The sequence below is a fragment of the Phyllostomus hastatus genome, unplaced genomic scaffold (genome assembly GCF_019186645.2).
Source record: "Phyllostomus hastatus isolate PE091 unplaced genomic scaffold, TTU_PhHast_1.1 phas_scaffold_21, whole genome shotgun sequence".
Lineage (NCBI taxonomy): Eukaryota > Metazoa > Chordata > Mammalia > Chiroptera > Phyllostomidae > Phyllostomus > Phyllostomus hastatus.
This window is the reverse complement of record NW_025334017.1, coordinates 48247299-48381135: the sequence shown is the minus strand read 5'-3', so window position 1 is coordinate 48381135 and position 133837 is coordinate 48247299. Positions and strand designations below refer to the sequence as shown.

General features: G+C 71.1%; 4 protein-coding genes across 7 annotated transcripts in view; 2 read left to right on the top strand and 2 right to left on the bottom strand.

Annotated features, from left to right (window-relative positions):
• THEM6 (thioesterase superfamily member 6) overlaps positions 1-640 on the bottom strand; it is a 5248-nt gene extending 4608 nt beyond the window's left edge. Inside the window, exon 1 of the transcript XR_006788151.1 lies at positions 423-640. The gene's annotated coding sequence lies outside the window, so the exon portion shown is untranslated. The remainder of the gene's footprint in view (positions 1-422) is intronic.
• A 32-nt stretch (positions 641-672) lies between these two features.
• Positions 673-11451, top strand: JRK (Jrk helix-turn-helix protein). 4 transcript variants are annotated; one of them, XM_045860957.1, is made up of 4 exons: positions 678-805; positions 4349-4498; positions 4627-4951; positions 6843-11451. In XM_045860957.1, the coding sequence occupies exon 4, from the start codon at positions 7176-7178 to the stop codon at positions 8826-8828; it is 1653 nt and encodes a 550-aa protein (XP_045716913.1). In that variant the 5' UTR covers positions 678-805; positions 4349-4498; positions 4627-4951; positions 6843-7175; the 3' UTR covers positions 8829-11451. The 4 variants fall into 4 exon arrangements, with proteins under 4 accessions (XP_045716915.1, XP_045716913.1, XP_045716914.1 ...); XM_045860959.1 differs by lacking the exons at positions 4349-4498; positions 4627-4951 and having other exon boundaries at positions 673-805; XM_045860958.1 differs by lacking the exon at positions 678-805 and having other exon boundaries at positions 3909-4951.
• Positions 11452-23541: 12090 nt separating this feature from the next.
• On the top strand, positions 23542-27063 carry ARC (activity regulated cytoskeleton associated protein). The gene is made up of 3 exons (XM_045861286.1): positions 23542-25777; positions 26040-26169; positions 26381-27063. Exon 1 carries the CDS (start codon positions 23883-23885, stop codon positions 25098-25100), a length of 1218 nt encoding a protein of 405 aa, XP_045717242.1. The 5' UTR covers positions 23542-23882; the 3' UTR covers positions 25101-25777; positions 26040-26169; positions 26381-27063.
• A 43645-nt stretch (positions 27064-70708) lies between these two features.
• On the bottom strand, positions 70709-126932 carry ADGRB1 (adhesion G protein-coupled receptor B1). Its single transcript, XM_045861531.1, is given in 31 exon segments — positions 70709-71476; positions 71917-72021; positions 72248-72283; positions 72861-73044; positions 73046-73544; positions 75547-75586; positions 77238-77333; positions 79108-79279; positions 84025-84110; positions 85773-85839; positions 87143-87212; positions 87588-87738; positions 88437-88539; positions 90613-90716; positions 96087-96228; positions 108019-108062; positions 109109-109211; positions 109349-109424; positions 109880-110023; positions 111716-111824; positions 112517-112585; positions 112785-112979; positions 113144-113250; positions 113863-113964; positions 114189-114353; positions 114772-114936; positions 115284-115448; positions 115645-115809; positions 116209-116319; positions 117217-117378; positions 126170-126932. Coding segments are annotated over 31 exon segments (4698 nt in total). The 3' UTR covers positions 70709-71278.
• Positions 126933-133837: the final 6905 nt, after the last annotated feature.

Here is a 133837-nt window from a genome sequence, read left to right as displayed (position 1 = left end):
AGGTGTCCTGCACTTGGGACTCAGCCCAGTGGACTGTGGCACATGCTCCTCGGCCTGTCCCTCTTCTCTGCAAGGGTGGGAGGGAAAGCCCAGAGCAGCCGGGCCAGCTGGCTGACCCCCAGGGCTCTCAAGCCACAGTGTTTGCCAGCGTCCTGGCAGGGTGCCGGAGTCCTGGGGCGGGGAGGGGCGTTTATGAAGGAGCTCCTGGGCGCCGGCGGCGGCTCTGAGAACACACCCATCGGCAGTGGGGCCCTAGTCCACCCCGCACAGGGCCTGAGCTCGGCTGGCGGGGCCTCAGCCTCCATCTCGAGGGGCAGCTCTCCCGGGCAGCCCCACTCCACAGCCCCACGCTGGCCTCCCTCCGGTGCCTCGCCCCCATTCTCGCTCCTCCAGCCCCGCCCTGTGGCCGGCCGGGGTCTCACCTGCCTGTGGGGCTGGGCCAGTGGGCAGCAGGGCAAGGGAGACAAGCTCCATGGTTGCAGGTGAGCAGCGGTGCAGGAGGCCTCTGGGCAGCTTTCCAAGGCTCTGCCTGGCAAGAGGGAGGCTCCACGGCCAACGTGGTCAGTCCCACGGCCAGCGGGTGCCAGAGGGCCGGGCAGATCCCAACCCCCAGCTGCCCGCCAGGCTGCACCCTCCACTTCCTTTGTCCTTGTTTCTGCTTCCTGGAGGCAGGGCCGGCCCACGCAGGGGCCGCTCCCCCACCCTCAGCCACCTCTCAGCCACGCCAGGACGGGTCCCAGCTCCATCTCCAGCCAGTCAGAGCGGCCAGGGAGGGGAGGTCACTATGTTGAGACCCAGCCACCCCGTGAGTCTTGCAGCTAAGGGGCAGGGGGCCCCCTTGGGCAGGGGCAGCGCTGCCCTCCTGGGGTTCACGGTCCACAGCGGGGTGGCTGGCCTCTCACAGACGAATCGGCATGAACTGAGGTGTGGGCTGCAGGGAGGGCGCCGTGGGCGGGGGCCGAGCCGGTACCGAGGTCACCGCGCACCCCAGCTCACACCGCCAGCCCACACCTCTGTGTCACCTGGGTCCCAGGTTCAAGGTGAGAAGGCGGGGGCTGCCCCGGACCAGGAGGGACCCCCTGCCCCTTGGCCTCCCCACACTGCCCCGGGGCAGCTGGGAGGTGCAGCCCATTTCCCCAGGGCTCCGTCTTGCAGCAACCTCTTCGTGACCCCAACACACTCCAGGCCAGTTTTCAGGGGTGAATCAAGGAGGAGGGGCAAGAAGGTCAGAGGTGCTGCCTCCCCCAGAGCCTTTATCTGCGCAGCCCCTGGCCTGGGACGCCCCCCGCACCGCCGAGGGGCGAGCACCTGTCGGGCTACCTTGCTGTGAAGCGGGACCGCTAAGCAGCGGCTCTCAACTGTGGTGCGCCTGCGCCCCAGAGGCCTCTTGACAGTGCTTGGAGGCATTCCCTGTTGTCCCCACTGGGGACGCTGCTGGCTCCAGGCGGTGCAGCCCGAATGCTGCTTACCACCCTGCAGCGCCCCGGACGCCCCACGACGGGGGATCGCCGACCCCAGGGTCAGGCCGAACTGCAGCGCAAGAGCCGTGCGAGGACACGGCTGCGGCCCGTGGGCGTGGAGGGCAGAGCGTGACGCCCAACAGGACGCCTCTCGAGCCTGAGCGCCTGGTGAACGCTGCCTGCTGGCCTTGGGACCGCTTGGGGCCCGCCACGCCTTCCTTCTTCCGCTGTCTCCCTTGTGGAGTGGGGGCGCCCGTCCCCCCGCTGTGTTTGGAAGCGCGTAGCTCGTCTACTTTCACGGAGTGGACGAACAAGGGGCCCCGGACTGACCCTGACCGGCGCAGGGGAGGCCAGCACGGTGGGCCCTACGCACTCGGAGCCCACGGGTAGCCCCAGGGGACGGTCGGAACAGGGACCTTCCGCTCTCAGAGCGGATCCCGGCGGGCAGTTGGCAAAGGTCCCGGGCCCCAGGGGCAAGGGTCAGGGCACAGCCACTGCCCTGAGCGGGGAGACCGCGGAGCCCCGCAGTTATCTTGTTCCCCGCATACCACCTCTGGGGGCGCTGTCACTGTTGGACGTTGGCTGCCCTGACCCCACCAACGGGGAGGGAGCAGTCGGCTCTCCGCTCGAGTCTCCATCCAATCCCAGGGCTTCCCGCTCTGCTTTCGCCCGCCCCCTCCTCCGCCACCCACGGAGTCCACGTGACCCCCGCTCACGTCTCCTCCTCTGATTCCAGTGTAGAAAATAAGCTGCAAAACTGCCCTTCTCCTGCGCACTTTCTAAATCTATTGAGATTGTGCTTCCCGAGAGTCAGTTTGGCTCCAGTAAACTCCAAGGCTTCCCGGGCACCAGGCTCACGGCCGGCGGGAAGCTGGCCTCGGGCGGGAGTGTGCCCACACCTCACCGAGTCGGTCTGTGGGTTCCGGCGACTCACCCTGAGCCCCTCCTTCCCCCCGCTCTGGGGTCACCTCCCGGGACTCCAGGTTTTTCTGGTCTCTCTCGCCCCCCCGCCGCGCCCGCCCAGTCCCCTGGGGCCCAAACGAGCTGGGGAGCCGGCCAGGGCCAGGCACAGAGCTCTGGCCTCCCGGCTCCTGCCAGCAGAGGGGCCAGGCCCTGGGGGAGCCCCGCCCACCCCGGGAGGTCCTGGGGCTGCCGCACCCGCCCGCACTTGAACCACATCCCGCTCCACCCGCTGGGTGCCGGCTTCCCGAGCTCCCTCGGCCTGAGCCCCTTCTTTGCTGTGAGAAACTCGTCATCGAAAGACCCTCCCCCCAGGGCCTAGCCGGTGAGGTGTCCCCACCCTAGGCCTCCAGAACCTGGGGGAGGTATTGGCTGGGTCTAGCGCCGCCTCCAGGCCAGGGCTGCAAGCGAGGGACAACAGTGGTGGGCCCCAGAGGACACCAGTGGGTGCTCTTCCTGGTCCTCCTCTCTTTCTGACCCCTCCCTCTCTGCCTGAGTGGCCTTTAGGCAAGGCCAGAGGATCCCGGAGGGATGGGGGGATGTAGGGGTGCCCCATGCATCTTGGGGGTCAGTGCATGTGGTCCCATGTTCACGGGGCTCCAGCAGACTGGCTGCCACACCCAGGGACGGAGCCGGCCTTCCTGGGGACACCCTCGATGTCCCGGGAGACCCGCGGGGGAATGGTCCTGGGCTCCAGGCCCCCTCACGTGCCCGTTTCCTGTCTGCCAAGCATGTCTAACCGTAGCACGCCTGAACCCCGACACACGGAACCGTGAGCAGCCAGGCGGGTGCTGTTTCAAGCCACTAAGTTTTGGGGTGTGTTGGCACTCGGGGACCCTGGCTGATAGGGGGGCTCGAGGCAGAAGCGAAGACCAGGGACGAGGCAACTGTGAGACGCAGCGGGGACAGGAGTGGGGACAGGACAGCCATTGCATGGCTGCGGAGAGCAGAGCCCAGCCCAGTTCCCGGTGGGGGGTAAGGGGCACAGAGGACAAGGGTGACTCAGAGGTCTTGCCACCTCCCTGTGTGGAAACCTTCCTGTGAGGGTGTGACACCTCCGAGTGAGTGGAACGCCTGGGTGGCAGGATGAGTGCTCAGGCTTAGGAAAGCCATCCGCGGTGTGTCTTGAGAGCTCCCTGGAGGTGGGCAGGAGACCTAGGGGTCAGAGTTCGCGGCAGGGGTGCTGGCAGAACTGCGGAGAAGCCCTCAGCCTTTGCTGGTGTGTAAAGCCAGGAGGAGAATGGAGGGGCGGCCCAGGGAGTGGGCGTAGGCAGACAGGAAAGAGCCAAGGCTCGAACCTGGCCAGTCAGGAGTCAGCAGGAGAGAGTGAGGAAGGAGGACCAGGGGTGGGGCCGGGGGAGGGAAGGAAGGAGGAGGGACGGGTGGAAGCCATTTTAGTTCCCTGCTGCTGCTCCTGCGCCAAATGACCATGAACTTGGTGGGTTCAAACAACAGACATTTATGAACGTGCAGTTCTGGGGGCTCGCAGTTTGAGATGAGCCAAAACCAAGGTGTCAGCTGGGCTTATTCCTCCTGGAGGCTCAAGGGCAAGTGTGCTCCCCGCATTTTGCATTTTCCAGCCTCGGGAGGCGCCTGCGCGCCTCGGCTCGCGGCCCGGCCCTCCACCACGAAGCACACGCTGCACCGCTCGTCTGCAGTTCCATCCGCTTCCCTCCCTCGGCTCCAGCCGTCCCATTGTCTTCTCCGACGTGCCCTCCGTCCTCCCTCTTACAGGGTCCTGGGATGACCCGGGGCCTTCCCCGATTACCGGGGCACTGTCCCCCAGTCCCGAGCCTTAACTTAATAGTATGTGCGAAGTTCCGGTTGCCCCGCGAGGTGACACATTCACAGCTTCTGGGGATTAGGACGCGGGACCGTGGGGTGGGGGGCATTGTTCAGCCCACCGCAGTCTGCCCTCTGGTTCCCAGGGTCCCATTTGCCCCACGTGCCAAATATTCACCCCAACTCAAGGTCGCCCAAGGTCTCAACTCATTACAGCATCAACTCAAGTTCAAACCTCCTCCCCGTCTCAGCAGCTCAGGCTTATCAAATCTCATCACAGGAATCACCAACATTAGGTACGGGCGAGGCTCCCGCTAGGGAGGGGGCTGGGTGGGACGACAACGGCGTGGGCGCTGGGCGTCCCTACGGGAGGGCGGGCGGGCCGGAGCTCGGAGACCTCTCAGCAAAGGCCGCCTTCCCGCAGAACCCTGCCCCGGACTGCCAGGGTCCCAACTGCTTCGACACAGGGCGCCCCCATCACAAGAGCAGAGACGCCAGCCACCCCGCGCCCATGCTAGAGACAGACAAGCCGAGGCGCCCGGGGCCCCCGGGGCCAAGACCGTCGGGGCCCACCCCTGGCCGCCCCGCTTTCTCCAGCCCGCGCCCCCGGGGCCTCCCGCGATACCACTGAGAAAAGAGTGCTCCGGGTGCCTAGAGCGTCCCGGAAGTGGTGAGGTGTTGGGGGGCGTGGCCCGGCGGAGGGCTGAGCGCGGCAACTTCCGGTGGCGGTGTCCGCTCCGGGCCCGCAGGTGAGTGGGCCGGGCCTGGGGAACGCGCGGGTGTCGTGCGGTCTTCGGTGCCCTCGGGCGGGTAGTGCTGCCGGGGGCCGCACTCCGGGCGCAGGGCCCAGCTCTCCGCCTGCCGCCCCGCGGGGACCCGGGCCGAGCCGCCAGCCCCTAGCCTTCCCTGCAGCCTTTGCTCCGAGCCAGGCGGTGGCGCCCGGTCCCGACCCCGGGGTCTCGCCTGCCGAAGCCACCAGCCACCGAGGCACCTCCCTTCTCGGGGAGAAACCACCACAGACTTGACTTTCTGTCTTTCCTTTTTGGTTTGCCCTTGCCCCAGACCTGGCCCCAGTAGAGACGCTTTCCAAACCAGCCTCCCGCCGCGCGCGCGCGCGCGCCCTGCCCGGACCCTCCGCCCTTGCTCTGCGGAGACGGGCTCCGGGTTTGTACTCACCGGACCCTCGAGGTCGCTTCCCAGCTCCAAGCGCCGTCCCTGTAGGATGCGCACCCGCAGTCTCGGTCCCTTACCGCCCCGCCCCCCATCGTTCTGGTCCCCAAGACCATCTCTTCCTCGATCTCCAGAAAACTTACTTCTTGAGCATTTCTCGCTGACAGCTCCCTCCGCCCCTACAGACCGCCGCTCCTCCCCTAACGCCCGCGGGCTCTTCCAAGGACTGGCGAGGCCCACTTGTGCGTGCCGGGCTCCCTCCCTCTCTCCTGCCCCAGCTCTCTCCCCTTCTGCCCTCCCTCCGTGTTTTGGTCTTCCGTGGACACTGGAGGGTGATAACGTGTTCATGGCTGGCTGTGCTCACCCTCCTGGGCGGCAGGGCCTCCCCCAAGGGGCAACGCTGGGCCCTCCGTGCTGTGTCTGGCTGCGCTGTGGTGCCTTTGGGTGGAAGAAATGGCCTCAGAGGTAACATCCGAACCTCATCTTTGGAGGAGGGTTTTGCCTCATGAGCCGGATCACCGTGTTTTCGGCCGTCCTGTGCCGCCCCGCACACCCCTGCCTCGTGAGGTATTTGTGTCCGTACTGAGCACGTCCCTGGTGCCGAGCCTCCGGGACACCTCTTCCGGCCGCCCCAGCCCTTCCTCCGGGGCCCCGTGTCCTGCTGGTTTCTGAGCTGGTTTCATATTAAACACCTCTCTAAAAGTGGCTTATGCCTTTACTTCCCCGGGTTTCCCCCAGGGCCACCTGGCGCAGCAGCACGCTGCCACCCCCGGTAGATAGAGCGCAAGCAGCGTCCCTCGGTGCGGCACCCTCCCGCACCGCGCAGACCGGAGGTGGTTCAGAGGGGTGCCCGCGCATGCTCAGAGCCAGCTGCTGACGGGCCCGGATTTGTGTCTGGGGCTCCTGCTGCATTTGAAGAAACCCTTCACTTCTTTTGAGCTGTGGCCTCAGAGGGCCGCATCTTCATGCTCCATGTGCGACTTGTCCTCTGGCCGCACCAGCTGCTCGGGGTTGGAAGAAGAAGCCGAAACGAGGGTTTGGAAGGGAGGAGGGGTGGGAGCCCCGCCCGCCTTTGCCTTTCGCTGGGTGGCCGGGCGTGGGGCCCGTAGCGGCGGGTTCCCGCTGCGTGAGGGAGGAGTGCGGGCCTGAGGCCAGGCCATAGAGGTGCAGGGAGGGCTGTGGGAGGTTTGGGGAGTTCTCGTGACAGGGTGGAATTGTCCCGCTGGAAGGGGCCACGACGGCTCAGGTGGCTCGGTGGGAGCTGGAAGGAGCCAGCGAACCTAGCACGCCCGGGGCTGGGCAGAGGGCTAGGCAGCCCGGCTGCGGGTCAGTTGCTGGGCCACTCGTGTGCTGGTCATTTCCTGTCACTCATTTCGGCTGCAGCTCCCCGGCCCGTGCAGTTCCAAGGCTGCTTCCAGCAGCCCAGGCCGTGCTCTGTGACATTGCTCTTTGTCTCCCTCTGCTTTCCAGTTCCCACTCGGGATGCGTGTGAGGCAGCGCCTCAAGCCCCGGAGAGCGGCGCCCTGGCTCCGACAGCGCAGCCGGCTAGCCCGAGCCAGCTCCCGGGGCCCCGCCGCTCTGGTCTGTGCTTGAGGGGAGGAGCCGCCACCGTCCCGCAGAGAAGGCTGCCGGTCTCAACGGTCTCAACGGCGTGGAGAAGCGCAGGGGGCGGTGTGACTCGACAGAGGTCCAGGAGCCAGCGGCGTCGCCAGGAGTGGAAGACAAGGGACAGCTGAGGCGAGAGGTCACTGGACCAGAGAGGCACAGAGGCCTGCCCGCGCGGGCCCAGCCGCCCCCCTCCACATGGCCTCCAAGCCGGCGGCCGGGAGGGGCCCGGGGGCGAAGCGCAAGAGGGTGGTGCTGACGCTGAAGGAGAAGATGGACATCTGCGCGCGCCTGGAGAAGGGCGAGAGCCGGAAGGCGCTGATGCAGGAGTACAACGTGGGCATGTCCACGCTGTACGACATCAAGGCCCACAAGGCGCAGCTGCTGCGCTTCTTCGCCAGCTCCGCCTCCAACAAGGCGCTGGAGCGGCGACGCACCCTGCACACGCCCAAGCTCGAGCACCTGGACCGGGTGCTGTATGAGTGGTTCCTGGGCAGGCGCGCCGAGGGCGTGCCGGTGTCAGGCCCCATGCTCATCGAGAAGGCCAAGGACTTCTACGCACAGATGCAGCTCACCGAGCCCTGCGTGTTCTCCGGCGGCTGGCTGTGGCGCTTTAAGGCCAGACACGGCATTAAGAAGCTGGACGTGTCCGGCGAAAAGCAGGCAGCCGACCACCAGGCGGCCGAGCGGTTCTGTGGGTTCTTCCGCAGCCTGACCGCGGAGCACGGCCTGACGCCGGAGCAGGTGTACAACGCCGACGAGACCGGCCTCTCCTGGCAGTGCCGGCCGGGCCCCGAGGGCGGGCCGGCGCCCGGGGGCAGGCAGGGCAGGGACAGGCTGACCGTCCTCATGTGCGCCAACGCCACGGGCTCCCACAGGATCAAGCCCTTGGTGATCGGGAAGTGTGGCGGCCCCCGGGCTCCCAAGAGCACCCAGCACTTGCCCGTGGCCTACCGGGCTCACGGGCACGCGTGGGCAGACAGGGCGGTCTTCTCGGACTGGTTCCGCCACATCTTCGCCCCCTCGGTGAGGGAGCACTTCCGGGCCCTGGGCCTGCCCGAGGGCAGCAAAGCCGTCCTGCTGCTGGACGGCGCCCGCGCCCGCCCGCCGGAGCCCGAGCTGGTCTGCGGCAACATCCGCACCGTCTTCCTGCCCGCCGGCGCCGCCGCGCTGCTGCAGCCCATGGACCGGGGCATCCGCCGCGGCTTCCTGAGGCGCTTCCTCGGCCCCCCGGCCGCGCCGCAGGGCTCGCCCCCGCGCCACGGCGTGAATGACGCCCTCTGCAGCGTGGCCTGCGCCTGGGACGCCGTGCCCGGTGCCGTCTTCAGCCGGGCCTGGAGGAAGCTGTGGCCCGCGGCCGCGCTGGCCGAGGACTCGTCTTCCGAGGAGGAGCCCGAGCGCCTCGGGGCCAGGCCGCACGACCAGACCTTCGCTCACGTGCTGGAGCTCGGGAGGGAGGCCCGGTCCCGGCTCCACGGGAGCGTGGCCGCCGAGCAGGCGGGGCCGGGGCTGGGGCCGGGGGCCGGAGCGGGGTGCGCGGCCCAGGGCCAGCCGGAGCAGGCCCAGAAGGACGGCCAGGCCGCAGCCCCCAGGGAGGGTGAGGAGGCGGCCTGGGAGCAGGCGGCCGTGGCCTTCGACGCGGTGCTGCGCTTCGCAGAGGGGCAGCCCTGCTTCACGGCGCAGGAGCTGGGGCAGCTGCGTGTGCTGCGAGCCGTGTTCCTGCGGCAGCGGCAGGGGAGGCAGCGGCAGCATCCCGCCCTCGGGGCCGTGGTCAAGCTCGAAGGCCCCCAGGAGCGTGGCGGGGGCTGTGCCACTGTGGGCCCCGCCCCGTGCACCACGGGCGAGGACTGATGGCGCCCAGCGGGGTGGCCGAAGGGTGCCGGCTGGCGGGAGCTGCCCCGGGGACTGGGTGCTGAGACCTCGCGGCCCCCCGCATCCTGGTTAACCTGTCACCTGTCCTGTCGTGTGACTCGAGGAGACTCTTTGGAAGTGCCACCCGACCGAAATCATCCTAGAGCCCCCCGGCCGGAGCCGGGACTGGTGGGCAGAGGGTGGTCTGGCAGCTGCTGGCTGGACCTCGCCCCTGCCACTTGTGCAGATGTTTCTCCGCCCCAGCACTCCGGCCAGCTGATGGCAGCAGCCGCCGCCGCTTGACAGGCTGGCCATCTAAGGCCCCCCTTCCCCCCCCGCCATGGGGTTCCGGCTCCTGGTCTGGTGGCTGCGCCTGTGTTAGGTGGGCCCCAGGGGCCGGTCCCCAGGGGCGGGGACTCAGTGGGTGACCTCAGGCCAGCAGAGTCCCTGCTTGTGTTCGCACGGGCAGCCTGTCGCCAGCCTGGGCACGTGCCCCCCTTCCCGTGTGATCGCACTGGGGGGCATGAGACTCTCCTGAGGGTCCCTCCCTGTCCCGGCAGCCCCTCTGCCCTTGGGCTCGGACCAGGGCGACCAGGGTGTGGGCTGCACGCCGGCCTGCCTGCACTGCTTCACCTAAAGTGAGCGGGAGCGGGGCCTGGACTGCCGGTCGCCCGGCGGAGGACCCCGGGCCCTATGCTGTCCCCAGCATCTCGTGGCAGCTGGAGGGACCCGCCGCCGTCACCGTGTGCTGTCCATCCCTCCGGGAGGCCGTGGTTCTGAGAGAACCCAGGGAACACGAGCGTTTCACAGCTTTCCAGACGCGCGTGGCACGAGGCCGCGTGGCTGTGGCCGAGTGTCTTGCCCGCGTGCGTGTGTGAAGACGGGACAGGAGCTCGTGGTTTGAGTGTCCTCACTGCCCCCCCCCCCCCGCACCACTGTGTCATCTTGTGTCACTTGCAACTCGCGCCCCTGCCCCACCGAATCGCAGCCTGCGGGGTGGCGGGGGGTTAGAAGCGGAGTCTGGCTGGGCGGGTGGAGCTGGGGCAGGGCCGGCAGGCGGGGCCCCCCTCAGCCTGGACCCCAGGCCATGGGCGCGTGTCACGCCCGCACGAGCCGCTGCTGTCCTGGCCTGTGGTGGCCGATCAGTAAGTGCTGTCGGAGGGCCGGCTGAGCGGTGCCTGTCCCTGGGGCTGCTTCCAGGGCCGACCACCGCTGCCGCCACTGCTGCTGCCGCTGGGGTGCTTCAGGGCCAAGGGCTCGCCAGGCGGAGGGAGGTTCTCGGGGTGCAGGCGCCGGCGGGCCCTGCAAGGCGTCCTACAGGGCACTGGCTCTGGGGAGCACGGCTGTCCACTGGCCTCCCTGGGCTTCCTGGGGAGAGTGCCACACCGCTGAGTGTCCACCCCCCCCACCCCGCTGCTCTGCCCACTGCTGCCCCGTGTCTCGGGGGCTTAGGGGTGTTGCAGCCTCAGACTCTTTTCCCAAACAGTCTTCGGTGGGCCCACTGGACCAGACGCGACACCGAGAAGCGTGGGCCTGAGCCTCTTGGTCACCCTGCCAGCCACATGGCGGCTGGAGTCCTGGAGGGGGCGCTGGCCGGGCAGCAGAGGCCGCTTGCGCCCCAAGGAAGAGAGCTCCGTCAGGCACCCTCCCGGGTCTGGGGTGTCTGGGCTGGGACTGGCCAGCACGGGGGTGGGGGTGCCCCCCCCCACAGCCTCACAGCAGCCTGGCATGAGCGTGGACGGAGGTTAGCAGACGGGCCGCAGCATCTGGTGCGGCGAGTGGGCGCCGCCCCGGGGGCTTCTGGAGGAGGGGGCCCTTCCTGACTGTTCCCACCGCCCCTCCCTCCCTCCCTCCCCCCTCTCTGGCTCCCAGTCCCCGAGTCCCAGCCTGAGCCTGTGGGGGGACCACACCGGGCCCCCCGCCAGGCTGCGCCCCATCCTCCCCTCCGAGCCAGTCCCTGCCTGTGGTGGGGCGACGGGTTGCAGCAACAGCCAGCCTGTCGCCCGCACTCTGATGAGGACACCGAGAATCTCCCGCCTGTGGCTCTCGAACAGGCCACTGGCTCTCACTGCACCTCATCGTTTAACCAGACAGCCACTTGCTCGCTCTCTCCCTGGGCGCTGCCCACGGAGGTGGCAGCCACCTCCTACTCGGCCCCACGGCAGCCCCCAGACCCCGCGTGACACCCAAGGTTGCCAAAAAGAGGACCAAGAAGTCCATTCGGCACCAGTCAGGCCGTTACATCAAAGTCAGGCGGAACCGGCGGAGACCCAGCGGCCCTGACAGTAGGGAGCGCAGGAGGTCCACGGGCCAGGTCTCGATGCCCAGCGTCGGTGACGGGGGCAACACGGACACAAAGCACCTGCTGCCCGGTGGCTTCGGGAGTTCCCGGTCCCCAGCGTCAAGGAGCTTGAAGTGCTGCCTGTGTGCGACAACCCTACTGTGCGCAACTGCTCACGACGCCCCGCGAAGAGCCAGCCGCAAAGCCGAGGTGGACGGAGCAGCCCAGCTGCCGTCAGAGTCCCCAGTCCCCATGCCGCCAGGCTGCGCAGTGAGGAAGACGGATAGACAGATCGTGTGCACACTGTCTCTGTGTTAATAAAACCTTAAAGTTCTGAAAAAATAAAAGGGCCACTTAGAACAGCGGGGTGGGGTGGGGGTGGGGCGGGTCGTGGAGGGCGGGGCGGGGCTGGGAGGCCTGGGCCCCCCCCCTGCGGTGGAGACCTGCTGGGCCCCGCCCCCGCTGCCGGCCCTGGGCGGGGCCTCGCTGCTCAGCCCATCCCCCCGGGGACCGGCCTGAGCTCACTTTGCCCCTGAGAAGGAAGAGACCCCTGCACCCCTGCTTCACCCTGGGAGCCCCATAGCATAGCTCCCAGGTGTCCTGTCCGTCTGTGGGGCCCACGCACCCAGGGTCTCGCCACCAGGGGGAGCTGGCCGAGCAGGGGGGCTGTGGACCCCGATCTCCAAGGACAGAAACTCGAAATAGACACCGCGCCCCGTCCCGCAGCTGAACCACCGAGTCGGCCGTCTGGAGGCGGAACCTAGAGAGTTCGCGGACTCGCCTCCAACCTGCGCCTGCCGGGCGTCGTCCCTGCGGCCCGAGTTCGCCGCTCCGGGGCAGCGCGGAGGACAGGGCTGCCTGCAGGCGCTGAGCCGGGGTTCCGCGCCGGGGCTGGGGACAGGTGTGTGGTTGTGGTGGGGGGCCTGTGGCCCTGCCCAAGGCCGATCGGGGCCTCGCTGCAGGGCTGGGGGTGGGGCGCTGGCTCAGAGCCCTGTCTGGAGTGAAGACAAGGTTCTGGAATCCGACGGGGGTGACGATGACACTATGCGTGTCGTCAGTGCCACTGAGCTGTCCACACGAGGTGGGGGACGTAGTGAGTTTTATGTTATGGGTGACTTACTACACACACACAAAAATCATGAGACCCCAGGGCTGGGCAATTGGGACACGGGGACAGGGCTGAGGACAGCAGAGCCTCAGAGGACAGTGGGGCCCCCTGGAGACCAGCTCCAGCAGAAGGGGCAATGTCACCCTGGCCTGTGGGCACCCACCTCCCCACTCCCCTCCCGCGGCCCCCGCAGACCCAGCTGCCTGGGGAATGCCAGGAGGGCCAGGAGGGCGAGGAGGAGGCGAGGGCTCAGCTCCGCCATTGGCCAGGTTTTCCTGGGCGCCTGCTGGGGGCCAGGCATCGCCGGACCCCCTGCCCAGCCCATGGCGCACTCAGGCTGGCCAGACCCCGATGCAGCCGGCCCTGTTCTCTTGCGGGGAGCCTGGCGTGCAGCCCCCAGGCTGCGGGAGAGCCCCCGGGCTGGGTCCCCCTCAGACCCCACCACCCTCCCTGTCCCTTTCACCACATGCATTGAGGTCCCCTCCTCAGGCGCCCCCCCCCAGCCACCCCACCGTGGAGGCCCCGGGCCGTCTGCACCCCAGGCCAGCGGCTTGTTGACTCCGGTGTGCCCACGGCCACCTGCTGGTGACGGGTGTCCTGTGTCACTGAGTGCTGCAGGCACCGAGGGCCTCCTGGGCCCCCCTCGCGGCCCCAGGCCCACCTGCCGGCATCAGCCCAGGCGGTGGAGGGTCTTGTTCACCCTCGATTTGAAAAATCAAGTGGTTAACACATACAGGTTAAAACACACACACACACACACACACACACACACACAAGGGTAAAAGGACGGTTTTTAGTCACTTGGGAAAACGGGACCCGGGTGGGCCTTCGTGAGGATGATGCTGGAGTGAGGAGGGTGGGTGGTCCCGTCTCCCAAGGCCTCTGTCTCACAGACGGGCTGCCCAGGCTGTCCGGGCGCAGGTGCCTGTGCGGGGCTGGCGCTGCCGGGAACAGCGGGGGGGGGGGCCCTCCTTCCGTCCCCTCCCCTCGCGTGTCCCGAGTTCCCACCGAGAGGCACTTGTCCCGGAGCCTGGAGGAGGGCCCGCCCCCGCCCGCCCGCCCACCTGCCCCGGCTGCCGCTGGGCAGGTGCGTCAGGGCCGGGTGCCAGCCGTGACGTGCTCCTCGCGGAGACACAAAGGCCTCTTTCCGCTGCAGAGGAGGCTCCGCAGGTAGCAGGGAGGTGAGTCAGAGGCCCCCAGCGAGTGGTGAGCCGTGAGTGGCAGTAATGAGTAGTGTGGCTGCGGCCGCCTGGCAGTCACTTCTGTCACTCTGGGCAGCCCGAGCTGAGGGAGGGAGGGAGGGCAGGGGGCGGAGGACGGGGGGGAGGGAGGGGAGAGCTGGACCCGCCCCCACCCCGGCACAGGTCCCTGAGCCTCCCTGAGCCACGCTGCTGCTGCGGGGTCTGTGCCCCGCAGGCCCTGGGGCCCGTGACTGTGTGAATGGCATGGGGGGCAGGGCCCTCAGACCAGAGCCGGATCCTCTCTGATTAGCAGGAGCCCCGGGGCCTGGGGAAGCTCACAGGCGGAGGGTGCCAGCCCAGGGGCCGCCGTCCACCTCCCTGGAGGGGGTCCAGCCGGGGGTGGGTGCAGTGACTTCAGTGCCTCGGCTCAGGCCGGCCGTCCTGGGTCCCCCAGACAGACGCCGCTGGCACAAGGCGGTCAGAGCAGCTGGGGTGGGGGGCCGGCGGCTGCTACACCTGGACAGAGGCGGGGACCCACGACCCCACACCGCCTGGGGGAGGGGGCCGTGGTGGCCACTTCCAGGTTCTCTGGGAGGCTCCGCCGAGGGCCTCCGCCCCCGGGCAGCCAGGCGGGGACCGCTTGGAGGACGGAGGAGAGGACCTGGCAGGATGGGCGGCCAGCGAGCCCAGGGGAAGGGGCATCTCCTGGAGCTGGAGGGTGTCCGGGCTCTGGGGACCTGGAGCCGCCCTGGGCGGGCAGGAGGTGGTGGGAGTGGCTCGGGGGTGGGGGCGGTCCACAGTGCCCCCAACTGTCCCCCAGTGGCCCCTGCCCTTGGGCCAGCCCGCCCGTTCCCCACAGGGGCCCCAGCCCGGGCCGGTGCACCCACACCTGGTGATATAGTCTCTGTCACGGCAGCCGCTTTTCAAGCACCCGCACGCCGGGCCCGTGGCGTCAGCCCCCGCCACCACCTCTCGGGCCGGCGCCATTGTCGTCGCGGCCACTCCACGGCCGCGGGGGCACCACGTTGAGAGGGTAGAGGGCGGGACGCTGGGGCACAAAACAGACCCTTCAGCAAGTGCCTCCGGTTTCATCGGACCCCCGCCCCTGCCTTCCCAGGGACAGAAGCTTCCCTTCCAGCGACAAAAGGCTCCTACCCGGTGACATGCCCCACCCCCGCCGTCCCCCACCGCCCAGCCCTGGGGTCTGGGAGCGGCTTGCCGGCTGCCATGGTGTCTGAGGGTTCCAGTGACGTGGAATCTTCTAGAGACTTGAGGACAGGGGGTTGTCCCGCCCACTGGGTCAGCCGGGCTCTCACCCACGGGGTCCGCACCCGTCGGAGCTCCCCTGAGGGGCTGACCGAGGGGACAGGGGCCACCTGGGTGGACTCTGCCCCCCGAGGGCCAGGTGGCCGGTGGGACGCCTTCAGAGCTGCCAGGTCTTCTGGGGTCAGGCGGGCGGGGCCGCAGTCACAGCTGGCTCGGGGGGGCACTTGGGATTCAGGCCTCATGTCAGTGCCTCCTGCTGGGGGGCACCCCTGTCCAGGGCCCGCCTCCTGCGCCCCCAGCTCCCGGCCGCTCCCCAGCGGAGACACCGGGCTCCGGACACGGCCTTTCCTTTGCGTTTAGAATGGGGCTGCGTCTGCGGGGCCCGGGGGTGTGGCCTCCGCCAGTGGCGGGCGGGCCGTGGACCGAGGCCCGTCCGCACTCGGCTCCCTGGCCGGCGCTGAGGCGTCGTCCAGGGGGTGGACCGCTCTCCAAGCAGCTGCCGCCGCCACTGCACATCATTCGGGGGATGCACGTGCTCTGGCGACGCGTCCACCTCGGCCACCTGGGGGTGCCCCCACAGGTCCTGGGCGGGCGGGCGGCAGCCCAACTGTCCCCAGCCCGCCGCCTCCCAGGGCAGGTCTTGGTCTCCTGGCCTCGCCCCTGAGGCCCCCGGACCCATGGGCCCCGCCCCGACCCTGTCAAGGGGCATCTCCTGTCTGAGGGGGCCAAGACCCCGAGACCCACACGGGGGGCCCTGGGCACAGCCCGAGGGTTCCGAGGTGGCTGAGGGGCGCACGGTCAGTGCGGGTCCTGGGTGGGGGCACCCCGGTGCCCTCCCCCCCCCCCCAGGGGCACAGGGACCGGGTGTGAGGGCCGCAGGGCTTCAGTCCAGGAGGCTGTGGGGAGGAAGGGGGAGGGGCGTCCAAGCAGGGGGCCAGCCCTTACTGGAGTGGGTCCGGGGGTCCCGTTCCTCAGCTCAGACGGGGTGTGTGTGTGTGGGAGTGGGCGGCCCACAGGGCCCCGCACCCTCGCCCTGACCCTACCCCTGCCACACCCCAGCACGGCCCGGCCTCCCTGGCCTCCCGGGGGCGGTGGGGACGGCAGCACCAGCGAGCACCGTCTGGGGCTGGGTGGGCAGAGGGGCCAGCCCTGAGGGCATCAGGCCACGAAGCAGAGATTGGGCAGGGCAGAGACGAGGCCAGGGGTCGCTGCCATCCCCAGCTCCTCTGGAGGGGCGCCTGCCCCAGACGAGGGTCTCGGGCTGAGAACGACGCAGCAGGGACGCGGTCTGGGGACGACCGTGCCGCTGACGTGTCCTGCACAGCCTGCCCTGGGGTGGCCAGCGACCCCGGGCCCCCGGCTGCTGACGCAGCCGAGACTCCGGGTCTGGAGCAGCCGGGACCGATGTCAGCAGCGGCTGCGGGCAGTGGGGCCAGGACTGGCCCTGGGGCCAGGGGTCGGGATGCAAACCGAGGGATGCAGCTGCCCCCTCACTGGCCAGTGCCCCGAGACGTGCCGCTGGCCTGGGGACAGAGGCTCCGCTGTCCGGCTGCGGACACCTGCGCTGAGACCCAGGCGACCAGGGGGCTGTGGCGGGGCGGCGGGGCCCCGAGGGCCAAGGGTCATGGGGTCTTACTCCCGGGGCCGGAGAGGCCACAGCAGACAGGCAGGTGTCCTTGGCCCTGAACCAGGGGCTGGGCGGGACGTCACCGGCCTGGGGGGCTGCTGGACAGGGTGTCCTGGCCAGCGGTCATGGGACACGCAGGCCAGGAGCCCAGGAGAGAGCCTGCAGCTGGATGGGGTGGCCCGTGGCAGCTGGGTGGGGCAGCGGCGGGGGAAGGGCTGGTCACCCAGGCCCAGCCCCAAGGGCAGGGAGGCAGTGGCCGGCAGTCAGAGTGGTGGCCGGGCTGAAGGCCTGGAGGGGCTGGGGATGGAGGACACCCTTCTGAGCCCACCCCCCGGAGCCCCTGGGGCTGTGCTCCCTCGCTCAGACCACCCCCCCCACTCCCGGCACCCAGTAGGTGCTCGGAGAGCCCCCACGGCCCCTACTTTGCTGGCTCTGCATTGTGCCCACGCTCCCGCAGCGCTGGGGACTTGGGGGAGGCCGGGGGCCGCTGGGCAGGGCTGCTGGTCTCTGGGAGGACTGTCCCCAGGCGGCACGGCGGACCCTTTGGGCGCAGCGCTCGGGGAGCAGGTGGCGGGAGGGGGGCACTGTGCCAAGGTCGGGCCGCGGGCCGGCAGCCGGGGCGGGGGTCCCGGGCCTCTGGCCGAGCCGCTCGCCAGCACTTCCGGCAGCAGGGGTGCCGCGGGGTCCCTCTGGGCGGGTCCTGTCTCGGGCGGGGCGCTGCCTACGTAGGGAAGCTCCTGGCGCGTCACAGCGAGCTATTCTCAGCCTCTCTCCATTTATGGCTCCGGAAGCGGCTGCCGCGCTGCAGAGAGATTTCACCGGAGGTGCAGGGACGGCAGGAAGACGCCACCTCCTCCCTGGCGCTGTGTCCCACATCTCCGGTTCCGGGGTGTCTGGCCAGGGCCAGCTGGCAGCGAGCCCCCACCCCGGCTGAGGGCCCGGCCACCTGGCCTGGGTGGGACCCAGTGGGGCAGAGAGGAGGGGGCAGCTGAGGCTCCAAGCCCCCAGGGGGCTCCCGGTGGCTGCTGGGCGGCCCTCGCCTCCTCCCAGGCCTGACTGCTGGGGCCTCTGCGTGACGCCCTCAACCCTGGGCCCTGATCAGCCCTCCGCCGGTCCCTTCCCCCGTCCGCCGCACCAGGCCCTGGGGGTGGGGTGGGGTGGGGTGGGGGGGGCACTGACCTGAGCATCGCCCCACCTGCCTGCCCCTGCAGCCCGCTGTCCGCCCTCCAGGCCACAGACCCACCACTGTGGGGGGGCCTCTGGACCCCTTCCCACTGCCCCCACCCCCCAGGCTCCACCACTGGAGACAGACAGAACCCAGCCGCCTCCATCCCCGCCCCGCCGCACCCCTGCCCCCAGCTCACCCCTGCTGGCCCCCCAGCTGTCCCCGGCCCACCAGGGCCCCCCGGGCTGCTGGCCCCAGCACTGTGGGGGGAGTGGGGCACTTCTGAACGGAAGGAGTTTCCTCGGGGCAGGACCCAGGCGGGCCCTGGCACTCCTCAGCTGGACGGAGCTCAGGAAGACACCGTGCACACTCACACACGTGCACACTCACGCACACGTGTGCCCAGGGGCGGGCAGGTTCCGGGGAGGCCGGGGCTCCCAGAGGACGGCTCGCCCGGCCTCGGGGCGCTGGGGGGGCTTCCCGGAGGCGACGACGCAGGACTCGGCTTTGGACGGCACTCGAAGCCACACGCGGTGTCATGCTTGGGCTTTCACACGGGGCGGGGGCGGGGGCGTGTCTGCCGGAGGACCCCCCGGAGGCGTCCATAGACACACCCCGCTCCTCACCGCGCACCGAGGCCGTCGGCCCCCGAGCCGCCTGGGCCGAGAAGGGCCCCGGCCGCCGTCATGACGTGCAGCCCGCCCCGTGCACGTGGGCGATGGAGGGCAGGAGGGCACACGGCACCTCGGGGAGAAGCAGGAGGGAAGGCGGGCGCCCGGCCCTGTCCGGTGGTCTGCAACCCTCGGACTCGGCCCGAGGCAGCTGCGGACCCGAGGGCGCAGTGGAGACCCAGACCCAGCTTGGACTCGGGCCAGCGGGAACCAGCCCGATCCCCGGAAGTTGCAGGCAGCGCTGTGCCGGGCGCCCTCCACGGGGTGGCCATGGGGGTCCCCTCCCTGGGGTGGTGACGGTGCCCATTTTATGGGGCGATCCGCACTTCCCTGCACCCCGCCTGGCGCAGTGCCCACCAAGCCAGGCCCAGGAGCTGTTTGTCGATTGAATAACTGACCCACCACAGGGCTGAGCAGGGCACAGATGGTCGTGTGCCTGGGCCTGAGAGGGAGCTGAGCATGAGCAGGGCAAGGCCGCTCGCTGGGGGCGGCCGGCGGGCCTCTCCCCACGCCCCTCACCCCTCACCCTCCCACCCACCCCTGGCCCTGGCTTCCTTGGGGCGAGGCCCGGACGAGTCCCTGGCCCTCTCTCAGCCTCAGTTTCCTCTGCCATAAGGGCTGGGAGGTGGTGAGGCCGGGGGACCCCCCCACCAGGCGTTCAGCTCCTGGACTCGGCCTCCTGGTCCTGGGTTCGGGGGACGCCTGCTGGGCACACGGAGAATCTGGCTCAGGCACCGCCGTGCCAGGATCATCGGAAAAATACCAAACTTTCCTCGGATGCTGAGCCGGAAGACGCTGAGGCAGGAAGGGGGGTGGGGGGGATCTGCCGTGCCGGGCCGGGAAGGAACAGGCCGCCTGTTCCAGGCACAAGACGCAGCGCGCGCCCTACCAAACCGGAGAAGGGGGGATCGGAAAGAAAGCGTCCCCCGGCTCCGTGAGGCCTCCCCGAGCCGCAGGCCGGGCCCAGCCCCTGCCCCCCCATCCCCTCCTGCCTCGGGCCCCCCGACCGGCCGTCGGCGTGTGCCCTGCACCGAGGGGCCTCCCAGACACCTGCCCCATCCTGCCCCCAGCTGCCCTGCTGCAGCGGGGACACACACCAGGCCGGTGTGGCCCAGGGTCCCTGCCGCTGCCACTCCCTGGACGTCTGTGACGATGGGGGTGGGGGGCCGGGGGGCCGGGGGAGGAAGTGTCTGTGACAGATGACAGGACAGCATGCCACCGCATCTTCGTCTCCCTTTGCTGGCATCCTGGCGCCTCCGTCTTCCCCTCCTCAGCCCGGCTTTCCTCCTCGGTCTTTACCCCCCCCCCCCCCGTTTCAGCTCTGAGCCAAGGTGTCCCGTGCCCTCGCCCCTGCGGCACCCTGGCAGGGGGAGGGGCATGCCGGCTGGGGCTGGGGCAGGGCCCGCAGGTGCCTCCTGGCGGCCCGGCTCAGCCGGCAGGCCGTCTGCCAGCTGCTCACCCACGCGGCCGCCCCAGCACTGCCTTGGAGGCGGACGAGCAGGGGGCAGCGGCGGAGAGCCCACAGCGGGGGCCGCGCGTCCCCCGGGTCCCAGGAGTGACACTGTGTCAGGGGGCTCGGGCCGGGAACGGCAGGGCAAGAGAAGGGGCCCTAGGCCTCGGGGACCCCAGCCTGTTCACCCCGTTTCCCGGGGGGAAACTGAGGCTGGGGTGGGCCCAACATCTCCGACCAGAAACGGGTGGACAATGGCTGGGCCTCTCTCTGTCGGCGACCCCGCCGAGGGCCCGCCCTGGGCAAGGCCCGCGTGGGCTGCAGCCCTTGGCCGAGAGCCCACAGATGCCCTGCCCTGTGCACGGCAGGGAGCGGCCGGGGTGGGGGCCCAGCCCGGAGTGGGGAGGCCGGTGTCACAGGCTCTGTTGCTCCGGGGACCCCTGGGCTGGAGTGGAGACAGGCTGTCCGCCAGGAAGGGCAGGTCCAGGAGCCAGGCCTGGTGTGGGCTCCCTGTGGCGGGCACAGGGCCAGCCTGGCCCGTGGTGGCAATGGGACGAGGCCATGTGGCTCGGATGGCCCCCCGGGGTGGCAGCCTGAGCAGCGGGCCCTTGAAGGGTGGGCACCCGAACCACAAGCCAAGGCCACGCAGCAGGAGGCCGGGGGGAGTGGCAGGCAGACACCCCTGCCCCGCGCCCAGCTGCCCCGTGTTTCCTCCGCGAGGACGGGGCTGGGAGGCAGCTGTTGGCCTCAGTTGGAGCGTGCACATGTGTGTACACGTGTGTGCATGTGCACACACAATGGTCTGTCTGCACAGGCATGTGCATGTGTGGTCACATGTGTGCATATATGCGTGCACATCACACACACCTGTGCATCTCTGCGTGTGTGCGCGCCTGTGTGTGCATGTGTGTCCGTGCACATGCAGGTGCGAGGGCATGCACACGCGTGTGTGTGTGTGTGTCAGGTGCGGGGGTGGGGCGCGAGGTGGACTTGAGCTGGCCCCCACCCCCACCAGTGCCGCTCACACCCAGGTGCTGGCCGCCCACACAGCATCGGGGGGCCCGGGAGCTGGCACCGAGGGGTCCCCCGTGGGCGGGTGTGGGGCTGTGGGGAGGCACTCGGTAGGTGGGCGCTGTCGGAGGCTGGAAGGGGGTCTGAGAGGCACAGGGTTCCGTGTCAGGGGGTGGGGCTCCCCGGGGCTTTGGATTTGAGGGAGATCCATTTTGAGATCAGCACCTGGAGGCCCCGGGGCAGAAGTCAGAGACCTGGAGGGGCTTGAAGGGGGGCTGCTTGGGTTCTAGCGGGGGCAGACACCCCTGTGGTGGCCAGGCCCGCCTCCCCCCTCCTTCCAGGGTAGGCAGGCAAGGCTCCGAAGGCGCCAGGCCCAGGGGCAGCACACCGGCTGAGCTCTGAGAGTGGGGGTTCCCCAGGCACACCCCCCCACCCTGGGCGTCCTGCCCAGGCGAGGCTGGGAGTGGGGGTCTGTGCTCTGTGGGAGAAGGTGGCCCGGAGGGCAGGGCGGCCCTTTTCCCAGAGGCGCCAGGATGGAGCTGGGCTCCAGTGCGGAGGTTTGCGGAGATTTGCGGAGGGCTCCTGGGGCGGTAATTGGGCAGCGATTATGTGTTCCCGAGCCAGCAGAGCCGCAGCCTGTTGCGACCTGTCACCGCGCCCCGAGAGCTGGCCCCTGCGCCGTCCTGCCGGGCCCGCCTTCCCTGGACTCCGGCCGTCCTGGCCGTGGGCGGGGGAAGCCCAGGGCCTGGGTCAAGCCCAGCCCGACCTTGACACCCTGTCTCGGCCGCCGCCCCCCAAAGGGGAAGCATCCCCCCTGCCTTCCGATCTCTTGCCTTTGCTCACCCCTCCCCCAGCATCTCCCTGCCTGGTCCAGCCCTCCCCAGCTCCCCCCACACCAAGCCCTGCCGGACCACTGCAGCCTCAGGTGGGGAGGGTGGAGGCTGGGGACCTCTGGGGCCCCAAGGACAGCAGAGAGCTGAGCCCTGGCTCGGCGCCCAGCCAGTCAGGGGACCTGGGCCTGAGTGCCACCCTCAGGGGCCTCGGGGGCTTTGCAAACTGTGGGGGTCCGCGGGGCTGCTCCTGTTCACTCGGGTGCCGGCTCTGGCACTTCCACGGCACACGGGCGTGCGCGTGCACGCGGGCGGCGAGTGAGGTTCCCAGCCGGCTGGCTCGGGGGCGCCCCCCACCCCGACCAGGGCCCTGGGACACGGGCTGGGCTCACCTCAGACGCGGGCCCGGGCTCCCGGGCTCCCGGGCCCCCGGTCACGCACGGCCTGTGGGCGCCTCCCTCGCAGGCCTGCGGCCTCCCCGCTCGGGGACGCCCGGCCGGCCGGAGACTCCGGGATTCCTGCTCTGGAAGCTTCCCTGCCGCCTCCCCCTCCCTGCGCCGCGCGCCCCCACCCCTGCTGCCCACCCACTCGCCTTTAATTAGAAATGCCAGGAGAGCGATTTTTGGAGAGTTTGTGCCAGAAAGACTTTCCCGTCCACAGCAGGGGCGGAAGCTCGGGGAAAAGGAGGAGACAGATTGGCTCTGGGCGGGGAGGGGGCCCCGGGAGCGGGGGAAGGGCCGGGAGCAGGGGACCCCGGAGTGTGGGCACCCGAGCAGTGTGTCATGGAGTGAGCCAGAGCCGCTGGGGCGTGCGAGGGGCGCGGGGTGAGCATGTGTGTGGGGGACGCGTGTGTCGGGGGATGAGTGTGCCTGCGGGGGGGTGCGAGTGCGGGGAGCTGTGACTGGGACATGAGTGTGCAGTGTGTGTGTGTGTGCACCTGTGTGCGAGGAGGGAGAGGGGAAGGGGTGGCCGGGCTCCCGCGTCCGGACCGGCACTGGCCATGACTGGTGTCCCTGGCTGGGGGCAGCGGTGTTTGTTCCCTGCGCCCGGGGGGCATCGGGCCCGGCCCCCCGGGGTAACCCTGAAAGGACGTCCTTCCCGCCACGGTTGCCAGGGAGGCGGAGGGGAATCTCAGCTTCCGGAGCCCTACGCCTTATATGGTGGTGTCTTCTCGCCTCAGCCTCTCCGCCACTGCAGAGGCTCCCGCGCCGCCCGCCCGCCCTCCCCCTCCCCCTCCCTCCCCCCTCTGCCCACCTCTGCAAGTCTGCAGCTTCTGACCAGGTGCCCCCAGGGGCCAGGGGGGCTCAGGGCCCAGCCCCCTACAGGGGGCCCCTGCAGGGCCCCTCCACCTCCTCCCCGCCCCACCCCAGGGAGAAGCTTCCAGATTCCCCAGGGGCACTAAGTGGGGGTGCCTTGGGCCTCACTGAAGCCCTGGGAGTGGCGCGGTCCTGGCGGCCACGGCGGAGGCCGGCACCTCCACACCCGTGCCCGGGGCCGGCGGAGCCAGGACCTGGGCCGGGCCCTCGCGCACGCACAGGCGGAAGGGCTGGCCCCCAGGGCAGAGCCGGGCAGAGCTGGGGCCGCACTTGGGACTCAGAGCTGACACTTGGGAGCGAGCCTGTGCCTCGCGCCATTAGGCGTCCTGGAACCTTCGGCTCAAGGGGCTGGAGGGTCTGAGTGCCCTGGCGGCCGTCAGGGTTAACCTGTGGCTGGCCGGCGGCTGCTGCTGGACTGGGCGGGCTCCGCATCAAGGCCGGGAGCAATGAGGACACAGAGGAGCACAGCGCGGCCCCCCCTCCCCGCCCCCCAGCCCCCACCCCCCACCCCCCAGTAAAGCGAGAAAGATGAGAAGGCCCACCCTGAGGCCTTGGGGGAGGGGTTTCCTGCTTACCCTCGGGTGGGGGGCGGCCTCTCCAGGCACACAGCCGCACCCCCCCTCCCGTCCCGCCCCGCCCACCACGGGCCGGGGGTGGTCGCTGGTCCCCAGAGCGACCCGCAGACTTTGCAGGCTGAGTGACCCTGGGGAGGGGGCGGCGCAGCCAGCGGATTAGTCACCCGGGGCCAGCGTGTGTGCAGGGGGTGGGTCCTACCTCCGTGCCGAGCTTGAGTGGGCGCGGAGGCGGGCTCACGGGGCGGGCGCGCGGGCCAATGGGAGCCGGGACTCAGCGCAGGGGCCGCCCACGGCCGCGCTGGCAGCATAAAGAGCCGGCGCGCGGCGGCAGGCTGCAGAGCTGGGCGCCGCTGCTCCCGCACCGCCTTCCTGCGCCTCTCCCGCCGCCTTCCCGAGCTGCTGCCGCCGCCGCCGCCGCGGCACCAGACCCAGAGCGACTCAGCCTCCGCCGCCCCGCCAGACTTGCCGCTGCCGGCGCGCCCGCACCTGCGCACGGCCGGACCCCGAAGCCCCACCGGCCCAGGAGGACTTTGCAGCCCGCCGCCTCCCGCTCGTCCCAGCACCTGCGCGCAAATGGAGCTGGACCACAGGACCAGCGGCGGCCTTCACGCCTACCCCGCGCCTCGAGGCGGGCAGGTGGCCAAGCCCAACGTGATCCTGCAGATCGGGAAGTGCCGGACCGAGATGCTGGAGCACGTGCGGAGGACCCACCGGCACCTGCTGGCGGAGGTGTCCAAGCAGGTGGAGCGCGAGCTGAAGGGGCTGCACAGGTCGGTGGGCAAGCTGGAGAGCAACCTGGACGGCTACGTGCCCACCAGCGACTCCCAGCGCTGGAAGAAGTCCATCAAGGCCTGCCTGTGCCGCTGCCAGGAGACCATCGCCCACCTGGAGCGCTGGGTCAAGCGCGAGATGCACGTGTGGCGGGAGATCTTCTACCGGCTGGAGCGGTGGGCCGACCGCCTGGAGGCCATGGGCAGCAAGTACCAGGTGGGCGGCGACGCGGCCCGCCACACCGTCTCCGTGGGCGTCGGGGGCCCGGAGGGCTGCTCCCAGGAGGCCGACGGCTACGACTTCCCGGTCAGCCCCTACGCCATCACTCCGCCGCCGGCCGCCGGCGAGCTGCCGGGGCAGGAGCTGGAGGAGGCCCAGCAGTACCCGCCCTGGGGGCCCGGCGAGGACGGGCAGCCCAGCCCCGGCGTGGACACGCAGATCTTCGAGGACCCGCACGAGTTCCTCACCCACCTGGAGGAGTACCTGCGACAGGTGGGCGGCTCCGAGGAGTACTGGCTGTCGCAGATCCAGAACCACATGAACGGGCCGGCCAAGAAGTGGTGGGAGTTCAAGCAGGGCTCAGTGCGGAACTGGGTGCAGTTCAAGAAGGAGTTCCTGCAGTACAGCGAGGGCACGCTGTCCCGCGAGGCCCTGCAGCGCGAGCTGGACCTGCCGCAGAAGCAGGGCGAGCCGCTGGACCAGTTCCTGTGGCGCAAGCGGGACCTGTACCAGACGCTCTACGTGGACGCCGACGAGGAGGAGATCATCCAGTACGTGGTGGGCACCCTGCAGCCCAAGCTCAAGCGCTTCCTGCGGCACCCGCTGCCCAAGACCCTGGAGCAGCTCATCCAGCGGGGCCTGGAGGTGGAGGGCGGCCTGGAGCCGGGGTCGGAGACCGCCAGCCCCCAGCCCCCCGCCGGGGACGAGGCCGAGGCCGAGCCGGAGAATGAGAGCAACGAGGCGCTCACGCCGGCCCTCACCAACGAGTCTGCGGCCAGCGACCGGACCCAGCCCGAGTAGAGGGCCTGGCGGCCCCGGCCTGCCCGCCACACCCCGCCTGTGGCCTTTGCCAACCAAGACTTTTGAGCCGGGCTGACCCCCGCAGGGGGAGCCCCGGTCCCCCACCCGGTGGGCGCGCTGCCACCAGCCTCCCAGCCCGATTCTCACAGCACACGCCGCCCAGTTCTGGACAGCGTCCCCCACACAGTGGAGGAGCCCCCGTCCCCTGCAGGGCCCTGCCCGGCCCCTCCCTTCCTCCCTCCGTCGGTCGTCCAGGGCCTGGGCCTGCCCGGGCCACCCCCCGCCCCTCCGCCCCACCCAATAGACCCACTCTCTCAGGCCACCACAGCGGTCTCCGCCTCCTCAGCCTGCTCCGCGCCTGGGCCCTCTGGGCCCGCAGAAGCCACGAGGCCCTGTGGCCCGGGCCAGCAGGCACCACGCTCACTCGGGGGACTCCCTGGAGCAGAAGCAAAAGCCCGGTGCCCCGTGCCCGGTGCCCGGTGCCGTGAGACCTCACCTCCGGGCCAGCGCCCCCTCCTGGCGGTCGCCTCACAGGCCGGCCAGCCCGCCCGCCTCGGACAGCACAGTGTGGCTCCGTGTCCTAGGGGACACCCGAAGCTCAGGCACAGCCTCAGCAGCCGCAGCAGCAGCAGCAGCAGCAGCAGCAGACCTGGCCTCCTGGTCTCCTGGCCGCTCAGGTGAGCCCCTGCATCAGGGCACGGCCGCTAGGGGTCGCCACAGAACCAGGAGGGCCCAGGGCCAAGTCCCTGTTCCCGGCCAGCCCACAGAGCCTCAGAGGCACCCCAGCAAGCCCGCCGCCGCGGGGCTGGGGTGGGGGCGGCAGCGTGGAGAGGCGGGAGGGCGCAGAGACCGCGGGGCCAGGGAGAGGGGCCGGGTGGGAGGCGGGCCGGGGGAGGCTGCTGAGCCAGCTCTCACAGTGCCGGTGCTCCTCTCCCGCAGGGGTGTCCGTGACTCACGCCAGCTCAGCGGGTGACTCAGCCCCCGGCAGGCGGGGGGTCCCCAGAGGCCTGAGTCCCCGAACCGGCTGAGGCAGCCGCCGGTGTCTCCGGAGCCAGGAGAGCTACAACAGGTAATGGAGCCCCAACCCCCGCACTGAGACTCGGACCCTCCGCTGCACTCCCCCGGGGGCCTTGGGGTCCCTCCCCAGCCCCTGCCCCTGCCCCTGCCCCAGGCCTCCGGGCCGGCTTGGGGGCAGCCCTCCAGGGTCCCCGGGTCCCGGGCCCAGGGAGCAGCCCTGCTCTGCCCTTCCTGCCCCTGACCATGCTGTGTCTTCCTTCCAGGTCCCCAGGCTCGCCCAGAGCCCTGCTGCTGTGCCCGGCACTGCCCGCTGCCCGCTCCTCCCACCAGCTGCCCGCGCGGGAGGAGCCGTCTGAGGCCCCAGAGGGGCTGCTGCAGAGAGGAGGGGCCCCGGGAGAGCGCGCCGAAGACTCCCGGCCTGGAGGCCAGGGCCCGCCGCCCTGCCTGCCCCGCCTGCCGGCCCCCAGGACCTCTGTGGCTGGAGCCCTGGCCCCACACCCCGGGCCCCGCCTTGCTCCGGCCCAGCAGCCCTGCTCGCTGTGCGGCCTCTGCCCCCGCCAGAGCTTCCCGAGAGCCCCGGCCCGAGGCCAGGAGGCCAGCCCCAGGACACCCCAAAGCCTCGCTCCTGGGGCTCCAGCTGCTCTGCCAGCCGCCGCTGCCCAGGCCCTGACCGCCCCCCACCCCAGCACCAGAACCCCGGTGCCGCAGAGCCCGGCCTGTTTGGGGGGCCCGCTCTGCCTGTCCCCTGGGGGCTCCCAGATTCACTGATGACAACGTCTGCAGGTGACCGTCGGCTCCTTCACTCTGTGCTCCTGCCAGCCCCCCAGATTTTATTTTTACACATGAGCCATAGCCCGTCCTCTCAGGCTGCGGGGGGCCCCGGGTCCCCCCGCCCCCACAGACCCAGCCTGGAGGGCCCTGCCAGGCTGGGGCCCCCTCCCTGAGGACAGACCCTTTTGTAAGACTTTGTTAATAAAATGCTGAGAACTGGAGGGCGGTGTGCCTCGTCTGTGCCCGCGGGCGTGCTGGGTGGGGCCGCGGGGGGACACTGCTGGGCTCGGGGGGGGGGGCCCCTGAGCTCGGACTGAGGGGCCCCAGGGGCCCCGGGGAGTACAGCCCATTGCCCCCCAGGGCAGCTGGGCCAGGTCCTGGCTGCTCAGGCTGTGGAGGCCTTCGGGGGTCTCCTAGACAAGTGGTCCGGGCAGCACCCGTCCCCACCCCATCCCAGTCAGGCTGCCCGCAGGCCAGTGGGGCTGCATGGAGGCTGAGGCCACCCCCTGCGCTTGCTGGGGGCCTGCCCGGTAGGGGCCCTGGGAACTCTTCTCCCGGGCCCAGCTCCCACAGAAGCCTGTGGCCCAGGGAGGCTCCCCAGGCCCCGGAGCCCTGGGCACAGGCAAAGCAAGTCCCTGCCGGGAGGGGACCCTGGCGGGTCCTGGCTGCAGAATCGTGCATTTGATCTCTAGGCCTCAGCTTCCTCATCCTCAGAATGGGGACCCTTGCCGACACAGCCGTGCGTGGGCGCGAGGACTCAGGAGTGAGGGCTCTGGTGCCCTGGCGTCACCTGCCCCTGGGAGGCACGCCGGGTCTCCAGGGGGAGGGAGAGGTAACCTGGAGAGGGTGCGTTCCCACCCACCAGGGTTTCTGGACAAGCAGGATGGGGGGGACAGATGGGGAGGGGTCTGTGATGAGTAGCCGGGGCTGTACCCTCCTGTCCCAGGCCGGGGCCGCTCTGCCGGGAAAGCCTTCCAGCGGAGGGAGGGAGGGACGGAGGGACGGAGGGACGGAGGGACGGAGGGACGGAGCCCGGCCCAGCACGGCCACCTCGGCGGTGGCCCCCGTCCACACAGGGCCTCCCCACAGCCAGATGGGGGTGTGAGGCCACGCCCAGGGACGGCGCCCTAGCCAAGTGCCCTCACAGCCCGGCTCAGGGCCTGCCCCTGAGGAGGCGCCGCTGTGCTGGGGGCCGCGAGGGGGCGGCGGGGATGCCGCCCAGGCTGGGCAGGGCTGCCCCTCCCAGAGCCTGGACGCGGGGCCAGAGGCCGGAGTCCGCTGGGGCCCGAGAGGGGGGCACCTGCAGCCGGGACTCTCTGTCGCCCCCTGTCCGAGGGGATGGGCCACCGCCCCCCCACTCTTCCTGTTCTTTGTTGTGCCTGACGGCAGCTCTGAGAAAGAGGGACAGGAAGTCGCGGGAACCGGAGGGTTTTCCTTCCAGCATTGTGCTCTGCACTCCGGGCTGCGGCGGCAGGCGCCCGCCCCCCGCCCCCCCCCCCCGCAGAAGTGCCGCCGTCCCGTCACCGCGGCGGAGCAGGCTGTTCCGACACTGCCCGTGCTTCCGCCGGCAGCCGCAGTCTGTGTGCGTCTGTTCTCTGTGTGTGTGTCTGCGAGTCTGTGTGTCTGTCCTCTCTCTGTCTGCGTGTCTGCGTGTCTCTCCTCCTCTGCCCGCGCCCTCGGCAGGGCGGGGAAGCAGCTGGGGTCCGAGTGGGGGCATGCCTGCGGGCCCTGGGGACGAGGGGGTGGAGGGGCAGGGAGGGCACTCTGTGGAGGACGGGGCGGGGGGACAGAGGGGAGCAGCCTGTCCTCGGGCGGGAGTCCGGAGGACCCCCGGGTGGGGCTGGGGGGCACTCGGCTGGCCGCCCCAGCCCTTCCCCACGCAGCCGCCCCTCAGACAAGGCTGGACCAGCCGTCTCCCCACCAGGCGCCTCCCCCTCTTCCTGCCCCCCCCCAGGCCGCTGGATGTGGGGCCACAGCCGCAGGGGGCCTCTGGCCACTGCTGTCTGAGAGGGGGCCTCAGAGCAGAGTGGGGAAACTGAGGCCTGAGCGGGCAGGGAGCCGCCAGGGGAAGTGGACAGTCTCCTTCACGTCCCTTTCGGCCTCAGGCTGAGCCTGCGGGCAGGGGTCAGGCGGCCAGCGGCCAGCGTCCCTTCCTCGGCTCGGCCCGGGGGTCCCGCCGGTCATCTCCCACCTGTCCTGCCTTAGGTGGACCTGAATGGGCATTGGTCACTCTGCCTGGCCAGCCCGCCCCCCTCTGTTAGCCTCTCCGAGCCCCACCCAGAGCCAGAAACTCAGCCACCCCCGGAGACCTCGTGGCCGGAGGGTTGGCAGGACCTGGAGCCCCGACCGCGGGCCAGTCCTGCTCTGCTCCGCACCCGCACGCCCACCGGGCGCTGCCTCCAGTTCCAGCAGGGAGGGGCCTAGGAGAGGCCTGGCTGCCCCTCCCCCCCCAGCCCTCCTCCCCCCGGGCAGGCCAGCTAGAGGCTGCCTGTGTCTGTGGGACGGCACGGGGCACCCCTAAACGCTGCCGTCTGTCCCTTCCCCGGCCTCGCTCGGTGTCAGGGCGGCCCCGGCCGGGGAGCCTGCCTTCCTCCCGCCTGTGCGGCCAGGCCAGGCCAGGGCACCTTCTCCGGCAGCTCACCACTCGGCGGCCAGTTGTCCCGGCCCCGAACACCCCCCAGGGCCGCGGCCAGCGCCTCGGCCTCCTTTCCTACACGTTCGTCTTCCCCCGGGATTTCGGATTCCCATGGTCCGGGTACCGCCCCCCACACCCCATCCTCCCCGCTTCCCCGCCACCCCGCCGCCCCGCCCCCGACCGGGTGCCATTCTATGGCCTCCGGGTCTGCTTCCCCGTCTGGCGCCGCTTCTTGGAATGAAAACATCTTTTAAAAAAATCGGACAGCTCCTGGGCCCGCCTGGGTGTGTCCTGCCTCAGGCCGAGGCCGCAGGCCCACGCCAGCCCGCCGGGGCCCTGCCCGGCCCCCCGCCCCCCCCCCCCCCCGCAGTGGTGGGCAGCCACCCCAGCCCTCGGTCTCTGGCCCCCTCGGCCCCTCCTCCACCACCACCCACCCTTCTGTCTCCATTTTTTAAAAAAATTTAAGAATGTATTTATTTTCAGAGAGAGGGGAAGGGAGGGAGAGAAACGTCCATCACTTGCCTCTTGTATGCGCCCCCGGCTGGTAATGGAGCCCCAAACCTACGTCTGTGCCCCGGCTGGGAACCGAACTGGCGACCTTTCAGTTTGCAGGGCAGTGCGCAGCCCGCGGAGCCACACCGGCCAGGGCTCTGTCTGCACTGCTGTCTCTTTCCCGCTCAGCCTCGTCCCGCCAGGCACTGCCCCCCCCAGAACCCCACCTCTGTCCACCGCCTTCCTCCCTCTGACCTGCCCTCTGACCTGCCCTCTGACCTGCTCTCCTTGCCGGAGCCCAGGACCTCAGGCCTCAGGCACAGGCCCCACTTCCGCGACCTCAGTGACCCCAACACAGCTGGAAGGACCTGGGGCGGCCCCATGTCCCTCCCCGGGTCCCTTCCCGTGTCCTTGACCGGGCCCCAAGCTGGGCGCCGGCCCGAGGAGGGGCCGCAGAGGCCGCCGGTGGCTCGGCTGGAGAGGGCGGGGCCGAGCTTTGGCCGCTGACCTGTCCCTGAGTCGCAGCCCTGCATGGGGCGCACCTTGGGTGCCCAAGGGAGGCCGGCCTTGCTTCCAGGCCATTACCCAGAGACGGCAGCTACCTGGAGAGGGAGTGAGCCCCTCACCCCGAGGGCAACCAAAGGCTCTGGAGAGACAGTCAGACCGGGGACCTCCGAGGCCCACCCGACTCCACCCTCAGCTGCCTCTGGGAGTCCCGCTGGGAGCCATGGAGCTGCCTAGCACCCGTCCACCCCCACCCCGTCCACGGAGGACCGCGCGGCAGCCGGACTTCCCACACAGCCTCCGCAGCCCCGCTCCCGCCCTCCCCTCCCCCCGTGTTTCCCACACGCCACCCTCGGGGTCCTCCACGAACCCTCCTCTCCCCTCCCTGTCCTGGCACCCGCCTGCTGCTCCCGAGGACACGGCCCCCCGTGCCCGCCCAGCAACCCCTCCCCCACCCCTGGGCTCCCCCTTGGGGGGCCCTGGGCTCCCCGCCCCGGCTGCCGGCTTGTCTGGCGTCTTCCATGCCAGCAGCGGAGTGTGAAGGGGCTATTTTTAGCCTCCGTCATCCCCGGGATTGTCTCGTCTCTGTTTGGCCCTGGTGCTGGATTCCGCCGGAGAATGCCGGCCCGTCTCCTCGCGCTCGGGGGAAGCCGGGAGAGGGGGACCCCTCGGAACCTCCTCCCTGCCCACGCCGCTGGAGGGCTCTGCCCGTCCGCTGCGCAAAGGCCCACAGAACCTTGCAGAAGCCCCGCCCCCCCACCCCCCAGCCAGAGAGGCCTGGGCACAGGAGGGAGGCCGGGGGCTCGGGCCGGGGGCTCGGGCTGGGCCCCTTGCCATCCTGCACAGCCCTGGAGTGGGGCCCGGCTGGGGGCCCCTGGAGCCGGCCGTGCAATGACCCCCCCCCACATCCGAGACGGCCCAGACTTGGCCGGGGAGTGGACACTGCTTTTCTCTGGCCCCTGGGGCAGCGGGAGCCTGTGGTCCCACTTGGGCCCCCGCCTCTGCCGGGGCCCGGGCCTCCCTCAGGAGGCACCGCCGGTGTGGGAGCCGCGAGGGCACTCCAGCTGTGGGCTGCTGTGGTCAGCACAGCGCAGGGCCCACTTCCTGTGGGGTTTCCCCACCGGGGGGAAGGGGGTGAGGGGCGTGGGGGCCTGCACGGTGGGCTGGGCTTCTCAAACCGTCCTCTGTTGGAGGCCGGCGAGGGGTGGGGGCAGGAATGAGGCTTCTCAGTCAGGGCGGACAGGTGACACGCCTGAGGGTCTGGGGCCAGGACCGGCCCAGGACCCACCCAGGACCCACCCAGGACTCCAGTTCCCAGGCCCCAGACCACCGCGCCTCCCCTCCAATCTGCCTCCTGAGGTTGTCTGGCCCCCTGCTCCCCAGCCCCCTTTGGCTCCCCTCAGCCCGGCCTTCCAGTGGGTTGGTGGGCTGCCTCCTCCAGGAAGTCCCCCGTGATTTTGCTGTCATCCAAGTGAGCCCTGGCGAGTAAGTCAGCCTGGACACATTGCCTGTGTCACAGCCCTGCTTCCATCCCCGTAAGTCTCCCCGCCCCGGGAACAGGAGAAGGCCCCCCCAGCTGGCGTTCGGCTCCTTGGGGCCCTCCTCCTGCATGCTGGCCCGACCACCCCAGTCGTGGTCTCAGGTACCCTGCGGGGCCTGTCTCGGCCGGCAGTGCCCTTCCGCCGTGGGCACCGGCCGGGGGGTGGCCCCTTCGGCCCCGGGCCGTGCCTTCCTTCCATCTCTATTTCTCCTCGGATGCTTGTTTTTGAACTTGTTGGTCTCCTTCGTGCCTCCTGCATTTTCAGTCTTCCCCCTCCCCCCACCATCTAGGCGTTGCCATGGGAACCAGGCTGAGGCACCCACAGCACCCCAGATGGGCACGTCGCAGGGGCACCCGTGTGTCTGTGTGTCTGTGCAGGACACGTGTCTGGGTGGCGGGGCCGGCAGGGGCTCTGGGGCATCGAGATGGCGACCAGGTGTCCACAGCGGGAAGGGGCGGCAGAAAGTTTGTTCCGGCACCCCCACCAGGGGCAGAGCCCCGCCACCTCCCCTCTCTTCACGGTCACTCCCTCCTGGGCTGTGGACACCATCCTACCCCTGTGGACGTCAGCCTGGTCACCGCTGTCCAGGAGCCGTGCGGGGAGGAGGGCACGGCGCCGGCGGACGGCAGCCCGCGTGTCTTCTGAGCCCGCCCAGCCCGGGGCTCCGAGCCTGCAGTCCCAGCGAGGGGTGCAGGCGGGAGGAAAGGGGACGTCTGGGAGGGGAGGCCGGAGACCCCCTTGCACCTCCCAGCCCGGAGGTAGGCCTGCGGGCTGGGGGGCTCTGAGGAGCCAGAGGGAGCCCCAGGCTCCCCCGGGCCAGGCTTGCTGGGCATCCCTCCCTCCCTGCCGGCAGCCCCATCTCCTCCCCCGCCCTGCTCCGCACACCCGACAGGAGACCGTCCCGACCCCTGGCCGCCCCCCGCCCCAGGGCTGGCATTCTCCCTGCACTGGGTCCGATTTTGCATGCATCAGGCTAAGTACAACATGGGATCAAAATCAACTCCATCTCTTCTCTTTGCTGCGGTCACCAGCCACACTCAGGTCACTCCCGGCGTCGGGTGCCCCCTGCCTTGCCCACGGGAGGGAGGGAGGCAGGACGGGCTGCCTGCGGGATGGGCCTCCTCTTCTGGGCGTGCATAGCGGGGGGCAGGGGTGGCTCGCTGGCCGTGGCTGCCCTCGGGGGCGCCACAGCCCTGGGGCCCCACTGGCTGGGACAGGCCCACCAGCACCTGAGGCGGCTCCTGTCCCCTCGGAGGGGCAGGCTCAGGGCCCCGGGTCCGCGGGCAGCGACTGCCACAGGGCAACTGAGGACGCCAGCGGGGGCGGCCGGCCTCCCCCTCCACCCGCTCCTGACAGCGGTGGCTTCCATCCAACGCCCGAGGCCAGTTCCATGCTTGTCCCCAGAGGTGTCCCTCCCAAGGGATGACTGGGCCTGCGTCCTGGTCGGCCTCCTGGGGACACAGCCTGGAGGCTGGGACTTCCTCTTTTTTTTTTTTTTAAGATTTTTTATTTATTCACTTTTAGAGAGGGAAGGGAGGGAGAGAGAGAGAGAAACATCCATGTGCGGTTGCTGGGGGTCACGGCCTGCAACCCAGGCATGTGCCCTGACTGGGAATCGAACCTGCGACACTTTGGTTCACAGCCTGCACTCAATCCACTGAGCTATGCCAGCTGGGGCCCGGGACTTCCTCTTGAAGAGGCAGCGGGACGAGAGGGTTGTCCCCAGGGAGAGCAGCGACCCCCCCCCCCCACAGGCAGGGCGAGCCCTGGAGGCCGTGTCCTCGCTGCACTCGCAGCCCCTGCCCGGCCCACGCAGTCAGAGGAGCGTGGGCTCCCACGGAGCAGATGCACGAGGGACGCAGGCCTGGCCGCTGGCTTGCCCACCGGCCAGGCCTGCGTCCTGGGGGGTGGTCTGCCAGGCCCCTCGGCTGTGGCCCGGGGCAGCTGCCTGGAAGGGCGGCTCCTGACCTGCCCCCGCCCCCCCAGACAAGAGCCCCCTCTCTCCATCATTGCAGGGAGGGGGGCCCGGCATCTCCCCGGGTGGCGGCGTGACCAGCTGGCCTGGCTTCCTCAGCGGGCTCCCCACCAGGCCTGGGTCCCCAGGGGGGCCGAGAGGGGCCTGCCCTGCAAGTCCGGCCCCTGGAGCCACACTTGCCTCAGCCCCGAGCCTCCTCGCGGGCGGGCGGCCTGGCCCGCACCCTCACCGGCTCATTCGGAAAACTCTCGTGGAGCCTCTCAGCGGCGCACGGGAGGGCGAAGCCCGGGGTGAAGCCGCCGACGGTCGGGGCGGGGCGGCACGGAAGACGCGCCAGGGCCACGCGGGCAGAGGAGGAGGCTGGGAGCCCGGCGCGGCTGCACCGGGGAAGCTTTCGGAGAGGCGGTGCTGTGTCCCCGCGGGGCCCAGGGGCTGGCGCGGGGCACCGGCGGGGCTGCGGCGGGCGGGGCGGGGCGGGGCGGGGCAGGGCGGGGGCCCTGGTGGGCAGTGCTCTTTCTCCTACTGCCACCCACCCCCACCCCCGACCTCTTTTTCTGCGGGGGCTCCAGTCTCATGGTGGGGCCCCGCAGGAGGAGGGGGTCCGTCCTCGGGTGGGCCTCCTAGACCAGCCGGTGGCGACAACAGCTAGGACCCAGCCACTGTCACCACGCGGTGACTGGACACTTGAGTCAGAGGGGACAGCCCAGCGTGGGGGGCCCTGGGCTGCAGCAGGACCTCCCTTTGGGGCGCTGCAAGAGCCGAGGTGGACCCCCGTCCGGGGACCGTCTGGCCCCCGGGGCAGGGAGCCCCCAACTGCCGGCCCGTCAGTTGGACGGTGGAATTCTGGGGCTGGGGACCGCTGAGGGTGAGGTCTGCTGGGCAGCCCGAGGTTGATGGACTCACCTGCTCAGGCCCCAAGCGCCCAGGGAGCCCGGGGGCCGGACTCACTCGACGAGGGTCTCTCAGGAGGTATGGCCCCTGCCCCCGGCCCAGCACTAGGGGGTGCCCCCCGCCAACCGCCCGCCACCGGGCCTGGGCTGCGGGCTCCGCCCCGAGCCATCAGAGCCATCATGGTGCCCTGCTCTCCGCCCGGCCCTCCCTGGCTTCTGGACCCTCCCCAGGCCCCCCGAGGCCGCGGCTCACTGGGGCTGGCGGGGAGCCAGGCTGGCCTGGGTCATCGGGGCACCGCTCAGCGCCCAGCCCCGGGAACTCGTCCGTGTCCCCCAAGTCCCCTCTGGCGGTGGCTCTTCACGGGCGGGGCTCGGAGAATGAATTCTTTGCTGTCTAGGCCAGTGGGACCCAACCGCCCTGCAGAGCTGCTGAGTGGCCTGGGGCCGGCCCTGCCTCCCTGGCCTCAGAGGTCGAAAGGACACCCTCAGGTTTGCCCACAGGCCAGAGGGCTGGTGTCCCCAGCCCCCCACCCCCCTGCCGAGCCCGAGCCCCTCCCCCCCCCCGTAGGCTCCAGGCCTGGGGCCTGACTCCTTCCTTCTTCTCCCGAGGTCCCCAAGGTCCCCAAGGCCGCCACCGGGCCCTCTGGACTCTGGACTGGGAGCTGGACTGGGAGCCGGGCAGGCCCCTCCCCCACCCCCACCCGGAGCCTAAGGTAATGCTCGCTGACCCGAGTTTCTCTCACCTTCTTTCAGCCTCACAGCGCGTTTGCTTTCACATAAGCCCGCCCCCCACCCCCCCCACCCCCCGCCAGAGGGGCCCGTGCTCACTGCAGGCAGCAGGCTGGGCATCATTCTGGAGCCGGGTGCGGGGAAAGTGTCCCGACGCCTGCAGATGAGTCTTACCTTTAAACCAGAGTCCCAGGACTTTTTCAGGACCTGCCGGATCCTGAGCAGTTTCCGCACCATTAAGTAGTCTTCAAAAAACAGGGTTTCCACCCGCCCTTCCTCTAGTGTTTGAACACGCCTGCCTATTCTAAAGCCGTGAAGAGTCTTCGTGGGTTTTTACTGCGGCCTCATTTGTCCCGCGAATCGGACTTCCGGAAGTGGGACTCTCCGCCAGCTGGTGTGCCCCCTGGGGGTCCTGCCGAGCAGCCCCCGGCTTGGGGGCTGGCATCTTTACGGCCCTCTCGAGGTCTCCCCAGGGACCCCGTGCTCTGGGCAGGACCCCTCTGCGTCGGGGGCGGGGGGCTTTCTGAGCTAACTCAGGGCACACCCGGGTTTCTCCAGGCCCCTGGCCCATCCTTAGGGGCCCCTCCTCCCTGCTGGCGCTCACAGCCCAGGGGAACTGAGCGCAGGCACCCGCTGACACCGGGGCATAGTAAAGGGAGCCCCGGGCAGGGGTGGATGGGGAGGGCCGAGCGAGGGTCAGCAGGTGGGGGTGAGGGAATGCAGGGGTGCGGGGGCAGCCGGGGAGGGGTGCTCCAGGCAACAGGGCAGCTGGTCGAGTGTGGCCGCTGGGCAGTGGGGCGGGGTGGGGTGGGGTGGGATGGGCCGGAGGAACCAGAGAGCCCTGTGGCCCTGGGGGGTGGGGGGCCGAGGATGAGGCTGCTGGGTCCTCTGGGCTGCGGCCGGGGGGGGGTGGGTGCTCACCTGGTGGCGGTGGCAGACGAGGAAGGGGACAGCGGGGGGGGGGGGGGACGGAGCATGTGGCGACAGGGTGCTGTGGGGCCAGAGCCCGAGCCCTCCCCTCCCCCAGCTGCCCCCCCAGCTGCCCCCCACCTCCCCAGATTGTCCCCCATGGGGCCACCCTAATGTCACCTCCCGGGGCTCTCTGTCCCCTCCTCTGACTTTGGATGCCCTGGGGTCCTACCTCACCTCCTCAGGGCCCCCCCCACCTTGGCTTGCTCCCACAGTCTTTTCCACCAGCCGGCCCCACCCTTGGCTTAGAATGGGTGACAATGGCCTTTGCCTTCTCAGTGCAGAGGGTTCTGGGACAAGTTGACAGAAGGGGGTTCCAACCTTCAGAGAAAACTCTTCTCCAAACACCCCCACCCCCCCGCCGATGCCAAAATAGCCAGAGTGCAGGTCTCGAGGGTCTTTGTGGGAGCTAGCGCCCCTGTCGCTGCGGGGGCACTCCCCGGGATGTGCCACCAAGAGTCCCGAGACGGGGGTTGCTGGGTGGGCGACAGGGCCCAGGACGGGGGCGGGGGTGCAGCTGAGGGAGGGAATGGCCAGCTCAGGCCGGCGTGGGGGGGCATGTCGGGGGAGAGAGGAGGGTGGGCAGCGCTGGCACATGGCGTGTGACCCTGAAGGGACCGGGTGCTGGAGGGAACAGAGGGGGCACTGGGACAGGCCCAGAGGGCAGCTGTGGGGAGTTGCTGGGCCTTGGGTTTTGGGGGACAGGGAGCCGGAGGGGTCACAGGGATGCAGGGGCTCTGCAGCGTGGGGACCCCGAGGAGATGCAGGCCCCGCCACTCTGCCCCGTGGGCGGGACGGACAGGCTGGGGGGCCCGGGGGGAGAAGGCCTCACCCACTCCGCAGCTGGTGCTCAGGGTCTCGAGTGGCTGCCACTCGTGTGGCCCGGCCTGAGCTGTGGGGGGACCGGCAGGGAGAGGACAGTGTGGCTGTTGCCACGTGACCCCGGGCACGGAATCGCAGAGCTTCTGGGGTGGGAGCCAGTCGGGGGGGGGGACAGGCTGGGGCCAAGGGGACTGGGAGGATGGGCCGCAGCTGGGAACCTGGACCATCAGCTCCTCTGGAGCCTCCTCCCCTCCCACCCCTCCCTCCCCCAGCCCCACAGGGAGTCCTTGGAGCTGCGACTGACCGACTGACCGACTGACTGTGGGGCCTGGGGAGGTTTGGGGGGGTGACAGAGGCGGGGCCTGCGGTGTCCTGGCCGCGTCTGAGCTCAGGCCAGTGACGCAGCCCCATCCCTGTCCCAGGAGGCCCTGCGCCTGGGATGGCTTCCACTGTCCCTGCTGGAGGTGGCCCCACCTGCCCCGCACAGGAGGACGGGGAGACCCAGGAGGAGCTGGAGGAGGAGCTGGACTCTGGTGAGCGTGCCTGGTGGGCCTCCGCGCGGCCCCCACGCCATCCCCTGGGCCGCCCTGGTCCATCCTGGGCCGCCCTGGGCCCTGGCTCTGAGCAGGCTCCTCTTGGGGGCCTGTTTCCCTGGGTGCGAGGGCGGCGGGTCTTAAGTCTGCCCAGGTGGAGGGCCGGCTGTTCCCAGACCCCCCTCCGGGGTCTTCCCTGGCCCCGTGTGGGGCCGTGGGAGACGGAAGCTTCTGGAAGGGCTGCAGCCAGAGAGAGAGGGAGAGAGCCGCCCGCGGCGGCCTCACCAGGCAGGCCAGGTCGCTGTGGAACCCCCTTTCAGCACGGCGGGCATCACGGCCAGCCCTGCCCCCCATGGAGGACTCTCAGTCCACCGCCACCCGGGGCCACTCCCGCCTCCCCTCAGCCCCCCTCCCCCGCTCTGGGGGCACAGACCCCTCCAGGGCACTGACAGCACAGCCTCTGAGGTCCCAGGGCCTGGCGCGCAGTAGGTTCTCCCCGTTTTTGCTGAGGGAGGGAGGGAACAGCTCCAGCTGGTAACGGACCGGTCAGTGTCCCCAGCGAGGTGGCCCGACAAGGCACCTCACGCCTGGCTGGGCCCTGCCCTCACCGTGACCCCGGCTGCGGGTGTCAGCTGGGGGTGTCCCTGGCCCAGGTGTGGGACGTGCTGGGGCGCACAGGGCAGGCTCCCCTTTAAGACGCGCTCAGGCCCAAGCGGAGGGGCTGGCCAGGGCGGGGCGGCAGCCTGTCCGGAGACAGGGCGACAGGGAGACAGGGAGGGGCCCCGGCGGGACCTGGCCCAGTGGGAGCTGGCCGCACAGCCTCTCTTCCCGATCAGAGAGTTACTGATTATTTCGGTGACAGCGTCAGACACTGGGAAGCCGGTCCTCCCCACTCTCACACAGCTCCCAGGCTGGCTCCACGCCCCGAGCCCGCGCCGAGAACCCACACGCATCTCTGGCGCCACCTCGGTGCCGCGCACGCAGAGCCCTCCCTGCCCGGGGCCGGGGAGCAGGCCCCCCGCCGTCTGGGCGCCCTACAGCGGTGCAGAGGAGGGGGGGTTGGGGCCCGGGAGGGTCTCCTGTCTCTGGGGACCAGCCCCTGCTCCGGCAGCGCCCTCCGGGGCGAGGCTTCGCCCTGCCATTCCCAGCTGGGCTCTGAGCGTGGCCTGGAGACGCCACTCTGGCCAGTCCCCCTGCCATTCCTGGGCTGTGTCCAGGCCCAGCGAGGCCTCTGCCCTCCGCGCCTGCAGGCTCCTGGCGGCTTTCCATGCAAGTGCTTCGTCCTTAAGGAGGGAAGGCGGTTGGGTCGGTGTGAACTAGGGGCCCAGTGGGACCCGGAGCTGGGGGCGCCCCTGGTGTGAGCGGCAGGGCAGGCCCCGCCTCTCTGCTTCTCTGCCCCGCAGACCTCCTGGGCAGCCTGATGCTGGGCCAGCCCCCGAGCGGCGGCCCGCCCTGGGAGTCCGCGCTTGTCGGCAAAATCCGGGCCATGTCGGTGCTTGAGAAGACCCTGGCGCTGGAGACCGTCTGGCGATGCATCCGGGAGCAGAACCAGGTGGGGTCCCTGGAGCCCACCACGGAAGGGCTCAGCCCACCGGCCTCTGCTGCCCCAGGGCTCACTGGGGGCGCCCGGCCGGCTCTGCAGCCCCTGGGCCCCCGACCTCCCAGTGTGCGTGAGCAGGGGCTGGGGGCACGCAGGGCCCGCCACGCCGCACTGAGACCCCACGGTCGGTGCCCGTCGGCCAGGTGCAGGCCTGGGCGCCGCTCGGAGCCAGACTCGCCCCGGCTCGCCCCACCCCGCCCACGAGGCCTGGGGGCTCTGGAGGACTTGGGGGTATCCCGCCCTCCGCTCTGCCCTGGCAGCTCCAGCCTTGGAGGGGCCCCCGGGGATGGCTCTCCAGCCAGTGTGGGGCCTGGCCCAGCTCCTCCCCGGCGCCTCCCCGAGAGTCACCCCCGTCATCTGCACTGTGCGACAGGGGTTGAGTTCCTGGGTGGGGCGGGGGCTGTCCTGGCCTCTCCCCCACGCCCCTGCTTCAGGTTCTCTGGGCGTCCCGGCTGACGGGCAGGCCGAGGGGAGACACCCCAGCAGAACACGCAGGCTCACAGGCGGGGCCGGAAACCCAGTCCACCGACGGGGCTCGGGGAGCGGGGTCTGTCCCGCCGGTGGGGACAGTCTGGTGCCAAGGCCCCGAGGCGGCAGGAAAGGGTGGAAGCGCTCTCAGGAAATGCCCCAGGGCCAGGGGCTCCCCCACCAGGTTGAGGGGTCCGGCCTCTGTCCTGCAGGCAGGGGGCTGCCCCGGGTTCAAGCAGAGGTGGGCGTGGCCAGAACCACAAGGGGCGTGAGCCCTGCGGGTCCCGCACGTCCTGTGCACGGGGGCTCTGCCCCGGCGGCCTGGGGGCCCTGGGCTTGAACTCATGCTCCGCCTGCCCACAGCGCGTCACAAAGGAGGAGGTGCCGGACGCCAGCATCCAGGGGCTCCTGGAGTCCTTGAACCTGGACCTCGAGCAGCCTTTGGAGAAGGTCAGTACCTGGGGTCGGGGCAGGGGGCTGCCTGGGCTGCCGGCTGGAGGGCCGAGGAGGCTGCAGCCACTCAGGCCCCACCCGCCCCAGTGATTGACTCGGCACGAAGCTCAGAAGGTTCCAGAAAGGCCACGAGGAGGCTCTGCTCCCACCATGGCTGCTCCAGCACTCAGACCCGGTCAGACGGGCCAGGCCCAGTGGGGACGGCGTAGGGACAGTGGCCTCGGGGGCGCGAGCTCCCCCGTCCACACACCCAGCCCAGGTGTCCTGAGCACTGGCCACCGGCCGGTGGGCCCGTGTCTGTGACAGTGGCCAGAACAGCTGTGCCTGGCCTCTCCGGCTCCACCCCCTAGCACGGGAGACCCCGAGACGCGGCCTGGGCGGTGTGGCGGGGGGACGTGCTCCACTCCCGCCGCGGTGCCCGGTGTGGGAGCTGTGCCCTCCCACGGGGAGGAAAGGAAGAGGCATTGCGGAGGACCCTGAGTTGGCCTCCTGTTCCCACGCGGAATGTGAGGGGTGCGGAGGGTCATGGCGCTGCCTGGGGGGGTCTGCAGGGGCCGGGCGAGCCGTCTGGTGTGGCCAGAGGGCTCGGGCAGGCCAGGCCGCGGGCAGCACTCGGGTGGCTCTCCATGTGAGCAAGATGGGCTCAGCCCTGGGGGCTGGAGGACTCGGGGGGGCCTGGGGGCCTGAGGCCCTGGGCTGGGGTCTGGGCACCACCTTGCAGGGGCCACCGGTCTTGGAGCCCCGGGACCGGCGGGGAGGCCACGCAGGGTCAGCGTCCCCCCCCCCCCACACGCCTCGGCCTCACACAGACAGTGGACCTGGGTGGGCCCCCTCCCCGCGCCCCGCGGGCCGACAGCTGCTCCGCCCCGCCCCCAGACCTTCTCCTTCCGCTGCTGCGGGCTGATCCTCAGAGAGTTCTCCAGCGCGGACCTGGTGAGGACGCACGTGGCCGGCCTCCTCGAGCTGTCCCACCGGTCCTCCAGCCAGCGGGCGGTGCGTCGTGGGCTGCGCCCCTGCCCCCAGCCCCCCTCCCCCCGGGCTCCCACAGCCTCGCAGGAGCAGCGGGCCTCTCTGCCTCTTGGCCATAGCACCCCGCACCCCCCACCCCACGCCGTGACTCTGTGGGACCCTCTCGTCAGCACCCTACACTTTGTCAATAAACAGCCCCCACACCTTCAGGTGCTGACTCACAGAGACCTAGGGACCTGCCTGCACTACGGCCGTCCTGGCTGTGCAGGGTTGGGGGGTGTCGGGGGGTGCTGGGGGGTGGCCCCGTCAGGCGCTGCGGCCCCGGACAGCTCACGGGACTCCGGCCCGCAGGGCATCGCGCTGGCCGTCGGCATCGTGGCCGCCGCGCACATGGAGGCCGTGTGGGCCGTGCTGGAGCACCTGGGCCACGACAGGTTCCTGGGGTCCCAAGACAGCCAGGTAGGAGGGGTGAGTGGGGACCCAGAGGGGCTGGCGGCCTGGAGAGCGTTGCTTGCCCGCTCTGAGCCTCAGTGTGCTCCCTGGAAGCGAGGGGTCACCCTCGCCGGCCCCTCGCTGAGGGGTTGGCCTGCGGGACTCACCCCTTCCCGGTTCTGGCCGTGGCCACGCGGACATGGGCCTCGCTCCCCAGGGCCCCTGGGGCCCCCAGCCCGGGCGCACGGTTGCCGCTGGGCCCGCCCGGACACTGGCCTGTGCGTGTGGCCCGGGCCGCAGTTTCCCCAGCTGTGCGCCCACCCCGGGTGAGAGCTTGCACTTCTCTGTCTCGGCAGCCAGCCCCTGCCCCCGAGGCCCCACTGGCAGGATCACGGGAGCCGCAGAGCCGCCCGGAGCAGGCCCCGCTGGAGGGCTGGGGGGCACAGAGCGCCTTGTGCACAAGGGGCCGGCGCCGGGCCTGGGGCCGCCACCGGGCGTGTGGCTGACTCCCTCCCGGGGGCCCGGCAGCCCCCGCAGGCCGCTCCCCACTGCCCTCCCGCCCACACAGCAGCAGCGGCGGCCGTCGGACTGCAGCAGGCACTGGAGGCGGGTCAGCAGCACCTTCCTGCTGTGCTACGGGCAGATGGCCGCGCGGGCCGGGGCGTGCGTCCTGCCCTGGGTGGACAACATCGCCTCCAGGATGGTGCACCGCTTCTCGTGCGGCAGCTGCGTGAGCCCCGCCCCGGCGCCCGCACGCCTGTGCCAGCCAGGGTGGGCGCCCGCTGTGCGGCGGCTCCTCCTGACTGTGCCCGTTTGTCCATCTGTGCACGGACAGGACAGCGCCCTCAAGACCAGCTTCCTCTCGGCGGCCATCATGCTCACCAACGCCCTCCAGTGGGAGACGGGTGCCCAGAGCTACAAGTTCACGCAGATTCCAGAGCTGATCCACTGTCTCCTGGTGAGTGACCCCAGAGCCTGGCCTGCCCGGTCAGTGTCTGCGGGACTCCCAGGGCACCGGCGGGGCTGAGGGGCCGGGCCAGGCCACGCCCCCACGCCGGCCCCCCCTCTGCCCGCCCAGTGCATCCTCCAGAAGGAGCCCAACTTCCTGGCCACCCTCTGCCGGCAGAAGATCATACTGGTCATCACGGGGCTCAGGTAACTCCCCTCCGGGCCCAGGGGAAGAGACAGGTGGGTCCTGCAGGGGTGGGGGGGTCAGTGAGGGAGCAGACAAGAGGGTGGGAGTCCAGACCCGAGGGGGTGGGCCGGGGCCAGGGTTGCGTCCGCCCGGGGAAGACTTCACTTCTTGTCCAAGATAGATCGTTAACGGGCACAGGCGGGGCGCCGACCCTGGTCACACTCTGAGCCCCGACCCTGGTCACAGGCTGGGCCCCGACCCCCATCACAGGCTGAACTCTGACCCTCCAGAGCGCTGACACGGCCCCCAGCATAGCCCCCAGCTCCCCCCCAAAGAAACGTCAGTGCCCCCAAGAGGAGCGAGTACAGGAGTGGGGGCGGCCCCTGGCAGCCCAGAGGGGCTCTGCACCCCCACCCCCACCCAGCCGGAGTCCAAGACCCTCTGGGAGCCCCTCCCTGCCGGGAGCCTGCTTCACCCGGCGGGCGGCGGGGGGGCCGAACAGAAGCCCCGAGCCGTCTCCGCGTCTCCTGCAGCAGCCTGAGGCCCAGCCTCAAGCCCGTGCTCAAGTCCAGGATCCTGCAGGCCTGCCTCCAGAGCCTGTACCAGCTGCCGCCCACGGAGGCGCTGAGCCGCTGCCTACCGCCCCCCAAGTCCGCCGCAGACGTCACGGTGACTGCCCTCTCCCCGGCGCCGCCCCGTCCTCCCGGGTGCCGGGTGCCGGGTGCCGGGTGCCGGGCCAGTCGGTCAAGCCCTGGGCCCACGTGCGAGCGAGGGGAGCGAAGGGTAACCCAGGTCGCGAAGACCGCCCCCCGCCCCCCACGTTTTCCAGAGGCGCCATAGTGCCGGGTTTCCCAGGAGACGCGGCCCCTGCGCGGAGCCAGCCCTCCGCCCCGCGCCGCCTCCGCCTCCGCAGGGCCCCCTCTGCCTCCGTCCTTCCGTCCGGGGCCCTGCAGGCGCTCCCGCTCGGGCCGCAGGGTCAGCGGGCCAGTGGGCCAGCCTCCACTCTCCGGATCCCTGGGGTTCCAGCTCGGCCTGGGCGTCGCTGACATCTCGATGCTGAGCTGTGATCTCTGGACTCAGCACCCCTCCCCCCCCGGCCCCCGCACCCATTAAATGGGCTTCTCGGACCCCCTCGGCAGCGCCCCGCACTTGTCTGGGTGCGCGTGCTGCTCGCCTTCCGTCGGGGGGTCTTCCCCGCGTATCTCACGCGTTTCCCCGACGTCGCGGCGACAGTCGCCGCTGTCGTCCCCGTCGCTCGCCGCTGCTGTGCAGGAGGCAGCCGGCGTGCGTGTGTCGCGCGTGCGCCTTCCTGCCACCTGGGCAAACGCGCTTCGCTTTGTGGAGCGTTTTGTGGGTTCTGTGGGTCTGACCGCGACTCCTGCGAGTGAAGGCGGCTCCCCCCTTCCCGTCCGGTCTGGAAGCTTTTCCCTCCCGCTCCTGCCTCCCCGCGTTTGTGCTCGCGCTCGCGGCCAACGAGGCGCGTGCTCGCCGTGCAGACGAGGGGGCCGCGTGCGCAGCTGCAGCCGCAGCCTCACCCTCACGTGGGCTGCTGGCCGGTCCGGCGCACGCCTGCAGGCGCCCTCCCCCAGGCCGAGAAAGCCCCCTTGCGTCTCCGGTTGGCTGAGACTGTCTGTCAGGACAGAGGCCGGACTGTGCCAAGGCCTGCTGCCGTGTCTCCGGGGACGACCGGTGCGGCCACCCCGAGTTTTCCTTCCTGCTCGGCCCGGTGCTCTCCTTGGTCGCGGGTGACTGGGAGTCGCGTTCGTTTCTCGTCTCGCTCCACCCTCGTCAGAGGGAGCGGGCCTGGGCCGCCCACGGGCAGGGGCCAGCCCCACGCGCTGAGCGCTCACCGCGGGCACGCCGGAAGCCTGCAGCCCCAGATGGGTCACGCACACCTGCGTGTGGTGGCGCCCCGAGCTGCGGGGGTCTGCCGTCCGCCACCGCAGCAAGGGCGGGGCGGCAGGTGTGTGCTGGCTTTGGGCCGGAGTCCCGAATGTCTGGGACACCTGCAAAACATGTCCCCAGGAGGAGCGGAGAGGGCGGCGAGGAAAGAAGGGAACCACGTCTGGAGGGGTGGAGGCGCTCCGGGAAAACCAGGGACATGGGCGGTGGCGGGGTGGGGGGGCCACCAGGGACGCCGAGGTGGTGGGATGGACACACACTTCTGAGAAGCCTGCCCTGCCCCACGCGGTCTGGGCCTGGCGAGGACATTATCACCAGCCCCCCCCCCCCTCCGCGGGCCCTGCAGGAAGGAGCGGCCACGCCCTCCCCCGGGACAGGCCCCTGGGGACCCAGGAAGGGATGCGTGGGGGTGCTGGCCGCGGAGGGCGGGCCCAGGGCCGCAGGCCGAGCCCCGGAGCTGTCGCCCGCAGGCGCTGTACCAGAAGTCCATGCAGGCGCTGGGCCTGCTCCTGCAGAGCTTCGTCTCTGAGAACAAGAGCCTGGACGAGGTCTGCTTCCTCCTGCAGGTGAGGCCGGGGCCGCCCCGGTGGTGCCGGCCAGCTGTGGGCCCCGCCTCAGCAGGCTGGCCCTGGCCCCTGGCCCCCGGCCCCTGGCCCAAGTGCCCCGGGGACCATCACCTCCGCGAAGGGCTCTGCTGGGGGTTGCGGGAGAGCCGGGGACCCTGCGAGGAGCGGGCACTCACTGACCTTGCCTTCCAGGGTCCTGAGCGGCAGGAGGGGTCCCAGGGACGGTCTGCGGGCTCCCGCACAGCCTGGAGATGCTCTCTCCCTCAGGAGCCCCCCTTCCCTCTGCTCCGCCAACCCCCCCCCCCACGGCTGTCACACCCAGCGTTCCGCTAGACCACACTTGTCCCCAGAGCTCCCCCGCCCAGGGCATTCTGAGCATCCTGCGGGCTGCCACAGGCCCCGGGCTCAGCCTCACCCGAGGGCGCTGAGCTGACGGGTGGGGCCGGGAGGGTGACATGTCAGTGGGTCAGGACCAGCTGCAGCCCCGCGTGCCCAGGCGGCCGTGCCCCCCGGGGCCAAGCCTGAGCGGGGCGTGCGGGTGGGCCCTCGGGCCGACGGCCCCCGCGGGCTCCCCTCTCTCCGCCCCAGCACATGGAACCCTGGCTGAGGTCCCGCCAGAGCCACGAGCGCAGGCGGGCAGTGCAGTCCGTCGCCCTGCTCCTGAAGTGCGTGGTGGACTACATGCAGTTCACGGTGAGCCTCCTGCAGCCGGAGAAGCCCGCCCCCGGCAGCGGGAGGGCGGCCAGGCAGGTGCCCGGGGCGGGGAGCCCCGGGACGCTGTGCCTCTGCGCGGGCTCGCCTCCCAGCTGCAGGCAGGTCTTCCTGGGCACGCAGACCACCGCCGGGCCGAGCTGCAGACAGGGCCCGGGCCTGGGGGTGGGGCACGACTCACACGGCGGGGGGGTGGGGGGGGGAGGCCTTGGGGCAAGGCTGCCTGCGGACAGGACCCGAAGGGAGGGAGGGAGGGAGGGAGGGGAGCCGGGAGAAAAGCAGGGGACCCAGGGCGGCCAGCACCTCCGTGGGGAAGGAGTGGGGGAAGGGCTGCCGTGGCCGGCTGGGCGGGAGCGGACTGCGTGGCGTCGGGGCGGAGACGGGCTGACGGACCGGCAGGGAAGGAGGGGGAAGGAGGGGCCAGAAACCAGGCTCCCCCTGGCACGGCACCCCATTCTCAGGGAGGGCAGCAGCGCCTTTTCTCTCTCAAAGGCTGTATTTATTTTTAGAGAGGGGGCAGGGGAGGAGAAACAGAGGGTCAGAAGCACCAATGTGTGGTTGCCTCTCGCACGCCCCCTCCTGGGGATCTGGCTCACAACCCAGGCATGTGCCCTGACCGGGAATCGAACCAGTGGCCCTGTGGTCCCCAGGCCTGTGCGCAATCACTGGGCCACACCAGCCAGGGTGCAGCAGTGCTCTTGAGTGGGGAAAGGAAAACACTTTCCGCCAAGGGGCCGGAACACGCCGAGGCCCGAAGTCGGGGGAGGGGGCCTCGACCCCCATCTCACACCACAGACAGAAACCATTCAGGATGGGCCTCAGGACTAGGGGTGAAAGTCAAGACCATAACGTTCCCAGAAGAAAACAGAATTTGCCCACAAACCTGGCGTAGGCGAAGATTTCCCAGACAGAATGTAGAAGGCGACACACAGGAACAGAACAGAGGCAGCGCGGACTTCGTCAAGACGGGGGTGCCCGCACACCAGGGCGCACTGCCAGGGGACCCGAGCGTCAGTGCAGACGGGGACCGTGTCTGCCCATGTCCAGCGGAGAGCGTGTCCAGAAGGACAAACAGTGCGACCAAAAGATTAAAAAAAACCCCAAACAAACCCACTTTTTTTTTTCAAGATTTTATTCATTTATTTTCAGAGAGGGGAGGGAGGGAGACAGAGAGAGAGAGAAACATCCATGTGCGGTTGCTGGGGGTCATGGCCTGCAACCCAGGCATGTGCCCTGACTGGGAATCGAACCTGAGACACTTTGGTTCTCAGCCCGCGCTCAATCCCCTGAGCCACGCCAGCCGGGGCTCACAAACCCACTTGTAAAACAGGCGAAAGCGAAACAGGCCTTTTGCACAGCCCAGGGAAACGAGCGTGTCCGCCAGAACGTGTCATAGGAAGTTCCAGCCGACAGGGCAGTGGTGGTGAGCCAGTGCTCAGCGCTGGGGGGCTCGGACAGAAGGGACCGGCCGAGCCCAGGGCGGACAGGGGCGCGGGGCCGCCAGCAGCGTCCCACGAGCGGCTTCGAGCACAGAACGGGGGAGGTGGCTCAGGGCAGCTTTCAGCGGTCCCCCCACCCCAGTAACCCCGGCCCACCCTGGGGCCATGCAGCGCCGCTCCCAGTGTTTGCTCAGAAGCAGTGAAAACACGTGCCCGTGGAAACACTCTCGATGCGCCCCCACAGAGCGCGGAAGCCCAAACCCCCAAGGAAGTAGCAAACTGCCCGCCGGAACGAAATTCTACAGGACACTCGGAGTGTCCAGCACGCGGCCAACAACACCTGACGTGGCGCGGGGGCGGGGGCGGGGGCGGGGGGTGGGGGGCGGGCACCACGGGGTGGGAGGGAGGAAGGGCAGTCGGCAGAAGGAGACCCAGGAACGAGCGAGACGGCGGAACGAGGAGGCACGACGTGTGGACGGCTGTGGCCACTTCGTCCGAGGACTGACCGGCGAGCGCGGACACAGCAGAAGAGGAGGACGGGAAGTAGCAATAGGCAGAAAGTAATGATCTAGAAAAGGAGCCAAGCGGCAGTTCTCACGATTGTAAAATGCACGCTCTGAGACGAGAAGTGTCCTGCGCCAGTCTCCCTGAAGACCCGGTGCTGCAGAGAAGAGTGTCAGTGAACCTGAAGGCGGGGTGGCAGGTGCTCGGGGACCGCGGCCTGGAGACGGCGGAGAGGCTGGAGGAAGAACGAAGCCCCCCCCCCCACCCCGGTCACGGGCGGGCGGAACACTAAGGAGGGTCGCCCGAGTCCCAGAAGGAGCCGCGGGAGGGTTAGGGGAGGAGGAAGCCGTTGGCACTACGACGGCTGAGAATGCTCAAATGTGGTGAGAAACGCAGACTCACACTCCCAAGAAGATCACGAGCCCGGAGAGGGGCAGGGCTCCCCGGAGCGGGGACAGAGGCCGGGCCTCGCCCCCAAGACACCGCCGCCGCTCGGGAACCGAGGGGGAGAGTTGAGAAGTTGGGAGGGACGGCGGCCGCGCCACCCAGAGGCCAGCCTGGCTGTGCCCCTCCCCGCCTCCCCGCCTCCCCAGGAGAAGGCCATGCCCTCCATGCTGGGCCGCCAGATAGGCCTGCTGATGCTGCTGTGGCGTGACTCGGACGAGGCCACCCAGGGCCATGCCTGCCAGTGCGTCTGCCTCCTGCTCCGGCTGCTGCTCCAGCAGGAGGGTGAGCTGGGCCGGGGCGGGCGCCCCCGCTCCTTCCCGGGCAGCCGGCCGGGCTCCCCGGCCCCGCCCCGGGCCTCCCGGGGGTCTGGGGCGGAGGGTGCCGCTCCCCCGGCCTCACGGGCCGCTGACCGAGTGTCCCACCACAGGCAACAGGCCAGAGCTCGTGTATTTGAATAAAATGAGGAGTTTTGAAGGGAGAACCTACAAGGAAACGGAGACCAAGTTCTACCACATGGTGAAGGTGGGCCTGTGAGAGCCGGCTGCCCGCGCACACCCCCACGCCCGCCCAGGAGCTCGGGCTCTGTCTGGCCCACTGCGCAGCCGGGCCCACGGGTGCCCACGCGGCCCACGCAAGGGAGCAGGCGGCGGGGGGGGGAGCCGGGACCTGACGCCCTTTCCAGGGAAAGTCTCCGTCCCCTGGCAGTCCTGCCCCGCCCCCACCACCCCAGCTCTGAGCCGTGTCGGGGCTCGCTGGGAACCGCAGACCCTCCCTCTCCCCTCCCGGCCTCCCCTCCATGGCCCCTCGCTGCCATGTGACGACTCGTCCCGGTTCGCCAGGGCTGTCCTGGCCCTAGCACCCCACCCCCTCGGTCCCGGCCGGCAGAAGGTCTGCCCGCCTGGTCTGTGTTCTTCTCCAGCTTGGCCCTCCCCCCCTCACGCTGGACAGGGGGTTGAGGGCTTGAGTCTGAGTCCACGCTCTTCACCTGACGGGCTGGGTGGCTTTGGGTGGCGCTCTGTGCCTCAGTTCCCCCACCTGCTAAGCGAGGGCCTCCGAGGCTGACGCCCAGTCAGCTCTCAGGACAGGCTGTGACAGCAACGGTGACCTCTCGGAGCAGGTGCTCGTGCCCCGGAAGTCCTCCCCAGGGGGCTGCTGTCCTGGGCGGGTGCCCGAGAAACAGAGCCTGCGACAGGCATTCCCGCGCAGCCGACTGAGGACCAGTGTGTCCTCTCGGAGGAGGGAGAGGGAAGCAAGCAGCGGGGGCAGGGAGTGAGCAGGGCCCGGTCTCCGCCTGACGGTGGGCGGCGCTGGGCACAGCCAGCGTTTGACTCCAGCTGGAGGTCGGCCGGGGCTGGGCCCCTGTGCCCCAAGCCGGCCACTGGCTGCGGGCTGCGGGCTGCGGGCTGGGCGTGGGGAAAGCTTCTCCGGCCGCCATCCCAGAAGCAGTTCCCCAGAGAAGCAGCAGCCGTGAGCCTGCAGCGGCTGCCTCCTTGCGAGGCCGAGCACCTGGCCTCCGCTCTGCCTTTGGGGGGGGGGGGCCGAGCCTCGCGGCCCCGGCTCCGAGCCCAGGTGCAGGAGGACCCGGGCGGCGGCTGACCAGGCAGGCCTTTCGGTGCAGGCCTTGGATGAGTCCCTGACCATGGCCCAGCACACGGAGCTCATCCTCACGCTCCTGCACGGGCTCTGCAGCCACGACCACCTGTCCTGCGACCTGGCCTCCCACCTCCTCCTGATGGTCTTGGAGAACCACAGCGTCCAGCCGGGGCAGGTGGGCACCGGGCGCCCGGGCCCGGCGGGCTCTGGCGGAGGGGAGCGGGGTGGCCACACGCAGGGCTGCCCAGGTGCGCGGGTGAGCACACGCCCCGCCCCCCGGGGGCCCTGGAGCCCTAGGGGGCCAGGGCGGTGGACGGCCCTCCCTGCAGCGGGCCTGGGCCTCGGAGATGCCCCAGGGCCCTGCCTCGTGCACGGCTCCGTCCAGGAGAAAGGAGAGACACCGGCCCCACTGGGACTCCGCGGTCCTCAGCCTTGCCTGGCCAGCCCAGCCCCGGGCCCGCAGGGGCACGAGGTCCCCGGGGGCTGCCAGGTCCAGGCAGCACCCCCGGCCCTGCGGGGCCAGCTCCCACTCTCCACAGCTGCTCCCAACCCTGTCACCCCTGGCCCAGCGGGGCCCTGTGCGTGTCCAGGCGTGTCTCCGTGTGGTGGGGCCCACACGGGGGTCCGGCGACACCAGTGCCCGAGGGGCGGAGGCAGGTCGGAACCCACCAGAGGCTCTGCCCTCAGGCCCTGCCCGCCCCCTCCCTGCGCAGGTAGCCGAGATCCTGCAGGGCCTGTTCCAGGAGCTGCCCAGCATCGTGTTCAAGGACATCCTGCAGACCTCCATGAAGGCCGTGACCATGCTGGGGGACCAGCACCCCCAGGAGATGGTCGAGGTGATGCTGTCCCTGTGCCACCCCTCCGAGCGGTAGGTCACCTGCACGCAGGGCCCAGAGGTAGACACCCGGCCCTTACGGTCCACCCCCGTCCGCGCCCCCTGCCTGGACAGACCGCTGCCGGCAGCACAGAACGCACGTACGGGCTTCAGCCCGGCTGCACAGCACCTCCTAGGCTCCAGAGCCAGGGGTCCCCGACGGTGTCCGGGCCGAGGGGGCCGAGGGGGCCGAGGGGGCGGCTCTGGCAGCACGGCAGTGTCCCTCAGATGCAGACAGCCCCAGGCGCCAGCCTGCGGAGGGGCCTGAGGTCAGCTGAGGGACGGGAAGACACCAAGCGGCCCTCACACAGCTCCCACCAGCAGCCGCCCCAGGGCCCAGGCACGCAGGGGCCCAGGCACCCCTCTGGGCTGCGGGTTTCCAAGCCGAGGTCTCCGGACTGAGGCTGAGAACCAGCCACAGCACGGGGCGTGCGCAGTCTTGGCGGCTGGCCCTGCTGAGCCGGAGCAAATCCTTGCCAGGCTGAGCGGCGTGTGTGGGCCATTAAGTGCGGGAGGTGCAGGGGCCGCAGGAGCATTGCTGGCCCCGGGGCCACAGGGTTCTCGGGTTTGCAGGCCCGGGAGCCCCTCTCTGGCCGCCCAGGGGCGAGCCCGGCTGCAGACGAGCCCACTTTCCTCGGGAGGAGACCGCCTGGGGAGCACAGATTTGCTCGGGGTCACACGGCACTGGGGTGTGAGCGGGAGCAGGGCCCCTGTCCGCGGAAGCCAGCCTGCACTCAGAACTGGGGGCGGCGGCCCAGCCCTGCCAGTCAACAGCCTCCTAGATCCCCGCCACGGGGGCACTCCCCACTCCCGGGGGGCCCGGCCACCTCCCTTTAACATCCTGCTTTCCTGGGGGGCTCTTCCCACAGCCCCTTGGCCCAGTGTGGCAGCCGGCTGGGGGGCATGGACTCTCTGCTTCCGCAGGCAGGTGGCACCCCTGTGGAAGGCGCTGGCCACCAAGAGCCAGCTGGCCCGCAAGGTCATCACCCTGCTCTACACGAAGCTGCAGCTGCGGCCGGCCCAGCTGCCCGTCAAGCAGTCGTCGCAGGCGGAGCTCGTGTCCCTGCTGGTGCGCAGGCCCCACCCGCCCTCGACCGCGCCCCGTCCCGCTGCGGCCGCCTCGCCCTCCGAGGGCCCTGGAGGGTGCCGGGGCCGCCCGGCCGGGGTCTCGCCACGAGGAGCCAAGGGCTCTTGATGCCCAGTCCCAGGGTGGGGCGGGAGCCACGGGGACTCTCCTGGCCCAGCCAGGCGTGGCCGAGGAGCCTGGGGACAGGACGGCCCCGAGGCTGCCGCTCCCTGCTCCTCGGCTCCCCGGTGCCGGGCCCCACGCGGGGACCTCGGGTGACGCCCTGCCGGCCCCCCGCTCTGTCGCCCGCCCAGGCCCTGCGCACTATTTACGAGCTCCTCTACGTCCAAGAGTACAAGGCCACGGTGCGCTGGGCCTTCGCGGGCATCCTGCTGGGCCTGCTCACGCAGCTGCGCTACCTGTTCGAGCTGGGCGTGGTGGACAGCCGGGCCAGCTTCCAGGAGGACAGCCTGGAGGCCAAGCCCCTCGGGCCCTGCCGGTGAGATGCCGAGCCGGCCTTGGCTCCCGGCCCCTCAGGACCCCGGTGGGCACCAGGTCCCGGGCTACGTGCCGGGGGCAGGGACGAGCCTGGCTCCTCCTGGGGGCCTGCCGTCGGGGGTGGGGAGCGGGGGCAGAGCAGCCCGCAGCTGCAGGAGTGAGGGTGCCGAGAGAAGGAAGCTCAGAAGGGGACGGCTCCCCAGGCCCAGGGGGGAGGGGGAGGGGCAGTGGGGAGCGGCAGTGGGGGCCCCCTCCGGCCCCCAGTGAGAGCTGCGCCCCTCACTCTGCCTCACCTCCTCTGCATGCCCCCGTGCCCCCAGGACGTGCCTGGAGGCCCTGAAGGGGCTCTTCTGGACCACCAACTACTGGGAGGTGTTCGCCTACCTCCAGCTGCTGAGGGGCTGGGATCTCTTTGAGCACCTGGAAACCTACACAGAGGGGGTGACCCTCTTGGCCAGGTACACGCCGAGCCTGGGTGGGGCCTGGCCCCAGGCTGCACCCCACATTGGGACCCTGCTCTCCAGACTTAGCTGCCTGGGCTACCTCCCTGAGTGAGCTGGGTCAGTGGGCAGAGGAGGGTCCCCCTGGCCAAGGACGGGGCCCTGAGGGCTCCGGTGTCAGCTCTGCCACCTCACAGGGCCATGTCCCACTATGACTGCGAGGTCAAGGCCGTCTTGGGGCAGGCCATCATCTCCCTGAAGAGCACGAAGGAACGAGACAACGTCGTGGCCATCCTCATCATCGCCGAGGTCAGCCCCCCGCTCCTCCCCCGTGCCCTCCGACCCCCAGGAAGCAGGTCGGGGGATGGGACTCCCACTCCCACCCTCCAACACACGGGCCTCCTGACACGCACCGCCTGTGCCGGCCCCCTCTGCCTGGACGGTCTTCCTGCGTCCCACCCCCTACTTGGCCCCACGCCAGGGCAAGTGCCCTGCAGCGCAGCTGGCTGCTGGGCTGACCGTGCCCACCCCGCTCAGTTTCTCAACAGCCAGGAGCTCACCCAGTACCTGTCTCGGAAAACCATGGACTACCTTCTGAGCCTGGGCCTGAACAACCCCAACCAGCTGGTGCGGGCCATGAGCCTGGTGAGCCTCAGCAGCACCCTGCTGCACCCCAAGAAGGTGAGGGGGACCTGCCCACTCCCGGCCCGGCGGGGTTTCCGGGAGGAGGAGCATTGGAAAAAAGCCTCCGTGACAGGTGGTGGGACCGGAAGGGGTGGAGGGGGGAGCCAGGACCGGGGTCGAAGGTTCGGGGGACCTGCTCCCTGCACGGGGCTGGGGATCCCGGAATGTCAGAGCTGGAGGGAGCTCCGAGGTCCCCAGCGACTCCGGTCTCCTCCCCAGGTAGGAACCCCTCACGCGACAGCCCTCCTGCTGCAGGTCACGTCCCGCCCAGAACAGGAGGACTCAGACCCCGCTGGACGGGACGCCCTTCTTTCCCCCGCCGGGGCCTCCCATGATGACGCGGCGGAAGGCTGGGACGGAGGTGGTCTGCTGGGCAGGAAGGGGAGGCGGCAGGTGGGCACTTCGGAGGAAGCAGGCGCATCTGCCCGCAGGTGGTCCTGCTCCGGAAACGGCTGGCCGGGCTGCTGGACAGCTTCCTGACGCCCCAGTGCCCGGACCTCGTCGGCCTGATGGAGATCGTGGGCGACATCCTGCACCGCCTGGGCTCGCAGGGGGTCGGCACCACCAGCCTGAGGCTCGCGCGGCTCCTGAGGCCGCTCTTCGAGGACGTGAGAGACCCCGCGCGCCTGCGCGGCCCCTCGCCCCAGCTCACCAATCAGAGCAGCCGAAGCTGCTGTCCCGCCCCCTTGTCCCGCCCCCTTGCCCCGCCCCCTTCCCCGCTCCCCGGGTTGCGGGTCCAGCTGCTGGGGGGCAGAGCCCGGGGTGGGGGGCTGGGAACCAGGTGCCCGGTGGGAAGATTCCGCGAGGGCTGTGGGCATGCAGGGAAAGCCACGCACGCCCCACCTGGGCAGGCGGCAGTTTGTCCTCAGCAAGGCTCCCCGGGGAGCCGCGTGGGAAGTGGAGGGCGGCGGCCAGCCGGGGTTTGTGTAAACGATGTCCGGGGCTCAGAGCACGTCAGTCGAGGCGCGGGGGGACAGGCATCAACCGGGGCGGGCAGGCGGGCTGCGGGACGGACGGACCGCAGGGACTGCCGGGCCACTGAGGGCGGCGGGGAGCTGCAGGGTTGATGAGCCCAGGCTGGGGGCGGCGGGAGGGAGAGCGATGCTGGCCCTTGGAGGTGAGGAAGGGGGCGGTGGGGCAGGCGGGGGCAGATGGTGTCGGCCTTCATGAAGGAGTCCTGGAGACCTGGGTGGGGGGGCTGCAGTCCCGGGAGCTGAGGAGGTGGGGCAGGGGGAGCAGGGCAGCCACTCCCAACCTGCCCCGCAGCGCAGGCACATGGGCGGTGCTGTCGGTCCCTTTTTGCAAAAGGCGGAACAGCCGCGCACACCGCAGGAGCCTTGCCCAGGGCCCGGAGCTAGAAAGGGCCGATCTGGCGCCTGGGTCTGAGCCCGCCCGGAAGCGGAGCTGCGGCTGCCACCCGCCCGCGGCGCCCAGAGACGTCGTCATGGAGGAGAGAGGGAGAAGGCTGCAGCATGGGAGGGGGTGGCGAGGGGAGCAGGGCCAAGCAGGAGAGCGGCAGCCCCGGCTGGCCTGGCACAGCCGGCCGTGGGGTCAGTGAGGAAGAGGGGTGAGGTCGGCTGGCCCCCAGACGAGCAGGGTGGACGTGAGGGCCATGATGGAAGGTGGGGGGAGGGGTGGCAGCGGGGTGGCCGGGCCTGTGTGGGCTCCGGCGTTTGGCGAGGCTGAGGCGAGGCCTGTCCACCCCCGGCAGCCGCAGGAGGAGGTGCGCGGGGGAGCCATCTTCCTGTACGCAGACGTCATCTACAGCGGGGGCAAGAAATGTCAGCCGGCGCTCAGGAGCCACGCCTTCCAGTCCCTGGTGCCACTGCTCTTCCACCTGGCCGACTCCTGCCCGGACGTGGTCCTGGTGAGTGGCCCGGCGGGGGGACGGGGGGACGGCATCCTCCAGACGGGCCGGGGGCGGCCTGGGGGACCGGTGAGGGGGGACCCGCCGGCATGTGGGTCGCTCAGGCAGCTCAGGGGGACTCAGCCTGCATAAGTGGGGGCCAGGGGGCAGCTGCCACCCCCGGGGGGGGAGGGCCGAGTGACCAGGCAGGGGACAGGGAGGGCCGGGCCCGGCCTCGCCAGCAAACAGCTGGAGAACGGGAGCCGATCCGTCCAGGGTCTCGGTGTTCTGGGCTCCACCTGCCTCCAGGTCCTCCCCCACCACCCAGGACCCTGCGAGCCTCCCCCCACCCACATAAAATCAGCCTCGGGAGCCTGGCGTCCGGGGCGGGGGTGCACCCCGTGCCTGGTCCAGGGCGCCTGCCCCAGAGAGAGGCCCCCAGTTTAGCCCCCCCAGAGGTTGATGGGAGGCACTGTTGCTGCAGCCGCTGCCCAGGCCCCGGCCCCCTAGACCCTGCGTGCGTGAATCGAGGCCATGGCCTCTGATCTGCCGCAACGCCCCGTGCAGGAGCCTTCCTGGGAGGGCAGTGGCGACAGGGAGGGGGCCGGGGCGGTGACCTGTCTCTCTCGGCGCCCACAGAAGGCCAAGTACACCTTCCTGCGCTGCTCCATCTTGCTGAACTGGGAGTTTCGGAAGCAGCTGTTCGGCAAGTTGGCGTGGGGCCACGGCCTGGGAGCTGAAAGCGACATTTTTATGTGCATGGTAAGAGGTCAGCGCCCTCCCAGAGGGCGGGCGCAGCCAGGGTCCTCTGGGAATCGGGTCACCCCGGTGCCCACGGGGGGAACCCGGATGGGGGCAGTGAGCCTGGGCCCTGCGGGTGTTGACTGAGAGGCGCTCTGCACCTCTGGGGGCAGCATGGTCCCTCAGCGGTGGGCTCAGGACCTCCCAGGTAGGCCGTGTGGGGGACCACCCCGCCACACACCTGGGCCGGGGAGCCCTGCTTGGCAGCTGGGCTTGCCTTGGGAGGCCGGGTGCCCACTGGTGCCCTGGTGCAGACATGGGGAGGGCCCTTCAGCTCCCGGAACCCAGGTGGCCGAACCTGGCCCCCGCAGCTGTTGCTGGGCCCGCCCCCCTGCTGAGGGGAGGCGTGGAAAGGCGGGGTGAACGGGGTGGGGAGAGCGGGACACGCGGCAGCCCTGCCCCCTGGTGGCCGTGGATTTCGGCCCTCAGAGGGAAAGCAGACCGACCCGCTGTCCCACGGGCGGGGCTCCTGCTGGGCAGTTGGCCCGTGCACCTGGCCCGTATGGAGCTCAGCGGGGGGCGCCTGAGGTCTTGGGGACCCCCGCAGAGTCTGGAGGCCTGCAGATGTTCCTTGAGAGGTGGGGAGGGCATTCTCAAAAGCGCAGGGGGCCCAGGGGCCCAGGTGGAGAGAGTCTGGCTTTTCAGGCACCAGAGGACTGATCTCCACGCGGGGCCTGCCTTCCTGGGGGTCAGGGTGTCTGCTCAGACCCTCCCCGGGCGCCTGTGGGTCCCTTGCTGGCAGCACAGGACCGTGTGTGTGCGTTAAGAGTCGTGGTGCGCTCTGGGTGCGGGTCCCTGGCCCGAGTTTTGTACCGCGGCTATTTTTGCCCCGTTTGTGACTTGCCCTTCTCCTTTGCCAGTGGTGTCTCTGGCTGTGCAGAAGTGTGGGACTGTCACGTGGCCACGTACCTTGCTTTCCCACGGCTCTCGCTTTGGGGTCTTTTGAAGAGATGCCCCTCTAGAAGCTGGGCCCTCGGAGGTGGGGTGCAGGTTGGGGGGTTGGGAGGTTGGGCCTTTGGAGCCCCCTGCCCGTGGAGCTGGAACGCGGTGACGGTGCCCTGGTGGCGTCACTGTGTGGACGATGGAGCTCCAGTGGGCACTGGCTGTGCCCACGCCCATGACCGAGACCTTGTGGACCGGCCTCCAGCAGGAAACAGACCGACCGGCACAGTGCCCTGAGCGGGGAAGGTTTCCGTGAGGGGGTCCCTGCTGCGGAGGTTGCTGGAGGGACCAGGGCAGGCCGACAGGGGGTCCAGAGGACTCTGGAGCTCACGGGGCAGCAGGAGGAAGGACGCACTTGCGTGCGACCACAGCACGTGGACTGTGACACACTGTCCCGTGACGCAGAGGCGCCACCGCCCGAGGGCTGAGAGGGTGGCCAGCGGGAGCAGGGCCGCGCCTCGCTCAGCAGCAGAGAAGTCGGTGCGGAGCAGAGGCTGTGGGAACAGGCCCCTCCCGGGGGCTGACCTAAGGGGAAACCGAGACTCAGAGCCGGCTGTGGACGCCGGCGGCGGCTGCGGGGGCGGGGGGGGGGGACTCCCAGTCTCGCGGGGGAGTGCGGTGGGAAGGGGGCTGGAGCCAGCAGAGGAGCTGCCTCGGTCCCTCCCTGGCCCCTCCCCCACAGCCAGCGCGGCAAGAGGGTTGCCCCGCCCCCTTACAACTTAACAGGGGCAAAGAAATATAGCCCCAAAGAAAGAGCAGAGCAACACCTGAGAAAGAGAGCTCAGCGATGAGGAGAGAGCCAACCTACCTGAGGGAGAGTTGAAAGCCCTGGCCACCAGGATGCTCACAGGACTGACTGAGCTTGGTCAACAAATGAAAGAACAAATGAAAGATGCCCGAAATGAAATAAAGCAAAATATTCAGGGAACCAACAGTGACAGAAAAGAAACCAGGACTCAAATCAACGATTTGGAACAAAAGAAATAAACGTCCAAGTGGAACAGAACAAAGAAACAAGAATTAAAAAATGAAGAGAGACTTTGGAGCCTCTGGGACAACTGGAAACATTCCAATATCCGAATTATAGGGGTGCCAGGAGGAGGAGAGGAAGAGCAAGAAACTGAAAACTTATTTGAATGGATAATGAAGGAAAAGTTCCCCAATCTGGTGAAGGAAACAGACTTCCGGAAGCCCAGAGAGCCCCAAACTTGTTGGACCCGAAGAGGAACACACCAAGGCACATCATCGTGAAGTTACGCAGGATTAAAGATAAAGGGAGAATTCTAGAAGCAGCAAGAGAAAAGGGGACAGTTACCTACAAAGGAGTGCCCTTTAGACTGTCAGCTGATTTCTCAGAAGAAACCTTGCAGGCAAGAAGGGGCTGGAAGGAACTATTCAAAGTCAGGAGAGGCAAGGACCTACATCCAAGATTGCTCTACCCAGCCAAGCTCTTATTCAGAATGGAAGGGCAGATAAAGTGCTTCCCAGATAAGGCCAAGTTAAAGGAGTTTGTCATCACCAAGCCATTATTACATGAAATGTTAAAGGGACTTATCTAAGAAAAAGATAAAAAATATGAACAGTAAAATGACAACAAACTCACAACTATCAACAAATGAACCTAGAAAAATAAAGGAGAAACAATGAAAACAAAAGCTAAGCAAAGAACCAGAACAGGAACAGAATCAGAGAAGTGGAGATCACATGGAGGGCGTTCAGTGAGGAGGGGGGGAGGGAGGAATAGGGGGGAAGGTACCGGGAAGCAGCAGCATAGTTAGTAGGCGTTAAACAGACGGGGAGAGGTCAAAAATGGTGCAGGAGACAGAGGACTCAAAGGACTTACATGTACAGCCCATGGACATGAACTAAGGGGGGGATGCTGGAGGGTGGGGGGGCAGAGTGGAGGGGGATAAAGGGGGAGAAATTGGGAAAACTGTAATAGCATAATCGATACTTTAAAAAATCATGTGCTTATCAGGGTGATCACTTTGTAAGTTATGTACAAGTCTCATCACTGTTTTACATACTTGAAACTAATGCAACATCATGTCAACTAGAATTAAATTTTTTTTAAAGATTTTGTTTATTTTTAGAGAGAGGGGAAGAGAAGGAGAAAGAGGGAGAGAAACATCCGTGTGCGGTTGCTGGGGACCTGGCCTGCAGCCCAGGCCTGTGCCCTGACTGGGAATTGAAGCAGTGACCCTTTGGTTCACAGGCCCACGCTCAGTCCACTGAGCCACACCAGCCAGGGCTGTAATTAATTTTTTTAATGTTTAAATAAAGAAGTTACAAGGCTCAACAGGCACGGCCGCAGGGAAGCTTGCCCCAGCAGCTGGAACGAGGCGGCAGCAGCCGGCCCCCACGCCCCGCCCCCTCCTTGGTGCAGCTGTGTGCTGGCCCCAGGCTGGCCCTGTGTGGGGCCGGCTGTCCCCTCTCTGACAGCTGCACCCGCCCCCTCAGCCTGCGCGCGGAGTGTGTGTGGGGGAGAAAGAGCGAGGCTGGCAGGCGGTCCTGCAGCAGAGAGCGTGGAGCCCGCCCCCTGCAGCACTGCGGCTGGGACAGAGTAGCCCTGACCCTGGTGCTGATGCCGTGGGTGGGGCCGGAGGGGCCGGCGGGGGGGTCTGGAGGACGTTTGGGGCAGTGTGAGTGCGTGTGTCGGGGCCGACCCGCAGCAAGTCCTGGATCCCGCGACCCCGGCTGCCACCGGAGACCAGACCGGGTGGAGGAGAGGACCCGTCCTGCAGAGCCCTCCCGCCTCACCCCTGCCAGGGCTCCGCTGCCCCCGGCCCCGGGCCCAGACCCGGGTCACAGCTCCCCTCCTCTCAGGCCTGGGTTCTGGGGGGCGGAGTGGGGGCCTCGGACGGAGTCAGGCCCTAGAGGCCAGAGCCGGGGGGGGTGGGGGCTGCGGGCTGCCCACCGACTGCCGTCCCCCCCTCTCCAGGTGGAGAGCAACTTCGGCAAGTGCCACCAGTTCCTCATGCAGGCGTGCGCCTACCTGAGCAGCCCCCACAGGAACCTGAGGCTGACGGCCATGAAGTTCATCGGTAGGTGCAGGCCCGTGGCATTGCCCCCGCCCGGCCCCACCCACGCCCCCGTGGGCCGCCTGCAGGGTGGACTCGCGGTTCCGCCAGCCGGGCAGTGGCCTCCTGCTCACGCCCCCCTCCCCTGGGCAGGGGGCATCCTGCAGGACTACTTCATGAACCTGTGCTGCTGCCTGAAGAGGGGTGACGTCGAGGTCCTCCGGGAACGTGAGCGCGGGGGGGGCCTGCCTCCCCCCGCCCCTCCAGCCAATCCTGCCCCTTCCCCACCGCCCCGCTCCCACGGTGGAGGCTGTGCCGCCGACCCTCGGCCTCTGCTGCAGAGTTCGAGACCCTCAAGGAGCAGGACTCCATCGGCCGCAAGTTCTACCAGGACTTCTTGGAAGACGTCGTCGAACTGTCCCAGCTGGTGGCCCAGTGAGCCGCGGCTCCCAACCCTGCCAGCTGCTTTGTTGTGCCGTGTAACGCTCTATTAAACGTGACGGAGTGCCCGGGCGGGTGGTGCGGCTCCGTGGGCTGAGCGCCGGACTGCGAACCGGAGGTCGCGAGTTTGATTCCCAGTTAGGGCACAGGCCCGAGTTGTGCGAGAGAGGAAACCCACGCATTGATTCTCTCTTTCTCCTTCTCTTCCCCTCTCTGTAAAAATAAATGACCTGGGCTCCCCCTGACCCGAACCCTCCCTCAGGAGCCTGGGAGGCTCCCTGCTCTTGACCTTGACCCTGGCTCTGGCCTTGACGCCCCCTCCCCCAGATCCTGTGATCCCTCCTCCCCAGCCTCAGAATCTCCCCCAGCCGGCCAGGCCTGCGGCAGACTCCCACCCACAGCGCCCATGTGTCGTGGCGGGACCCCAGGACAAACGCACAGGCCACGGCGGTCTCTCAGGGCGCGAGCCCCGCGGCCGCTCTCTCGAGGGGGAGGGCGCGCCGACAACCTGCCGGGACGGGCTTTTATTGCTTTTCTCGCGTCTCACATCAAACGAGGATCTGTTGTTATCCATGGCACAGAATGCTGTTGTCCACATTGTAGGCACAATTAAAGGAATGGAAATAACGTGCGGAAGGGAAGGGCGGCGAGCTGGTCAGCTCCGTCCTCGGGAAAATTCACACGGGTTTTGGAAACGACCTTGAAGACAGACAACACATGTCTACTGTTTCAGACCGGGGCGAGGGCGTCTCAGCAGGAGCAAGCCGTAACAGTCTGGGTGCATTTGCTAGGCCTGGTTCCCACGGGAAACCCCAGTTTGAGGGTCCGGCTCCTGCCCACCGCCTCCCTCCTGCGGGTTTTCCGTACAGGGCTGGGTCACGTGTGCCAGAACAACACAAACCGGTTCCCTACCTGTGCAGGCCCTCGGCCTCCCCTCCTGCGCCCTCCCTCCTTTGTCCCCCCCACCCCGAGTGGAATTTTCTAGATGCACGTCCCCACACCTGTCCCCAGTCTCCTGTCCCAAATCTGGAATGTGGCCCTGAGACCCCCAGGGGTCCGTCCTCGCCCTCCTCCGCCCCACCCCTTGCCCAGCTGGGCGGTGCCCAGGCCTTTCCGGCACAGACCGCACCCTCCCGCCCCGGCCCTGGTGAGGGCCCCCCTGGCCCCCCGAGGCCCCGGCACGTGCTCATCGCCACCTGAATCGGATGGAGGCGTGAAGACGAGGCCCGAGACTCGGCTCTCGCCCTCGCTGGCTGCCACGGGCTCTCGCCGGGGAGAAGCACAGATGCACCTGGAGAGCCACGGGGGGCTCGTGTGGTGGGCTGAGTTGGAGGCCCAGCTGCCACCTCCAGCGGCAGCCTCATGGGGGAGGGCACGTGGGAGCCGGGGCCGGGGCCGGGGGGGCAGAGCCAGGAGCGCAGCTGGGCCGCAGGCGCCCTCAGAATGCAGGCGAGGGCCTGAGGCCGGGGAGCGCGAGGGGGCGGGGGGGGGGCCGGCTGGACGGGCAGGGGCCGGACCTGTGTCTGCCAAGGACACGGGGCCAGTGGGGCTTGCCGGGCAGGAGCGGGGCCTGTCCTTGCCGGTGGCCGGGGACAGGCCCAGAGGTGCAGTGAGGTGCTGGCCACACCGTGCCGCCGGCCAGGGACAGAGGGGGCCAGCGTTGTGCCGTGAGAGAGACCCCTCCGAGGGACTCCCGGGCTAAGCGGCTGGAGGCGGGGGAAACGGGGGCAGAGGGGGAGGGGAGTCACAGAAGCCAAGAACCGCGTGGCCTTCGGACAGAGGGGACGGGCAGACGTGGTGGGGGGTGTCCGTGTCGTCCGTGAGAGAGAGCACCTCGGGGCTGGCGGGGGGGGGGGACGGAAGCCAGCGTGGACGTGTCCCACCCCTGCAGTGCGCAGGCCGGGGGCTCCGAGGGCCCCCACCGACACAGCTGGACCCGAGGGAGGTGACACACGTGTGGTCTCAACGGCTGGCGGGCTCCAGGAACCGCAGGGGAAGTCTCTGCCGGCCTGAAGACAGACAGACAGACAGACAAACCCCCCAAACCGAGGAGCCCGACACTGAGCCGACAGCCAGAATGCCGAGGGGAGAGCAACGGGAACACCCAGGGTCCCCGGGGCTGATGACGGAGCTGCAGCTGCGTCTGGGGTCGGGGTCGGGGTCAGTCGTGGGGCCGGGGCTGGGCAGCGGGCCTGAGCGGGGCACAGGGAGAGTGGACAGGCCCCTCTGCCCGCCGCCCCCCGCTTCTCCAGTGGCCTCTGTCTGCAGCACCCTGTGGCCTGTCCCCGGAGGAGTGGTCTCACCTCTGTCCCCTGGACGGCCCACGGTCCCCGTGGGACCACGCACCCCAAACTGCAATTCTCTGATGGTTCCAGATAAACCCATTTGCTGGAAAAATCTCTAGCTGTCTATTGGTTTAAGGTCACCAGGCAAGAGTGGGCTAAAAATAAGTATTTTAATGTCATTACTGTAAAAGACGGAGAAAGGGTTTTTTAAAGCCGCCGTAGAAACGGCACACACACGCGAGGCTCCCAGGGGGACGACGGAGAGGCGAGGCCACGGCTGTTCCTGAGGACCCCGCGCCACCGGAACCCGGGGCTCTCCGGCTGGAGTCCGGACGCCCCACTCCCCGCCGCTGCCCGAGCCCCGCCTGGAGCCTGGAGACAGACCCATGGAAGGGCTGTGTCGCGGAGGCTGGTCAGGGCTCAGACGGATGTCAAACAAGACAGACCGAGTCGACCTGAAACCTGCTCGCTCTCAGGAGAGAGAGAGGGTCGCCTCACCGGCGAAAGGGCCAGCTCGCTGGGGCGGGGGGGAGGGTTCTAAGCTCGTGCCCCGTGTGAGGAGGGGCAGAAACACGGGGAGCGAAGTGAGATGGAGTCACAGGGAGGAAATGTGCCACCGTCCCGGAGGATCGCATTGTGCCCTTTTCAACGGGGCCACCACGCAACCCAAGACACGGGGGTTCCAGCGACGACGCGGACAGGCCCCGTCTGCCGGCCGCCGGGGGGCCGTGTGCTCAGCGGCTGGCAGACGCACGGAGCGGGTGGCAGATCCGCTCCGTTCGGAGCGGCGGAGGGGTCCCAGCCCAGACTCGCCCCGCCACCGCGCCGTCCTCAGACGGGGGGGCGGGAGGGGGGGGCTCAGAGAAGGTGGGTTCCAGCGTTCCACGTGGGGCGTCCGGAGTTTCGGCATCTCTGGGCCGCCCTGGGAGCAGAAGTGGTCTCGGGCCACGGAGTAAATACACACACACACTGAGGGAAACTGATGAGCAAAAAAAAAAGGTTTTAAGTGGATCTGCGGTTTGTGTGGGGCCGGGATAGCCACCCTGGGCTGCGTGCGGCCCGTGGCAGTGGGTCGGACGCCCCCGGTACTGCGTCTAAAACAAAATGTCATGCAGTCCAAGAAAGCCGTCATAATGGACATGTGAAAACCACGAACACGGAATGACCATGACAGTAACACATATGGACCCCCCCCCCCCCGCTGCCTGGCGCGGCAGCAGCACCCCAGGGAAATGCAGAGGCCGAGAGGAGGCAGGTTCAGCGTGCAGCTTAGGCGCTGATTTTGCCCACACCCCCCCCACCCCCCCAAAGGAAGGAAGGAGAGGAGCAGGAGTGAGTGGGAGAGAAGACAGACGTCCCCTTGGGTCAAAGCCAGAAGAGCGTTCTCCACAGCGGAGGACAAGGTGAACCAGAGGACGAGAGAAGGTGCAATTCGGGCGAGGGAGGAGCAGCGAGAGGGCACCCACTGCAGCGCGGGCAGCGGGGTCCCCGCATGTTGGAGCGACTCAGGAAGACAGATTTCCTGGCCGAGGAAGTCCGGCCTGCCTGTGGGGGAAGGGCCGGGCCCCGGGGCGGGGGCGGGGGGAGCGGGAGAGCCCGCCGGCCCCTCCAGGAGGACCAGAGGCGGAGACCTGTGTCAGGGCCTGGCCTGGCCTGGGCGCAGGCGGGCTGGACAGCGGCTGGCCCTGAGGACAGCCCAGGCCCAGACAGTCCCTACGGGGGGGTGTCTTCTCGTCTCCAGCACTGAAGTGGGAACGGCTGCTTTTCTGACGGCTCCAGCCCTGGCAAACCCTCTGGGCCCCTGCGGTGACTGTCCAGTGTGCGGCGGCCGCGGCCCGCACGCCTGGGTTCAAAGCCCACCCCCGGCTCCTCTCGGAGACTCTGCCAGTCACCGCCTCTCTGTGCCTCAGTTTCCCCCTCCAAGAGGGGGTGGCAGTGCTAGCAGCCGCCCTGTCGGGGCGTGGGGAGCTCACTGTAGATGCCTGCCACCACCACCCCCGCCCCCACCCTTCACCCGCTCTGGGAGCCTCGGCCAGGAGCCCTCCTGCCCGCCGGCACCGTCGCTGCAAGCCTGACGCACGCAGGAGGGCGGCACCCAGGGGCCACGGAGCCCTACGGGGCCGGTGGGACCGGACTGAGGCCTCAGCGTCCAGAGCAGCCCGCTGCCCGTGGCCCGCATGCCCTCATCCCAGCCTGGACGCCAGCCTCGCCTCCACCCTGCCCTCTGTCCCCTCCCCCAGGGCGGACCACGTCCCCCGGCGCACACCTGGAGGCGGGGGCAGGTGGTCTGTGGACCCGTGTGGATGCCTGTCCTGAGGGGGACTGGACCCCCAGCCAGGCCTGGGGCCAGACACGGTGACCCACCGGGAGGGGCAGGGCCGGGAACTGAGGGTCTCTAGGACCCTCAGCCCCGCATCTCCCCCCCCCCGCAGACTCGCTGGTGACCTGGGGTGGGCCAGAGCCCTCTCTGGGCCCCAGAACCGCCTGCGTTTCCTCAGGGGCGGGGCCGAAAGCAGAGTGCCCCCTTCCAGCCAGCAGGGAGGCCCCCACCGGCACCCTGCCTGTGCCCTTGTCCCCTGCTCCAGCTGGGCACGCGCGCCGACAGCTGGCACCCAGGCAGCCCACCTGGGCGCCCACCTCCAGGCTCAGCCCAGCTCCCTCCTCCGGGAAGCCTGGCGGGGTTACTGCAGGGAGCACACCCCCACTCTGGTTTGCTGCCAGCCCTCAGGGCGACACTGCCGGCCAGGGTCTCCCCTCCCGCCAGGGAGGCCGCCCGCAGCTCCCCCACCCTTCCTCTTCCCCGACCTGGCGTCCCGGCCCGCACCCTCACCCACGCCACAGCCTGCCAGCTGCTCCCCTCGGAGGACGGGGTCCGGAGCCAGGAGACGGTCTGGGAGGGCAGAGGCAGGGCTGGGGCTGGTGGAGGAGGCCAGCGAGGGCACAGGTCCCCAGAGGTCACAGGCAGCCCGGCAGTCCCAGAACCCCTGCCTCCAGGCCACCCCCACCCACCATCTGCCTCCCAAGGAAGTGCTGGTGATGGAGAGGAGGGGGGAGCGGCGCTGCCTCCCGCCTCCCGACCCCCCCCAGGCGGCGGCGGGGTGCAGACGGTGTTCCCGGAGCCATATGGAGCCCAGCAACACCTCCTCCGCCTTCCCGGATGGCCTGCCCCGCCCCCAGGGGGGGTCCCTGCTCGCCGGGAGGCCAGGCCTGGGGTGCAGGAGAGGGCACGCAAGAAGCCCACCCTGCCTTCCTGAGCAGGCCCTGCCCCCACGTTCCGGGGGCCTGGGGAAGGGTCTGAACTTGTCCTAAGATGCCTCGTGTTCGCTCATACGAGTTTCTAGGCTAGTGAATCTCAGGTCCCATAATTCTGGGGCCGCAGGGGCGCTTTGTCCGGGCCCCACTGTCCCCCGGGGGGCTCTGGGCACCTAGCCCAAGCCTGACTCACCAGGCTCTGCCCTGCCCCGGGCCCAGGGCCCTGGGCGGGGGGGGGGCGCAGGAGGCCCCGGGAGGGGTGGCTCCTCGGCCACGGCCACGGGGCGGCTGGCAGAGCAGCCGGAGGGGCCGGCTCCTCCTCCCCTCCAGGCTCCCTGGCTTCCGGGCCTGCCCGGACCTTATTTGGAGCCGGTGCCGCTCCGGGGCGGTGACTGGCACGTTCACCCACTGTTCCCAGAGGCCCGCCCTCCCGGTTATTTTTAGGGTCTGAAGACGTGCTGGGGGGGGCCTGCCGCTCCCCACACCTGGAGACGTACGGAGTCGCAGGCTCCTGGCCCCGGAGGGGTCCCCGTGCCCCCGGCCTGCTCCCGCAGGGGGACCCTGAGCCCCCGTTTGGGGGCAGCGCTGGGCAGGGCCTTGGCGCCCTCCGCAGAACCGGGCCTCCCGCCAGGACGCCGGCAGGCAGAGGGCGGCCGGGCCCGGGCTCCGCCCATCAGGGCCTGCTGCCCCCTCCCAGGGCAGGGGGTGGCCGAGGGGAGGGTGGCCGCGACAGGGCCCCAGGCACAGCTCTGGTTTCAGGAGGTCACGGTGAGCTGGGGCTGCGGAGGGTAGGGCTGGGAAGGGCACTGCCAGCAACAGAAGGTTCTGGAACAAGTCATTCTGGAGCACAAAACGCACCGGATCTGCCGCTTTCTGGGGACAAGCCGGTGTGGGAAGCAGGGCCTGGGCAGGCGGTGGGAGCCTGCAGGGTCTGTCCAGGGGGAGCCAGCAGGGCTGGGGTGTCCCCTGGCGGGGGGACCTAGCAGCCAAACGGGCACTGCTAGGGGAGCGGTCCACCCTCCGGCGGAGGGAAGGGCACAGAGGCCTGAGGACAGAGCCTGCTGGCTCCTGTCAGGCGCCTGGCGGGCAGCCCGCGGGGAGGGGGGGGAGGCCGGAGGCGGTGCTCCCGACAGCAGCCGCAGGACGGCCAGCAGGTGCGAAGGCTGCCCCAGAAAGAGCCTCCGCCCACCTGGAGGCGGGGCCGCTCCCGGGGGCGGGCCCCGGGGACTTCCTGGGCCTCCCTACCCGCCCCCACCTGCACCGTTTGCACCAGTGATCAGGGGAGTGAGCGGGTGGCAGCCAGGGGAGGAGGAGCGGCTCCGGGTCTCAGGACCGTGGGTGCTGGCGGAAGGCACGGTCCTGTCCACACCCCCCAGGGACTGGGACACCAGTCATCATCCGCCTGCGTCTTCCCTTCCTTCCACCCGTCCGTCTGTCCATCCATCCATCGTCCATACATCCGTCCATCGAGGCATCCGTCCATCCTCCGGTGCCCCCCACCTGTGGGTGGGAGGGACAGGGCACTGATCTGGGGAGAGCCTCGTTTCCAACCCAGAGCACCTCACCAGCAACGCAGACTGTAGTGGCTGCCATGGTGGGCATCCCGGCACCCAAACCAATCCCCACCACCCCCACCGCCGCCATCTCCAGCTCTGTCACCACCATCACCACCACCACCACCACCACCACCATCACCACCATCACCACCATCACCACCACCACCACCACCACCACCACCACCACCACCATCACCACCACCACCACCACCACCACCACCACCACCACCATCACCACCACCACCACCATCACCACCACCACCACCACCATCACCACCACCACCACCACCACCACCACCATCACCACCACCACCACCACCATCACCATCACCACCAGGATCTCTAGCTTCAGCTCCAGCTCCATCCGCAAAGCTGTCACCACTACCCCTGGCGTCCATCTTCCTGCCCGGCACGGTGACACCACCACCCTCTGCCCCATGCCTCTCCCCAGGGCATGGTGCTGCTGCTGGTGGCACCAGAAGGTGGTCTTAGCTTCAGTGGCTACAGGGTGCCGAGGAGATGGCAGCCTGTGAGTTGTACAAAGATGCCGAGGCGATTAAGGGGACACAGGTCCGGGACGATCTCTCTGGCGGCCTGGCCAGCTCCGGAAAGGAGGGGCTTCGGTGGGGGGTGGGCAGAGGGCCGGCCTGAGCTCTGAGCACCAAATGGCCCCCGGGCCGGCGCCCTGCTGGGAACTGGGTGCCCCAGGCGGCGGTGGAGGGCATACGCAGGCAGGGCTCAGGGCGCTGGTGGGTCCTGTGGGAACCTCCCTGGCAGGCTTCCTGCGCTGGGGGCCAGGGAGGGGACAACCATTTCTGCAACTAGTCACTGCGTGAGGTGGTCACGGAGCTGGGAGCAGAGGGGCGCCTGGGGCCCAGACAGAGTGAGGGGTGTGGACTCTGCCGGAAAGGCACAGCCTTCTTGGAGGGAGAGACGGTGGTGGAGGATCGAGGGAAAACTGAAGTCCGGTCGCAGGCTGCCCCCGGCGCTGGTCACGCCATCAGCTCTGACCCTGGTCACACGCTGGGCCCCGACACCAGTGGCTCCCAGTCCGGGTCACTTCCCTTACATGCAGAGTGTGTGGCTTGGGTCCGGATTGTTCGGGTTGGGTTTTTGTTTTGTTTTTCCAGTTTTTCTGTTGCAGGGGGAACCGGGCGTGAGCAGGACAGGGGAGGTCAGGGATCTGGCTGCCCCCGCGGAAGCTCTGGCTGCGGTAAGGGAGGGGGCCGGGGGGAGGAAGCCCGCACCGCCTGGGTGGAGAGCTGGCACGGCGGGAGTGTGAGTCTGCAGGTCCGGGGCGGGACGGGGGGCGCTCAGTGGCTCAGAGGCACCAGAACCGCTCAGCGCGGCCAGACTTGCGGCCAGTCTCGGCTTTCTGCCGCTTCCAGAATGGTGGCCCAACGCGCGCCCGCGCCCGCGCCCGCGCCCGCGCCTTCGCTCTCGCGGTCTCGGAGCGCCCCCTGCTGCGGCTGCAGGGCTCTGCACCGGCTCCTCCGGGCTGCCGCAGCGCCGCCCCCCCTCCGCCCGTCCCCCCTCCGCCCGTCGCCCCGCCCTCTCTGTCATCCGCGCACACAGGGTGTTGCCCGCAGTCACAGCGGCCAGCCTTCTCAGGAGGCAGCGCCCACCCCGTCCCAGCTGCACCTGCTGGCGAAAACCCCGGGGTGGGGTGTCGCAGGCGAACCCCGGATGGGGAGTGACGAGGGACGGGCAGGTCACCGTGGGCAGCCCAGGCCAGGCGGCCCCCCTTTCGGCTTGTCCTCACTGTTTCCATTTTGAGTGACTGGGTGTCGGCCCGTAATCTCCAGGCACTGCACACCCCCAAACGGCCCACCTGCACCCCCCTCTCGGAGCTGGAGCCTCTGTCCACTGCCTCGGGCTTCCTGAGGCTTGGGCCCCCCACCCCGTGGGGTACAGGGGCCCTCCCGGGGGTGGGGGCCTGGCCAACCATCCCCATCCCGTCCTGCTCCCCAGCTGGGCTCCCAACGGAGGCTTAGGCTGCCCCCTGCTGGGAGCACGGAGAAGCGGCAGGACCAGCGAGCGCTTCTGCTCCCAGGGTGCCCTTCCTCAGAAGGTGGGTGGGGGCCACGCGGTGTGAGCCGACATGGGACCAGGTAAAGGACCGGGCGGGCCAGGAAGGGGCCCGGTGCACACCCTGCCCCGGGTGTGGGGGGAGGCTGTGGGGACAGCTGGGGGGGCCCACCTTCGTCCCTCACACCTGCCTCTTCGACAGTGGTGTCCCGGGACCCCGGAAGGCGGCCCCACGTCCAGTGTGCCCTGGCCCTGCCCCAGGACCGAGGGGCAGGTGGGTGGGGCGGGGGATGCAGAGGAGGGCAGGGGTCCTGGAGGAGATGGCGGGCCCCCTCAGGCCAGCAGGAAAGAGGGGGCAGCCCAGGGCTCCGGCCTCCCTCCCTGAGTCTCCCACTCCGCCGCCCTCCCTGTCCCAGGTTGTCCCCCCCTGCGATGACTCGGGCCCCGGGGAGTCCTGGAGTCTGAGGGGAGGTGGCGGTCCAGGGGCCCCCATTGTCCTGGGCTCCCCACCAGGCCCCCCCCCACCCCGGCCCTCCGGGAGATGGGCAAGCCGCCTGGGGCCATGGCCCTCGAAGCAGGCCTCCGACACCGGAGCAGGGCACAGGGGGTGGCGAGGCCCAGGTGCCAGCCAGGCCTCCCCAGCCTCTCTGCCAGGTGGAGGGGGCGAGGCTGGCGGGCCGAGTCCACCCTCAGCCTCAGCCTCAGCCTCAGCCTCAGCGGCGGGGCCCAGGCCTGCGCGCTGCCCAGAGGGAGCCTCGGAGAACAGGCGTGGGTTTTTAATTCTTTTTATTGAAGAAAAGAAAAGGAGAGAAAAAATAGATTCCCCACCCCTGCTTCGTCCCGGAGTGGGCCTCTGGGCCTGCCACTGGGGGCAGGCGGGAGAGAGGGCTGTGCCCCCTGCCTGGGTGGAGGCGGCCCGGGCCCGGGGGGTGGGGGCTGGCTGCTTTCCGAGGAAGGGGTGTCTAAAAAACGGAGCCGGGCCGGCCGGGCCAAGCAGGCTGGTCCTCTGCTGCAGCGGCTCGGGCGGGCGTCCCGGGGGTGCTGGCTGCACCCAGCCTGGCCACTGTCCGCGGCCGCCCGTCCAACCGCCGGGGCTGGGTCCGAGGAGGGCAGAGTCTGAGGCGCCTTCCGGCCTCTGGAGCCCTGTGCCCCTGGGGCTGCCACCTCCTGTCCCGTCTGGCTCTGGTCCCAGCACTGCGGGCCTCCGCCCGGCCGCCGTCCGAGTGCCCTGAGGCCGGGGCGCGGGCCTGGCCCACCGCCCTCGAGTGCGCCGGCGCCCGTCCTGCGGCAGGAGCGGGCGGAGCGGCATCCCTCCTCCGTGCCCGGTGCGTGGCCGCCGCCCGCCCGCTCAGACCTCGGTCTGGAGGTCAATGATGTCCTGGCCCACCAGCGGGATGGTGGCGCCCGACTTCTCCCACTCCACGCTCCGCAGCTCCAGGGGCGAGGGAGGCAGCGGCTCCAGCTCCTTCTTCACCCACGCGGGCGGCCCGTGGCCTTTCCGGAGGCTCTCCCAGGGCCGCTTGTTGGGCGTCTGCTGCTTTTCTGGCTGCTGGCCAGCGGCGGCCGGAGAGGGGGACGGCCGGGGCCGGAGAAAAGAGTGGAGAGGGGAGTGAGGCCAGAGCGGTGCGGGCGGGCGCGCGGGTGCGGAGCTCTTCCCAGACTGCACCAGGGCGGCGGCGGCGGCCGCGGGGTCAGGCTCTGGGGGGACCTGCAGGGAAGGGCAGCTGGAGGCCCCAGGCCGCCCCCCACCCTTCCAGACGGGCCCCCGCCCCTCCTGGGCCCCTGCAAGGTTGGCTGAATAAAGGGATGAATGGATGCGGTCCGAAGAAGGCGGGAAGAGGCAGTCTGGACTGAGGGTTCCTCCGCGGCTGGCCCGCCCCGCGCCCCCAGCCCCGCCCCGCGCTCGCCCGCAGCCCCGCCCCACCCCGCCTCCACAGCCCCGCCCCCAGCCCCGCCCCGCGCCCCCAGCCCCGCCCCGCCCCAGACCTTGCTCTCTGGACCCGGCACCTCCTTGTCCTTCTCCGCGTGCTGCAGTTTGCGGTTCAGGTCCTGGAACATGTCCTGGTGCCGCTTCCGCGTGTGCATGATTTTCTGCGGGGGAGGAGGGCGGGCGGGGGTCCTGAGCTGCAGGGGGCTGCCCTGGCCTGTGCTCTGCCCGCCTGTGGGCTCTCGCTCCTGCCGACCAGGCCTCCCAGGTCGGGGCAGGGTCCTCCTCCCCAGGCCTCGCCTTGCCTGCCGGGCCCGCCTGAGCTGCCGGGCCAGAGGCTCGGAACACACCTGGGCCCAGGTGTTGGGGGGAAGGGACCCAGGGACCCACCTCGAAGTCCAGTTCTGCATACCGCGATTTCCGCCTCTGTGGGGAGAAGGGTTCGTGTGCACTCGGAACCTGCTCCCTAAGATCTCCCCGACCACAAGTCCTGGCCTCTCCTTGCCTGCAGGCAGGGTAGCGGGGACCCCCCCCCACGCCACGCCTGCACTGGGGGCGCTGGACCTGACTGCCCCCACCCCTCCAGCCTCTGAGCCCATGACCTACAGGCTGAGCAGGGCGTGGGGTCAACTCCAGGTTTCGGTAGGTCTAGAGAGTGACCGCCCAACCACAGAGGGGAGGGGCTTGGCCCCAGCAGGTTCAAGTGCAGCGGGGGTCCTGGAGCCCCTTGCAGTGGGCGAGACCACCCTCGGGGGACCACATCCCGAGGGCCCAGCAGGGCCAGGGCACGTGGGAACAGCAGGTGGCACCCCCTCTGGGCGGAGCGAGGACACCTCCATCCTAGGCCAGGCCAACGGGACTCTCGGCTGGTGAGGTTGGGGGGGGGTGCTGGCCTCCCTGACTTTGGCTGCCCGCCCAAACCTGAGGTGCCTGGGGTGTGCACCCCTCCTTTGCCAGCGGGGGACCCCAGCGCCCCGCTCCCCGCCCCGGGTGGGGCCCTCACCTCCAGGGAGCTCACGGACAAGGTGGAGACATTCTCGTTCTTGGTCCCGGTTCCTGTGCTCGGCCCCGGGTGGGCGGCGGGCTCCCTGGGCTCCCCCAGGCTGGGGGGCGCTGGCTCCAGGGTGGGCGGCGGGGGCAGAGGCTGCTGGGGGGGCGGCGGGGGCGGGGGCGGCGGGGGCTGGGAGGGGCGCCTCCGGGGGCTGGCGGGAGGGCGGGCTGCGGGCGGGCGGCCCGGCCTCGGGCGCCATGTTGAGGTGGATGAGGCGGGTCTGGGGCATCTGGTCGATGTGGATGCTGTACTTGGGCTCCTCCTGGGGCTTGGGCCGCAGCGTGGCCGTGGCCGTGGGCAGGATCACGTAGCTCGTGTCCAAGGCCTTCTCCTGCGCCCGGCTCAGCTCCGAGTCCAGCTTCTTGAAGATGTCCCCGTCGCCCACGAAGGAGGACTTGGGCGCGCGGCTCTTCTTGAGGGTCAGCGAGTGGTTGGGGAAGTCGGGCAGGGGCCCGCCCGGGCAGCGGGGGGAGCCGTGCGCGTGCAGCTTGGACACGCTGGCCGGCAGGCTGTTGAAGTTGGGGGGCGGCACCTTGGCGTGGGCCAGCTTCAGCTTCTCCTCCTCGGCCAGCGACGGCCGCTTGAGCGTGCCCGTGATGGTGGCCGTGCGGCAGGCCGCGATGTCCTTGTTCAGCACTGGGGGGCAGGAGAGGGGTCAGAGCGGCCTGGCCAGGGCCCCCCCTGGATGCAACCCCCCCAACACACACACACGGGGGGCACTGCAGCCGCCGGGGTCCCTTTGTGCTTTCACGCGAGGCTGGGACACAGGGTGCCGCACCGGAGGACAGACGACCGCCGCCCACACACTGCCCTTCCAGAAGCTGGCCGGCCTCCCGTGGCCCCGAGGTGACCCCCAGGTGCTGTCAGGAGTCTCGGGGACACAGCTTCTCGACGTGGGGAGGACGGCCTGCTCCTGGGGGCCCAGCCGAGGTCTCTCCTGTTCAGCTGCAGAGGCACCGGGCTGCAGTGACCTCTGACCTGGGCGCCAGCACCCCACCACTCACCTGGAGTTCGGCTGGGGCAGGACCTCGGAGAGCCTGGAGCCGCCAGGTTTGGCCGCTCACCCAGCGCCACTCAGGGCCCCTCCCCGGGGAGCCTGCTGCCCGGGCGGCCCGGCTCCCACACCGCACCTCTGCGCACCTCTGCCCACCCCCAGGACCAGCGCTCGCCCGCCGCTCCCTGCGTCCAGTCTCACCAGCGCACAGCGGCCCAGCGGCCCAGACCTCCAGTCACTTGCCCGCTACGGGGCGGAGCCTCTCAGGCAGACACCCCCCCCCGCCTCTCCCCCACACTCGGCCCCCAGCACCCCCTGCTCCCTTGCCCACAGCTCTCAGCTCCACTGCACGGGGTCCCACAGGGGACCATCTCTGCCAGACCCCTGTGCCCCCACTGGGCTAAGGGCCCCACACCTGTGGCCTCCCTGCCCACGCAGACTGAGTGTCAAGCCCCACGGACCTGGCCAAGCGCGTCCTGTGCCCTCGGCAGCAGCCCGGGCTGCATGCAGGGCCCGGCCCCTTGCCGGTGCCTGCCCATGCCGCGTCTGCTCCCCGCGCTCAGAGCCTGGCTGTGTTCGTGAAACTTCCTCCTAGCGATCCCCAGACCCACAGCCACCAGCTACCCGTTGTTCCTGAGGCGCGGGCCAGTGCCGCCCACACGAGGTGGGGCCAAGTCCCCCAAAGTCCCCAGGTCTTCAGGCTGCTTCCCGGGGAGACTGGCTAGATAACATGACACTAAGAGGGAGGTGGCTCCAGCTCCTGTTCAGCCCAACCTACGGATCACCTCCTCCAGGAAGCCCTCCCGGATCCACCTGGCAGCAGCTGGTGCTCCCCACCCGGGGCTGTCCCAGCCGGTCCCCTGGGTTGTCTGTAGAGAAGTTTTCCTCAAACACCTGACGGACTAGAGGGAGGGCGGCCCCCCAGAAAGACTGCCTGTCACTTCCCCAGACCCTCGGCTCACAGAACGATGGCCCGGGAGGAGCTTCCTTCATTGGGCAATTAATCCCCTTCCTGCCCTTGCTTCCAGGAAGCTCAGCGGTGAGTCCTTCCACCTGCTCTCCTCCCGCCCCCACTGCTGTGCCCCCCCCCCCGATGAGAATCCGCCTCGCCCTCCTCGACCGTCAGACTGACCACGGGGGGATGGGGGCAACACAGAACACGGGCCCCCGAGGGAGGGCAGACGGGGTGGGTGATGGAGGGGGGGGGGCGGCGGGGTGCGGGGCGGAGCCGGCCCAGCCTCACTGCCCTGCGAGGGGCGGGGGGAGGCTGAAGACCAGCAGCGTCCGTGGGTGTGGAGGGCGGAGGCACAGCGGGGACAGGGGGGGCAGGCAGGGCCCCAGGAGGTCCGGTGCAGGCTGCGGACGCCACCAGCACAGGTGTCCCGGGCACCAGGGACCCTGCCCGCCCGCAGCCCCAGGGGTGTGGCTGGGCTGGGAGACCCCCGCCCCCTCCCCCCTCCCCCCCACCCCCCGCCGTCTCCCTGCTCAGGGCTCACAGGGCAGCGGCCCCTCCGCCAGGGTGGGCTGTGGGAGGCAGGGGTCGGATGAGGACAGACAGATGAGCAGACAGATGTACAAAGAACAGAGAAAAAGCAAGTGCGCCCGGGCGAGGGCCGCCGTCGCTCTCACCTGGCAGGCGCTCACCTGATCTACAGGCCAGGTCCACATCCTTCTCGAAGTCCGTCTGCAAGACAGAGACGGGCGCGGTGAGGCCCTCGGCCGGGGGCGGGCGGGGTGCTGCCCGCACGCCGCGGTGCCTGAGGCCGGTGGGGAGGGCCACGCCGGGGCTGCGGCCACGCCTGGGAGGGGCCAGGGGCCATGCCTGTCTGGTGCGTGTGCACACTCCGCACACTCAGAGGCGCCCGTGTGCTGACGTGTCCGCACGAAGTGAGCTCAAGGGCGGCCATGCCTTCCATGCTCTTGCCCGTGTGTGCACGCACACACGTGTGCACATGAGCATGCACACACATTGCACACATGCATGCACGCACATTGTGCACATGCCTGTCTGTGTGTGTGTGCACCACACGTGTATGCGTGAGTGTGTGCACACATGCAGGAGCCTGTGCACGTTTGCATTTGCATGTGCATGCAAGTGCATGCACACATGTGCAGGCCTTTGCACCACTTGCGTGTGTGCAGATGCATGCGTGTGCGTGCACACGTGAGCACGTTCTCTCTCCAGGGCACTCGTCCGTGGGTCAGCTGGGAAGTGGGAAGCCGGTCCCACCGCAGCTCACTCCTGTCCTTGCTCCCCGGCCTGCCTCCCCTTCCCCCTTTCCCGGGGCCTCCAGTTAAGAGCCCCTCTGTGGGCCCTCCCACCCCCCCACGGGGGCACAGAGGCCCCACACGGGAGCCCCCTGCTGCCCAGGCCACCGCCTGCCGAGCAGCGGGGCGTGGAGACCTGCTCCACATCACCCCTTCAGCCCTCGAGACGGCCCGGGGGGTGAGGGCGGGGAGGCCGGCCAGCCAGGGAGGCAGAGCAGGGTGGCAACACGGACGTCCAGGGCCCAGGCGGAACCACAAGCAGTGGCCGTGGTCTCTGCCGCATGCAGCACCGGCTCCAGCCTGGGGACCCGGCTGGGCTACGCCGAGTCTGTGTGCGGCCTCCTCCGGGGCGGCTGGCCCCAGGGAACAGCCGGGCCCTGCATCTCAAACCTGGAGGTGCCTTTAGCAGGAGGACCACAGAGCCTGAGGTCGGAGGTCAGGCCAGGAGCAGCGTCAGGGGGCCGGGACCTGGCCTCCTCCACCTCGGGCCCCCCTGGCCCCAAAGAACGGCAGCAGCCTGTCCCAGGCTGTCGCCGGCATCTGCCCAGCCCCTGCCTGGGACCCCACGGACCACTGTGGCGTGGCGAGGCACCCCAAAGACCCACTGGGTGCCTGCCACCTGCTGGCTCACTGCTCGCAGGGGCACCCGGCGGGCAGCGGCCTCAGAACATCAGTGCGGAGGAGGGGTCCCTGCGGCACTGCCGGCGCTGGAGCAGGCGCTGTGATGGGGACTCGGGGGGTGCTCCCCGGGGAAGGTGGCCTCTCGGCACAGACCTGCGGGCGGGGCACCTGGGGCTGTGGGGGCCCGAGGGGCAGCCAGAGAGGACAGGAGGTGAAGCAAGGGCGGGGACACCGTGGCTGTGTCCGACCTAGGACGCTGCTGCTGCTGCCAGCCCCACCCAGGCTCTCGTCCACTCTGCCTGCCCATCCCCCAAACCCCGGACCAGGGGAGTGGCCCCGGGAGCCTCAGTCTCCCTCCAGCCTCAGACCGGGCTCCGAGCGCCTTGAGACGGGGCCCCGGGGCCTGGCGGGCGCGGAGGCAGCCTGCGCCCCGCCCCAAGCCCTACCATGAGCTGGGCGTGGCCGTTCTGGAAGGAGCCCCCCGAGTCCCCGTTGCCCTCCTCCTGGCGGTCCACTACTCGGCACTTCACGGCGTCCTGGACCTGGGGGACAGAGCACAGGCGGTTGGTGACACCCCTGCCCCTGCCCGTCGGGGCGGCCCTGGCTGCGGAGCAGGTGCGGGGCTGGGGGGCAGGCTGGTCCACCGAGGCCCAGCAGCTCCTCGGAGAGTCTCCGCCCCTCACGGCGAGGACCCCGCAACGCTGGTCCCCGGGTGGGAGCCACAGGCCCTCCTCGGGCCGAGGAGGGTCACCTGGTGCCCCGCCTGCCCTCTGCCACCACAACCTCCGCTCCCCAGACTGTCCGGACCCTCACTGGCTCGGGCAACGCCCACCCGGGTGGCCCCAAGTGTCCTGGGTGGGGCCACCCACGGGTCGGTGTGAGGACCAGCCGCACGCGCCGTCCACGGGGAGGTCACCCACTAGGGCCAGGGGCTCTTCAGAAGGCGGCAGCCAGGTGGCCCTTCCAGATTCACCTTCTACCCGTTTTCCTGCGTCCTCCCCTCCTCGGCAGGCCACGGCCTCGGTCCGCGCGCGCCCGTCCGCAATCCCCGTGAGCGCTTTCTGCCCCCAGAGGCCCCTTTCTGTGGCCCGCGGTTGCTGTTTCACGGCAGCCGGGCCGTCGAGGGCCACAGCACGGCCTCAGCGCCTGGCCAGCACACGGCCGCCTGGGCCAGACCCCAGAGGCGGCTGCCGTCTCCAGAAGGGGGTCACGAGGCCACAGGTGTGAGCCAATCGGGGGCCGGAACGTGGCCCCCACGGGCGCTTCCCAGGACATCATGACACGTCTTTCCCCTGGGTCGTCTCCGGGGCCCACGGCAGGGCCTGTGGCCTTTCGGTGGCAGGCTGTCCTCGGGTCCTTCGCGGTGGGGGCCCCTCTGGTGGCGGAAACTTTGGGTCTGCACCCTCCTGCCTTTCCCCGTGGCCAGAGCCCCTCCCCAGGAGGTGTGAGCCTGGTACAGCGGGGCGGGGGGTGGTCCTCGGCCGGCGGGGTGACCACGGTCAGTATGCGTCTTTCTCCTGATACGTTCTCAGGACGGCATCCGTACCCGCAGTGGCGCAGGCACCCCCAGGCCTGCGTGTGCACCCTGGACGGGGCAGCTCCTGGCAGGGGCCCGGTGGGGGCACTGCTGCCCACTCAGGGGGAGCTGAAGCTGCTCCCTAAATGGACGGAGAGTCAGCAGCCCCACTCCGGCCTTCCCCTGGGGCCCAGGGGGCCCCACGCCAGAGCTCGCTGGGCCCCCGGGGTGTGAGCCTGCCGCCCTGGCCTCCGGCTGCGGCTGCACGCTGCCCCCCGGCCTCCTCTCCTGTCCTCCGCGTCCTTCTGGATCGGTGGGCTTTGACGCACCCCTCATCCCTCTGCCACGTTCCGGAAGGTTCCAGGGGACGTGGAATCTACCCGCCCACTCCCGCCCCCGCGGCCCGTGGACGTCCTGGCGCTGGGACTTCGTGCCCTGCCCGTCGGCGGCCCCCGCGTGACCCTGCACTCGGCCCCGCTGCTCTCCGAGTGACCCCGGGGCAGCACCAAGTCCGTGGACGTCAAGAGGCACGTTTTTTCACGTCTGGGCCCCTCCGGGACTGGGGGCGACACCCTAGTCTCTGCCGCCTGCCAGGTGGCAGCGGAGGTAGCCGGGGGAGAGCCTCGTCCGGCTCCCTCTGGAGAGGTCCGGACACGCCAGAGCAGGGGTCTCGGCCGCCTCTCCGGTGGCTCCCGTGGGCCCCCCACCCCGCACCCCGTCGGGGCCGGCAGGCGGCACAGGGCCGTCTGGGTGGGTGCCCCGCGGCCCGGGGCCCCCGCAGGCGCCCGGGCGGCGCCCACCTCTCTGCGCAGGATGCAGTGCACCATGACTATGACGAAGCCCTCCAGCGAGTCGAAGACGGCGAAGAGGATCTGGAAGAGGGCGGAGCGGCGGTCGGTGACGGCGAGCACGGCCGACATCCAGGTCAGCGCCAGCAGCGGCAGCACCACGCAGGAGCTCCACAGCGAGGCCCTGCGGACGGGGCCGCGTCAGGGCTGCCCGGCCCCCCGCAGCCCCAGCTCCCCCGCCCCCTAGGGGCCTCCCGCGCCCCGGCTGTCTCCCCTCTGCCGGGGTGCTCCGCCCCACCCCGAGCAGCCCGGGTCCCAGCAGCAGCAGCAGCGATGGCCCCTCGGGGAGCTGGGGACTCGGGAGGTCGCACCCCAGCGAGGGAGGGGGCCCTCTGGGGCACCCAAGGTCCTGGCTGTCCGGGAGGCTGCAGGGAGGGGAGGGAGCTCCCGGGGTTCCAGCTCCCAGAGCCCCACACAGCCCCCAGGCCCCCAGTCAGGGGTCCAAGGTCGGAAGAGCAAGATGGCCACAGGGTGGAGGGCATGGCCAGGCCTCCGGGCTCTGGACGGGGGAGGGAGGGAGGGAGACAGAGAGGAGAGGGTGTGGGGGGAGGCGACAGGACAGACACAGCCAGGCAGGCAGGGGACCAGGGCAGAGGCCGAGGGGAACAGAGACTGACAAGCGCTTCCTCCTCTTGGTGGTTCCCCTCTCTGCCCCTCTCAGGGGAGGGGCTGCCTCCTCCAGGCAGTCTTCCAGGAGCGCGCCCGCCCGCCCCAGTCACTGCCCTCGGCGGTCCGGGCCCCTCCCGGCACATCTGGGGGACATCTGGGACCCACGCCCACCGGCGGCCTGTCCCCTGGACTGTGCAGGGGGACACGGGCTGCTTCAGAGGGCTGTCGTGGGCACAGAAAGAGCACCCACGGGGGCTTAGGACCCGCGGCCCATCTTGGTCACTATTGCACCTCTCAGGACCCAGCCAGGGTGGGCTCTGCCCCCAGGGATGGGTGGCGGCCCGCAGGGGCTCCGAGGGGTCCCAGGCCACCGGCCCCTCCTCCCTCACGGCAGAAGCAGAGCTGGTGGGGCAGAGGGTCAGGGCAGAGTGTCAGGGCAGGACAGGGCCGCCGGGAAGCAGCTGGGGACCCAGGGCCGGGGCGACAGAGGCTGGGGTCCAGCCAGGACAAGGACCCCCAAGCCTGTGGAGCCTTGGTGAAGGGCAGAAACTCCCCAGGCTACCCACTCTGCCCTGTGGGCCAGGCCCTATAGGGGACCTGAGTGCCAAGGCTGGGACAGGCCCGCCCCTACGTACTCACCTCTGACCTCTGACCTCCGGAGACAGGGCGCAGCAGCCCCACGCCCTCCTGGGCCCCACCCTCCCCGGCCCCTTCGCCACCTCCACCCCCTCCACCAGTTGCTAAGACCAGGGTCCTCAAGTCCAGGCCCAGGTTTCTCCTCCGGGACAGAGGCCCTGCCCCCATCCCAGGGCCTGCCCCAGCTCGGGGACCGCTCCACGCCCGCCCACGTTGGGGGGGGCTAGGCCAGAGCGAGGGGTCCCCCGGGCCACCCCTTCTCCCCAGGCAGAGCAGGAGCTCCAGAGCCGCACCTCACAGACATCCTCCTCCCGGCCCACCCCAGACAACTTGGGGTCTCCCGCAGGCCCCTCCCCTGGCCCCCCGCAGACAGCAGCGCTGCCCTCGAGCAGGAAGGACCCTGCCCTGTGCAGGGCCCGGGTGGCCGCCAGCACAGAGGGGGTTTGGCCGGGCAGGGAGGGCTCCTGGCGGACCCCCCGATGGACTTCCCTCCTCACCCAGCGGCTGGCCTCACCCCTGCATGGCCTCGCCCCCCCTGCCCCCACGCCGGCCACTGCGCCCCCGCACTTGGCTCGGAGCCCAGAGGAGCCGGCCTCCTGGGAAGATGTGCGTCGCGTCCACCCCGTGACGGCTGTCCCTCGCCCCCGCCAGGTCCCGCCCCAGTCCCCCCCATCACGGCGGGTGGGGCCTGGCGGTCTCTCTCCTCACCTCCACGTGGGCCTTCTCTGGCTGGGCCCGGACCCCAGGTCCAGGGCCGGCGGGGCCCGCGCCACCCCCACCCGAGTCCTCGTCCGCGTCCTCCCTGAGTCATCTGCTCGCCCGGCCCGAGGCCTGGCAGGCCGGGCCCCGCGCGCCTGCGCCGGCAGACGGCTGAGCCTGGGGCCCTGAGACTCCCTCCCGCAGCCGCTGCCGAGGCCGCGAGCAGGAGCCCACGCAGGCCCGCCGTGCCCGGGAGAGGGGAGGAGCCGGTGGGGGCGGCCGTGGGCAGTCCCCTCCTCTGCCCCCTCGGGGAAGTCAGGAGCCCCTCGGCGGGGGCGGGGGCTCTGAGTGGGGCCACTGCCTCCGCCTAGACTAGCGGTGTGACCCCCCAGGGCCTGCCCCCGGGCTCTTGGTCGAGGCCCCGCACCCCAGGGGGAGGTGCTGTTCTCCGTGGGGGCTGGCGTGGGGACCAGGAACGGGACAGCACCTGCACCCAAGGGCAGTGCCCTGCCAAGTGTGACCCGTGTTTGCCGGCTGGTCGCCCGGCAGCCCACCCCTCCCCCACCCCGTGCTGCAGAGGCTCAGCCAGCCCAGCCGGCCCTGACCCGGCCCTGACCCGGCTCACACGCTGCTCACGGGTGGGGGGGCACTGCGCCCCGCACAGGCTCCCGTGGTCCTGGGCCCCCGGGTCCAGCGCAGAGAGCGGACACAGGAGGGTCCCAGGGTCAGGGACGTGGGTGCCACAGACAGGACCACACCCCCTCCAGGTGCCGCCCCCACCCGGGACGCCAGGCCCACGACGCCCTGCCCTGCTCCCAGCCCTGGGTGGCACGGGGACACCGAACGAGAATGCTGGCCCTGCCTGCCTGTCCCACTCTCACACACACACACACACACACAGGCCAACACACAGGCACACACATGCGAACACACGTGTGCCCACACGCTCACGCTCACGCTCACACGCACACGTGGGGCGCTGCTGGCCCAGGCTGCGGCACGCCCCCAGCCACCTGCCCCGTGGGCTCCCTGCCCTCTGGCCCCTCTGGCCCCCGGGGCCCTGGGTGGGGGCGGGGGCGGGGGCCGAGCAGGGGCTGCCTGGGGCCGTGGAGAGATCAGTGGGGATGGCGGGACGACAGCAAAAGCTTCAAACGAGCAAAACTCGTGACTCAGAGGACAGCAGAGACCGGCCAGCGTACAGGTGGGCGGGCGCCGAGAGGCACCCACACGGTGTCACGGGCAGCTTCGGAGGTGGCGGCGGCCGCAGAGAGGGCTCCGCACTCGCCCCGTGTGGGGGCGCGCCCGAGGGGGGCCCAGGGCGGCCAACTGCCAGGGCGACAGAGGCTGGAACAGACTTGGTTCTCAGAGGGAACAAGGGGGCAGGTGGGGGTGGCCAGACCGCAGTCCGGCCCGCGCCTCCTGGGGCGGGGACGGGGTCCCCCAGTGGGGGACGGGCTCGACGTTTGGAGGATGTGGGAAAGGGGTCTTGGGGAGATGAGGCCCGGGAGGGGGGAGGGATGGGACCCTACGCAGACAGAGGGGCAGGGCCCTGTGGCACTGGGGATGAGGTCCTGGCGGCCAGGAAGGACGGGGTGTGGGGGAGAGTGGTCCTCGGGAGGCCTGGGCCGGCTCCCGCCGGGTGCACAGGGCTGCAGTGGCCCACCCACATTGGCACAAAGACGCAAGACCCTCCGGTGGAGGCCACAGCTCGTTCTCCTGGTCCCCCGCACCTGGTCGGACGGCCCACGGCCCCGCCTGAGAGCGACCGGGGCGGTGGCCCAGCCGGCGGCTCTGAGCGCGCACGGTAGTGGCCCCGGGGAGGGGGGGCGGGGGGTGAGCTGTCTCCTGCCTGGGCTCCCGGGCCCCGCAGTACAGTGGGAAGGGGTCTCCGAAACAGGCAGCGGTCGGCCCCAGTCGGCCAGCCTGGTATCTTGGAACCGCCTCGCCGGGCTCCAGCCCTGCGCCACCTGCCTGAGCCTGCCTCAGTCTGCTCAGCTGTGCTGTGGGGCGCGGCAGAGCCTGCCTGGGGGGGGCGGGGACCGCAGGACACGGGCAGACAAAGTCCTGAGCCCGGGGCGGCGGGGGGGGGGGGGGTGCAGGCGGGCCCTGCGCCACTGGCCTTCCTGCCGCCCAAGAGGCGGGGGATGGGCCCACGCACACCGGCCGGTCCCCCGCTCCCGAACGGCCACCCCCGAGGCCGTGCGCCCAGCCACTGCGGGCACTCCAGGGCCCCAGGCGCTCCCCAGCAGGTTTCTGCCCGAGACCAGGGCCCTCAGGGGCCGGTTTCCTGAAACTTTGGCTCACGGTGCGGGGGGAGCAGGGAGTGGGGGAGAGGAGACAGACAGGAAGAGCAAGACTGGCACAAGGTGGGGGGGACCGCGACGCAGACACCGGCCAGGCCGAGGGACAGACAGAGCGGGTACGGGCAAGGTGAGGGGGGCTCAGAAGGCCGGGGCAGGACAGAGGGGGCCGGTCCCATGTGCTGCCGGCCTGGCGGTGACCCGGCACCCCTGTGTCCTGGGGCCCCCGTCCCCCGCAAGGCTGAGGGGCAGTGGGCTCCCACGTGGGGCCCGCCCCCCCACTGCTGGGCACGGCCCAGCCCCTGGGAACCACCGCCGGCCGGGCCGTGCGCTCCTGGCCAGGCTATGGTCTCCAGCGGGAGGCCACCCGGGCCATCCACCGCTCCTTCCTCCTGAGTCGAAGGCTCCCGGGGGTGGGGGGGGCCGACCCCGAGGGGAGGGAGGGGAGCACCGGCAGCAGCGGGGTCCCTGAGGACCCCCCAGGAGGCGTGCCCTGTCACGGGCCAGACAGGGGGACTGTGGCCCTGCTGGAGGCGGAGCTGGTGGGGGCCCCTCGCGCCCCTCTGCCGGTCCCAGCCTCTGCCTGGGCGGGGGGGGGGGGGGGGGGGGTGAGCCCGGGTCCTACCCCGCGCGCTCCTTCAGCTTCTTGTCCGTGATGCCGTCCTTGGACACCAGCTTGTTGAACACCAGGATCCCGATGGCCATGTTCACCTGCGGGCAGAGGTGGGCGTGGGGTGCCGGCGCCCCGCCCCACCACCGTGACCCCGCCTGCAGCCCCCCGGCCCCTGCACTCATGGCCCCCGCTGTCGGGGAGGCCCCCCGTGCCCGGGCGCCGAAGCTCAAGCCTCCCACGTGACCCCCCCACCGGACAGGCTCCGCCAGGACCCGGGAGCCCTGTCGGGCGGGGTGGACAAGAGGAAGGGCCGGGCCGGCCAGCGCGGGCTCACGGGCCGACGGGGGTCTGGTTCAGCGGGCTGTGTCGGGTGGGCGGCCCGGGGGCCTGCCTGCCATCTCCACCGTGGTCAGCCGCAGCGTGCGAAGCGGGGTTCCATTTGTCCAGAGGTCAGGGATCAGAGGTCAGGCTGGGGTCGGGGTGAGCCTGGCCCTCCCCAGAGTGGGGCTGACTCTGCCTGCCCCGCTCAGAGCGTGGGAGCGACCTCCAGTGACCTCCAGGCCGGCCTCGCCCCGCCCAGGCTCTGGAATCCCGCCCACCGTGGGGGGCTCACTCCCAGCCACCCAGGCGCCGCCTCCCTGGCTCTGCACCCAGCGACCCTTCACGGCCAGGCACCCAGGGGCGCCAGGGCAGGCCCTGCCCGGGAAGTGGTTCCTGGTGCCGCAGGGGGTCTCCCCGGCCGCCGCTCCGCTGCCACCTGGGACTCAGAGACGAGTCCCCAGGGCGCCCCTCAGACTCCTCCCTGGCCTTTCCTCCGAGGGCTCAGTCCCTGCGGCTTGGACGCCCGGGTCCCTGGGCCCAGGGGTCCAGGGGGTTGACCCCACACTCAGCGGGTGCCCGGGCCCTGCCTCCCACCATCCTGTCCACGTGGTTGGGGACGCCGTCACCAAAGACTCTGCCGCCCGACGGCACGGAGGTGACTTTCCCGGGCGACCTCCTTTGTCACGCGGCAGGGCCAGGGGAGGGCAGGACCCCGGCTGCCACCAAAGCTCAGCCTCCATTTGCACGTCCCCACGTGCCCAGGGGCCCCGGGGCCGAGGCCCCGCAGCAGTGGGTCAGGACCAGCCCTCCCTCCAGATGCATCCTGGGAATAGACACCGGATGGGACGAGGTTCCTGCCTCTACCCCGCACCGGGGGGAGGGGGTGGGGGGGTGGGGGGGCGCCCACCCTGAAATGGTCCCTGGCCGCTGACCGGCTGTGCCAACCAGCCTGGCATGCAGCCCCACCATGCCCTGCCCACGCCTCCCAGGGACCTAGGGGCTGGAGCCCGGCTCCTGAACTCCCCCGTAACCTGGGGACGATGACCCCGGTGGTGCCACTGGGCACTCCCTCACCCCTCACCGAAAGGACGCGGGGACGGCGGGGAGAACGCTGACGGCTGAGGGAGGGGACCCAGGGAGAAGCACGGCCCCAGCCCCGGCTCTGAGGCTCCCGGCCCGGGCCTCCCCCGGTGCACCCCCCACCCGCCCACCGACTCCTCACTCGGCAAACGTGCACAGGCCTGGTGGGCACAGGGCTGGTCCCCAAGAATCAGGCAAGCTTTGCTCCGAGGAACCCTAGGCAGCTGCCCCAGCCTGGCCTCTGCATCCCTGCACCCCCAAGGCCGGCCAGGGGACTGTGGACACCGCCCGCCCCACCCCGGGGACGGGGATCAGAACTTGTGGCCCCAGGCAGGAGCCCAGGACCACGTGGTCCGTACCAGCACCACGGCGGCGGCCGGTCCCACGAAGGCGTACAGCAGTCCCCCCTCCAGGGACAGCCAGCAGCTGGGGAGGGAGACAGGCTGGTTAGTGGCCGGGTGTGGGCCCCGCCCCGTGACAGGGGGGCAGGCACCACAGGCTGGGGGGCAGGGGAGACGCTGAGGGGGGTGGAAGCTTCCAGCGCGGGAGAAGCGTGCCCCCAGGGCGGGAGCCCCAGCTCATGCTCTTGTTCTCTGGCTTCAGAGCCCCGGGGCGGGGGGCTGGGCGGCACTGTGGCCCCCAGTTTACAGGTGGAGGAGCCGCCCCAGAGCAGGGGCTGGCCAACCCCGGCCCCCTTCCCTTTCCTTGAGACGCCGGGCTGGGCCCGAGCCTGGCCCTCCGCCCGCCCGCCCGCCTGCCGCAGCGGCGTGGCTGCGCACCTGGGCTTCTGCGCCCGAGCCTGGCGCAGCCCCTCCTCCCTTCTCACTCGTCACGAGCAGTGCTACACTGCCCCGAGTTTTCCCTGATGGCGGCCCCCGGGGCCTCGACCCCACAGAGGGTGCTGCCTACCCCCCACCCAGCTTCTTCCTTTCCCTGAGCCTTCCTCCCCCCGTGCCATCTGCAAACAGACCCTTCACCCTCCCAAGCCCACCTCGGCGACCCTGCCTTCCCCTGACCCGCCCGGGCCCACTCTCAGCACTGACCCCGCTGGGGCCCCAGGAACTGGGTCTCCGTTCCTATCCAGTGACTGCCCCCCCTCCCCAGACCGGGCGTTGCTCAGGGGCCCCCCACATCCTGTGCCCTGGGCTGCACTGTGACCCCAAGGGGCACAGCCAGTGTCAGCTGCTCCTCCGGGCTCTCATCGCCCCTCCTCCCCCATCCCTGCAGCGAGAGCCCCGCCGACCTCCGACCTCCGACCTCCGGCCCCTGCCCCCAGCCCCGCGCCTCAGGAAGCCGCACGCCGGGACAAGCCCAAGCTTCCCCGCCTGGCAGTCGAGGCCCCCCAGCCCTCAACCAGCTGATCCCGCGGGGTTGCTGCGACGTCCTCTGAGAAACAGGCCCCCCTGCCCTGCCCCGCCCCGCCCCCCCACCCCGGCCCGCCCAGGCTTCCCTGCAGGCCCACGGCTGCAGTTCTCAGGGCTCAGCGAGGCCGGCTGTCCTGTCCGCATCAGAGGCCGGGGGCTCCGCTCTCTCGGCCCCTCTGCCCGTGGCCGGGCAGAGCTGGCTAGGAGAGGGAGACGGCCACCCGGGAAAAGCCTGGCCTCCAGTTCGGGGCCACCCCATCTGCGAGGTGGGGGCGCAACCAGCTGCCGCCCTCTAGGGCGGGGGCAGGGCCTGGAGGTGCTGGGGGGCCCCGTCCCCGCGCTGTCCCCGCGCCGCCCGGACTCACTAGTTCACGGTGCTGTACCCTCGGGCCTTGGTGAACCCCACGGACACGGCCACAACCAGCGCGGGGAGCCCTAGGGAAGGAGCAGGGAGGTGGGTGGTCCCCCGCCGCCCACGCGTCTGGTGGAGGGCGGGGGGCCGGGAGGGGGCCGGGGCGAGGGCGTGCAGAAACGGGGGCAGGGCGGCCGGATCGGCAGGTGCCACGCTGCACTCCCCGTGACCTCTGACTTCGGGTGCACGAGGGGACACTTTCGGGACACGGGTGTCGGGAATGTTGACCGGAACACGGCAACTATGCTACGATGTTCTTCGTTCCCTGAGGTTCAGTCCCACTTGGCGTGGATAATTCACCTGGCAGCTCTGGGGCGGGCGGCAGGGGTCCCGGGCGGGCAGGGTGCCCGTTGGAGGGGGGGAGGGAGGGGCACGGGGCCCCGGGGGCGGGCGCTCACCCCAGCCCAGGCAGAGGAAGCGCTTGCGGACGAGGCGGTTGCGCAGGCGGCCGGTCACGGCCGTGTAGGACTGCCAGGCCTCGGCGAGCACCCAGCAGAAGGACGACAGGAAGAAGAAGTGCAGGAAGGCGGCCACCAGCGTGCACACCACCTGGGCGGGCGGGCGGGCGCGGGGGTGGGGGGCTGTGCGGGCCTCGACGCCCCCGGAGTGAGCGGCCCAGCGACCGCGGTGGTGACCAGGGCCAGCCCCGGGCAGGAAGCCACTGAGGGGTCGCTGGGTCCACGGCCCCCAGATGGGCTGAGGGCACCTAAGCCCCCCGGCGGGTGCTTGGGTGACCTGGCCCACAGATGGCCAGGGACAGACACCCCTCTCACCCCGTCACCCTGCCCGCCCATTCACAGACACGCCCGACGCCGGCCGGGCGCCCCCTGCGGAGCTCTGCTCTAGCCAGTCTGTCCACTAGGTGCTGACCTCAGGGCCCAGGGAAAGCAGGTCGCCCCCAGGGCCACAGGCCAAGGCAAGGACCAGCTCAGACTGGTGCCCAGCAGTGGGCTTGGGGCGGGGGCTCGAGCTGGCTCATCACAGAACTCCGCTCCAGCTGGACACTCGGGACCCCGAGTCCCAGTGTCCACCCTGGCCAAGCACCAGCCCCCGCCCCGTCCTGGGCCTGAGCCTCATGGCCACCGTGGCCAGAGAAGCAGAAGGACAGCAAGTGGCTCTGGTCCCCTGCTCCCTGAGTTCCCCGGGGACCCCGGGGTCCAGGCCCTGCTGGGGTCATCCCTGCCACCCTCGCCCACCCCACCTGGGCACACTGGGCCGGGCGGGGCGGGCCGGGGCCGGGGCGGTACCTTGTTGCGGGTCTGGGTCTGCCCGACGAGGATGAGCGCGTTGGACGAGATGATGGACAGGCAGAAGTTGATGAGGATGACGGAGCGTTCGGAGCGGATGTACCTGCGGGGGGTGGGGGGGGCGGGGGGTGCGGTCAGCGCCCGGCAGGGCCTCGCTGCACAAGACCAGGGCTTCTGCGGCCGCCCCGAGGGCAGGGGTTGCCGCCTCCCACAGACACTGCCGCCGCCGCCGCCACCACCACCATCATCACCACCACCACCACCACCACCACCATCATCACCATCATAACCACCACCATCACCACAACCACCATCACCACCACCACCACCGCCATCACCATCGCCACCTCCCCCGCCACGCCTGCCGCACCGGGCACCGAGTTCCAGTGCAGCCAGGCGCCAGGGAGAGCCCTGGGGAGGGGAGCCGCTAAGCACAGCCGCCCTCTCCTGCTGGGGTGACTCATCCTTAAAACGGCTTCTCCTCGTCATGCAACCCTCTCCCTGCCGGTTTGGCCCCCACCCCCGGGCAGAGCCACGGAGCACTCTCTCTGGGACTCACTGCCCACTCCTTGTCTTCACCCCCGCAGCGCCCCGCCCCTGGCCCTGTCCCCCCAGCCTGGTCCTGACCTGGAGACAAGAAGGTGGAGGGGCTCGGAATGGGGGCCCCAGAGCCCGGCCCGCGGTGTCTGTGGGACCCTGGGTGCCCGCCCCAGCCCCTCCGTGCCTCGCTCTCTCCCTCTGTGGGATGGGGCGAGGGTGACGGCGGCCATGCCTGGGGCGGGGGCTGACATCACAGAGTGGGGACACACGGGGGGGGCCGTTGTCACTTCTGCTCCCGGTTCCCACTCGGCCCCCCCAGCAGCCTGGGCAGCTGAGACCCAGGCAGGTGGCAAGGTGAGGACACAGCAGAGCGTTGGGGACCGTGATGTGCCCTGAGGTGGCAGGTGGCCTTGGGTGGCCCTGACCCTTCTCACGGTCTCCACTGCCCCCCAGGACGGTCAGGGCGGGGCCCCGGCTGCGGCGCCCAGGAGGAGGCACTTGGAAAATCGCCGGTTCCACCCCCCAGACGGCCCTGCGCTGCCCCACACCCCGTCCCCAGGGTCTGGGAGAGGCCTGTCCGCAGGGGTTCGGGGCACGCGGGCCCAGAGGAGGGACACGGCATGCTGACCACCCAGGCACCGCATCCTCAGGCAAGACAGAGCCCTCGGCTCACCGGCACCCGGCCGCCAGGAAAGGGGGGCCGCCCCCCACTGGCCGCATCGACCTCTCCCTGCTGGCCTCGGGCGCGATGTCAGCTCAATTATCAGCTGGCGCTGCCCTGCCCACAGGGCCGGACACGCTGGGAGTCCGGGCCGGGCCCGGGGGGGCGGCTGCTGGGCAGGCGGGTGACCTTGATTCACCCTCCTTGCCCCAAACCTCTGCTCGACGGGCTTCACAGGGGGCCCTGGGGGCAGGGAGGGGGCACGTGCCCCCCGCGTGGGCCCGCACCCATGCACTCCCCCGCACGGCTGTGGCCGCCTCACACCTGTACCCGCACCGCGCACCCGCCTGTCCCTCGCCCCAGGCGGGGGGCCGGCTCAGACAGCAGCCCCCGGGGCGGGCGCTCCTCCCCGCCCCGCCCCGCCCCGCCCCGCCCCACGGGCCCAAACCCGAGGCGGCCCCGGGGGCGCACTGCGCGAGGGTCTCTCCCTGCGGCCCAGCCCTGGGCTCCGGGAGGCCCGGGTGACAGGACGGACCGGGAGCCGGGGGACCGTGGGGGCCCTGGTGGGCAGGGAGCTCAGCGGGGGAGCGGGCTCAGAGGGCAGGAGCGGGTGCGGGCCGGCCCGAGGCAGGAGCCTGTCGGCAGAGCCGGCTCCACAGCTGGCCTGCCCGGGTCCCCGCCGCCACGTGCCCCCCCCAGCGCCCCGGAGCGGCAGTCAGGAGGGGGCCTGAGCAGCACGGTGGGGGGACGGTGGGGGCGGGGGTGGGAGTGCGAGGGGTGCAGGGGTGGCGGTGGGGAGCCGTCCAGGCCTGACGGATGGCAGGGGGCCGGGCAGGGCACAGAGGGGACAGGTGCTGCTGGCTGGGGAGGGGAGAAGGAGGGGGCTCTGGGCCACCCCCACCCCCGTGGCTGCCCCCTTCCCCGGCCCCCCGGGACCCCCAGTCCCTACACCCGGCCGAGCCGCGGGGACCCCACCTCCACACGGAGACGTAGATGATGATCAGCATGAGCAGCGTCAAGGACGACACGCCGCAGCCCACGATGAGCGTCACCGACGGCACCGCCACCTTCTCCATGTTCTGGGGAGGCGAGGGGAGGCCGGAGTGAGGGCGGGGCGGGGCGGGCGTGCAGCCGCCGGGGCAGGGGTCCTGCCCCCCCCCCCCACCCGAGTCCAGCCCCTGGGGCTCCCCCGCTCCAAGCAGCAGCCAGAGCGTTTCATGAAGAGCCACTAGAGGGCACCCCCATCCCCCGTCCCGGGTCCCCTGCCCCCCGGCCCCAGGTAACTCAGAACACACTCCTGGCTCTGCACAGGCCTGGGGTCCGGCCTGCCCCCTCAGTCCCACCTCGAGGCCTGGCCTGCACACCACGGGCCCGCCCCGTGGACCGCACGACCCACGGTGCATGCCGTGGGCCCTGCCGGCCCGCAGCCCCCAGAGGGCCCGGGGACTGCAGACCGGCTGTGCGGCCCCTCCCAACCTGCCGCCTCTCAGGTCTGGGAAGGAAGGTGGGGACCCCATGGCCTGAGGTGGAAGGGCTTCTTAGGACCCCCCGACCCTGCAGCCGACACCTTCCCACCCCTGGGGACATGGCTGGAGTGGGGGGCAGCTCCAACACAACCGTCTGTTAGCCCCCAGGGAGCTGGCTGGTCCCAGGGAAGGGGGCTCTGCAACTCTGGGCTTAGCTGGCCCTGAACTTTCAGGTGACCTCGGCGCCCCGCCCTCTGGGGCCCCAGTGGCCGTCTCTCCTAGCTGCCACCTGGCCAGGCAGGGAGCAGCAGGAAGTGGAGGGCAGGCGGGGCCCCAGGGTGCTCAAGGTCAGCCCGACCTGCTTTCCGGCACACCCTGGCCCCCGACACCCCTGGGTCCTGGCCCCCAACGAGGCCCGGCCGCCTACTGGCCTCTCAGCTGCTGCCAGCCTGCTGGGGGCCTCGGGCCCCGACCACCCCGGGCAGGGCATGGGTGTGCCCACCGAGCTCCCGCCAGTGTGGATGGGGGGCTAGAGACCCTGCTGGGAACTCCCGCCCCTCCCTCTGCTCTCCAAGGCCAAGGCGAGGTGTGAGGCCGCCCACCTGGGGCTCCGGTGCGGCTGCTGCAGACCCACAGGCCCGGCGCACCTCACAGCAGGCCTGCTGGCCCTGGGCCTTGGGCTCGCCGGCACGTCCGCTCCCCGGGTCGCCTGGGCGCACCACGGCTTCTGTGGGCGGCACCGCCGGCCCGCTGGGCTCGGCCAGGAAGCCTCCTCCAGGCAGGCCCCCGGTGACCCCAGGGGGACAGGGCACCGCTCCCACCTCAGCCCCCGTCCCGCACGCTTTGCCAGGGACGAGGACAGTGCCACCGTCTCCCAGAGACTGGGCTCCAGAGTGGGGGCCCTTGGGAGCCCCATCGCCCCATCACCCCATCACCGCCGGCCCACGGCTGGGAGCAGGCCAGGGGGAAACCGACAGCGGGGGCAGGGCGACCCCGGCAAGTGTTTCTAGGACACGGGGCTGGCCCGCAGCCAGCCACGCGGGTCACGGGTGGCGGAGCGAGCAGCTCCCGCCTGCTCTGCGGCCATCTGCCTCCCTGTCCCCACTGGGCCCCGCGGCCGCACGCCCGCCAGCTCGCCTCGCTCCCTCCCCTCTCCGCCTGGCAGGCCCTGGACGGCGCAGAGGGAACAGGGGACAGAGTGGGTGAGTGAGGGTGTCAGGAGACCCCAGGGCTCACTGCAGGGCCGGGCTGGGGACCTCGGGGTGAGAGGCGGGCACCAGGGGACGCAGAGGGCCGCCACCTGCCCGAGGCCAGCGCCCCGGCCGAGCGTGGGCCTGCGGCCTGGCGCTCTGCCCCTGCCCATCCCACGGCGGTCTCTCAACGCCCAGGTGACACCTCAGCGCCCAGGTGACACCTCAGCGCCCAGCCGGAAACGCGGCCCTGGTCCTCCCCGCCCCATCGCGCACCGAGCCTCTCCAGGGTGCCCCGGCCGCCCGCGTGGTCCGCACGGCTGGGCCACTCCCACCACGTGGACGCACACCTCTGCGCTGCCTCCCCCCCACGCACCGCTCTCCTTCCCGCGGCACCACCCCGGCCCCGCTCCGGCCCTGCCCGCGGCTGCCCGCGGCTGCCCGAGGCCTGAGGAAACAGCCCTGACCCTGGGCACCCGGGGCCGGGCCCAGGTCCGACTCCTCACCCAGGGTCCAGCACAGCACAGGGGCGCCGCCCCCACGCCCTGGTCCGCATGCCGCCTGCCCGGCTATGGCGGGCGCTGCAAGCACTGCACCCCGTCCCGCCCCCACGCAGCCCGAGGCAGGTGGCCCGGCCCCCTCACAGACGTGACTCAGAGCAGGCCGGCAGCCGCACAGCGGGGTCCGACGCTCCGGCTCCTCCGTCCTGTCTCCCTGCGCCCCCGCCCGGCATTCTCATCCCGAGCCGGCTCCGAGGGCCCGCCCACAGCGCCCCCCTCCACGGGCGCCTCTGGGCCCTCGTCCTGGCCGGGGGGGGGCTCGCCCCTCCAGGCCGCCTCCTGCCCTGCACTGCAGCTCTGCCCACTCAGACCGGAACCGGTGCCCAGCGCGTCCAGCCAGCGCCGGTGGCGGAGGCGGGCGGCCCCTCATCCATCGCCCTGCACCCAGCCCAGCCCGCTCTGCCCCCCACCCACGGGCTGCTGGGCAGCCCCGCCTCGGTCCTGCAGGGGCTCTGCCAGCCCCCGCCCCCCGCCCCCCAGCTTCCCACTGCACCACGCTCTTCAGGGCCACAGCCCTGCGCCCCAGCCCTGCCCTCTGAACCCCACCCTGCCTTCCACCTCTTGCCTTTCTCACCCTCCCTGGACAACCCCCCCCCACCCCCGCCCCAAGCTCGCTGGTGAGCTCCTGCTCACCCCTCAGGGCCCTGCCGCAAACCTCCGGCTCACGCCCGGCCCCCAAACGACCCCCAGGACAGAGGGCGCTCTGAGAGCGCGGCAGGCCCTGCCCCCCACAGGGGCTGCCCAGGCCTGTCCACACTGCCCTGCCCCGGGGAGGCTGGGACTGGGGTCTGCCCCAGCCCCAGACACTCAGGGGTCGGGGCAGCGCCCGGGGTGTGTGACCGGTCCCCCCTCTGTTCTCGGTCCCTCCCGGCCTGGCACCTCTAGGGCGACCTCCCCCTGGGCCTGCGCTGGACTGCGGCCAGAGGAAGGCAGTGCCCGGCTGCCGGCAGGCCCGGGGGCTCGGGCAGGCTGGAGCCCAGTCGGTGCCTCCGGCACCCTCGCCTCCCGCTCCCGCCCATGTCCTTCAGGGGTCACAGACCGGGCGGGGCCGACACCACCCTGTGCTACAGATGGGGAAACTGAGGCTCAGAGCAGCCAGGTGGCCCGCCCTCGGCTCCGCGGCTGCGGGGAGCCCTGCACCCCTGGCCTCGGTGCCTCTCCTGTGCCGTGGTGACGGGGTGCCTGCCACACCGCCCCCGTCCCACCTCCACGCACGCCAATACCACGCTCGAGGCTGCCCCCAGGGGCCCCTGAGCTCGGTGCTGACGCGCTGCCAGACGGAGCCTCGCGGCCCCCGGCGGGTCGGCCCCGCCTCCCGCCGGCCCCTCTCCGGGGCGGTGGGGCCCGGCTGCTCCTGCTCGGAGGCACCTGGCACAGGTTGGCTTTTCCTAGAAAGGCCCCCTTGGCACCCAGCCCCTTCACTGCCGCGTTTCACCAGCACAGCCGCCCACTCGCCCGTGCGCCACCCTCCCCGCGCACGCTCCCGGTGCCAGGTCTGCGCGCCTGGCCCCCACCCGAGAAGGGGGGGCGGTGCCTGGAGGCCGCTGGGCCCTGCTCCAGGAGCCCCCACCAGCTGGTCTGCACCTCACTGCCCCCCCACCCCGCCCTGAGCAGCACAGGGTCAGCACCCCCCGCCCCGGGGCAGAAGCCGAAGCTCAGAGGGGTGGGGGCTGCTGGGGGCTCACCGTGTGCCAGGGAGAAGCGTGCATCCAAGACTGGACCAAACACGTCCTCCTCTGGGCTAGGCAGGCCCTGGGCCGGGGGCACCCACCCCCCCACCGGAGCCCTCCTGCCCCGCACCTCCTCACATCGGGGACCCGTGCCTGGGCGCTGCCCTGCCTGCTGCGGCCTCTCGGGGGACCGAGGAAACCCCTGCCCCACCGGCCGTCCCCTGTGTGGCGTAGACTGCTGCTTTTGCCTGGGTTAGCTACGCAGAAAGCTGCCTCCTCCAGGGAGCCCCCGGGGATGGCCCCTGCTGCTGCCCCCAGGGCCCTGACCCGAGAACCAGCAGGGCCAGCCTGCCACAGGGACAGCCCGATGGAGGAGGGCACCCCTGGGTCCAGGGCAGGACCGCAGACCCCTGTCCATCCAGACTCACCTTAAGACCTTGGGTGAGACCCCCCTCCCCAAACCTTGGCTCCCCTGCCCATCAACCGAGGCGTTTAGTAGCAATGACCTCTAAGGTCCCGTCCAGCTCTGACCCTGTGGGGGCCCGTGGCTGACACCCCCGCCCTCCCCACCCATGTCCCCGAGGAGAAGAGAGTGGGTGGCATAGTCTCGGAGACAGCTGGAACTCTTCCACGGTGAGCCCGGGCCTCCGTGAGGGGGGCTCCTCCACCCAGCCCACGAGGCCGCCCCCACACCCGGGAAAGCCACATCCCCCCCCCCCCCGCGTCTGTCCTCCGTGTCTGCTGCCCGCACCAGGCCTGGGCCGAGGGGGCTCGGGGAGCGCACGCTCGGGCCCTGCCACCCTCGGGCGCCCAGTGATCGGGGCCAGGTCTTCCTAGGACCAGTGAGGGCAGCTGGACCCCAAGAGAGGGCCCAGCAGCCCCAGCGGGCCGGACTTGGCACCCAGGGCTCCAGCCAGCCAGCTGGCCCCAGATGCCGTTACCATAGAAACTGGCAGCCCCCACAAAAATCTCCAAACAAAAAGGAGGCTCCTGAGATGATGGGGCCTTTCTGGGGAGGCTGTGGACCCCGGCTGGGCTCAGCACCCATCCACCCTGGGACCCCTACGTGGGACGCAGCCTCCCCCGCAGGCCAGGGGCCACTCGGGGTGGGTGGGGGAGGCTCTGACTAAGGTGGCAGTGCTTCCCCGTCTCCCAGGAGGGGTGGGAACCTGCCACCCAGTAACGCCCCCACCGAGGGAAGGGGTCTGCCCCGCGCCTCCAGGCCCTGCCTTGCTCCCAGCCCAGCCGCCTGGTGGTGCCCAGCCTGGCTCCTCTGAGCACCGGCTCCCTCCAGGGCCCCAGGCCTCTGAGGAGAGTGGGCGAGACTCACCCATCAGACACTCCCGGGACCCCAGCCCTGCTCTGCCCCGCAGTCCCCAACTCCACACTGCCACCCACTCGCCCGCCCCCACCCTGCGGCCCGGGGGCTGCCGGGCGCACCGACCCCTCCCGCCAGCCGCCAGCCCCGCCCTCTGCGCGCGCCGCCCGCCCGGCGGTGACAGTCCGGCCGGAAGCCCCCTCCGCGCCCCCGCCCGCCGCCCTCGCGTCCCGCCGGGGTCTCACCGCGTCGGCGCTGAGCTGGGCTAAGATGGCGAAGGTGGAGAGCCGGTCACAGAGGCAGCGCGTCCGGAGGGCGTCGAGGGGCACCGTGCGGCAGCCGCGCCACGACCAGGGCCCGAGCTGCGGGGGGGCGGGGGAGGCGGGTCTGGGGGGAGACAGGGCAGCGTGAGCGGCGGCCCCCGCCCGCCCCGCCCGCCCCGCCCCGGGTCCCGGCCCCCGGCCCCAGCGCGCACCGGCACCTGCGCCCGCGGCCGCGCGTCCGCCCCGCCGCCGGCCCCCGGAGCCTCGCGCCCCATGGCCGCCGCCGCGGAGCCACGGGAGAGCGACTCACGGGAGCGCGGGCCGAGCCGGGGAGCGCCCCGCCCGCCGCGCCGCCCCAGCGCCGCCCGGAGCCTGAGCCGAGCCGAGGGGGCGGCCAGCCAGGCAGCGGGGACTGCGTGGGGTGCACGTGGGCGGGGTGGGCGGGGTGGGCGGCCCCTGCCCCTCAGCCCCTGCAGCCCCCGGCAGGCACTCTGGTGACCTTGGGACCGCCCCATCCCCCACACCCACCGCCCCCAGGCCCTGGAGCCCCCCCGGGGGGCCTGAAGCTCCTCTTCTGGGACCGGACAAGCTTCCCTTCCCAGAGCATAAACAAAGCCCCCCCGCCCCGGGCTGACCCAGGGCCTGCCGGCCGTCTGCAGGCGGGGCATCTCCGTTTCTGCCGAAACACACGGCCCCTGGGGCCTCGGTGCACCTGCCCCGCACTGCTGCAAACCCTCCCTTGGCGGTCCGGCCCACGTTCAAGGCCAGTGCGCACAGTCAGGAACTTGGGAGAGTCCAACCCGGGCTGAGCCTGCAGGGGCTGGGCCTGCAGGAGGGTCCCCCCCAGGGCCCGGAGCCTGTGGGCTGTGGGGGGCTGTGGGCTGTGGGGGGCTCCGGGCTGCCCGGGGAGACCAGACTGAAACTCCGCTCCTCAGGACCCACACGCGGGAGTGGGCTGGGCTGGGGCACGCTGCTGCCTGCCCGGGCGCGACCCAGAGGAGCCCTGCCCTGCCCACGCAGGCACGGTGACACACCGTGACGCCTCTGCTCATCACCCCTGCGCGCCCCCCCCCGCCCGTCTGGGCCGAGTGGGCAACTTCTCTAGGGTGGGGAGGGGCAGGCCCCCGGAAGCTCCCAGCACAGCGCCGGGTGCGCGCTGGTGTCTCCCGGCAGGTGGGAGCGCGGGCGCCCGCGTGGGCTCCGCTGAATCCGAGGTGTTACACAACCCTGCTCTGCGCGGGCCCCGGGGAGAAGGCCGGCGCCGGGTCGGCCGGACACCCGCAGCTCCACTGTTCTCGCGGGTTCTCCCCCCGCGGGAGGGGACCCGCCCCCCCCCCAGCCCTGCATTTCAGGCGGGAAACCGAGGCCCCGGGGGGCAGCGAGGCACAGCTGCTTCGACGCCCAGGACCCGGCCCGGGCTCTGGGGCCCCGGGTGCCTCCCGTCCGGCCCCCAGCCCGTTGGCTCACGTCTGCAGTGCGCTGAGAGGAGGGAGCGTCCCTCCCCTCGGGGGCACGGTCCCCTGAGTCCGGGGGACCAGAGTTTGGGGGGTCTCACAGCACAGTCGTGTTGGGGGCTTCCATCAACAAGGAGGCAGGAGCAGACTCGGGCCACGGAGGGGCCCTGGAGCTTCTGCCTGTGGCTCCCAGAGACGCCTCTGTCTGAGCCCCCACGGCCTCGGCCCCCTGCCCCCTGCCCCGCTGCTGGCCCGGGAGCAGCCGAGGTGTGAGGGGCCACACAGCTGAGCAGAGCCCCCGCAGGGGCGCAGGGAGGCGGTCCCAGAACTCGGCCGCCTGTGCGGGCCGGCTGCCACTCCGCCACCCTGCAGGCGACAGGCACCCAGTACAGGGTGGGGCAGCGGTTGGAGCCTATCAAGGGCCCAGCAGAGACCCCTCCTCCCCCCCCACCCCTTCTCAGGAGCAGGGGAAACTCCACCAACCACAGAACCAGGACGAGGCCCAGGCAATGGAAGGAACAGGAAAGGGGGGGCGGCCTGAGAGCCCTGGCACACCCTCCCCGCAGCACCCCAGGTCCAGCCTGGTGCCCCCACGCCCAGCCGCCGTCTCCACCCCAGCACCACGCGGGCACGACCCGCTGGGCCCTCGCCGACCCCGGCCTGCACCCCCCCCACCCCCCACCCCGTCTCCGCCCCCCACTGGGTGGGCCGTGTCCTCGGCCCCGGGACCCGGCAGCCCTGCAGGGACCGGCCACTGACCCGACACCAGGAGACGGCCAAACACAGCGCGCTCCAAGAAAGCGTCCTGCTGGCCATTCTGTGCGGCCACCATTACCTCCCTCTCTCGAGCCGCCCAGCCTGTGGATGGCACTGGCCGTGGGGCCAGACAGTCACGGGTTCAAATCCCAGCCCTGCTCATGCCCGATGCAGCTGCTGTCACAGCCCGGGCCCTCCCCCTTGGGCGGGGGGCGGGGGGGGCAACCCAGGTCTCTCTCCTGCCTGGGGGCTGCTGGGAGAGCCGGGAGGGGGTGCGGGCACCCCGAGGCCTGGGGTGAGGGGAGCAGGCTGGCTGGGACCGGCAGCCTGGCAGGGTCCCAGCCGGCACTGGCGGGTCTGCAGGGCGCCAGGCGGACAGCTGCCGGCCACCTCCTGGGAGAGCGCCAGCCCGGCCGGCCGGCGGCGAGGCCTGCAGGAGTCCTGCCATGGGCACTAATTAGCTTATCGGCCTCCGGGAGGAGGGGGGCAGGGGCAGCTGTCCACCAGGCTGCGAGGTCAAGCCAGGGCCTGCCCGCAGCCTCCGGCCCCGGGGGGCATGAGCATGCGCGGCCCCCAGACCCCACAACAAGCTGGCCGGGCCGGCAGCCCAGCAGGTGGGCAGCTGCTGGCCACTCTGGAAGCTGCCCGGGCGTGGGACCAGTAGGACTGACTGACTGACTGACCGGAATACCCCCCGCTGCAGGGAACCTCCGTTCCCACCTCTGTGGCCGGCGGGCCGCTGCCTCCTCTCACGCACGGTGACCACGGGGCACCGGGAAGACCGTTTGCGACCTCCGGCCCGAGCTTCCCAGACCTGGAGCGTCTGGGTCCCGGAGCCAGCCCCCCCGTCCCCAGGCCCGAGGAGTCCGGGTCGGAGACACTGCCCCTCCCTTACTGGTCCGGGGGGAGAGGGCGCCAGGGCCACGGCCCCTTCCAGGAGCAGGGGGGCAGGGGGCCTGGGGGGCAGGGCAGGAGCCTCCCTCTGCCTGTGCGGAGGCTGAGGGGGCCTGGGCCCCTCAGACCAGGGCTCTGAGGGCAGAGTCCTGCCCCATTGGACTGGAGCTCCCAGGGCAGGCCCAGCCCGGCGGGCTCCACCTCACGGCCACAGGCCAGGGCCAGCGCCTGGGCTCCTGCAGCGAGGCCTGTTGCTGACCTGCAGCCTCTGCCTCCGCACAGCCCTCCCGCCTGCTGCCCGGTCCACCCCCCCCCCCCCGCCCCGCCCCACGGTTACGCTCTGTCCCCCGTCTCCAGGTGCTGGGAGGGTGGGACTGGCCGGGCCAGGCCTGCTCACCTCGCTGCCCACAGGCTGTGGGGCGGGCGGGTGCTCAGCCGGGCCTGGGCAGCACCCCCTCTGCCTCCGCCACCCCCTCTGACGCCTGCGGCTGGCCCAGTCGGCCTTGCTTCCGCAGCGCACCGGGAGTCCTGTGCGGCCCTCTGCGCCGGGACACCACCCGGGCCCTCGACCCCCCCCCACCGGGCGTCCCCTGGCCACCGAGGCCGCTGCCAGCGCCAGGCCGACTGCTCACAGCCCTCTGAGCTCCCGCCTCACTCCAACCAGAGGCCACGGGGTCCCCGGGACGAGCCCGGACCCCCCAGCACCCCCTAAAGAGCCCCACTGTGGCCTCCTCCAGGCGGTGAGCCCAGCTCCCTGCAGCTCCGGCACATTCCCAGAGCGCGCCGGGACCCTCACGGCGCTCACGTGTCCTGCCAGCCCACGGGCGGGTGCTGCTGGGATGGGCTGATCCACACCGTGGTGTGCGTGACTCACGGGGCCCGCCCACGGGGCAGAAAGGAGCCGCAGTGGGCACCGCACCCCCCAGTGGGAGAGCAGGAAGTGGGCAGGAGTCTCCGAGGGCAGGGGCTGCCGGGAGCCCCTCAGAACCAGTCTTCGAACCTTCGGTCTTCGGGGCGCAGCCTCCACTGGGGGTCCCTGAAACGGCCGGCCCAAGTGCATGCCCGCGAAGTCACGCCGCGTGCCTCGGGAGAGCCCACCTCCCGCCCCTGCTGCCGCCTGTCGAGCCGCAGACCCAGGCTTGCGCCGGGCCTCCTCCTCCAGGGAGCCGGCCTGGGCTGCCTGTGCGGCCCTGGGCGCTGCACCCGGTCCCTCCAGCAGGTCCTGCCCTGCACTGGGGTCCCCACCCGAGGCCCTACGCCGCCCGGCAGCCGGGGCTCACCACCACGACGCCCAGCACCCTCGGTCCCGGTGGCCCCATCCGCACAGGTAGACGCAGACGGACCCTCGGGTCCCGGAATGCAGGTGCCCTCCGGCCTCCAGGCCCCGGTCTCAGCCGGTCCCTCTGACCCCACGCTCTCCCGTCCACTGGCTGGCTCAGCCTCGTCCACGGGGCTGTCTCGCCGTTGCCCCCTCCAGGAAGCCTCGGGGGCCTCCCCCCGCCCCCCCGCCCAGCCGCTCCCGGCCGCCAGCGTGGGGGACCCGCAGAGCAGGCCCCGTCTGCTTCCCCGGAACCTGGCCCGGGCGGCACCATCTCCTCTCTCTGCAGGGCCTGGGAGCGACACCCGAGACCGGGGGACCCCGCGGGGCGGGCGCCTGCCTGGCCTGGGTCTTGCTGAGTGAGCTGCCAGGTGAGGCGCCCCGCCTCCTGGGCCCACGGCCCCCCTGGAATTGACGGCGTCTGAGCCTCGGTCAGCATGCCTGGGACCTGGGGCTGAGACCCAGACCTCCAGGGCCACTCATGTCCCCACGACCCAAGATGCCAATCTCCCGGCTCCCTGCCCCCGGCGCCGCCACCGCTCCTGAGTCAGGGCTTCCGGCCGCAGGCCCGCGCTGGGCTGGAGACCCGGCTCCACGCCCGTCCCAGCCCCCGAGACCCGTGCAGGCCGGGGCCGCTGCGGGTGGCAACCCTGGAACCCACCAGGAAGGGACCAGCCTGCACGGGCTGAGGTCCAGCCCCCAGCTCAGGGCCCAGACCCAGGCATCCCACCCGCGCCCTTTGCCCTCGCTCGGAATTCACGCGGTGCACCCCAGCCCGGCTCCACCCGGCCTGCCTGTCACTCTGCCGGCTGAGGGAACAGGGCCCCAGGTCCCACACCCTTCCCGCTCCAGCCGCCGGGACAGCGGGGGTCAGGCTGGGGTGCTCACCGGCCCGTTCGGCACGTGACTGCCCGGCCTGCCCGTGCCGGCCCCGGGGCTGGGCACCAGGTGCCCCGAGCCCTGTGCTGGCCGGACTAGGTCCCCCAGCTCAGCGCCCGCTGTGCTCTGCCCCGCCTCGTCCTCCCCAGGGTGGCTGCGGGCTCTCCCCACGGCCTCCCGTCCACCCTGACCACGTCTGCTGCAGGCTGGCTCGGGGGCGGTGCCGCGGGTGCGTCCTGGTCCCCATATGGGGGGACCCGAAATCCCCCTAAGAGCTGGTCCCACCCCCACACCCGCTAACTTGTCACCATGACCTCCCCCCACTGCTACCACTGAAGCCATCACCACCACCAGGGCAACACCGTCAGCGACACCAACAGTACAACCGGTGCCACCGCCACCACCGTCGTCACCACCACGGACACTGTAAATGTCACCATCACCTCCCGACTGCCGACAGCACCGTCAGCAGCAGCACCACCGTCGCGCTACCGAGAGCACCAGAGCGCCACCACCTTCAGCAAGAATGACAGCCACACCACCACCGTCACCGCATCACCGACCATCAGTGCCACCGCCACCACCGTCGGCCACAACCGCCTCGTCAGCAGGAGCCGGGCCATCGCACGAACTCGCCCGCCCACAGCATCAACAGCACAGCCGCCGCCACCACTGCCACTGCCCTCGCCCTGTCCTTGCGACCACCAGGGTCGCCCCCAGGTCAGCGGCACCGCCGTGACGGCCACCGCCTCCGCAGAACCAGCCCTACAGCGGTCGCCAGGCCCACACTGGCTGGCGACCCCTGTCGCCCAGATCCAGCGAGCGCGGACTCGGCGCCTGTGGTGCCCAGGGCACTGTGGAGGCCAAGCCCACCAGGCGGTCTCGCCGCCACCCCGTCCACCACGGCGGCTGAGACTCCACGGGCAGCTGCGTCATCCTTGTCCCTCGCACCCCAGGCCACGGGCCCATCCCCAGGCATTTCCTAGGTCACTTGACTCCCAAAGGCCACGTTGCCCCGGGTGACCTCCAGGCCACTCCTCCGCCCCTGCTCTGGTGCCCCTGCACCGAGGGCGAGAGAGGACACGGGACCTGAGGGTCCTCCGTGATCGCTGCCCGCCCGGAAGTCCTTCCTGTGCCCGCCCCACGGCTGGCCCCCGCATCCCGAGTCAGCTCCCCGCGGAGTTGAGGGCAGTCGGTCACGGCCCGCCCAGCACCGCCAGCAACGGGCCACGGAGACGCAAGGCACTGGGGTCTCAAAGACCCTCCACCACGCCGGACCTGTCACCACAGACCTGGCGGCGGGAAGGCAGTGAGGAGGGCCACCGGGTGCCCTTTAGCGCCCCCCCCCCACCTCCTCACGGTCACGGGGGCCATCTCCATGAGTGAGCCTGGGTGGGGCGGGCCGCCGGACCCGGGCCTGCGGGGACAGGCACCCCTGGGCAGAGGCCAGGAGGTGGCCCCCACCCCGGACCCGCCTCCCGGGAGGACGGACCGGCCGCAGCGCCGGGCACGGCCCAGGGCTCAACATCGTGGAGCTTTGCTACAAACACTCAGAACTTGGGCACCTTGCAAACGGGCGGACGGATGGACAGATGGACGAAACCCCCGCGAGCAGCGCACTCAAGCACCTCTGTGTGATACTGGGCTCAAGCCCTTCCGGAGTGTCCCCTGCTCTGTCCCCACATCCACCCTTCCCGCCCTGAAGGGGCCCTGGCCGAGCCCCCCCTCCCCCTGGGCATGGCCCTGTGAGCCCCGCACAGGCCCCCACCCACAGGGGCACCCAGACGTGGGGGCGGGCACCGGGACGGGAGGGCCGAGGGGCCGGACAGCTGGGAGCAGCCCAGTGGGGGGGGTACCGGGACTCCGCCCCTCTGCAGACAAGGCTCCCCAGTCCTGTCCCCTGCGGGGCCTGGGAGTGGCCGGGTGGGGGCTGGGGCGGGGGCATCTTCCTGCCCCGGGAGGCGGTGGGCACTGGTCTTGCCCCGTCACCGTTGAGGACACGGGGGCCAGGGCTTCCACAGCCCATGTGGGCACAGCCGGGACCCCCCTTAGGTGGGGCACAAGAGCCAGGCCCTGCCCTGGGGGCTCCCGTCCTGCTGGGGGTGGGGGGCAGGCAGGACGCAGACACACACGGACACGAGACTTCCCGCAAGCTGGGGTCCGGCAGAGCCCTGGACGGGGGTGAGGATGCCGGGAAAAGGCAGGCAGGCCCGCCGTGCCGGTGGCCCGTGGGGACGGGGAAGAGGACAGGGCCCAGCAGTCCCGCTGGCCAGGGGGAGGGTCCTGGGGGAAGGGCAGGGCCGGGGGAGCTCCTCGCCCCACTCCAGAGACAGCACAGCGGGGCCTGAGCCCCGTGTCCCCACCAGTCCACCCCCTTCCAGTTCCCAAGCCCCGCAGGGCGACGCCCCCGGCCCGGAAGCCCCGAGGGGAGGGTGGGCCCCCAAGGACAGAGCGGGGGCAGCAGGAAGAGGGCAGAGGCTGGGGTGGGCGGCGGAGCCTGCCCAGAGCAGACCCTCTCCCACTCCCTGAAGAGGCCCCGGGGTCCGCCAGCCCCCTCCGGGCCCCTGCCTCCGCCAGGAGCCAGCTGGCGTGGGAGAAGGCGGGCTGGGAGCCGGCCGTGGGCGGCGGCGCGGGGACCCTGCCAACTCTCCCTTCCGCTCGCCCGGCGCGGCCGGCCCCTCACTGCCCTCTCCAAGGAAACCACGGACGGGGGGCAGGACTCTTAAAGGGACCCGGACAGGCACTCGGCAGGGGCCCAGGGCGGGGGAGGGGGCTGGGTCCCGGGTCCCCCTGCCACGGCTGCCCCTGCCCGTGGGGCTGCTTCGGACCCTCAGGGCGGGGAGAAAGCACAGGCCAGAGTGACCCTTGGGGCGACCTCGGGCTGGCTGGGTCCTCAGCTCCTCGGCTGGGGGTGGGGCGGTGGGTGGCAAGAAGGCTCCCGTGCGCACAGCAGGCGGAGCTGAGGGCGCCAGCGGGGGTCAGACCCCCGGACAGGGTCCACACAGCACGCAGGGACGGGACCCTTCCCACCGGCACCCTCCGCCAGCTTGTCCCGGAGGCAGAGCCCAAGGATGCCGGGAGCCCCCAGGTTGGGGAACCCCGCCGGATGGAACGGGGTGTGGGGGCGGCTGCAGGACCTCTCAGAGCCTTTGCGGCTGAGGTGGGTGCGTGCCCAGGAGCGCAGTGCGGTGGGTGCTGGGCGTGGAGGACACCCACCTCCTCTGGGGGACAGCACCCAGCCCCTCCCCACCCTCTGCACCCTTGGCACAGGCAGAGCAGGAGCATGGGGGGCAGGGGGGTCCGGGTGGGTCTGGCCTGCACTGCTGTCCCCATCCCAGGCCTCAGCAGCCCCCGTTTTCAACTGAGAAGGAGCAGGCGACCTCTGAAGGTCGTGCCTGCGCTGACCTGTGCCCTCTACGGAGCCCTGGAGCGCTTCTTGTTTAAACAGAGAGAGAGGTCAGACAGTTGCCATCTCTGTCCGCCCGAGACCCAGGGAGCTGTCCGTTCAGAACCACAGGCCCGGCCCCCGAGCTCCCTCCCCGTCACTCACGGCCCCTGCGCCCACCCACCCACCCACCCACCCACGCTGCGAGGGCTCTTTCCGCGCGGCCCACCCCCTGCGCCCCCTCCCCCCCACCCCCACCCCGAGGGCGCCGTGGCGGTGGGCACTGTGCAGACCCTGAGCCGCACCGTCAGCTCGGGGGTGGGGGGCACGGTGGGGGGGGTTGGGGTTACAGGACGTGAGCTCCTGGCTCAGGGCCTCCCCCTGGGGACTGTCGGGCGGCATCCACAGAGCCTGGGCTGCCGCCCCCCCGTGAGTGCCCAGCCGGTGTGTGTGTGTGTGCGTGCGTGTGTGTGTGTGTGTGTGTGTGTGCGTGTGCGCCCAGGGGAGGTGGGGGGGCTGCGCTGTGGGCAGATCCTTGGACTCACCCTTCCCCAGGGGAGTGTGTTGCACACTCGACTGTCACATGTGGTTGCAGAGGAAGACAGCCCCACACGCTTACTGTACACGCATGACCACGTGTGGACACACATGCAGAAGTCGCTCCACATGAGACACGGGGTCGGGGCTCAGCCCGTCACTGGGGTCGGGGTTCAGCATGAGACCAGGGTCAGGCTCAGGATATGACCAGGGTCAGAGTTCAGAGTGAGACCAGGGTCAGGGTTCAGCCTGTGGCCGGGGCCGGGCCACTGAGACTGAGGTGCAGGCTCTGTCGGGGCTCCGGGCTCAGTCACGCATCGCGAGGTCACTGTTTCACTGACGGCCACGGAGGGCTCTGGGCCCCACCCCCCGTGACCCTGTAGGGCACCCCAGACCCCAGTGCAGGGCCCCTCCAGCACAGACGTGACTCTGGGCATGCTGGTGGGAGCGGACCTGGGGCTCTGCCCGGGCCCCCTCAGGTCACCCAGGAGGCCTGGCCCCTCTGAGGCCCGTCACGGCGGAGGAGCGGCCCGGAGCAGCCACGGAAGGAGGTCCGTCAGCACTGAGCCGGGGTGAGGGCAGGGGGGCATCCTTCCTGTCGCCTCTGCCCAGCAGCCCCCTCCCTGCGGGCCCTGGGCCGCCCGGCTCCGGGTCGGACGCCCCATCCCCGACCCCAGAGCTCCCAGCCGCACCGCGGGCCTCCAAGAGGCGGCAGGCCCCGTGGGGGCCCGGCGGGGCCCGCCACAAACACAGCCCAGCTGTTGGTGCCACCCCGCTTGTCCTTGGGACCCTGGGCCCCAGGCAGCAGGACCTGGACGATCCCACCCACCCAGAGGGGAGCAGCGGTGGTGAGCCGCCCCGGGCCTGGCCGCCGCCTGCTGGGCCTCGACCCACTTGCAGGCGGACTTCCCGCAGGGCCGGGGAGCTGGGGCCTGGGGGGCGGGATTGGCGCCAGGCCCCGCCCAGGCCAGCCTGGGCCCCAGCAGCACCGTCCTGGACTCGGGCTGCGCGGGCCGGGCCTGTCCCCGGCGGAGGGCGAGGGCCCCTCTCTCTGGAAAGCACTTTCCTGCCAGGAGCCTGAAACTGTCTGGGGACCGGTGCCACGGAGAGAACGGGGAGTGAGGGTGCCGAGGAGGCTGGGAGCAGGGAGGGGACCCAGACAGGGAAGCTCCCCGGGCAGGAGGGCCCTCGGATGGGCCGGCTGCCCCAGGCAGCTGCAGGCAGCCTGTGAACAGCCCCCGGGGAGGGGCCTGGGCTCTCTCCCTCGCCTCTGCTCCTGTCCCGCCTTTACGACGCCCTGTTTGTGCCGAGAGCTTGTGCCTCTGACAAAACCCAGACGACGGCCGTCGACGGCAACCCCGCTGGAGCGCCGCTTCCCAGGGCCCGGGGTCCACCCGGGGGCTCTGCCCCGGCCTCAGACCCAGAGCGGGAAAGGCCGGTGCGGGTGGCCGGCCGGCCGTGCACACGCCCGGCCCAGGTCTTCGCCCTGCCTGTTCCTTCTGCCAAAACTCGGGTCCCCAGGGGCTCCCGTGCGTGCGGCGCGGTGCGACCTCAGCTGGAACACGGGATCCGGGGAGGCGTCCGCGGACCCGCTCGGCACAGCCCTCCTGCCGCCAGGCCTGGCGCCGCTGCGGTGCGTGGCCGGACCCGACACCTCACACGGACCTGTCCCGGGGCTCCTGCTGGACACCCCGCCTACCGGGGGCAGCGGGGCCGAGGGCCAGGCCTCCTGTGGCAGCGACCACTAAAGGGGGGTGGGCGGGGCAGGTGATGGCCCCCCCCCCGAACAACATCTGGAGCTCAGGACTCAGGCCCCACAGAGGGCCCACACCCCTCGCAGCCGCCCGGCCCGCTCTCCGGCTTCTGCTCAGGCCCTGCCTGAGTCCCTTCGTCCCCTCTGTGCCCGGCACACCGGCCCCCTCCATGCCAGCCGCTGCGGGAGCCTCCCCCGACCGCCCAGGACACACGCTGGTCCCCGTGCCGCCCAGACCACGAGCGGGGACTTGGTGTGGGCCCCCCAGGCCCGGGGGCCCCGCTGAGCCCACTCACCCTCCCGGCCGGCCTGGGGGCTAACAGGTCGCAGTGACAGTGATGCCCAGCCTCCCACGGACACTAATGCACACGGAATCCCAATGAGCACCAAACCTCTTGGGGGAAGGCGCAGGCCCCCAGGCCCACCTGGCCCATCGGGTTCCAGCCGCCAAGCCCTCTCCTGTCCTATCTCCCAAAATTCGGACCCTCCTCCCCTCTGGGGACCGCTCCCGCTTAGGGGACTTTGCACAAACTCTGGCCTGTGGCTGCATGAGGCTTCCCACCTCCCCCTGTGCCTGGCCACGTCTCGGGGGACACCGGATCTGGGGCGCCCACGCAGGGCCCCGGGACCGGATGCCACCCTGCAGGGCGCGGCAGCACTGGCAGGAGCCGGACGAGGACCCGGGCCCGGGACCCCGGAGCCTGCCCCGCTGACTCCACCTCGCGCCCCGGGGCCGCGCCCCCCACCCGGCCTGCGCTGGGGTCGGCCTGCGGCGAGCGTGTGGGCGGGCCTGTCTCCTGGGCCCCAGACGGGTGGGAGGCGGGTCGGGTGGGCGCCGTGCTGCCCCACAGCCAGAATGAGAAGCTCCTCCCCCGCCGGGCCCACTCCCCCGAAAGCACCCACGGGGGCCCCGAGGCCGCGAACCCAGGGGCACTCACCCGTCGGTCTCGTCCCACAGGATGCAGGTCTGGTTGGTGGTGCCCTGCGGAGAGAGTGGGGAGGAGTCAGGGCCGCCTGCCCGCCCGCCCCCTTGAGCCGCCCGAGGGCCACCGCCCTGGCCTGCCCCCAGTGAGCCGGGGCTCTGCAGACTACGCCGTTCCTCCTCGAAAACGGCGTTTGAGGAGGAAACTGAGGCCCAGAGCAGGGGAGAGACTGGCACGGACCCCCCACTCCAACCCCACGGTGGGGCCCTGGGCAGCTCCTGTCCCCGCTCCAAGCGGGCCTGGGCAGCAGTGGCCAAACCCATCTCCAGGTGCCCACGTGACCGGTCAGCTTAATGAAACACGGAGAAGCCAGGGGAGACGGTGGGGCGAGCAAGTGAGGGTCAGGCGGGCACGGCGGGGGGGGCCTTGAGAGCATCGCCCTGTGGGTCACTGAGCGCCGACCCAGAGAGGACTGGGGTGCTAGGGGCGGGGGCCCCGGCGTGTGCGGGGCAGCCACTCTGAACACCTAGAGGTGGGAGCGACTTCTCCTCGCCCGCCCTGTCGCTCACCCTCGGGCAGGGTGGGGGCCGTGGCCCGGGGGGGGGGGGGCTGAGCGAGGCGCCCCAGTCCGCACGGCGGGAGAGGACGGGGCCCGGTCTTCCCGACCCCGGCCTGGGGCGCGGGGCCCGGCGCTGCCCTGTCCTGGCTGGTGGCCCTGCGGCTCCCGGCTCTCAGCTGGTCCACGGGACACCTCGGCCTGGCCCCACAGAGAGCCTCAAAAGGCAGGGCCCAGGGGGGCCCAGGCAGACGCGTTCCGCAGATGGACGGCTCTCTGTGCCCTGGGTGGGGGGGCCCCCAGGCCGGCGGGACCGGGGCTGCGGCGGCTAGGGCCTGGGCAGCGGCGGCAGAGCCGGGTTCGCTCCCGCTCCCCTGTCACCTGCTGTGCGACCCTGAGCGAGACGCCCCAGGCCCCCGTCCCCCCACCACGGCCGTTCAGGGCGAGAGCAGCTCCCTCACCAGGCGGCAGGGAGACCTCCGGCCCGAGGGCCAGCCAGGAGTCGCACGCACACACGCGGGCAGACACACGCTCGCGGAGGGCACTCACATTGTACACGTGAGCGAACTCGATCTCCAGGGGCGTGAGCAGGGAGCGGGGCGGCGGCTTCACCGTCACCGAGATGACCTTGGAGTTCAGCACGGTCGTGTTCCTGGGGGGGGGGGGCGGCAGGACCTGTCAGGGTCCCGGAGCCCCCCCTGCGGGCCCGGCCCACACCGCCCCACCTGCTGCCCCAGCCCCCAGGCTGGCCGCCCCCACCCCCGCCGCCCAGGCGCCCCCTGCTCCCACCTCTGGAGGGCCAGGAAGCTGCCCAGGTTCCGGTAGAGCACGGTGCCCACCACGAACACGGAGGAGTCGTCAGCCTCTGGAAGACAGCGAGCCGGTCACCTCCCTCCTCCCCCCGCCCCCGCACCGTCCCCAGCCCGGACCGGGCTCCCTCGTGCACCCCCGGACCACGGACGGACGGACGGACAGACGCAGCACCGCAGCGCAAGGGCCGGAGTGACCGCCTGGGGCCCCCCGGGTGACCCCCGAGAGCTGAGGGCAGGCGGGGCCCACCCGCTGCGTGACTTCAGGGGAAACGCCGCCCGTGCCCGGGACGAGGAGGACCCTCCGTCCACCCCGAGGAGACTGCGGGCGGCTGCCCGGCACGGGAGGGCGGGGAGAGCTTCCTGTGGGGAGGCGGGCCCGGGGACCCTGAGCGGAATGACGGACGCCACCTCGGACCTGGGGCACACGGGCCTGGCTCCGGGGGGCCTCCCCGGGGCTGGGCGTGCCGGCCCCGAGGCCCCGGTCTCTGAGGACGCCACGGGCCCTCACCTGCCAGCCCCGTGGAGAAGACGCTCTTGGACACAGTGACCCTGTCCTCCGGCACCTTGGCCCAGTCGCCCGTGGCCCGCCAGCCCTTCATGGGGAAGCTGATGTCCGTGGCTCCGCTGGCCGGGAGCTTGTGAATGCTCAGGACTGCGGCGAGGGGGACGCGGGCAGAGACGGGGGACAGAGAGGGCACATCGGTGACGAGGAGCCTCGGCCAGGAAGAGCCGGGGAGCGGGCCTGGGGTCAGGACCACCGCCCGGGCGCTCACAGCTGGGGGGTGGGGGGCGGGGAGCAGGGGGCCGCCAGCCCGGCTGCTGCTCGGGCCCCCTCCCCCCAGGCCCTGGGCGCCTTCCTTCCCGGCCCCTCGCCCGGGCCCTGGCCCCGAGCGGCACTGCCCCACTGGCTCCGCCCCCTCACGGGCTCCCGGGGGTGGCCGTGTCCCAAAGGCCAGCGGGGTCCACTCTGGCGCCCCCCGATGTGGCAGCCCAGTTCCCCCTCCACTGCAGCTCTGAAGAATGGACGGGGCAGACCCTTCCCCCACCCCCCAGGACAGGTACGCAGACAGCAGATGGGTGGCGTGGAAGGCAGGCACCGGGTGGGGAAGGGTCCTCCGTCCGGGAGAAGGGAGGCCGGCTGATGGGGACACAGTGTGTGGGAGCGGCCAGGGTGGCGACAGGGTGGCCCTGGGGCGTGGCGGACCTCCGAGGGCCCTCGCCCACCCGGTCCCAGCCACGCTCACACCTGCAGACCCCAGCCCCTCCAGGCTCTGTCTGGCCTCCGGACCGAGGCGTCCCCTGAGCAGGCGGCAGACACCGGCCTGGGGGGACAGGGCTCCAGGACCCCCTTTCCCGGCCCTCCCTCCTGGGCAGCAGCTGTGCTCCTGCCCCCAGCCCCCCGGGGGCTGCCCCTGGCCTTCGCCCACCTCTGGGTCCCCTCCCCTGCGAAGCCACCACCCAGCCGAGGCCACCCCCACGCCTTTGCTCAGACAGTGCCCCGGCCCCCGGCCAGGCCCTCCCTGAGCCCGTGGCCTGCTCTGGGGACACGGCATCCCCCTACGGGGGACCCTGGGGACGGGGCGGCCCCTGTTGCATCGGCTACCAAGGAGAGACAGACAAGTGACCAGGCATTCTCGGGGACACTGAGCCCTCACGCCGAGGCTGTGGCAGGAGCCAGCGAGGCCCTGCTGACCTTGAAGTTGTCGGGGGACAGACAGGAGGTGACCGTCACAGGCAGGGGGTGCGGCAGGTTGGGGGGGCATGCTTCCAAATGGGGCGTGACTGTGTGTGAAGACCCGGAGGAGGCGGGCTGTGGGGGTTTGTGGGGTGCGGGGGGTGCAGAGAGAGCCAGGAGGCGCCCCAAGACTTGACAAATGTGGCCCCTGAGAGTCCCCGCAGGGCACCCTGGCAGTGTGATCATCGGGGTGCGGGCCTCCCAGGCCCTGGGCCCATTGAGTGCTCTGCCACCCACCACCTGTGAGCCCTGCCGCCGTCCCGTGGCCCAGATCCGGGCGGTGCCGGAGACCAGGCACTCCAATGAGACGCTCTGGGGTGCAGGTCGGCAAGGGGGAGTCCTGCCTTCAGACCCCGGGGCCGTCCCAGCACAGAGAGGGCCCGGCCGGGGGGCTGAGGGCGGGGCTCCCGGTGCACCCCCAAACCCGACACCCCTAGGGCCTCGTCTGGGTCTGAGAGGTCCTGTGCTGACCCCTCCGAGGGTCACAAGTCCTCAAACCTGCGCCTGAGTGCGCAGGTGTGGAAACTGAGGCAGGAGGGCGGGGCCCGGGGCTGCACGGCGCGGGCGGGGTGACGGGGCCGGGGTCCAAGGAGCTCGCAGGGGGCTTACCCAGGTTGTCTGTCACCTGGTACGCGTCCCGCAGGTCCTTCATGCGGAAGCCGATGACGCCCACAAAGTCCTCCACCAGCCGGAACAGCTCCCTGGCGTTGGGGCCCATCTGGCGGTGGGGTGGGCAGCCTCAGCGAGGGTGGCCAGCGGCCCCCGCGAGCACGCCCACCCCACCAGCAGGGCTGACCAGGGGCGGCGTCTCTGGCCCACACCCCCACCGGGGATGCCCCTCCCCATCCCTCCACCGCCTCCCACCCCCTTCCACCTTCTGGGTCTGGGTCCCGCGGTCCCGCCCCAGAGCTGCAGGCCCTGCGCTTGCTTTGGGCAGCAGGGTCCGGACCTCTGAGTGGCCGTCACCCTGGCAGACGGGAAGACGGGGCCCAGAGGGGCCACGGCGCTGCGGCCCCAAGGCCCGGGCCAGCCGTGGGGTCCCTGGGCTCCCACGGGCCCACACCAGGCACTGCCCTGGGGACCGGTCAGTCTGGGAGGACGGGGGGTCAGGGCTGACCACCCTTTCCAGACAGAGAAGAGCCACCACGTCCTGGTCACCCCAATCAGCACCCCACAGCCCCCACGTCCCCCACCCCCACACTGAGCCCCCCGAGGTGAGCGGCTGTCCCCCGGCCACGGGGAAACCAAGGGTCGGAGGGCTCAGCGACTTCCTCCCGGTCCCACAACGGGTCACGGGGCCCCGGGTGGAGGCCGGGCTGGGACCTGAACCCACGGCCCCAGGCCGGGCTGGCCTTGGACCCGGGGACATGACGGACTCCCAGAGACGACAGGCCCGGCCCGCGCCCTCACCAGCCGGGCCTCCTCCCACTTGTCCCGGTTGTCCTCCGCGAGCAGGTTGCTGATGATCTGGACAAAGTTCTGGAAGGGGGGGCGGGGGGCAGGCTAGTGAGCAGCGGACGACACGGCTCAGGGTGGGGGCTCCGCGTGAGGCCGGGGGCGAGGCCCTGACTGGGGCCGGGGTCAGGCCCAGTGCGCAGCTGGGACCCAGGGCGCCCCCACCCACTTTCCCAGGCACCGGCCCCCCCCGGCCCCCCTCCCCCGGCCCCCCTGTGCTCGCCTGCACGTCCCCGGGGGTGGGGCTGTAGTACGCCCGCCGGAAGATCTCGGTCATGTTCCGCAGGACGTCGATGGTGGAGAGCAGGTCCCCGCTGTAGCTGGTGCCGTCCTGGGAGACCTCCACCAGCGTCTGGATGACCTCCGACACCCCCTCTCCCGGCAGCCCCCGCTGAGCCTTCGCCAGGTGCTCCCGGGTCTGGGCGGAGGGAGAGGGTCGGGCGCCGTGACGCTGCAGGACACGGCGAGGCCGGTCCCGGGGACCCCCCAGGCGTCGAGGACCCTCTGGGATCCCCGGGGGACCCGGGGTCGCGTCTGAAGGCGGGTGGGCGGGGCGGGTCGGGGGGCGCGGCCGGCCCTCACCATCATCTGGATGTTCCGGTAGTCGATGGAGACGCAGCGGATGTAGGTCGGGGGCTCCCAGTAGGCGATGCCCTCCTCGTCCAGCTCGCAGCGCCGCATGATGACGCCTGGGGGGGCGGCGGGTCAGCGCGGCCTCGCCCTTCTCGGCTGGACGCCCGCGCGTGCAGCCTCCCGCCCACGGCTCCCAGGCCCCGGCCCCTCTGGCGCGGACCCTCGGGGGGTCCCCCGAAGCAGAGACTCCGAGCCGGCACAGGGGCCAGGCCGCCTCTCTCTCTCTCTCTCTCTCTCAGTGTCCCTGAGCGGCCGCTGCAGGGCCAGCCGGCGCCACACCCTGGGCACCCCCTCTGCACGAGGCGGGGCCCCCCACCCCCGAAGCGGGCAGCTCCAAGTCTATCCGAGTCCAGAGCCCGGGGAGGGCCCACAGCCCGGCCCCTCACACGGGGAGGACGCGGGGCACCCGGGGTCAGGGGGCAGCAGCCTTGAACGCGGGTGCACGGTCGGGGAACTGGACACAGCTGCCCGCCCGCACACGGCGGCCAGGACCCCCCAGAGAACTGCCAGGACCCTGCCACCCGCCAGGAGCCACGGGGGGCAGGGAGGGGCAGGTGCGCTGCCCGGGGGCCCCCCTCTCGGCCAGGCCCGGGGGCCCAGCTCAGCGGCTCGCCCCGGCCCTGCGAGGGTAGGACGGGAGCCCCTCGCAGCCACCTGCCGGCCCTCACCCGTCGCGTTCCGGGGGCACCGCACTGAGGCCACCTCTCCAGCCGGAGTCTCCTTCCAGACCACAGCGCCGAAGCTGTCCTTGTCACAGATCTCGTGGGGCTCTGCCGGGGGGCCAGAGACGGTGAGTGGGGGCCGGGGGCAGGAAGGGGGGCCGAGTGCGGGCGGCAGGGGCAGGGGGCCAGACCCTGCCGGGACACCCCCCGTCACCAGCGGGAGCCCTTCCCCAGACAGCACAGGCCGAAGCCTCCCGGTCCCTCAGGGTGCCTCTCCCCCGCTCCCCCTCCCCCCCGGAGCCCAGCACGGGGGGTGGCTTGGGGACGCTCACCGGGACACCGCTGGGCGCCGCACTGCCGGTACTCCTCCTGGGGGCCCTGGCAGGCCGCTCCCCCGAAGAAGGGCCCGGAGCAGGCGCGCTCCCGCCGCTGCGTGCCGCCCCCGCAGGTGACGCTGCAGCCCCCCCACTGCGCCCAGGCCTGCCACTTCCCATCCACTGCGGGGCGCGCCCGGTGCGGGGGCACAGGCCCGGGGGTGCGGGGGTGCAGGTCCGGGAGTCCCGGCGGTTGGAGATGCGGCCGTGGGGACAGGGAGAACGGGGAAGGCCGAAAACACGGGGGCAGGGGCACACGGAGGAGCAGACACGCAGAGCCGTGGACAGCGGGGTGGGGGGTGTCAGAGGAGGAGGCCACGAGGAGAAAAGACATTGAGGCCGGGGGAGGAGAGACCAGGGCTCGTCTTGATACGGAGAAACAGGGGACGCCCCCTGTGCGCTGTCCCTCTCGGCCACCCTCGCTTCCCACCGTCCCCCGCGTCCCCCCAGAGCCCACAGAGAGCCCCCGCGGGCCTCGCCCCCTCACGCCCGCCCTGCCCTGCCCTGCCCCCCCAACCCCGGGGCCCCGGGCGCAGCTGACCTGGGCACTGCTGCAGGAAGCAGTCTCTGGTCTCCACCCAGGGGCCCTGGCACTCGGCACCCCCGTACGAGGGCCCATTGCACTCCCGGGTGCGCTGCTGCCGGCCCTGGGAGCAGCTGGCGGAGCAGGAGCTCCAGCTCGACCATTCGTTCCAGTTTCCGTCCACTGCCCGGCCCGGGGGAGGAAGGGGCGGGAGCCGCGTGAACACCCAGGACCCCGCGCCCCGCCCGAGCGCTCCCCGGGCCCAGGACCCCAGCGCCGAGCCTGGGCACCAAGTGTCAGCGCCTGAGGGCCCGCACCCCGCCCGCCGCGGCCTGGGGTGCGGGCGTGGACGCCCCAACACCGAAGGTACTCGGATGAGAACACCCCGGGGTCTCCAACCCGCCTCCATCACAGCCTGAGGTTCCGACCCCTGAGCAGGTTAGGGTCTGGGGCTCGCGGCGCTGCCTGCGACCCGCTGGGCCCTCCCCCCTCCTTGCCTGCCCCCACCCAGCGCCCTCCCTCTCACCTACCAGGGCACAGGGCGATGTTGCAAAACTTGGTTTGCTTCTCGGGACCCTCGCAGGGGTTGCCCCCGAACTGAGGAGGCCTGCAGGTGCGCGTGCGGTCCCGGAAGCCACGGCCGCAGGTGCTGGAGCACAGGCTCCAGGGTGACCACTCGTCCCAGGCGCCATGCACTGCAGAGGCGCGGGAGGGCGCCGCTGAGCTCCGCGACCACTGGTGGCTGCTGCCCTTACCCCGGCCCCGCCCCCTGCTCCCTCCGGCCTCAGACGCCCCGCCCTCCGGCTCCCCGACCAGACCCTCCGATCTTGAGGCTCTGCCCCGCCCCGGCCTCGTAGGCCCCGCCCCGGCCCTGACGCCCCGCCCGCCCACCTGGACACACGGCCGAGTTGTTGCACAGCCGCTGCTCGCGCAGGGGCCCGCTGCACTGCGTGCTGTAGGAGGAGGACACGCAGAAGCGCGTGCGGGTCTGCCAGCCCTCGCCGCACGTGCTGGAGCACACGCTCCACGGGGACCACTCCTCGGCCGCGGGGTCACCTGCGGGCCAGACCTACAGCGTCACAGGCCCGCCGCTGCCTCTGCGCGCCGACTGCGGCCGGACCCCCAGGCGCAAGGCTTCTGGCTCCAGGCGTCGGGAGCGGGGCCGGCGGCAGGACGCGCCCCTGCGCTGCAAGTCCCGCGGGGCGAGCGCTGGCTCCGCGGCCCCGGGGTCCGGCCCCGACGGCCCTCCGCATGGCACTAGCGCCCCCAACGCCAGGCGGCCCGGAGAGGGCAGCCGGGCGCCCAAGAGCAGTCTAATTATGGTGAGTCATTAACTTTATTTCTTACGATTAGCAGGCGTTAATCACTTAAAATACTCGTACGAAGACCTAGCCCCGCGAAGCCAGCGCGCCCCACTTCGCAGCGCCGCCTCGGCCCGCCCGCCCCGCGGCTCACCTGTGTGCGCGGACGGGAACCCGAACTGCTGCAGCTCGTCGCCCAGCTCGTCGCGCCGCCGGGCGTCGGTGGACCGCAGCGACTGGCTCCGGGAGTTGGTGCGCCCGGCCGCTGCAGGACGGGCCCGGGTCAGCGGCCGGCGGGGGCGCTCGGGAGCCTTGCTCGGTGCCCGGGTCCCGCAGTCCCCAGCCAGAGCAGGGCCCGTCCCGACAGCCCCAGGGCTGTTAGGCGCCCCCCCCCGCGCCGCCCCCCGGGGACAGCTGGGACAGCTGGGACCGGGCACCTGGCCTGGCGCCAGCCCCGTCGGGCCCCTTCCCGCGGGCCCCACCTCCCCCGCCCTGTGCCGCTCCCTCTCTTCCTCCAGGGCCCTCCCCAGGCTTCTGAGCTGAGCGCCTCTTCCCCGGGAAGTTCACCGAGGAAACCAGCCCAAGGAATGGCAGTCTCCTTATGACCTGATTTAACTTTATGGAAGCCGCTAAAATATGCATGAGTTCATTAGTGAGGCTTATGAGAGATGTTCTGGAGGTGGAATGGGGCTGGGGTGGGCAGGTCCGGCCAGGGCCGGGGGACAGGGGGAGGACGCACCCCCAAATTCTCAATCCGCACGTGAGAAGGCAGGCCCACCCGGCCCCGTCTACTTCCCACTCCTCCGGAGCCCTGACCTCTGCCGCGGCCGCACCCCCCGCCCTGGGCCAAGCTCCGCCCCTGAGGCCCCGCCCCCGCACCAGGCCCTGCCCCGTATGGCCCAGGCCCCGCCCCTTCCCTGCGGAGGCTCGGCCCAGGGCTCTCCTTCCTCTCCGCCTCCGCGTCCAGGGGTCGCCCTTCCTCACCTGACTTGGCCCGTCTAGGACTCCGGCCTCCATCCAGCCCAACCGCAAGCAACCGCTCTGCCCCCCCACATCCACCTGCCTCCCTCTCTCGCCTGGCCGGGCCCCATCCTGGGGCTCGCCAGCACCGGGGCCCACCCCAAACCCCTCCCTCCGCTGCCGCCCCGCGCCGCGCACTCACCGCCGCAGGCTTTGCGGTTGCACAGGCGGCCCTCCTCCAGCACCCCCTCGCAGCCGCCGCCCTCGAGGCCGGGCGAGGGCAGGCAGGTGCGCGTCCGCGTCTGCAGGCCTCCGCCGCAGTCCCGCGTGCACTCGCCCCACAGCGACCACAGCTTCCAGCCGCCTGGTGGGAACCAGAGCGCAGGGGTCACGTCTTTCAGAGAGTGGCTTCCGGGGGTCTCCCTGGCGGGGACGGGACGCAGCAGAGAGACCCGCACGTGGGAGGCTCCAGGGTGGGAGCCAGCAGCGCAGCTCCGCGGAGGGTCACCTAGGAGGCCGGTGCGGGCCTGGACGGCTAAGTCACCGCGGTGGGAGGGGCAGAGTTGCCTGGGAAGGGCAGCCCAGAAGCGCGGTGGGGATGCGGTGTACCCGCCGCCTCCTGAGCGACCCCCCCAACCCGCGGGGGTCACAGTGCTCTTGGCTCTGGCTATGGGCACCGGGGCCAGGGTCTCTACGGGCTCGGAATCTGTCCCCTGCGTGGGGGCCGGACAAGGCTGGAGCCCCAGAGTGGCCTGAGGAACGAATGAATGAATGAATGACACCTCAGCCCATCCTGGCAGCCGCATTATGAGAGCCTGGTGATGGGGTGATGGCAGGCGAGGCCTCATTTTTGGGACAGATCCCCCCACCCTGCTGGAACCCCCTCCCGTGGTCCTCAGTCCAGTTTCTTCTGAGCCTCAGTTTCCCCATTATTCCCCTCTCACAGTTGTGACCTGTGTGCTCCCCCACCCCCCTGCCACTCAGGAACACCAAAGGTGACCAAGGTCCCACACCTGGTGGCCTGGCAGGGCCTCACACCCAGGGGGACAGCCGGGCTGAGCCACCCACCCCCCAAGACCTGGCAAAACGCCAGCTGCTGCTGTGGGTGCTGGGGCAAGGGCCTCCAGGCCCCCCGCTCCCCCTTCTCTAACCACAGCCACCTCTGAGTCTTCCTCCATCCTGGCCCTGTCCCCCCTTGGTGGCCCTGGTTTCAGGAGGCTGAGCAGGACGGCCTCCGTGTGCCAGGGGACCGCTGAGGGGAGAGGAGCGGGGAGGCCTCCGCACCTCGGGCCAGAGCCGGGGGGCTGTCTGCAGGGCCGAGGGAGGGGCTGCCTGCAGGGCCTCCTGTCTTTTCAGAGGCCATGCTTCGGGCTGTCCTGCTTGTCCCCAGGGGGGCCAGGGCCCTGCACGGCCAGCAAAGCGGGCCGGGGCGGCCTCCCTCGGGGGGACAGCCCCCGCAGCACCCACGATGGGCCAGGCACAGGCCTGGCGGGCACCCTGCCACTGCACCCACTGGTGGGGGGGCCGGGAGACAGCCGGGCCAGGCTCCTCGAGGCCTGCTGACCGGGCCGGAGCAGGGGAGCCGCTGGCCATGGGCAGGTCACAAGGGGCCCGGCAGGAGGGTCCCAGGTGCCCCCTGGGGACGGCAGGAGATCCCGGAGGGTGGGCCCTGGAGCAGAGGCTGAGAGACCCCCCACCACCCACGGGCCGTCTGCCCTGGCCTCACACCCCCCCTCCGAGGACGACGGGGCCCTGCTCCCCAGGACCGACACACGCAGACACATGGCAGCGGGGGCTGGGAAGGGAGGTGTGTGGGCGTTGTCGCTGGGGTTGGACTTGACCCCGGAGAGCCCACTCTGATTTGCAGCAAGGTCACGGTCCCAGTGAAGGTGACGCGGCACAGATCTGCTCTGTGGGGGCCAAGTGTCCTTGCCAGAGCCCCTCCCTCACCGCTCCTGCGCTGTCCCAGAAGCCGACCAGCAGGGGGCGCCAGAGTCAAAGGACTGGGAGGCAAGGCTGGGAGGAACCTCCACAGTGTGGGTGGTGGGCCCGTCTCCACGCTGGGTACACAGTGGGGAAGGGGGGCCTTGCACCCCCAGCCTGTTGCGGAACCTTTCTCTTTCCCTGCCCTCAGATCCCCACCCCCACCTCGGGCCCCACTGTCCCCTGGGCCCGGAGAGCCGGAGCTCCCTGTCAGGGCCCACAGCAGCCATGCCTCCTGTCCTCGGGGCCTCGGGGCGGGGGGGGAGGATGCAGCAAGAGGATGGGACAGGTGGGCGGGCTGACTCACCCAGTGACCAGCAGGAAGGGTTCGGACCTTAGTGGCTGCCCCGCGGTGGGGGAGGGCCTGGGCCCTGCTCTGTCCCTGCCCACAGGCAGTACACGCAGCTCCCAGGTGTGCGCTGGGCAGGCGGTGTGGGGGTCGGGGGGCTGGCCGGGGCCATGGAGTGGGGGCAGGGCTCAGCCCTGCCCCAGCCCTCACTGCTCCGGGGGCGGCGGGGCCTGGGTCTGGGTGTCTCACCCGCCAGGCGCTGTGTTGCTGCGGGGCCCTCTCGGCACCGGGTTCGGATGAGCAGGCCGAGGCGGCCCAGGGAGGGGCGCCCGTGCCCCCCAGCCAGGACGGGACCGAGCGGCCTGCACCAGGCCATCGGCCGGGGCCCCTGCGGCCAGCTCCCCTGGGGGAAGAAGGTTCCCGGGCACCCAGAAACCTGAGGTCCCACCCAGGCCAGGGGCAGCACTTTCACCCTTTTTGTGGCAGAGGAAACAAAGAGTCTAGGGGGTGGTCCAGACCCCCAGGGGCCAGGGCAGCTGGAACCACAATCCGGGGCGCACCGCATCAGCGCTGCTTTGTCTGACGCCCCAGTGGTCGGGGAGGCGCCCCAGGGAGGCCAGCGGAGCAGGGCCAGGGCACGGCCTCCACGTGGCCAGGTGCACAGGCAGCGTGGCGTGTCACACGCCCTCACTAGGGTGACTCGGCTCAGATGCACGGTCAGACCCAGAGACCCACGCAGACGGGAGCCCCGGCTACAGGGGTCGGGACCCCACGGTCAGACCCAGGGGCTCCCCAGGGCCCCCAGACTCACTAAGGCCACCTGCGGCAGCATCCACCCGCAGGCCCCAGCCCAGCCGGGGGGCCGCCCCGTCCTGTGACACCACGACAAAGGGACAGAGAGGGCTGGAGGCTGGGGAGGCAGCGCCGGCGGCGGGGCCAGGCTGGGCTCGTCCTGCCAGTGGTGCCCCTCGCTGCCCCAGCCCAGCCCCCGCACGGAAGCCTGAGTGACGTGGAAGCCGGTGGTGGGTGGGAGAGAGAGGGTGTCCAAGCCGGGCTAATCAGAGGATGCCACTCGGTTCCCATGGCAACTGCCGCAGAGCTCAGTCTTTCAGGACAGACTCAGGTTAGGCCTCGGCTGCCAGAACACCCACTCTTCCAGGGCTGGTTACCTTGGTGACCCAGGTGGCAAGGCTGTGGCGGGGGGAGGGGGCGGGGGCAGGGGGCGGCCGGGGCTGGGAGGATGGCACCGTCCCCGGGCCTATCTCTGACCCTGGCCGCAGGCTGCGTCCCGACCCCGACTGCACCCTGAGCCTTGGTCCCCGTCCAGGTCTGTCTGCTGACCCCGGGCGCAGGGGGCCTGGCCCCAGCCCCTGCCCCTGACCTCGGCCACACTCCTGCCATTAACGGACGTCCGGGGAGTGGGAGCTGCTCCTTCCGCTGCTGGTGTTTCTACCGCTCCCGTGTGTCCCCACGCACAGCTGACACCTGATAAAGTGCGTCCGCAACTCGGGGGCTCACCCGCGGCGCGGGGCAGAGGCGCCCCGGCCGGCCTCTGCTGGGTGAGCTCCCGGGGGCCGCGGAGGGTGGGCGAGGCTGGGGGTGGGCTGCCCCCGCAGGCCCGGGAAGAGGCGGCCTTTCTTCCACAGCTCAATGCCCCTCTGTCTGGGAGCCTCATTTCCATCCCGGCCCAGGATGAATGGAGCCGATTAACGGCCTCCGGGCCGCCTGGCCACCCGGGCGAGCGGGCGCAGGCAGAGGGGGCTCCCGGCCTCTTCCCACCCACCCCGGCACCCCAGCCTGGAGGCTGTGATCGCCGCGTCCCTGCACCCCAAGCTGGCTGGGATGGGGTGCTGAGGGAGGCCCTCCCCGGGCCGGGCCTGCCTTCTCAGTGTGCGCGTGGGGGGTCCCCCTTCGGAGGAGGGGAGCTGTGCACTTCCCCTCTCCACCAGCAGAGGTCTCCCTAGTCCAGCAGGTCTCAGCACCTGCCCATTTGCCTCCGCCCGCCAGGTTCCCCAAGCACCCACTGCCTGGCCTAGTCCAGCCCCTTGAGGACCCTGCCCCATCCTCCAGCCAGTTAGGCCCTGTCTGGGGCACCCAGGCTCCTCCTCTGAGCCCCCTGCATGGATGTGCCAATGGGGACACTAGGGGACAGGAGAGCTCCCCCGGAGCTCCAGGGGCCCAGTCCCCCCCACCCCCCACGAACATCCACCTGGCCCGTTCTCCATGGGGCCCGCAGTGGTCAGCAGCTCGCCCAGCCACAGCAGGCGCCAGGGCACCTCAGGGTGGGGCCAGGAGAGCCACGACCACCCCCGGGCCGCCTGCAGGCAGACAGGACAGGGGAGCCCCTGTGAGCACCAGCGTCGGGGAGCCGTGTCCATCGGCCTCACGTGGCCCCCACGTCCTGCCCCCACTCCACAGAAGAGGGACGGCGGCCGTCCGGGCCGACCAGCGCGGCCCTGTCTGCAGGGCCACCCACTCTCTGTGGCTTCTCTTCCTTGTGGGGTGGCCGCCCCGTCCTAAGGAGGGATCCCCTATCAGCTCTGCCCTCGGGCCCTGGTTGCCTGGGCAAGTCCCTCCCCGTCCTGGGCCCGGGCTGTACGGCCGACTCCCCTTCTCCCCTCTTTCTGGGACGTGGAACCGGAGGGGCCGTGGGCAGCGAGCGGCACAGGGTTTCTGACCTCACTCGGGGCCTGGGGGGGGGGCACAGGCGTGTGTGGCGGGCTCTGCCCCTCCCCCACCCGCCATCAGTGGGAGGCTCTGTCTCCAGCGGAGACGAGACCTTGTTTCCGAGTCCCCCCCACCCGATCAGCCCTTGTGGAAGAGCGGCATCCCGGCGGGCCTGCCCCTGTGCCCTCCCGTTCTCCCTGTGCCCCCCGTGGGCTCGGGGACACCGCCCTGCCACGGGAGCCCCCCGCTCTAGGCCCAGCCCCCTCCACCCCTGCAGACAGAGAGGAGGGCTCCGACCACCTTCCAGAGGGGACTCGTGGGGGCTCTGAGTGGGGGGGTGTTGCAGCACGGCCACCCCCTCAGTGGGGACGGGGACAGGCCTGGAGGCAGGGGTGGGGCTCAGCCCCTCCACCGCAGGTGCCGCGCACAGAGGGGGTGCACGTGGACTCGGGGGGACGGAGGGGCGGGCGGGGACTCAGAGACGGGTTCCCAGCCCCGGGACGCTGCTCTCCCATTATCTCACATGTCGCTTCTGCAATAAAATTCTTTAATTAAAACATGAATATTTAAAACGACCCTTGAGAGAAATGGCCCCATCTCGCCAGAGGCAGAAGAAGGCAGAGACCGGGGTGCAGGGGGCGGGGCGCAGACAGAGGGACAGGACGCAAGGCGAGGACCTGGTGGGAGGGCGCCTGACGGGGGCAGGTGGGAGGGAACAGTTGCTGTGGCCTGAGGACCAAGGGCTGCGCCAGACGCGTGACGTGGCCATGTGGCGTTTGGACAGGCGGGCAGGGGGCAGGGCAGAAAATGGGCCACGGCCTGGCCGGGGCCTCCTGCTCGCTCCCCGGCTCGCCGCGCACAGCCTGCTGGGAGAGCAGATGAAGGACGCGCCTGTCCCGCCTCCTCCGGCCGCGCGTGGCGCGGAGCTTCCTGGGCACGGGGCTCAGCTGTGTGTCTCCCCAACAACCGCTGGACCTCTCTGGTCCACGTGCCACCCCATCCCCCCGAGGTCAGCGCAGGAGAAGCCCTAAGTGTCCGGGCCGGCCAAGCGGCGCGGCGCTGGCTCTGCGGTCAGCGGACCCTTCCCAGCCAGGCGGCCTGCCGGCCTGCCGGCCTCCCGGCCTCCCGGCCTCCCGGCCTCCCGGCCTCCCGGCCTCCCTGCACTGCGCATGCGCTCACGAGGGCGGCGCAGTGCCGGGCCGTGTCCTGCACGTGGGGCTGCGTCGGCAGCCAGCAGACACCCAGCCCCACGGGGCTCACACGCTAGCGGGGGCCGAGAGGGAGGCAGGGGGAATCAGTGGGTGGACCAGAGACAGCGTGCGGGGTGGAGGCTGGGGCTGGGGCTGGGCAAGGACCCGGCGGAGGGAGCCCTCTGGGCGCGGGGGGAGGGGAGAGCCTTCCTGGGGCGGGAAGAGCCCAGGCACAGGCCCGCGGCAGGGGGTGCTCGCTGGGGAGCAGTCCCTGGGCTGCCGGGAGGAGGAAGCCAGGGAGTATGTGGGCGCTCCAGGCCCCAAGCAAGCGCTCAAACCTGGCTGCTGTCACGGCCGCTCAGGTGACTTCAGTCCCTCGCTCCGGGACAGCATTCTGGGCGCAGGGACCGGCGTGGGTGACACGCCCCGCCCCCCCCAGGACAGGCCAGCTCCCCTTCTCCGTCTCTGCCCTGTGCTTGTCGGAGTGGCCCGGGCCCAGGCCCCGGCACAGAGCCCAGCCTCAGCGCGCGCACGTCTCAGCAGCTGTGTGAACACACCACGCACACACGCGCACACTCACACACGCACACTACGTGCAGCACACAGGTGTGCACGCATGTACAAGGGTCCATGGGCACACCCTTACAGGGGCGCACACAGGCACACACTCGGCGCCCGGGTGCAGGGACACGCACGCACCTGCCCACCCTCCTCTGAGCGCCGCCGCCCGCCCCGCCCCGGTGAGCCTCCGGCTCCGCCTCCGCCAGCCCCCCAGGCCCCCTGACTGCTAGTAAACGTGGACGTCGATGGCCCGTCACTAGTGTCACTTCTGCTCAGAAACACCGGCACCCTGTGCTCACTCCTCACCTGAAAGAAGGTGTTCCGACTCTTTTCGTTTTTACGGGGAGGGGCCTGAGGGGCTGAGGGGCTGATGGGATTGGAGAGGGGTGGCAGGGCGGCTGGACTTGGACCCGACCTGGTCAGCCCGGGTGCTCCAGCCCCGCCCGGGTGACCCTCGGGCATCTCACACTGAGGCCACACTCCGACCGCTGGGTCCCCCTGCTGACGCCCGGCTGACATCTGGGAGCGGGGCGGCCACCTCCTTCCTCCGCGCCCACGCCCTTCTCCATCAGCTCCACACACTGCGCCCCACGGCCGGGCCCCCTTCCCCGACCCCGGTGCGGCTGGCCCACGCGGGCCAGCGCCGGGTCGCTCCAGGGTGCCTGCGGTGGGCCCCTCCCTGTGCCTGCCCCCCGCCCCCCCGCCGGGGCCTGGACACCTTTGTGCATGCACAGCTGGGGAAGCGTGCAGTGTCCGGGCCGGTCACTCCCCTGCCCAGTGCCCTCCGCTCCCCGAGCCGCTCTCAGGACGAGGGGTCGGCCCAGCCGCTCCCTGCAGTGGGTGCTCGGTGGGAAGTGGGGTTCCCTCCCCCGCCGGCACACACGCTCTGGCCCCCGTCCTCACACCTGGCTCCCCACAGCCCCGAGCTCTTGCCCTGCTCCTCCGGACCTCCCCTCGTGGCTCTGGGCAGCAGCGGGGACCTCCCAGCTCGGCAGTGGCCCCCGAGAGGCTCAGAGACCAGCTCCTTCCAGTGGGCTGGGCGTCTGTGGGCGGGCCCCGGGGCCATCCCCTCCGAGGTGAGGACAGAGCCCTGCAGGAAGCCCGCACCTCGCCGACGAGGACACCGAGGCTCGGGGGCAGGTGGCTGCTGGGGAGTGGCCGAGCAGGACGACCCCCGCGGCCTCTCCCCACACCAGCCGCCTCTGCCAGGCCCTCGCCTCGCCCTGAGCTCAGCCCTTCCAGCCTCCCATCCTGCCCCCAGGGAGGGCCCTGAAGCGAGGGGTCTCAGATCCGGGCGGGGCCTTCTCTGCCGGTTTTCTGCACACCCTGCCCTCCACCCCTCCCCGGGAGCTCTGCCTGCCTCGCCCCGTCTCTCCAGCTGCGTTCACGGCTCACGGGGGTGGCCGACCTGGGACCTGGGGCCTGGGGCCACGAGCAGAGGAGCAGAGCCGGGGGCCGGGACGACCGGGTTCCTCTGGGCCCCACACGCCGATCTCACGCCTTTAGAGACGATACTCGGAACAGCAGCCCTCTGGCCTCACTGGCGCGGGAGGGGCCGAGGGCCGTGAGCAATGTCGCCTGCCCAGGGTGGAATGACCAGCCCGGCCTGACCACTGACTGTCCAGCTCGCAGCTGCCTGCCCGGCGCCTCGGACTCCACAGTCTGGGACCAGGTGGCCCCTGCCACCCTCCCCACCCCAGCCACCACCCCAGCCTCCCCAAAGCTCCCAGGCAAGGGGGTCCATCTCCGGCCCCACTGCCTGTCTGGGCCCACCCCACGTCCCACCCGCCCTCACGCTCTCGTACCCACCAGGACCCCCGAGGCCCCCCTCTGCCAGGCCGACGAGCACACACCCAGCCCTCGCCCTGCTCTTGGCCTGCAGCGCCGTTCCCGGTCTCCCACACCTCTCCCAGACCCTTGAACTCGGCCCCTGGTCCAAGCGACCCCTGACCTCCAGCACCAGAGACCTGTCCCCGGTGCCGTACCCAAGACGCTGTGGCAGCGTAAAGGACTTTTACGGCCACGCCACGCTCACCCCCAAATCTCACCTCCAGACCATGTCTCCCAACAGCCGGCTCTCTGCTCACGCTTTCTCCACGCCGCCCACACCCCAGCGGCCCCCCAGGCCTCGGCCGCCAGCCGCCGTAGCCTGCCGGCCCGTTAGACCTGCCTGCTTCCGAAGAAGGAGGGGCCCTCCCTGCTGGGAACTAAACCCCCCCCACCCCGCAGCAACAGGGCCCCTCATTCCCTCCTTCGCTCACTCACCTGACTGGCGAGCACCCCCCCTCCCCAGGCACCTCCCCGCAGCCGGCCACGCCCCCGGCCACCTGCCGGACTCCAGCACTGGCCCCCCCCCCCCGGCCGTGTGCTCAGGGGCCGGCGGCCAGGAGAGCCCTGCAGAAAAGACCCTTCCGCCGCCCTCTGCCCAGAGCGCCACCCCGGGCCTCCCCTGGCCCATCACTCACCTGGGGCGCCATCCCTGCCGCGGTCCTGGGTCAGGCTGGTGAGGCAGTTCTCAGGGCCGCCTGCCACTCCGTCCCGCAGGCAGACGTCGCCGCGGGGGACCAAGGGGCTGGAGGCGGGGTGGCCGGGGTCCCCGTCCGGGCAGGCACAGGGCGTCTGCATGATGCCGCACGGGTGCGAGCTGCGGCTGCCGGCCAGACAGGCGTCCAGCCAGCGGCACAGCATCTGGCAGGCGGCCCGGCTGGGGCTGCGGTTGCCCACCACCAGGTACTCCACGGAGAAGTCGTCGCCGGGGGGCCCGGGGGCGCCCTCCCGCGGCGGCTGCTGGCGCTGCATCTGCAGGAACTGCTTGCTGGCCTGCAGGAAGGCCAGGGGCGCGGAGGGGTCGCAGAGCCGCAGCACCTCGTCGAAGCTCTCCACGCCCAGGTAGGTGCGCGTGGACTCCAGGAAGGAGTCGAACTGGTAGGTGCGGACGCGGGCGGGGCCGCCGCAGGGCGCGGGCGCCTTGGTCACCTTCATGTACAGCGTGTAGCGCCGCGGGTCCGGGTTGCGCAGGGTCCAGGAGCAGCGCGAGGCGTTCGGGGGGAACACGGCGGCCGCGGAGAAGTAGCCGAAGAACTTGCCCTGCACCAGCGTGGCGCAGGGCTCCGCCCCTGGCCCGGCGTCGGCCCCCGTGGCCGCCGGGGTGCGGCGCCCCAGCAGCAGCAGCAGGAGCAGCGGGCCGAGGATCCAGCGGGGACCCGGGATGGCGGCCTGGCCCCTCATCCTAGCTCGCGGGGCCGCCAGGGTTCCGCGGGCTGGACAGGCGGCAGGCGCGGGCCAGGCCTGGACATGCCAGGGTCTGGCAGCAAGCGGACCAGGCCGGGGGCCAGGGGCCGGGGCAGCGGCTCCCAGGGACGGCAGGAGGCGGGGCCTTCAGAGGACGACAGAGAGGGCTGCAGCGGCTCCTAAGGCGCAGGGCCCCGGTGCCTGCCCGCGGGCAGCAGCAGCTGGAAGAGAAAGGGCAGAGGGGGGTGGTGTGAGCCCAGGGGAGACTGGGGCCGAGGGCACGGCCGGGCCAGTGCCCACCTGGGCTTCGGACAGCTGACGCAGGCCTGGCGCTGCTCCCAGGCACCTGCTCTGTTCACCTGTCCATCTGCCGCCCACCAGTGCATACACCTGCAGGGGCAGGGGCCGGGGCCTGGGTCCAGCCACGGGGAGAGGAGACTGCCTCCTCCGCCTAGGCCCGAGTAGGGCGTGATGGGCAGCGTCTGGCCAGGGCCGAGTGCACAGGGACCCTGGCTGTGCCCGTCTGGCCAGTGGCCCGGCGTGGTTCCTGAGGGCCCCGGGACTGCCGCCTGCCCACTCTCCCCGTCCCAGCCACGGGGGCCACCCGTCAGCCCGGGCCTCGGTGGCTGTCTGGGAACCCCCCGTGGGGACCTGTCTCCCTCTCCTGGCAGCCCCCCACCTCTGTCTCCTGCCTCTACGACCTCCTCCCCCTCGCCCCGCACAGCTGGCAGGAAGGGGCATGGGGAGCGGAGAAGGCAGGCCTTCCCAGGCGTCCCCAGACTCTCACCCAGGGCGAGGGTGCAGTGCCGCCTCCCGCCGCCCCCTCCCCACAGCAGGAGTGGCCAGTTCTTCGAGAGGTGGGGGGGGTCAGACCCCCCTCTGGAGCTGCACCCGACACCCACCCACACCCTCCTATATTCCCTGGCCCACCTGCCACTGCTGCCTCTCGGGCCCCCCTCCCCTCCTCTGTCCTCGGAGCTGCGGCCCCCGTGGCCCCTGGGGCCCTGCAGCTCCAGGTGAGGAGGGCATGGAGTCACCGGGTGCCACCTGCGTCCAGCACCCTGCACGGACCCCTTGCCTCGCCCCTCCTTTTTCAGGCTGGTACTGTGACCGTCCCCCGATTTCACAAGGGGACACCGAGGCTTGGGGGGGTGAGTGACCCACCAAGGGCACAGTGCAGGGGCAGGAGAGCCCACACGGGAACCCAGACCGACCCGACCGTGTGCTGCTGGCATCGCCCCCGCTGCTGCCTGCCGCCCCGTGGACAGGAAGGCCGCCCCGGGCGCACGTGCATTAGGACACGGAGGAGCCGCCCCAGGCGCGGAAGCCAGCCCTGCCCACTCCGACCCGAGTCCAGGAGCGTGTGCCCCTGGCACGTCCCTTATGCCTTCAAGCCTCACTGTCCCCACTGTCCCCAGGACCCCTGGCTGGGCCGTGGGTCCCACGCAGCAGCCGAGTGGGCAGGCGAGGGAGAGAGAGTGGCGGCCAGCCCCACAGGGCCCGCCCGGCCTCCCGGTGCCGGCGCCTCCACTCCGCTGAGCGCGCACATGCCGGCGGCCTGCCCACGGGAGTCGGAGCCGCCGCTTCCTGCCGCCCGGGCCCAGCTGGCCGGCGACACGAGGTCAGCCACTGCTCTGTGGTCCCCTCCTGGCGTCCTTCCCACGTGGGCCGTGGAGGCCAGGAGGGGGGCGGGCACAGGCCTGGGCTCCGGATGCCCCTCAGAGCTGCGTGGGCTCTTGGGCAGGCCCCGCCTCGGTTTCCCCACCTGTCAGATGGGGGAAGCCTGGCTCGCAGCAGGGTGAGCACTGGACCTGGGGCTCGTCGCAGCGGGGCGTGGGGTGGGGGCCAGCTGGGGTGCGGGCCCCCCGGCTGCTCTTCAGCGGCTAGGCCCCGGCGCCCCGGGGACGGACCCTCCCCCTGCAGACCCTCCCCCTCACCGGGCTCCCACCCCTGGGACACCCCTTGTCCTCCCGCCTGCAGGGCACAGCTTTCGGCGTTGCTGTGGCAGAGCGACCCTGCCTGACTGCCCACCCCAGCACTCGGACCGCCAGGCCTGGGCCCGGGTCCCACAGCCCGTCCCAGACCCAGGGGGCCCTTCCGCAGGGGCGGCAGCGAGTTCCGGAACCCGGCCCGAGCCGGCCCGGCGGCAGTGCCCTCCGAGGTCCGGGCTGGGACCTAATGCGCCCCCGGCTGGAGCCTCAGCTCCGGGACAGATGCTCCCTGACGCCCCGACGCCCGGCGACTGCGGGCAGCCCCCCGGCGGACGGGGGCAGAGCCGGCAGAGCCGCCGATCCCAGCGGGGCGCCCTCCCAGGCGCAGGCTCCACTCCTCGGTGCCTGCGGGGGTCCGGGGCCCACCTGCCGTCCTGCGCGGCGGGCGAGAGGGGGCGGCGAGGGCCAGACCCGGGACAGCGCCCCAGTCAGAAGGGCCCCTTGGAAGGCCACTGCGGCAGCTGGGGGGGCAGGTGAGGGAGGCTGGGCAGGGCTGGTGGTGGCAGGGAAGGAGGCGGTGGGGGGGGTGCTCAGGAGACAGAGGAGAGGCCCAGGTGGCCCGCTGGGCTGTGGGCAGACACGGGGGGGGGTGTCCCCGGGCTGGACACTGAAGCGGAGGGAGGGGCCGGCCGGAGGGGGGCAGGTCAGGGCAGAGGCCGGAGCCCTTCCCGGCGGCTGCGCTCCAGGACCTGGGCTCTGGAGTGAACCTCCGACGGACTCCTGGGGGCAGACGGCAGCCTGAAGGAGCCCCTGCCCCTCGTGGGGTTCTCACGCAGGGTTCCTGGGGTCCCACGGGGGGACCCCACGGGCCACCAGGGAGCCGGGGCCGGGGGGGGAGCTGCAGCTCGGAGGCCGGGTGCCGGCTCCCACAGGACACCGCTGCCCTGCAGGGTCTCACGCCGACCCTGCTGCTGCGGGGCTGGCCCAGCCGCGCATCCCGGCACCGTGGCCCGGCCTCTCCTGTTTGTGTGCACATGCGTGTGCATGCGTGTGCATGCATGTTCAGGGCACTCGGCAGGAGGAGCGCCAAGCTCTGTGGTGGGGCCAGGGCTGGAAGGGGGCCCTGTCAGTAGGGGGCCGTTCAGGGGGCCCTGGGGGCCAGCCGGAGAGCGGGGGGGGCCCGAAGCAGGGCCCACGGAGCAGGTCCAGCTGAGTGGCAGGCTGGCTCACAGCCTCCCCTCGGCCGCCCCCAGCACCCAGCACCCACAGGGGTCAGAACGCCCTGAGCCTGCTGGCCAAGGTGGGGGGCTGGTGGGGGCTGACCCCAGTGCTGAGTCCGTGAGGTCGCTGCTCACTCCTGTCTGGACGCCCCCTCACGGTGACGGTGAGGCACCTGCTTCCCACAGCTCGGCCTTGGTCCTCGGAGCCTTCTTCAGCCGCTGTGCGCCTGGGCTCCCCAGCCCAGGGACCCATTAGCCCTCAGCTCCCTGGGGACCCCGCCTCTCCCGTCACCTTCTCAGGCCAATATTGCCCTCCAGCCCGGGAGTTCCTCCTGGCGCCCAGTCCCCACCTCTGGGGCCGGCTTTGCCCAGTCCCTCATGGGCCGCCCGGGCCCTGCAAGGGGGCCTGGTGGAGGGCGGGGAGCCCCCACGCAGGGGCACGGGGGGCGGCCACCAGACACAGACCGGGGATGCCCGTCGGAGCCCGGGTGCCTCGGTTTCCCTGCCGGCGAGGGCAGGAGCTGGGCGCCGGCCTCCCCTCACCCACACCGCCCGGCCCTCCTCCCGGCCCGGCCTCCACATCCCCTCCCCGCCCACCCTGGGCCGCCAATGGCGTCCCCAGACACCGGCCACAAAAGGCGCTCTGTTGTCCGGGCCGGCCCTCCGAACAGTGCCCGCCTGTGTGTCCTGGGAAGGGGCCGCGCTGGGGGAAGGGCGGGGCGGGCGCCGAGTCACTGAGGACAGCTCAGGGTCTGGCGGGAGGCCGGGGGCCAGGAGCACAGCGGGAGGGGCCGCCTGGGGTGCCGACCACCACCCCAGCCCACGGCAGCCTGTCCCCCCCGAGCCCCGGCCCGGATGCCCCGGAGGCCACACAGATGCCCCCCGGGCCAGGGCAGGGCAGGCTGGGCAGAGTGGTCCCTGGGGTGGGGAAGGGCAGGCCCGGGACCACCACCTGAGCAGTTGCAGGGGCTTGGGACCACCACGAGGGGTCAACAGAGCCCAGCAGGCCTCCGTCCAGGGGCATAGCGCCAAGTGGGCCCCGGGAGAGACCACCCTGCTCCCCAGCCCAGGCCACCCAGGCTACAGGACCAGCCGGCTGACCTGTGGGGCGACCTGGGCTGGCCCAGAGCTGGGAGGGGTGCCTGGTGGGGCTGGGTGGCCACAGGGCCCCGCCCCCGAGAGGCGCACCTGGCCGGCTGCACCTGCCGGGTCTGGCCCGTGGGGGGCCTCCTCCTCCTCCTCTGCCCGCCGCCTGGGCACCCCTCCCAGCTCCAGAGCCACTGGGGGACCCGGTGGAACCTCCCGGCGGGGGAGACCCCTGGAGGCCCACGCTGGGGGCTGGGGGCTGGGGAGGCCCACCGCTCTGCGCCGGCTGTGTGGGGGGCTGCCCCATGCACACCCCCTCCCTGCCCACAGAGGGCCAGGGGGATGTCCCCTGCACGCCACAAGGAGATGGACAGTCCCCAGGTAATGCTGGAGTGAGGGACAATCACTCTCGTCCCCCCGGGGTCAACGGTCAGCTCTCTGACGGGCCGTGGAGGAGGCTGCGGCCCCGTCACAGCTCCTCTGGCCCGGGCCCCTCTCGGCCCCACCCGCCTGCAGGCACCCGGGGCCCCGAGGCTTTGCTTCCGGCGCGGCCCGCCCCCGGGCTGCCCCAGCCTGGCCTGGCCCGGCTCCCCTCCTCCGGGCCAGGGGCCAGGCAGCTGCTGCAGCCGAGCCCGCGGAGCACCCCCAGACACGCACACGCACGAGTGTGCACGCACGCTCACAGGTGTGCTCTTCTGGAGAGACCCCCCCCCAGGGAGGACAGTGGTTGCGTCTGCCCCAGGCGCAGGGCCTCCCCGAGGGGCGGGGGACCCCATGGGATTCTGGGGGAGACGCACGCCGCCGTCCTCTGCGCTCGCCACCCCCACTGCGCGCCCAGGAGCAGGGCCCCGTCCACACTCCGCGCCACACGAGGATCTGAGGTCCCCGGCAGGAGGGGCTCCTCCAAGGTCACCTGCCCAAGGTCACAGCCTCAGGCGCACAGCCAGGCCCCGGGGCCGTCCGGCGTCCCGGTGCGCAGGGACGAGTCTGGACAGGTGCTGGCACAGCCTGGCTGTGTGCCCTGCCTCCCGACGTCCCCCCTCCGGCCCCCACGTGGCCGCAGCGGGGCTGACCGGTCCCCAGGGGGAGGCAGGACGGGCTAGTGCTCAGTGGGGCCGCGCTCCCCGCTGGAGGCTGCACCCAGCCGAGCAGGCCCCGCCCTTCTGTTGACCCACCCTCCCCTGACGCCCACGGGCTGCTCCGTGCCCTCTGTCTGGGGCAGCGGAGGCGAGGGGGGGCAACAGAAGGGAGCGTGGGGCTGGGGCTCAGGGTCACAACCCCCCGCGCCCCTCAGCGCCCAGCCGGAGCTGAGGTGGGATGAGGGACCCGTGCCCCAGGGCCGGGCGGTGGGGCCCTGGGCTGGGACGGGCTGGCAGGGAGGACGGCGGGTGTGCACGCGCAGGGCACACCTGAGCGTGTGCTGCGGGCAGAGGGAGGCCGGGCCTCCGGGTGAGGCCGGGACACCCAGGGCGGGGGGCAGCGGTGGTGGCCAGGCGGGGTCTCCCTCACTGCTCCTTTGCATGCAGGCTCCGCCCACTCCTCCGGGGACAGGATGTCCCCCCCAGACCCGGGCCCTCACCAAGACCTGCCCCCATAGCCCCAACCCCTGCCGCCCAGCTCTTCACGGTTCACGGACACGCGGCGCAGGGACTGCCGGTCAAAGTCACCTTGTCAGGGGCAGGGTGGCTCCTGCCTGGCTCCCTGGGGCCCCGGGTCTGGGGGGCCGTGGGGGGTGGGGGGGGGGAGGGTGGGTGAGCTAGGTGCCCCTGGGCGCCTGGAACACGCCCACCTGTGGAAACCACTCGCAGGACAGGCGCACAGGGTGTGGGAGGGGGGGCACAGAACACTCTGGAAGGACAGCGGCTGGTTCGCTGGCTCCCTGGGGCGCGAGGACCTGCCGCCTGGGATGGGAGGGGCCTGCTTTGCGCTCTGGCCCTCGGGTGCCGTCCCCACACTGGTCCCCCGTCACTGGTAAGGGGCTGACTCGGAAGAGGAGGCAGGGACCCCGAGCGGGACAGAGGTCGTCCCTCCTGGCGGCTCTGCGTCACCCCCACTCTGGTCCCGCCATACCCAAAGACAGGACATTGCGTGCCCAGCACGTGGTCTCGGAGGCTGAGGGGCAGAGGAGCTGCCACGTGCTAGGGTCTGCAGGGGGAGAGGCGCCCCTGTCCCCGTCACCTGCCCCCGTCACCTGCCCTGTGCGGAGATGGGCATCAGCTTCCCACGAGGCTCATGCCCCATGGGGCCTTGCTTCCCCAGAACCGTCAAGGGCAGGGGAGGAGGGGCTCCCCCTACACTGTGCCCAGCCAGCTGGCACGGCCCCAGGGTGTGGACCCCGCAGGGGCCCACACCCCAGGCACAGGGGCTGCCTTTGCTGGGGGGCACGTGGGCTGCACCGCGTGTCTGTCTGCCCGTATGCCATACGGACGGGGCCAGGACGGTGGCCGAGACCTGCGGTGGTGGGCGGGGCGGCGCCCCGTGCACCCCGCCTCCCATGCCCCGCTGCCCCGAGCCCGTCGCTTTGTCGTGTCCACCAGGCCACGCCAGCACCCCTGTTGAAGACGCCCCGTGGCCCCAGTCCTCCAGGACGTGGCCGGAGGCCTGCGGGACACCGAGGTCTGGGGCTGCTCCGTCTGTCCCGCTGGTCACCCTCCTGTCAGACGCC

Bases quoted from the DNA above. Each gene is read 5' to 3' on its own strand.
- JRK (XM_045860959.1), top strand. From the start codon at position 7,176: ATGGCCTCCAAGCCGGCGGCCGGGAGGGGCCCGGGGGCGAAGCGCAAG.
- ARC (XM_045861286.1), top strand. From the start codon at position 23,883: ATGGAGCTGGACCACAGGACCAGCGGCGGCCTTCACGCCTACCCCGCG.